Source organism: Scyliorhinus torazame, chromosome 27, assembly GCF_047496885.1.
Source record: "Scyliorhinus torazame isolate Kashiwa2021f chromosome 27, sScyTor2.1, whole genome shotgun sequence".
Classification (NCBI taxonomy): Eukaryota; Metazoa; Chordata; class Chondrichthyes; order Carcharhiniformes; family Scyliorhinidae; genus Scyliorhinus; species Scyliorhinus torazame.
In genome coordinates, this window is record NC_092733.1 from 32,424,240 (window position 1) to 32,568,418 (window position 144,179).

Here is a 144,179-nt window from a genome sequence, read left to right on the forward strand (position 1 = left end):
ACACCATCTTTGTCTAGGCCCAGCTCGGCAAACATTGCCAAAACCACGGCAAAAGAAACGGATGCCGTTCGCTGATTTGTGGAGGGCGGGGGCTGGGTTATCCAGCAATGGTCGCTTACTTGTAAGTCGTTCACTAGGGTTCAGCCCCCTCAAGAGTGATGTCCTGTTTCCTGGATAGCACCGTCACAATATGCCCGTTAAGTGGCATTACTGTAGGTCTTCCAGTTTTCTTAATGGGAATATTCACTGGGTACTTAGCATTGGTGAGAAACCTCCGCTCTCGCCCAGTAACCATGCATCAAAATAAACAAGCTTCGTTTGGCCTTCTGAAGGGGACTGTCTCGGTGGTTGTACCTGTTGCCACACATACCAACAGCTTTCTACACATTTCCTTCACTTCATATTAACAGAAAGTGCGTGTGTGTTCTGTGTTGAATCGTTTTCCATTCCTTCATAAATTCTGGCGCGTTTTTGTGTTTTCAGACTACTTCCAGTTTATTTCTGTGGTGGGCGATGATTCAAAAAGTCTTAAAGTGACAGAATGTGCTCCTATCGATTGCACCTTTGGCACGGATTAAAATTTACAACAATAATAATAATCTTTAGTGTCACAAATAGGCTCACATTAACACTGCAATGAGGTTACTGTGAAATTCCGCGAGTCGCCACACTCCGGCGCCTGTTCGGGTACACTGAGGGAGAATTCAGAATGCCCAATTCACCTAACAGCACGTCTTTCGGGACTTGGGGGAGAAAACCAGTGCACCCGGAGGAAACCCACGCAGACACGTGGGGGAACGTGCAGACTCCGCACAGACAGTGACCCAAGCCTGGAATCGAACCTGGGACCCTGGAGCTGTGAAACAACAGTGCTAACCACTGTCCTACCCCATGCCACCCACACAGAAATAGGCCCTACACAAGCCCCAGCCTGCCCTATTACTATACCCTGTTTCTTCCTCTTGTAATTATCTAGATGCCTCTTAAATCTTTGCTATTTGCCTCCACTACTTGCAGCTCTAGTTTAGTATTATTTCCAGGATTATTTAACGCGGCAGTCATTGTTGCAGATTAGAGGGCACTAGTTCAATGATCCCAAACAAACTATAAGGGTGGGTGGTGAGGGAGGGGAAGAGAGGAGTATCAGTTGGGAATTCTTTGCCAAGTTACTCTTATTTTTAGATCATAGAATTTACAGTGCAGAAGGAGGCCTTTCGGCCCATCGAGTCTGCACCGGCTCTTGGAAAGAGCACCCTACCCAAGGTCAACACCTCCACCCTATCCCCACCCAACACTAAGGGCAATTTGGGACACGAAAGGCAATTTATCATGGCCAATCCACCTAACCTAGACATCTTTGGACTGTGGGAGGAAACCGGAGCACCCGGAGGAAACCCACGCACACACGGGGAGGATGTGCAGACTCCGCACAGACAGTGACCCAAGCCGGAATCGAACCGGGGACCCTGGAGCTGTGAAGCAATCGTGCTATCCACAAGGCTACCGTGCTGCCGTGCTTTAGTTGTGATTTAGGAGCTGGGTATCTTGTCCATTTGTTAAATGGGAGAGAACTGTTCCGTGGCATTGGAAGGCAAGATTTGGAAAAACACTCTTCCGTCTATATTCTGAGCCGAGCAAAGGCCAGCAAGCCCAACATCTTGCAAATACCAGCTACCGAGAGATGGCTTGGAGTTGTCGTAATTTGTCTGAATCTGATTCCTGACCGCAAGGGTATTGTTACATGAGGCTCAGGTGGGGCACTAACACCAGCATGGATCTTTTGGGCGGGATGACCTATTGCTGTGCTGTAAAAGCTTTGCGATCTCCTTTTGCCCTCACTGCCTCTACCTCCACCCATCTCACCTAGGCTTTGAATCTCAGTCTGCGGCAACTGCAAGCAAGACCCTCGGCCGCCCCCAGTACCTCGCAATGTTAGACCTGGGGATGGGTTGCTCATTGTCCGTTTGGTAAGGACCGAGGAAAAGGGTGGATTGAAATAGTCTTAGTGGCTAGAGGTGGAGTCAATTAACATCATTTTGAGTGATCTCCAACTGCACCTTAAGTTTCTGATGGGTTCTTATCCCAGTTCTCCAAAAATAACATTACCTCCGGTTCTTAGCCTTCCATCTGGGTGGAGTGAACAATCCACTGTTGGTTCCTCAGATTGGGGAGAATCCATGAGTGTCACTTATTCAAGAACCACTTTGCAGGTATCGCTCGGTCTTAGTGAGGTTTAGCTAGTATGAGAGGACAGACGAGGGACTTGCTTCCAATCTCAGCTTTCCATATTCCACAGTTGATCAGTTGGCAAAGGTGAGGGCGCCGCAAGGACTGGCCCCATCAATTGTTCCCAGTTTCCCTTGAAGGAAGGACCTGGCCTACAAAGCACCTCCCTTGAAGCATGGCCGAAACAGACACACCTTGCGATGCTAGAAGTCTATTTCATGCTTGATCATTCCAATCCTCCAAATAAATGGTCAAGGCTCTGGCAAAGAATACATGGCCACGTTGGCATAACTCTCCATTTTCTCTTTGCAAATGCAGACTGCCCTCAATCCAAGAGGATGGTGTGGGAAATGGAAGAGTTCCAAACTAGTGCCCTAAAGGGGAATTCTTCTGCAGTTGAGGATTGGGGGGGGGACGGTGGGGAAATCAGGACTTGAAACTTTGTGGGGACATCCTCGGGGAAACTTCCCTCCATATCTGACCCAGACGTGCTTGATGCTTGGATGCCAATTGGTAAGGCCGCCAACGATTTTGATGGAAGCCAAATAAACTAAATTATGTAAACTGAGGGGCAAATTAAAAGGGGCAGACCCTGAAAGGGATCCAGCCTTGAACAAAATACGTTAATCACAAAATGTGATTATGAGTCCCCGCGGTGCCCAATGGTGCCAGTGGACACCACGTGCTCCCTCTCCAGGGAAACCCAGCCGCGGTAGAGGGGCAGTAAGTCGGACCGGATGACCCCCCCCCCCCCCCACAATTCGGTCGCCTGCTGCCTGGACAAGCTTATTGCAGGTTTGGCCGGAGCAGGCTCACCAGGAAAGGCCAGAGTGCAAGATGTACGGTGGTTTCAAAACTGTCCTTTCTCGGGCAGTTTTCGAAGCCTGTACATTGTCGCCGCTTATTGAAGTTAGTTAAAACGAGATTTTTTTTTGTTTAAATAAAGAATTTGTATTTATTTAAGCTTTGAACCTTTTCCACGCGGGGCGGCATCAAAAAGGAAGGGTACGCCTGTTCCCGGGGAAGAAAGGTCAAGCGATTTTGCTGCCTTCAATTCCCAAGGCTGACTCCAGTGGCCTGAGACAGAGTGTCCGCAGATCGCTGTTCGTGAGTCAAGCGACAGAAGATCACTGCAAGGCTTTCAAGAATAATATAACATGACACAAACAAGAACACAGCCGTGGATAACTGAAGAGGTAAGGGACCAGATAAAATGAAGAGAAAACCTAGGTGACCGGGAGAGAATCCATGAGTGTCACTTATTCAAGAACCACTTTGCAGGCAGCACGGTAGCATTGTGGATAGCACAATTGCTTCACAGCTCCAGGGTCCCAAGTTCGATTCCGGCTTGGGTCACTGGGCGGAGTCTGCACATCCTCCCCGTGTGTGCGTGGGTTTCCTCCCACAGTCCAAAGATGTGCAGGTTAGGTGGATTGGCCATGCTAAATTGCCCTTCGTGTCCAAAATTGCCCTTAGTGTTGGGTGGGGTTATGGGGATGGGGTGGAGATGTTGACCTTGGGTAAGGTGCTCTTTCCAAGAGCCGGTGCAGACTCGATGGGCCGAATGGCCTCCTGCACTGTAAATTCTATGATCTATGTATAGAGCAGCAATGGCTGACAAGACTGAGAGCTACAAAAATGGACCATGAGAGGAAACGCGAGGCTTATAAAAATTGACAAAAGATCTTAGTTATTAGGAAAGAGGGTGGTCTGTGACAATAAGGGAATTGCGGATGCGTTCAGTGATTACTTTCCGTCAGTATTTGCATCCCAACGAAACTAACATTGAAGCAGGGCTTCACCAATACCAGTCATGAACCAAAAATAGTAATCACAGAAATACAGCACCGAAGAGGCCCATCGACTCTGCACTGACGCGTGAAAAATACCTGACCTGTCCACTTAATTCCATTTGCCAGCACCTGGCCCATAGCCTTGAATGTTATGACGTGGCAAGTGCCCATCCAGGTACTTTATAAAGGGTGTAAGGCAACTCGCCTCGACGGCCCTCCCAGACAGTGCATTCGAGACCGTCACCAACCCCTGGGTAAAAACGTTTTTCCTCACTAACCTTGAACTTGCGTCCCATCGTAACTGACCCTTCAACTAAGGGGAACAGCTGCTCCCTCTCCACCCTGCCCATGCCCCTCATAATCTTGTCCACCTCGATCAGGCCACCCTCTGCTCCAGCGAAAACAGCCCAAGCCTATCCAACCTCTCTTCATAGCTCAAATGTTCCATCCCAGGCAACATTCCGAATTGCCTCTCCACATCCTTCCTACAAGTGGCGAATGAAGAAAATAATGGCATGAAAGAATGTCAAGTACCCAGGGCCAGATGGTTTCCAGAATTTTAAAGGAGGTCATAATAATAATCTTTATTGTTGTCACAAGTAGGCTTACATTAACACTGCAACGAAGTTACTGTGAAAAGCCCCTAGTCACCACACTCCGGCACCTGTTCGGGTACACCGAGGGAGAATTCAGAATGTCCAATTCACCTAACAGGCACGTCTTTCGGGACTTGTAGGAGGAAACCAGAGCACCCGGAGGTAACCCACGCAGACATGGGGAGAACAAACCTATAATTAAGAATGGAGTGGCTGAACACCGACAGAATTTCCAGCCAAGTCAGGGAGGGCCGGCATGGATTTGTAAAGAAGGTCTTGTGGCACACTGGGTAGCGTCCCTATCTCTAGGCCGGATTTCTGGGTTTAGGTCCTGCTCCAGCTTCAAGTCCCACCCCAGGACTTGATGGCCAGGGTACGTGTGTTCATAATGTGGCCAAATAGGTTTATTATCAGCCTTGTTACGACACCCTGGGCTTATTTGTGGTCAATTCCAGCCACAGTTGACCCGGAGTTGCAACACAATTGCAGTAACCAATAACTCTTCGAAAAATACCCAAAGTCTTTGGCCCTTGGCTGCCCAATAATTACAGTCACCAGGTTTGTAAATGTAAACATTTTTTTATTTATAACAAGAAATATACAGCAAATACAACTGTTTGGCTATTATCTAATTCTTAATCCCCCACTTTAACTTGCCTCACTCCTCCGCACACACACACAAGACAGACAAACAGGGGGGTGTAAAAAAAAAGATCGAATGTCCTTTCCCCAGAATGTCCAGGATTCACACTGAGCTCCTTGAGTCTCTGAAAATCATTCCACTCGAGTAGGACCTAACCACCATCTGTTACCGGGCAGAGTACGGCCTTTGGGGCCAATTCATTGACTACCATCCGATCATTCGAACCGAGTCCCACCCCATGTCTTGGGTGATGAGTTCTCCTGTTCGAACACCCACATACTATGTTGCAAGTTCTTGAATTCCTCATTCCCACTGCTGCTTGACCTAAGACACATGTCCATTAAGCATCAAGAATAATAATGGCAAAAATAAAGGAGAAATAAGGGAATCATCAGGGAGGACCCATACATACCTCGCTCCCTAAAAGGAATGAAATATTAGTGCAAGGACATTTCATTATGAGGTATGCAAGACATAAAACACGTATCTATCTCCATCTCCGTTATACAAGTTCCCTTCCCAGTCTACATTGGTAACTCGTCAGCCCTTATATGCAGGACAAAGAATCTGCCAACACAGTATCCTTTCCGGGAATATGTATAATTTTAATATTGAACTGTTGTAATGATATTCGTCAATGGAATAATCTTGCATTTCGGATTTTAAACTTTTCCAGAAACGCAAACGGATTATGGTCCGTATAATCTAAGCTTTGTTTACTGTCATGTCGGTCATTATACTTCAAAATACTGAAGGGCTACTGTCATGTGAGTGTCCCTTTAAGAAATGTTTTTGTCTTATCACATGGCTTCAGCGATGTCATTGTGTGGGTGGAGCTGGGCTGTGGCTCTGTGCAATCAAATGTTACTTAAAGAGCAATGATGCTTAGTTTTGGTTTCTGTGAGGGCCACTCAGCTCCTGACCACATAACAGCTTTGGTCTAAACATGGACAAAAGAGCTGAACTCAAGAGATGAGAGTAACCGCCCTTGACATCAAGGCAGCATTCGGCCAAATGTGGCATCATGGACCTCTGGCAAAACTAAAGTCAATGGGAATTCCACTGGTTGGAGTCATACCTGCCACAAAGGAAGATGGTTGTGGTGACTGGAGGTCAATCATCTCAGCACCAGGACATCACTGCAGGAGTTCCTCAGGGTAGCATCTAGGCCCAAACTTCTTCAGCTGCTTCATTAATGACCTCCCTTCCACATAAGGTCAGAAGTAGGGATGTTTGTGGATGACTGCACAATGTTGAGCACCATTCGCGACTCCTCAGATAATGAATTAGTCCATGCCCAAATGCAGCAAGACCTGGACAATATCTAGGCTTGGGCTGACAAGTGGTAAGCTACATTTGCACCACACAACTGCCAGGCAATGACCATCTGCAAAGAGACGTCCAATCATCTTCCCTTGACATTCAATGGCATCGCTGAATCTCCACCATCAACATCTTGGGCATTACCATTGATCCTGCTATTTGAGTGGAGGCCCGATTGCGAAGTCCCGCAGCCGGCCAACACTCCACACCCCCAGCACTGCAAAGCAGCTCCCCACCCCGGATTGCCTGGGTGCTCCACCTTCCCCCAAATACGGGGTGACCCGACCCCCCTCTCAGGGACTCCCTAACTAGGAAGACCCCTCCAGGGACCCCATGAATAGGGAGACCCCCCACATGGGCTGCCCTAACTGAAGAAACTCCGCCACAGGAACCCTCTAACTAAAGGAATCCCCACAGAGAGCCCCTAACTAAAGAGACCCCCCACAGGGACCCCCTGACTAAAGTAACCCCACCACAGACCCCCTCCCCCCAACAGACCACCCCACCCAAAAAGAAACCCCTATCTGTACACTGGAGATCAGTCCAGACAGTAAAAACAATTACAATTGCCACACTTACCTGTCCATTCCTGGAAGGAGAACAGCTGTGAATTGTGTTTTAACCCCTCATCCATCCATTATCTGCAAGCCATTCATTCATTTCCATTAGTGGGCTGTGATTGACAGCTTACAAAAAACAGCTGCAGCCTTTATTCATTCATCTCCCTTCATGGATGAGTGACTCTAAATGCTGAGACCCTAAACATCAACCACATCAAAGAGTGGTAAGTGCATTGCAATCCGACACTTGAGTGACTGGAATACACTTACATGTGGAGCCTCCAGGTAAGTGTTACAGCTATAATGTTTTTCATTTACCCTGTCTGGACTGGCCCTCTAACTTCCACACAGGGGTCTCTTTTCTGGGGGAGGGGGTCCAATCAGGGAACCCTTGTGGGAGGGGCCCTTTAGTCATGGGATTGCTTTAGTCATGGGATCCCTGTGAGGGGGGGGCCTTTAATCAGAGGGTCCCTGTGGGGGGTTCCTTTAGTTTTAGGGTCCGTGTGGGGGCTTCCTTCAGTTAGAGGGTCCCTTTGGGGAGGGTCCTTTAGTTAGGGGGTCTCTATGGGGGTTCCTTTAGTTAGAGGGTCCCTGTGGGGGGCTTCCTTCAGTTAGAGGGTATATGGGGTGTGTCCCCTATCCCTAGGGAGGGTCTCCCTATTCAGGGGGTCCCTGGGGAAATCTCTTAATAGGGAGGTCCCATGGGGGGTTTCCTTATTCAGCGGGTCCCTGGAAGGTCTCCTTATTAAGGGGGGTCTGTTGGGGGGTTCTCCTGCTTTGGGAGTCTCGGGGGGGTGGGGGGGGGGTGTTGGAATGGGGTGTCTGGTAGAGGAGGGGTGGGTGGGTAGTGCATTGTATGTGGGGGGGGGTGGAGGAGGGTGGCCCCCAAATGGTTTTTCAGGCCAACCATGTTCGGTGAGACCTGTGGTAATCTCTGCCTGCGTGACTCCCAGCCCTGGAGACCAGAGATTCACAAAGGGCCGGAGATTAGGGTGCCGGGAGCTAAATGGATACAAATGGGGCATTAAGAGCCTCGATCCTGCCACCAGCAGGGGGCGTGGGGGTCGGAGCATTGCAATCGGACAGGCATCTGCCAACTTCAGGTGCTGATCGCAATTTTATGATTCTCGGTCCCATCGGAAAACATGTTTCGGGCATTCGGATTTGGAGAATCCTCCCCCCCATGTCACCATTAATAAAAGTTTGCTATTAATTAGTTCTCAATAATTAATTAATTCTCCCAATATCCAGGACAACATTCACCTGTCAACCAGCAATGTTATAATTGATCAGCAATTTGTTTGCTGTGTTTCCTACATTATACAGTAGAGGGCAGAGTTTTCTCATTTTTAGGCAGAGTGAAGCAGCGGGCGGAAACAATGTCGGTGGTTTGGGGCTGGTAGCCTCCGCCATGTTTTTAGGGGCTTAGTAAAAAAAAGACATGAATAGAAGTCATCGCGCTCACAGGACGAGCTCTGATTGAGACTTCCACATCAGCAACTTAGTTTGTAAAAGATTGGGGTGCTAGGGGATGATGTCAAGGGGGCAGTACCCGGGTACTGCCTTGGTGATATGCATCACTGTAAATACACAAGGGGTTAATGTAGATACACTAGAGGGAGCACCAGAGACATCATGACACACAGACATTGAACCAGTAGGTCAGTAAGATAGGACACGACCAATGGGCAGTCAGGACACACCCAGAGGTGACACTACCACTTGGGGCTACCCATATAAATGGACAGGGCACACATGCTCTTTCTCTTTTCCATAGGCGACACTCCGAGAGACAGGGGCAGATCAGGAAGCATCACACCCACCGCATGGATTAGAGCAGACTGGTTAGTTAGACTGAGTTACTATAGCATGATCAACAGGAGAGTCGAACTCAAGTAGGAGAATTGTTAACTGTTCAATAAATGTGTTAAACCTATCTCCAAGTCTGAACCTTCCTTTGTCGGAGCAGACATCAAGGAAGCAGCTTATGCTACATGAAGAAGCAGAACACAACATGGTTCCAGGAGTGCCCTGTTGAATCCATATAGTTCAACTCAACAGTCAAGGGGGCAGTGCCCGGGTACTGCCCACGCACAACCCTCTCCCACCCCCCTCCCCCGGGGGATATACCCATTGCCTGCGTCCGGCACGTTCTGCTTGCCACGTGCACGTCATGCCAACGTGAATGGACATATTAACAGGGGGGGGGAGGTGTAGAGACCTGGGGCGGGATTCTCTGTCCCGCTGCGCCCATTTTCGGGTGCGGCGCGCCTCCGCCGGCAGCGGGACTCTCCGCCCCGGCAGCCGGCCAGTGGGGTTTCCTATTGTGGGCAGCCCCACGCCGTCGGGAAAACCGCGGGCGTGTGTGCGCTGCCGGCATAATAAGTACACGGGGAGTGCTTCTTCCACTCTCCCCTAAGTCAGTGTGACAACAGTGGGGACTGAGGGTACAGCTACCTCACACCGACGATCCAGGGAGCCTACAGATCTTGTCATGTGAGAGTACCTTTAAGAAATGGGTCTTTAAGAAATGGGTGTTTATCAGTGATGTCAGAGTGTGGGTGGAGCTGGGCTGTCTGTCTGCTTTTACTTTCGTTTTTGAGCAGCCTGCTGCAGAGTGAGTTTTTCGTTTCGTTTTCAGAGAGAAGAGCTGCAGTGAAAGCCAGCAGATGTGCATGGATCTCTCGACAAGCTAAAGAGTGTTCATTTGGGTGATTTCAAAGGGATGACTGCTCTCATTAGAGAATTTAAACCTGATCTCTGCGTTAAAAAGGGTCTTTTGTCTTCTGGATGTTGTTTGGGAATTTATTAAGGGTTATCTGTAGAGTACTGTATTCTTTGGGTGATTTATTGGTGTTGATAGTTGTAAAGATGTTTACCGTGGGTCTATAAAGTGTTAACTGGTTTCATAAATAAACATTGTTTTAATTTAAACGTACTGTAACTCTCTGTTGAAGAACACCTGAAAGCCAGGCCCGTGTGCTCCCCATAACCACAATAAATTCAACGTCAAGGGTCAGGTGAACTCCATGAGACACTTTGGGGTTCTCTAAACCCTGGACCTTAACAATCTGTCAATTAGTGCGCATCCTGCCCCGGAGGGGGATAGCAAGACGGGGGAGAAGAGAAGGGCAATTGAAGGCAATAAACCCTCCCCTCCCATGCATCGGCAGCTTAACACAGCTGGCTACACTCCGGTCGAGCACCGTGGGAGGTTTTACTATTTTGAAAGGCGCTATGTAAATGCAAACCGCTGATTACCGCTGAGTGTGGCAGGAAATTGGCCTTATGGGAGGTGGAGATGCTGCTATGGAACCCAAAAAAGAGACCCCAATAATAATAAGTAATATAGATTTGGACTCTCTGTGCTGAAATCTATCATGAATCCACGTGTTCCCTGAGTGGGTGGTAACTGCACCATTTCGTGTGTTACCAAGTTAGCCAATCTCAGGCTCAGCATCCTTTTAGGGTCTTTTTCCTTCATTCTTTCAGGTGACGTGGGCACCCCTGGCTGGGCCAGTATTTGCCCTTGGACTCAGAGGTTTGCTCAGCCGTTTCAGCTGCCATGGTGGGGTTTGGACCCACGCGTGCCCTCCAAGTATTAGCCCCGGGTCGCGGGATTTCTAGCCCAGTCTCATTACCACTGCGCCAACCTCACCCCTGAAAAGGGAGCAGTTGTTGGAAGTTAAGGCGAGTTGTTGAGGCGGAGTATTTTGGCGCTGTGATGAGGCGAAGGGTGGAATAAATGAAGGAATCTTGCCTGCAGTCAAGGTGGACAGGACTGATTTGGGTTCGGGAGTTGAGCAGTTCTGACTACATTCACTTGTCTCATAGAATTTACAGCGCAGAAGGAGGCCATTCGGCCCATCGAGTCTGCACTGGCTCTTGAAAAGAGCACACTACCCAAGGTTAACACCTCCACCCTATCCCCATAACCCGGTAACCCCAGCCAACACCAAGGGCAATTTTGGACAATAAGGGCAATTTATCATGGCCAATCCACCTAACCTGCACATCTTTGGACTGTGGGAGGAAACCGGAGCACCCGGAGGAAACCCACGCACACACGGGGAGGATGTGCAGACTCCGCACAGACAGTGACCCAAGCCGGAATCGAACCTGGGACCCTGGAGCTGTGAAGTAATTGTGCCAGCCACCGTGCTACCGTGCTTTAGTCTTAACCATACTCTCAATGTGACTGCATTTTATCTTGCTCAGGTAAACCTGTCAAGTTCCCATAGTGATCGGTCTCTTCGCAAAGCGTTTGGCAGTGCGTCAGATAAGAATGAGAGAGAGAGACAAATAACAAGATTTTTGAAAGAAAGACTTGCACTTATAAAACATCGTACACACGTGCGATTGTCACAATTGAAGGTTTAGATTAATTGAGATGCTCCATAGGCGTCCCAGAAACATACAAACCATCAACGGGGAAGGTCAGAGTTAGTTATAAGACTGGGTTAATAAATATCCTTCTACTTCTACTTCACACGTCAGGGTGAGAATTCATAGAATCATAGAATCCCAAGAAGGAGGCTATTTGGCCCATCAAGTCTGCACCGACCCGCTGAAGGAGCACCCTACCCAGGCACCCACTCTATCCCTGTAACTCCCACCCAACCTTTTGGACATTAAGGGCAATTTATCACGGCCAATCCACCTAACCTGCACATCTTTGGACTGTGGGAGGAAACCGGAGCACCCGGAGGAAACCCACGCACACACGGGGAGAACGTGCAGACTCCGCACGGACAGTCACCCGAGGTCGGAATCGAACCCGGTTCCCTGGCGCTGTGAGGCAACAGTGCTAACCAATGTGAATTCAGAGGCTTTACCTGTGTAATATCCCATGCACAACCTACGGGGTGGGAATTCTTGTCTTCCCTGTTCTCCTTGCGGAGTATCTCAATTACCCACTGTATCTAAGGGCGGCTAGTAAGGCACTGACTGTGATGATATGCACAAGCTACAATGTATATAATGATATACACGACCTCCGACCAGCAGCTGGCAGTGTAAATCTACCATGTGTTCCTCAGGGAGTTGGGAGTTAGTCGTGTTGGTGGATAGTCATACTTGCAGTAGCTCCAGGATAATTTATTAGTATTCGTAGTATGTAATATATTTAATATAGTTATCTTTAGCACGTATTTGTTTTATAATAAATTACTTTAACTAGTCAAGAACTAGATGTTCTATTGGCCATAGATCAAGAACATGACACCGACCAGAGAGGAACCCAGTAGGGATCTACCGGGTAGTGTATATATCTTTGTTCTTACTTTACTCGGTGTGAACTGTGTCCTTATAAAAACCTGTTTGCTAGTTTAAACTGTAATGAGTCACCTCTCTTGGATTAAGTTGAAGAAAACTGCACCCGTTCTGTGGAGGGCACTGACTGTGGATTGAAGGAAGGGGAAGAAGATTCAATCGTAACTTGAAATGGGAGATTTTGCAGGGCTGTGGGAGAAGAGCAGTAGGGAACCCCGCGTGTCGGCTGCGGACAATGCCCAGCGCCGCCACACTCATCCGGGATCCGTGCCGCTGGCCTGGGGGGCTATGGGCTGGGGGGAGTGGTGGGGGGTGGCCAGGGGCTGGGCTGTGGGGTCGAAGTGAGCGGGTTAGGGTTCCACCACGGCTGGCACCATGTTTTCCGGTGCGGCTGGGGCTTTCAATGGGCTGAACCCTTCTTTGTGTTATTGTTTGTTATTGTTTGTTTGTTTGTTATTTACAGCACAGAAGAAGGCGCCAATGGAGAATCCACGGGTGATGCACGATGGGAAAATCTAGCACCGGCGTCACGTGGAATACCCGCAGATCGCATGGAAAACTGCCGAAGAATGGCCGGGTCCCAGGCTGCGCATGCACAGGGCTGACAAGCTGCACCGGTCGCAGCTTCTCTGCTCCAAGGAGAGAATTTCCCCAATCTCTCCGTGCCGGCTAATTGCGATTCTAATTCAGTCAACTGCGTGCTTTTGACATCCAACTCCGATTGTGCTCCACCACGTAGCAACCAATGGCTGCACAGCCGCATTTCACAGACGCAGTGACACAATGGCCAGATAATCTGGTTGTAGTGATTTTGGGCAGAGGGATAAAGATTGCCCAGGGCGCCGGGGACAATGCCCCTGCTGTACTTTGAAATGATGCCTCGGTGTCTTATCAGTGGGACCTGGGAGGGCCTGGGCTTAACATCACCATCAGGAGGTGCTGTCGGGGCAGCACGCCCTCAGTACGGCACCAGGAGTGTCAGCCTCGATTGTGAAAGAGAAAAAAAAAAAGCATTGAACTGTCTAAAACATCAGAAGCTCACCGAGACTCAGGATATTTATAGAAGGTCATTTTCATATTAGATTGCTGCAGAAAGAAAACGATCGCAATAAAAACTCAAAAGCTGGTAGATTTGTGTCCCTGGGGGTTGTGTAGTTTCTCAATATCCATACAGCCCTGTCTGGGGACCCTGCGTTATTAAGGCACAATAATTCCACATGAATGAAGTTTACACATGTACAGCTTCGAGTAAAATGTCAGGCAGCCACTAAAAAACCAATGTTTATTACCTGTGTTCGGAGCTGTGCCCCCAGAGCGCCCACACCAAGCCCCTCTCACAGCTGGAATGATCCCGCCCGCAAAACAACACAAGGACAGGATTTGATTAAAATCATTGTAGATTCAGGAAAGTAAGCCCCAGGGGAATGCTGCAAATGTTGCTCCAGGCACCGAGGGACCGCTGACTATGAAAATGTTTGTACGGGCAGTGCGTAACCTGTCTGTATGAAAGACAGAGGGCTCGACTCTCCGTTTCTGAGACTAAGTGCTGATGCTGGCGTGGACGCAGGGGCGTTTTACGACAGGAAAAATGGCGGAACAGCCGCTACTTTTAAGTGGGCTCGCACCCTCGCCACGCGGAACACAATCAATTCCATGGAGACCGTTGCCGGATTCGACCGTGTCCGTGATCGGCGCGCATGAGGCTCACACGCCGCAGCCGCACTTAACCGACCCCCCCCCCCCCCCCCCCCCTACACACACACCGTCCCAGCCGACAAGGTGGCTGAAGGAGAGCAACGTCACGGTTCAGGGACGCTGAGCTGGGCACCCTCCCGGACGCCGTGGAGGAGAGGCGGGTGACCCTGTACCCTGGGCCGGGAGGAAGGCCGCCAAGAGTGGGAAAGGACCGGAGGGGGACCACCAGATCTCCTTACTGCGCCCGAGCAGAGGGCACTGGACGGCGGACCGAAGGAAAGGGAGGTTGCTGAGGCGGGGTTTGGCGGCGGGCGAGCAAGTGATACCCCCCTGCTTAGTTGCGGATCTCTATGACTACATGTGCGGGCCCCCCCACAACAACCCCCACCCCAGATCACCCCCCTCACTCCACACACCCCACCCTCCTCAATACACCCCCCACCCTCTTCACCACCTCCACCGCCCTCACCCCCTTACCCCACACACCTCTATCCCCCTCACCCTCCCATCCCCCTCACCCCACCCCCGATCACCCCCCTCACTCCACACACCCCACCCTCCTCAATACACGCCCTCCCACCCCCTTCACCACCTCCACCGCCCTCACCCCCTTACCCCACACACCTCTATCCCCCTCACCCTCCCATCCCCCTCAACCCGCACCCCGCTATCACTTCCCCCCCGGCCCGCTGTCTAACCATACAGGTCGTCTTGTGTCTTACAGTACCTGCCGGAGGCAGGGCCGGTCCATCCGGAGCCCCCCGCCCCCAGCCAGTGCTAGAGCCGGTGCCCCCCCCAGACGGCCGAGCACCGGCGGGGAGAGCAGCCTGAACGCCAGCCCTCCGCCCGAGACTCGGGACACCCCGGAGCTCGGGTCGGAGGAGGACACGGCCTTTCCGCCACAGCTGTCTCCTCCATCCTCCAACATCCCAGAGACCACCACCTCGGTTGGGCACATTAGTGAAGAGGCTCCTGGGACACTATCTGGCGCGCACCACACATCACATCCAGCACAGCAGGCGGAGGTAGGAGCAGCCGAGGGGCCGGGCGGTCTGAGGGCCGGCCGGCCCCAGGAACCAGCTGCCGCCCAGACGGGTCCCGGGCCTCTGGAACATCCAGTCCCAGCCACAGTGCAGGTGCTGTCAGAGACCCAGTGACTACCGGAGGGGATGACGGCGGGCATCCAGCAGCTGTGGGCGCAGGCGGAGGATTCCATCCGCGTGCCGGAGCAGGGGGTGGTGTCGGTCAGCATGTCGAGTGCCCGGGGCGTTCTGTGCAGGCGGGGACCGAGGCTCGGGTCAGGGCTGCCCTCTCCCAGGCAACCATGTGCCAGAGCCACCTGGACATTACAGCGGCGTTCCTCAGCCTGGCACAGTCATGCACATGTATCGGGCACAGGCGTGTACGATGCGCAGCTGATGGTCACAGACCAGCTGAACGTGCATCGAGTGGAACCACTTTTGCATCCCGTCTATCACCCACCGGACCCCAGCGACGGCACTGCTGCCTCCGCCTCCTCATGTTCTTCCCTCCCATTCCTTCACCCCTGCCGGCAGGGATGGCTGGCACTATGGGGCTCACCGGCCCTGCTACCCATCCCTGATGCCATGGCTACCGTTGGCTGGCACTGCCCTTGATGGGGGCTGCCATGGGTGTTGCCCTGGGTTGTCCGCCGGTGGGTGGCGGCTGTTTGGGCGGGGAGTTTGTGTGGGCTGGGGGGGAGTTTGTGTGGGCTGGGGGGGGGGGGGGGGTTGCGGTGGGGTGGGGTCCCAGTCCCGTGGGGGGGGCGGGGGGTCAGCCTAGCAGCTCGGCCTGTTCCCGGGGAGAACGTGCAGACTCCACACAGGCAGTGACCCAAGCTGGGAATCGAACCTGGGACACTGGCGCTGTGAAGCAACTGTGCTAACCCCTGTGCCACTCACTGTATGACAATCAGCTTTACGCAGGTCAATAGTTCCTGGTAAGGACATGGGTCTCCTTGTAATTACTCCAAATGGACTCAGGCCTGTGGTGCTGTTTGGTGTTCTGACGTTACACAGGACCAGTGGCAACACCTGGGACCATGTCCTCCCCTCCTGATCCCCCTCCCCTGCACACCTTTGGGTTGTGGGGGCAAAACCCACGCAGACACGGGGGAGAATGTGCAAACTCCACACGGACAGTGACCCGGGGCCGGGATCGAACCGGGGACCTCAGCGCCGTGAGGCAGTAGTGCTAACAGCTGCGCCGCCGTGCCGTGCTGACATTTCGGTAGTATAAAGGTGTCTGGTGTAGCAAGGGTTAATGTGGGACTGGGAAACAGGACTGTCCACAATGTGATGTGAAGGGACACTTGACCTGAGACAGTTGTGAACGGGACAGAGACCTGTGTTGAAGTAAGCATGGAGTTAGCTCATCGTTTGGTCTCTACCCTGTATATATGGACATCATTACGTGTTATAACCAAATAGTTAATGTTCACCCATACAAGACTCAGAACCTCTTTGTGAGACCGGCTGATCATACAACAATCCGCTGTCCGCTACTCCAGCCACCTCTTCAAAAGATTCAATCAAGTTCACTGGACATGACCTATAGGGGCTGGTATAGCACAGGGCTAAATCGCTGGCTTTGAAAGCAGACCAAGGCAGGCCAGCAGCACGGTTCAATTCCCGTACCAGCCTCCCCGAACAGGCGGTGGCGGACTGTGGCGACTAGCGGCTTTTCACAGTAACTTAATTTGAAGCCTATTTGTGACAATCAGCCATTTTCACTTTCATTTCTTTTATAAACCCACACTGGTTCTCTCTGATCAGCTGAAATATTTCAACGTGTTCAGTGACCTTATTTTTTAAATTCATTCACGGGATGTGGGTGTCTCTAGCTCTGCCAGCATGTATTGCCCATCCCTAATTGCCCCCTGAGAAGGTGGTGGTGAGCTGCTTCTTGAATGGCTGTAGTCCCTGTGGTGTAGGTACACCCACAGTGCTGTTAGGGAGGGAGCTCCAGGATTTTGACCCGGCGACAGCGAAGGAACGGCCGATACATTTCCAAGTCAGGGTGGTGAGTGACTTGGAGGGGACTCTCCAGGCGGTGGGGTTCCCAGGTCTCTGTTGCTCTTGTCCTTCTAGATGGTAGAGGTCGTGGGTTTGGAGGGTGCTGCCTCAGGAACCTTGGTGCGTTCCTGCGGCTAATCTTGTAGATGGTGCACACGGCTGCCCCTCAGTGGTGGAGGAAGCGAATTATAGATTCTGATGATGCTGAGAAAGGGGAAGGTGATTGCACAAGCCCAGTATTTGAAAATTGCAGATCTCTGTGCGCGAGTTGGGCGGTTGGAAGGCTGGAGGGGTTTACAGGGATTAGGGTTGCCAACCCTCCAGGACTGGCCTGGAATCTCCATCGACTGAAGCGCAATCTCCAGGACCATAAACATATTTTTTTTTTTGTCATTTTCTTTGGCCATTTCTCTTCACCGGAAATAAAAAAATATTCAAAATGGGAAGACAAAGACTGGCTGGCAGTCAAACATCATCCAATTGGGCAGTGAGTCTGGAATCAGTCACCACGGGCGATGATTGTCTGCTTTCAGAGGGAGGAGCGGGTCCTGGAGTGGGCCAAGAGGAATCGGCGCACATTGATTGGACGGACACACAATGCGCATCTATCAGGATGTTGGTATCGAACTGGCGAAGCAGCGGGTGGCTTCAATAAGGCGAGGGTGGTGCTGTACAGTAAGGGTGTGCAGTTCGGGGTGGTGTATCCAGCAAGGCTGAGAGTCACGATGGACTCGAAGGATCTCTACTTTGACACGCTCCGCGGAGCAGGCTGTGGCCTTCATCAAGGACAAAGGACCGGGACTGGCTTGAGGAGGGCTGGTGGGATTTTGTGTGTGAAATCAGGGTCGGGCTGGTTGTAAATATTGCAATTTTGCCTTTGTTCTCCTTTTTCATGGAGGTCGATGGGGGGGGATTTGTCTTGAGGCCAGGGTCATGGGGGGCAGTAATGGGGCCATACGGGACTAGGTGGAGCACAGTGATAACTGGATGGTTGCACCCTCGACTTTGTGGGAGGCACTGAAGGCGGTGATCAGAGGAGAGATCGTAGGGTATAAGGCACATGTGGACGGGGAAGCGAGGGAGGAGCGACAGAAACTGGAGGATTAAATCCTGGAGGTGGGTCGTAGATAAGCGAGGGACCCGACCCTAAAGCTTTTGGCGTGCAGGGAAAGACTGCAAATGCAGTTTGGCCTGCTGTCCACCATCAGTGCACTGCGGCAATTGAGGCGGGCGAAAGGGGCAGTGCACGAGTAGGGGGAGAAGGCCCAGGAGAAGGCCAACCAACTCTTGCTTCACCAGCTGCTGCGGCAGGAGATTGTGCAGGTTAGGGATTCTAGGAGATTATGGATGATCTAGAAATTCTACAGTGCAGGTGGAGGCCATTCAGCCCATCGGGTCTGCACGGACCCTCTGAAAGAGCCCCCCACCTAGGCCCACACCTCCACCCCATCCCCGTAACCCAACAACCCCACCTAACCCTTTGGACACTAGGGGGCAATTCGCATGGCTAATCTACCTAACCTGCATATCTTTGGAGTGTGGGGGGGAAAACTGGAGCATCCGGAGGAAACCCACGCAGACACGGGGAGAAAGAAAACTCCACGCAGACAGCCACCCGAGGTCGGAATTGAACCCGGATCCCTGGAGCTGTGAGGCAGCAGTGCTAACCACTGTGCCAACGTGCCGCCCCGGATTTAGAGGATAGATTGGTCTCCGCGCCAGATAAGGTGAAGGGAGTGTTTAGGGCCTTTTACGAGAGGCTGTATCGGTCGGAGCTGGCAGAGGACAGAAGGGGAATGGCGGAGGTCTTGGGGGGGGGGGTTTGGAGTTCCCAAAGTGGGGGAAGAATTATGGGAGATCCTGATGGCACCGCTGGGCCTGGAGGAGATTCAGGCAGCATTGAGGCATATGCTGGCAGGGAAGGCAGTGGGGCCAGATGGGCTCCCGATGGAATTTTATAAGACGTTTCTGGACCAGTTGGGTATGTTTAGGGACTATTTGGTGCAGGTTTCCCTGCCGGAGACGCTGGGTCAGGCATCCATCACTCTGCTCCTGAGAAAGGACAAGGACCCCACAGAGTGCGGGTCGAATCGTTGGATCTCACTGCTGAATGTGGATGCCAAGTTATTGGCCAAGGTGTTAGCGTTAAGGCTGGAGTCTTGCCTCCCGGAGATAATGGGGGAAGACCAGATGGGGTTTGTATAGGGACGGAAACAGTCGTCCAATGTAAGGCGGTTGTTGAATGAGGCGTTTACCCCGATGGCCATGCTGGAAACTGAGATAATTGTGTCATTGAAAGGGGAGAAGGCATTTGTCCGAGTCGAGTGGGGGTACCTCTTGGTGGTATTGGAGAAGATTGGGCTTGGTCCTGGGTTTGTGTCATGGGTACGGCTGCTGTATGCGACCCTGTTCGCTATCGTTTGTATGAACACCGTGAGCTCGGGGTCTTTCCAACTGCATTGGGGGTGCTCCGTGTCTCCTCTGTTCTTTGCGCTGGTGATTGAGCCGTTGGCCATTGCTTTGAGGGCCTCGAATGCAGAGAGCGGGATTGTTGAGTGGTGTGGGCAGGGGAAGCATAGGGTATCGTTATATGCAGATGAGTTGCTGCTGTACGGGAGGACCTGGGGTCGTCTATGGGGAACATGGGTATTTTGCAGACCTTTGGGTCCTTTATAAGTTGAACATAGGGACGAGCGAATATTTTGTGGTTGGCGGGTTGGGGAGGGGAACCAGACTGGGGAGGTTCCAGGTTCGGTTGGCGGGGACCAGCTTTCTATACTCAGGGGTCCAGGTTTCTGGCTCCGGAGGCTGAGCTATACGAGTTTAGTGAGTAGAGTTAAGTCGGACCTGCAGAGGTGGGATAATCTCCCACGATCTTTGGTGGGCCGTGTCCAATTGGTTAAGATGAGAATCTTGCCGAGATTTCTGTTTTTATTTCAGCGTCTCCCGGTGTTCCTGCCTAAGTCTTCTTTCCGAAGGGTCGAGCAGTTTATCTCTGGCTTTATTTGGGCAGGTAAGATCCTGAGAACTCGGAGGGGAATTCTTCAGAGGGACAGATAGTTAGGGGGTTTGGCACTGCCAAACTTGTTATATAATAATAATCTTTATTACTTGATAATAATCTTTATTAGTGTCACAAGTAGGCTTACATTAACACTGCAATGAAGTTACTGTGAAAAGCCCCTAGTCGCCACATTCCGGCGCCTGTTCGGGTACACAGAGGGAGAATTCAGAATGTCCAATTCACCTAACAAGCACGCCTTTGGGGACTTGTGGGAGGAAACCGGAGCACCCGGAGGAAACCCATGTTGACACATGGAGAACGTCCACACAGATAGTGACCCAAGCCGGGAATTGGATCCGGGCGCTGTGAAGCAGTGGTGCTAACCACTGAGCTGCGATGCCGCCCAATGCAGCCAATGCCGGGACGGTGCTGGGGTGTCACGGGGACCCAGGAGCTCTGTGGGTTCAGATGGAGTCTGGGTCATGCAGAGGGACAGGTTTGGGAGCATTGGTAACACTGGCAAGGTACTCGGCGAACCCAGAGGTGGTGTCTACGTTACAGATATGGAGGCAATTTCACCAGCATTTTAAATTGGGGGCGCCCTCAAAGCTGGCTCCCATTTGAACCGGCAAGGCTGGACGCCGCATTTGGAACATGGAAAGGGCAGGAGAGAGCGAGTGATTTATTCCTGGAAGGGCTGTTTGCCAGCCTGGAGGAATTGAAGGAGAAATTTGGGCTGGCAGGCGCAGACGTGTAGAAGTATCTCCAGGTACGGAGCTTGGTGAAAAGGATGTTCTCAGATTTTCTGGTGGTGTTGCCATCTTCCTTATTGGAGAGGATCCTCTCCTTTTCTGGATCGGAACATATGAGCGGATCGAAGGGGAAGATTTGGGTTCGGTGGAAGGGGTAAATGGGTGGAGGGATTGTGACCCATACTGGAGGAGGAGGTGTGGAGTGAGATGCTGCGGAGGGCGAACGGCATGTCGCGGTGTGCGAGACTGAGCCTGATACAACTCAAGGTAGTGCTTCGAGTGCACCTCACTAAGGCGAGGATGAGCCGGTTTCTTGAGGGGGTGGAGGATAGGCGTGAGTGCTGCTCGAGAGGGCCCGCACACCACACACACGTTCTGCTCCTGTTCCAAATTGGGGTTTTTTTTGGGGGGGGGTCGTTTTTTTAACAAAATGCCAGCAGTCTTACATAAGGAACCCTGTCCTTTGGTGGCTATGTTTGGGGTTTCGGAGGTGCCGGAGGTTTGGACGGGTGTGTGGGCGGATGTCCTGGCCTTCACCTCGTTGATGGCGTGGAGGCGGATCCTGCTGGGTTGGAGGCTGGTGACGCCTCCGAGTGCTTTGGCGTGGTTAGAGGATTTGATGGAATTTCCGCACCTCACGAAGGTCAAATATACCGTGGACGGGTCGAGCGAGGGATTCTGTCGGAGATGGCAGTTGTTTATATTGTATTTCAGAGGGTTGGTCACTGGTAGCTGTTAAAGGGTGGGTGGGATGACAGGGAGGGTATAAGAAGGGGAGGGGTGAATACACTGGGCGGGGGGGGGGGGTGTCTTGTTCCTTCGTTTGAAGGGTTTTTCTGGATTTTGGTTGTTAAGGGTTGTTGTTTGTATTTTTTAATGTAATTTTGTATGAAATGTTCAAATTTTAATAAAACATTTTCAAAAAAAGAGTGGTGTTGAGTGCGTAGCGATAAATGGGTCTTTTTCAGGATGGCAGCCGGTGTACCTCACCATCGGTGTTGGGACCACAACTTTTCACAACATGCATTAATGATCTGGAAGAAGCCACTGTTGCTAAGTTTGCAGATGATACACAGATCTGTAGAGGGGCAGGTAGTATTGAGGAAGCAGAGGGGCTACAGAAGGTCTTGGACAGGCTAGGAGAGTGGGCAAAGAAGTGGCAGATGAAATACAATGTGGAAAAGTGTGAATTTATACACTCTGGTAGGAAGAATGGAGGCATAGACTTTTCTAAATGGGAAAAGGCTTTGTTCTCCCCGTGTCTGCGTGGGTTTCCTCCGGGTGCTCCGGATTCCTCCCACAGTCCAATGATCTGCAGGTTAGGAGGATTGGCCATGCTAAATTGCCCTTAGTGTCCAAAAAGGTTGGACTGGGGTTAGTGGGTTATGGGAGATGTGGGCTTAAGTAGGGTGCTTTTTTCAAGAGCTGGTGCAGACTCGATGGGCCAAATGGCCTCCTTCTGCACTGTAAATTCTATGATTCAATGAAATCAGAAACACAAAGGGACTTGGGAGTCCTAGTTCAAGATTCTCTTAAGGCTAACATGTAGGTTCAGTCAGCAGTTAGGAAGGCAAATGCAATGCTAGCATTCATGTTGAGAGGGCTAGAATACAAGAGCAGGGATGTATTTCTGAGGCTCTATAAGGCTCTGGTCCGACCCCATTTGGAGTATTGTGAGTAGTTTTGGGCCCCGTATCTAAGGAAGGATGTGCTGGACTTGGAAAGGGTTCAGAGGAGGTTCACAAGAATGATCCCCGGAATGAAGAACCTGTCATATGAGGAACGGTTGAGGACTCTGGGTCTGTAGTCATTGGAGTTTAGAAGGATGAGGGAGGGTCTTATTGAAACTTACAGGATACTGTGAGGCCTGGATAGAGTGGACGTGGAGAGGATGTTTCCACTTGTAGGAAAAACCAGAACCCGAGGGCTCAGCCTCAGACTGAAGGGACGATCCTTTAAAACTGAGATGAGGAGGAATTTCTTCAGCCAGAGGGTGGTGAAACTGTGGAACTCTTTGCCGCAGAAGGCTGTGGAGGCCAAATCACTGAGTGTCTTTAAGACAGAGAGGGATAGGTCCTTGATTAATAAGGGGATCAGGGGTTATGGGGAGAAGGCAGGAGGATGGGGTGAGAAAATATCAGCCATGATTGAATGGCGGAGCAGACCTGATGGGCTGAATGGCCTAATTCTGCTCCTATGTCTTATGTTGTTGTGTGATGTATTAAAGAATGATTTTGGGTGTGAAAGGATTGTTGTGTGAGGTATTTCAGGTTTTTAGAATGGTGTTCTGTGAGGGATTTAAGTGTGATTTTGAGTGTGTAAGGATGGTGTTGTACGAGATATTTGACAGTGTCTGTGTTGTGTGTAAGAATGCTGTTTTGTGAGATATTTAAGAGTGGTGTTAAGTGTGTAAGAATGCTGTTGTGCGATGTATTAATGAGCGGTGTTTCGGACGGAGGAGGTGTAAGGAAAGCATTGGCTGAAGTAGGCGAGAGTGAATTGAGTGTGTAAAGATGAGTTTGGGAAGAGTTTGTGTCTTTTTCAGATTTGTGTGAGTTGAGCAAAATGTGAATGAAATTGTCTCATATCAGATGCCTGCCTACCCATGGAAGCCAGAAAGTGCAACAACTACTGCCATTCGGAGTAAGTCACTGGGTACCCAGCCCTCTCAACCCTCCGCCCCATAAACTCCACCACTAGCAGAAGGAACATTGTCCTCAGTCCCTCTCATTAGGTTAATCAACTTTAGATTTTGAGCTTTCCTCTCCATAACCCCCCCTCCCCCCGCCTTTTATCCCATACACGTAATGCCTCAATACAACCGCCCCTCACACCAGGCCATCTATCTGTCTTAAATTTGCTACTCCTTGTTGCAGTTTCCACAGCTCTAACACATCCTGCCTCCCTCCAGTTCTGAAGAAGAGTCAAAGGACTCCAAACATTAACTCTGATTCTCTCTTAACAGATGCTGGAAGACCCGCCGAGTTTCACCGGCGTCCTCTGTTCTTGCTTTTAGGAAAGCTAATGGAATGTTAGCCTTGATTGCAAGGCGATTTGAGTACAGGTGCAGTGAGGCCTTGCTTCAATTGTACAGAAGCTTGGTTAGGCCGCTCCTGGAGTGCTGTGTGCAGTTTTAGTCCCCTTATCTCAGAGGGAGTGCGACGAAGATTCACCAGACTTGTTCCGGCGATGACGACACTGTCTTATGAAGAGAGATTGGGCAAATTGAGCCTGTATTCCCTAGAGTTTCGAAGAATAAGAGGTGATCTCATTGAAACCTACAAAATACAGGAAGCATAGTGGAGAACATGCCCCTGTCTACACCAATGGGAACGAAGTAGAAAGGGTCGAGAGCTTCAAGTTTTTAGGTGTACAGATCACCAACAGCCTGTCCTGGTCCCCCCATGCCGACACTATAGTTAAGAAAGCCCACCAACGACTCTACTTTCTCAGAAGACTAAAGAAATTTGTCATGTCAGCTACGACCCTCACCAACTTCTACAGATGCACCACAGAAAGCATTCTTTCTGGTTGTATCACAGCTTGGTATGGGATCCTGCTCTGCCCAAGACCACAGGAAACTACAAAAGGTCGTGAATGTAGCCCAGTCCATCACGCAAACCAGCCTCCCATCCATTGACTCGGTCTACAATTCCCGCTGCCTCGGAAAGGCAGCCAGCATAATTAAGGACCCCACGCACCCCGGACATACTCTCTTCCACCTTCTTCCGTTAGGAAAAAGATACTAAAGTTTGAGGTCACATACCAACCGACTCAAGAACAGCTTCTTCCCGACTGCCATCAGACTTTTGAATGGACCGACCTCGTATTAAGTTGATCTTTTCTCTACACCTTGCTATAACTGTAACATTATATTCTGCATTCTCTCCTTCCTTCCCTATGTACGGTATGCATTGTCTGTACAGCATGCAAGAAACAATACTCTCCACTGTATACTAATACATGTGACAATAATAAATCAAATCAAATCAAAACTTAAAGGAATACACAGGGTGAATGTAGGTAAGATGTTTCCCTTGGTTGGGGAGTCTAGAACCAGGGGGCACAATTTCAAAATAAGGGGCTTGCCACTCAGGGGTGATTTCTTTACACAGAGGTTTGTGAATCTTTGGAATTCTCTATCGTGGTGGGGGGGGGGAGGGAGCTCAATCATTGAGTATGCTCTTTTTTATTCGATCATGGGACGTGGGTGTCACAGGCTATGCCAGCATTTATTGCCCATCCCCAATTGCCCTTTGAAGGGGCAGTTAAGAGTCACCCACACTGCTGTAGATCTGGAGTGACACGTAGGCCAGACCGGGTCAGGATGGCAGATTTCCTCCCCTAAAGGACATCGGTGAAGCAGAAATCGAAAGCGTGGGCGGCAGGGTGGCGCAGTGGTTAGCACTGCTGCCTCGCGCCGCTGTGGACCCGGGTTCGATCCCGGCCCCGGGTCACTGTCCGTGTGGAGTTTGCACATTCTCTCTGTGCCTGCGTGGGTTTCGCCCCCACAACCCAAACATGTGCAGGATAGGTGAATTGGCCACGCTAAATTTAGCCCCTTAATTGCAGTAAAAAAAAATCGGAGACTCTAAACTTATTTTAAAAATCAATAACGCGAAGGGTTATGGGGATAGTGGGTGTAAAAGTGTCTGATCATCCACGATCATATTGATTGGTGGAGTAACTCGACGGGCTGAATGGCCTAGTCCTGTTCCTACGTTCAGCTTTTCTTTGAACACTTTTATCAAGGTAAAGGGGATGGATAAAGAAAATGGTGATTGATTGACAGCCACAATTCAGCCGATCAGGCAACGGAACCTGCGTTCCAATTACTCCTGGGGAGGTGAGGAACCGTGAGGAGGGACATGTCAGGATTTGTGTGGGGTATCATGTGACAAAGCCTCCAGGAACACCTCTGCCTGGAGTTGGTAACCTGGTGTGTGTCCCAAGGGCGCCCGCTTGGTCTGTCCCAAGTTTAGCTGATCCTTTGCCCTCCAACATGTATCTGGCACGATTCACCTGTTCCTCACAGGTGCACTATCTTCACAGGGTATTTCCTTGGCTGTTGTCGGGCAGGTGTAGGCACCTCGAACTTCTGCTGATTGCTGAAAGGCACAAGATTCAGCAGTGGAGCCATTGTCTTATTTTCGAATAAATATTGAGAACATGTGAGAAAATGAGGTCAGCCTCAAGTGATATGGAAAGTTCTCTCACGACACTGCATCATAAATAGACAATAACACTGTAATATTCAATAACTGCAATATTCAATGTGGTGGAGCAGTAACGTTTGTAATGAAATGGCGTTGGAAAGATCAGCTCAGGGAATATTTAAAAATTATTTCCCCGAGTGCGGGTGTCACCGGCTAGGCCAGTATTTATTGCCCATCCCTAATTGTCCCCCGAGAAAGTGTTGAGCCGCTGTAGTCCGTGTGGTGTAGGTACACCCGCAGTGCTGTTAGGGAGGGAGCTCCAGGATTTCGACCCAGCGACAGTGAAGGAACGGGCGATATATTTCCAAGTCCAGGTGGTGAGTGACTTGGAGGGGAACCTCCAGGTGGTGGGGTTCCCAGGTATCTGCTGCTCTTGTCCTTCTAGATGGTAGCGGTCGTGGGTTTGGAAGGTGCTGCCTGAGGAGCCTTGGCGAGTTCCTGCAGTGCATCTTGTAGATGGTACACACGGCTGCTACTGTGCACTGGCGGTGGTGGGAATGATTGTTTGTGGAAGGGCTGCTTTGTCCTGGATGGCGTTGGGCTTCTTGAGTGTTGTTGGAGCCGCGCTCATCCAGGCAAGTGGAGAGTATTCCATCACACTCCTGACTTGTGCCTTGTAGATGGTGGACAGGCTTTGGGGAGTCAGGAGGGGAGTTACTCACCGTGAGATTCCCAGCCTCTGACCTGCTCTTGTAGCCACAATATTTATATAACTAGTCAAGTTTCGTTTCTGGTTAATATTAATGTGGCATTGATTTCAGACACTGTGTCACATACAGAAGTGAGCTTCAAATCATTTTTGAAAAGCTGTCGCACCAGTCACCACAATCACACTGACATCTATTGACATTGAAAACCTTGAAACATTGGAGAAACAGAAAACAACCTGGAGATCGCTTCTCCTCAGTTAATACTGAAGGCCATCTAACTCTATAATCTCCAGACCATACATAAGACCATCTAACTCATATTTAGGACCATCCAGCTCTGACTGAAGACTTTCTGGGCTTGCACAGAGAGCACCTTGGTTTATTTGAAGTCCAATTACTTGATGCTGAAGCTCTTGGTTCTCAGTGATTGTCACCGTATAAAAATGACCACTTCGATGAAGATCATGATTGGCAGTCTATCTTTCTTATCCTTTAAGCCAGATGTTAGAACTGGTGTTAAATTAGGGTTGCGTTTGCTGTCAATGTCGTTCATGAATGCTGACGACAGGCCCAGGTACATCACAGTTATTGTAAATAAACAAAGTTTCTTTAAACTACTCAATGTGGACTCCTTTGTGACCTTACAAAAAGTTTAAACTCGATTAATAAGAATACGGAATTGAAAACTAATTAGTCTCAGTAACATTGAGCAGGAAACTATCATCGGTTGTTGTAAAAACCCATCTGGTTCACTAATGTCCTTCAGGGAAGGAAATCTGCCGTCCTTACCTGGTCTGGCCTACACATGACTCCAGACCCACAGCAATGTGGTTGAAGGAATAAAGGAACCCATTGCAGAGGCTCAATTCCAAATTTTGCACATGATATGTTGTAGGAGGAAGTTAGTGAAGAATCAACCGCATTGCCATGGATTTTTAGTCACATGTTGGCCAGACAGGGTCAGGGAGGCAGATTCCCTTCCCTAAAGGGACATTAGTGAACCAAATTGTAATGTTCTTGTCGGATGGCCTGATTTATATAACAAGAACACTTGCAGCTAAAGCTGTAAACGATTTATTAACAATAACTCTGGGTAAACTATATACAAAACAGATGAATAACAGTATGACCATGCACAAGTAACCTCTCTCTTCCAGCTCTCCAGTTCGTCTGAGGTCACCTGATTCTAACGTTCACTTATACTAATGAGACTCTTAGTGGTCAGTTGGTGAATTACAACATGATATCTCCACACAGATGGCTTTTTACGACAATCCACAATGGTTTCCTGGCCATTGTTACTGAGGCATTTTAATCACTGAATTTGAATTTTGTGACAACAATAAAAGCAAAACCATGCAGATGCCGGAGTTCTGAAATAAAAAGAGACGGGTCTGCCTAATCTCAGCAAGTCTGGCAGCATCTGTGGAGAAAGAAACAGAGGTAACGTTTCGAGTACAAAGAAGCCTCGTATGGACTCTGTTTTCCTGTCTGTAGATGCTGACAGACCTGCTGCATTTTTCCGGCACCTTCTTTCTTTATTTCTCGTCTGCAAATATTTGGGAACTGCAACCGGCAGAAGGTCCTGTTTGGGGTTTTGAAAGGTAACCAGTCCGATTGACTCTTCGGGCTTCCTGTAGTCATGTGACCAGGCCATGCTGCGGCAGACATCTTGAGATCCGTTCAGTTGAAGCCTCCCACAGAAACACATGAATGAAGACTCCTGTCCTTACACTGGCAACAGGTCCAGCCACTGATCGAAGGGACGTCAAAAAGCCAACCTCGCTCGGTTGCCGTTCTGTTCTTTGGTCTTACCGACGGCCCAACCCACATTGGATACAAACTTGGGGGTCAGGTGATCAGAAGGAAGAGCAAATGGGTTTGGGGGATGAGGGTGTGAGGGGGGGGGGGGGGGGGGGGTGGTGGTGGGGGGTGGGTATGGGTGCTTACGGGGTTCGGAACAGCCGGCTTCAGTAATCTTCGATCTGGGCCCTCCTCAGCGAGACAGGACTTAAACTCCACCCCTGAGCCCCCAACACATCAACACCACATGCCACATTGGAGCAGTTCAGAACCCTCCTTAAAATGTCTTCCCACCGGCGACGATCGGCGTCCAGTTCGGGTCTTTGAACGGTAATCAGTAAAACATTTCAGAGCTGGCCCTCCTACTGGCACCCCACAGCCGATCCTGGTCGTCATGCCCTGGATGATAAGATGGTTAAAACAGGCGCGGCTGTGTAATGGGCAGATGTGGAGCCTCCAGTTGACGCCCAGATGTTAGAAAGTTTCATGGCGGTGATTGGAGCAAATTGCTCCCAATTCACGACGTCTTAGGCAAGATGGAGTCCAAACCAGAAGGATCACTCCTGAACTACCTCTAATTAGGTACATCAAAATAAGACACGGGGTGATGATTAAGTGTACGAACACCACGATTGGGAACATTTACCCTTGTGAGACAACTCAGCAAGTACCTACTCCTCCTTTAATAGTTCCACCCCGAAGGTTCTCCTCCAAGTTGGCTGTGAGCGGTGGTGATGCAAAGGTTTTCAGGGTTTTCTTTGTATGTTTTCTGCCGTATTCCTCACTGTACGCGTGGAGGAACTTAACTGTGTGCAAAGAGGGCGGGATGGGGGGTGGGGGGTGGGGGGTGGTGATCTGTTCACGTGCGACTGCATTCCTAATGGCCCCAACGACAAAAACCTAAAGGCTGCAGGAGAGCGACAGCAAGCACAACAAAGCGACAGCAAAAATAGGACGGGGAGAGAAGCCAACGTTTCCGCCATGGATCGCTGCAGATCAGGAGGTGAAGTAGGAATCCTGCATGGAGTAGAGCCGGTCGATGGGGTTTCCCACTCTGGCTGGGAGGAGGTTGGATTCGGGAGGAACTGGGAGGCAGTCTCCCAGGTGGCCCAGGGGTCCCTCGTGATCCAGGTCGTGGAAGACGGCGTCGGAATCTAAGTGGCAACAAAGAGAAAGGGATGTTTTCAGGATTTGGTTCGATTGTTGTCATTCGCCGTTGATTCAGACCGTGACATCTTAGAGAACACAATTAACCCAGCCCTCTCCAGGAGACGACAATTCACACTTAGAATGACAAAGTATTACAATCATAAAGCTAGGTCGGCCTGCCCGATAGGTCAATACCAGCCTTTATTCTCCACCCGAACCTCCTTCATCTGACGCCATCCAACTCTGCCTCTCTCACCCCCTCCCAAATGCATCCACTCTATTTGCCCCAACGGAATCCCACATTCCCGTCGCCGCTGGGCTGGAACGCCCATTTTCAACAATTGAATCCGGAGTGGGTGGCAGCTGGCTATTGGACTAGTACAAAGAACAAAGAACAAAGAAATGTACAGCACAGGAACAGGCCCTTCGGCCCTCCAAGCCCGTGCCGACCATGCTGCCCGACTAAACTCCAATCTTCTGCAGTTCCTGGGTCCGTATCCCTCTATTCCCATCCTATTCATGCATTTGTCAAGATGCCCCTTAAATGTCCCTATTGTCCCTGCTTCCACCACCTCCTCCGGTAGCGAGTTCCAGGCACCCACTACCCTCTGTGTAAAAAACTTGCCTCGTACATCTACTCTAAACCTTGCCCCTCTCACCTTAAACCTATGCCCCCTAGTAATTGACCCCTCTACCCCGGGGAAAAGCCTCTGACTATCCACTCTGTCTATGCCCCTCATAATTTTGTAGACCTCTATCAGGTCACCCCTCAACCTCTGTCGTTCCAGTGAGAACAAACCGAGTTTATTCAACCGCTCCTCATATCTAATTCCCTCCATACCAGGCAACATCCTGGTAAATCTCTTCTGCACCCTCTCTAAAGCCTCCACATCCTTCTGGTAGTGTGGCGACTTGCCAGTTCTTATACTCAATGCCCCGGCCAATGAAGGCAAGCATGCCGTATGCCTTCTTGACTACCTTCTCCACCTGTGCTGCCCCTTTCAGTGACCTGTGGACCTGTACTCCTAGATCTCTCTGACTTTCAATACTCTTGAGGATTCTACCATTCACTGTATATTCCCTACCTGCATTAGACCTTCCAAAATGCATTACCTCACATTTGTCCGGATTAAACTCCATCTGCCATCTCTCCGCCCAAGTCACCAAACAATCTAAATCCTGCTGTATCCTCTGACAGTCCTCATAGCTATCCGCAATTCCACTAACCTTTGTGTCGTCTGCAAACTTACTAATCAGACCAGTTACATTTTCCTCCAAATCATTTATATATACTACAAACAGCAAAGGTCCCAGCACTGATCCCTGTGGAACACCACTGGTCACAGTCCTCCAATTAGAAAAGCATCCTTCCATTGCTACTCTCTGCCTTCTATGACCTAGCCAATTCTGTATCCACCTTGCCAGCTCACCCTTGATCCCGTGTGATTTCACCTTTTGTACTAGTCTACCATGAGGGACCTTGTCAAAGGCCTTACTGAAGTCCATATAGACAACATCCACTGCCCTACCTGCATCAATCATCTTTGTGACCTCCTCAAAAAACTCTATCAAGTTAGTGAGACATGACCTCCCCTTCACAAAACCATGCTGCCTCTCACTAATATGTCCATTTGCTTCCAAATGGGAGTAGATCCTGTCTCGAAGAATTCTCTCCAGTAATTTCCCTACCACTGAAGTAAGGCTCACCGGCCTGTAGTTCCCTGGATTATCCTTGCTACCCTTCTTAAACAGAGGAACAACATTGGCTATTCTCCAGTCCCCTGGGACATCACCTGAAGACAGTGAGGATCCAAAGATTTCTGTCAAGGCCTCAGCAATTTCCTCTCCAGCCTCCTTCAGTGTTCTGGGATAGATCCCATCAGGCCCTGGGGACTTATCTACCTTAATATTTTTTAAGACGCCCAACACCTCGTCTTTTTGGATCTCAATGTGACCCAGGCTATCTACACCCCCTTCTCCAGACTCAACATCTACCAATTCCTTCTCTTTGGTGAATACTGATGCAAAGTATTCATTTAGTACCTCGCCCATTTCCTCTGGCTCCACACATAGATTCCCTTGCCTATCCTTCAGTGGGTCAAACCTTTCCCTGGCTACCCGCTTGCTTTTTATGTACGTGTAAAAAGCCTTGGGATTTTCCTTAACCCTATTTGCCAATGACTTTTCATGACCCCTTCTAGCCCTCCTGACGCCTTGCTTACGTTCCTTCCTACTTTCCTTATATTCCACACAGGCTTCGTCTGTTCCCAGCCTTTTAGCCCTGACAAATGCCTCCTTTTCCTTTTTGACGAGGCCTACAATATCTCTCATTATCCAAGGTTCCCGAAAATTGCCGTATTTATCCTTCTTCCTCACAGGAACATGCCGGTCCTGAATTCCTTTCAACTGACACTTGAAAACCTCCCACATATCAGATGTTGATTTACCCTCAAATATCCACCCCCAATCTATGTTCTTCAGTTCCCGCCTAATATTGTTATAATTAGCCTTCCCCCAATTTAGCACATTGACCCTAGGACCACTCTTATCCTTGTCCACCAGCACTTTAAAACTGACTGAATTGTGGTCACTGTTCCCGAAATGCTCCCCTATTGAAACTTCTACCACCTGGCCGGGCTCATTCCCCAATATCAGGTCCAGTACAGCCCCTTCCCTAGTTGGACTGTCTACATATTGTTTTAAGAAGCCCTCCTGGATGCTCCTTTCAAACTCTGCCCCGTCTAAGTCCCTGGCACTAAGTGAGTCCCAGTCAATATTGGGGAAGTTGAAGTCTCCCATCACAACAAACCTGTTGTTTTTACTCTTTTCCAAAATCTGTCTACCTATCTGCTCCTCTATCTCCCGCTGGCTGTTGGATGGCCTGTAGTAAACCCCCAACATTGTGACTGCACTCTTCTTATTCCTGATCTCTACCCATATAGCCTCACTGCCCTCTGAGGTGTCCTCCCGCAGTACAGCTGTGATATTCTCCCTAACTAGTAGCGCACCTCCGCCACCCCTTTTACATCCTCCTCTATCCCGCCTGAAACATCTAAATCCTGGAACGTTTAGCTGCCAATCCTGCCCTTCCCTCAACCAGGTCTCTGTAATGGCAACAACATCATAGTTCCAAATACTAATCCAAGCTCTAAGTTCATCTGCCTTAACCTTAATACTTCTTGCATTAAAACATTTGCACTTCAGGCCACCAGATCTGCTGTGTGCAGCAACTTCTCCCTGTCTGCTCTGCATCAGAGCCATACTGGCCCTATTCCCTAGTTCTCCCTCAATGCTCTCACCTTCTGACCTATTGCTCCCGTGCCCACCCCCCTGCCATACTAGTTTAAACCCTCCCGTGTGACACTAGCAAACCTCGCGTCCAGGATATTTATGTCTCTCCAGTTTAGATGCAACCCGTCCTTTTTATATATGTCACACCTGTCCCGGAAGAGCTCCCAGTGGTCCAGATAGCGGAAACCCTCCCTCCTACACCAGCTGTATAGCCACGTGTTTAGCTGCTCTATCTTCCTATTTCTAGCCTCACTGGCACGAGGCACAGGGAGTAATCCCGAGATTACAACCCTCGAGGTCCTGTCTTTTAACTTTCTGCCTAGCTCCCTGAACTCCTGCTGCAGGACCTCATGCCCCTTCCTGCCTATGTCGTTAGTACCAATATGTACCACGACCTCTGACTGTTTGCTCTCCCCCTTCAGGATACCTTCTACCCGTTCGGAGACATCATGGACCCTGGCACCAGGGAGGCAACATACCATCCTGGAGTCTCTTTCACATCCACAGAAGCGCCTATCTGTGCCCCTGACTATAGAGTCCCCTATGACTATTGCTCTTCTGCATTTTGACCCTCCCTCCTGAACATCAGAGCCAGCCGTGGTGCCACTGCTCTGGCTGCTGCTGTTTTCCCCTGATAGGCTATCTCCCCCGACAGTATCCAAAGCTGTATACCTGTTCGAGAGGGGGACAACCACAGAGGATTCCTGCACTCACTGCATGCCCTTTCTGGTGGTCACCCATTTCTCTGCCTTTGGGTGTGACCACATTTATATAACTGCGATCTATGACACTTCCCGCCACCTGCATGCTCCTAAGTGCACCCAACCGCTGCTCCAACCGAACCATGCGGTCTGTGAGGAGCTCCAGTTGGGTGCACTTTCTGCAGATGAAGCCACCCGGGACGCTGGAAGCCTCCCGGACCTGCCACATCTCACAGTCAGAGCACTGCACCCCTCTAATTAACATTGCATCAATTAATTAGTAAATTAAATTTAAAAGTTAAAAAAAAAACTGTTAACTATATGTTTCCTAGCACTAGATTTCTACTACAAATGTGGGAAAGCCTGTGGAAACCATCGCAAGTGAGGAGAGCGCCACTTTCTTCTGACGGTAGGTCTGCACATTTTCATTTACTAATAATAATCACTTATTGTCACAAGTAGGCTTCAATGAAGTTACTGTGAAAAGCCCCTAGTCGCCACATTCCGGCACCTGTTCGGGGAGGCCGTTACGGGAATTGAACCCGCGCTGCTGGTCTTGTTCTGCATTACAAGCCAGCTGTTTAGCCCACTGTGCTAAACCAGCCCCCTTTGGATGCCGCCGAGGAGGGGAGGGGGAATCTTGTGTCATTTTCAGCCCTCGTCTCCCCTCAACACGCCCCCCCCCCCCCCCCCCCCCGCCAGCCCGCTCCACCCCCATCCCTCACCCGCTTCTCTCACCACCCCTCCAACGTCGAATCCAAGGCCAAGATGTTACAGGACGCAGTTACCCCAGAGGACGAGAAGCTACCGCTTTGGATACAGGACCTTTCTGCTTTCTGAATGACCCTGAGCTCACCGAATAAAACGGTTAGAATTTCGCCTTGCTCAAGAGGGGTTGGGAGAGGTAGGAGCAGCTCAGAGAAGGGTCAAGTGACAGATTCCTGGGATGAAGGAGGTTTGCCTTAGAAGGAACAATTGAATAGGTTAAGCTGGTAGCCATTGGATTTTAGACTGGGAGATGATTTTATTGAAATCTATAAGATTCTGAGGGGGCTCGACCTACGGATTTGCTGTTTCCATTCGTGGGAAAGATCAGAACGAGGCGAACCAGTTGAAAAACGAAGAGTCTCCCATTTAAGAGATAAGGAGAGGTTCTTCTCTCAGAGGGTCATTCCTCTGGGAACACATTCAAGGCCGTTGAATATATTCAAGGCTGAGTTAGACTGATTTTTGAAGGTTAAGGCTGTCAAAGCTTGTGGGGGGTCAGACAGGAAAATGGGGTTGACACCACAATCAGATCAGCCACGGACCTATCAAATGGGGGGGGCCATTCGAGGGGCTGAATGGCCTGCTCCTGCTCCTAATTCTTTGCTTTCTTGTCGATTATTTGTTTTAATAGTCCCACCACATCAGGAGTGAGGGGAGGCGGTGACGCAGTGGAATTGTTACTGGGCTAGCAATCCAGAGGCCCAGGTTATGGTCTGGCGTCGCAGGTGCGAATCCCGCCACGGCAGATAGTACCGTTTGAATTCAATGAAAAAAATATGGAATTAAAAGTCTAATGATGACCTGTGTCGGAAAAACCCACCTGGTTCACTCATGCGCCTTTGTGAAAGGAAATCTGCCGTCCTGACCCGGTCTGGCCTACATGTGACTCCGGACTCCCACAGCAATCTGGTTGACTCTTAACTGCCCCCTCAGAGAAATGGCCGAGCGAGACCCATTTGAGAGGTGGTCAGATGCCATTGAATCGCTCTCACTGTCCAATAACACCGTGTAAAACCAGTTGCCCCTTTATGCTCCTGACCCAGTGAAGGCTGAGCTTTGATAGAGACACTCGGGATGGGTAACGAATGCTGGAGCAGCCAGCCACGCCCACATCCCGTGAATGAATAGAAAGTGGACAAGAGGTGAGCAGAGGGAAGATGTAGTCGCGAGATGGAGATTGGGCAAGAAGAGACAAGGGATGGACAGGACCCACCTGACACATAAATATATATAAATCCATTTTGTAAGTCAGCCCAACTCCCCTGACGGGGATAGAGAGAGTAACTAATCTTTTACAGTGCCCCTGCTACAAGGCTCTGGTCACATTGGCACTGTAACAGGGTGCTCCTCCTGATTGGTATCCCCACAGTGCAGAAGGAGGCCATTTGGCCCATCGAGTTGACCCTTCGAATGAGCACTCTATTCATGCCCATTCCCCCTATCCCAGTAACCTCAATAATAATAATCGCTTATTGTCACAAGCGGGCTTCAAATGAAGTTACTGTGAAAAGCCCCTAGTCGCCACATTCCGGCGCCTGTTCGGGGAGGCCGTTACGGGAATTGAGCCCGCGCTGCTGCCTTGTTCCGCATTACAAGCCAGCTGTTTAGCCCATTGTGCTAAACCAGCTCCTAATAGTCATAGACTAACCTGAACATCCCTGGACACTGAGGGGCAATTTAGCATGGCCAATCCACCAAACCTGCGCATCTTTGGACTGTGGGAGGAAACCGGAGCACCCGGAGGAAACCCATGCAGACACGGGAAGAAAGTGAAAACTCCACACAGGTGGTGACCCAAGGCCGGAATTGAACCCGGGTCCCTGGCGCTGTCAGGCAGCAGTGCTAACCATTGTGCCACCGTGCCACCCCAGCAATCGTTGAATAAACCCAAGGGAACAGGACAGAATTGGGCTGGAGTGCCATGAACCCCCCCCCGGTCGAATAGCTTTTCAAGATAGGGCAGCATGGTGGCATAGTGGTCAGCACAATTGCTTCACAGCTCCAGGGTCCCAGGTTCGATTCCCGGCTTGGGTCACTGTCTGTGTGGAGTCTGCACGTTCTCCCCGTGTCTGCGTGGGTTTCCCCCGGGTGCTCCGGTCTCCAACCCACAGTCCAAAGATGTGCGGGTTAGGTGCATTGGCCATGATAAATTGCCCTTAGTGTCCAAAATTGCCCTTAGTGTTGGGTGGGATTACTGGGTTATGGGGATGGGGTGGGAGTGTGGGCTTGGGTAGGGTGCTCTTTCCAAGGGCCGGTGCAGACTCGATGGGCCAAATGGCCTCCTTCTGCACTGTGAAATCTTTGAAGATGAAGAGCTGTCTACTGAGCTGAAGGGTGGAAGCTGAGTAATGCCTGCTGACCCTTCTCCGCTGGTCACACTCTTCCCGATGGAGCTGCTACTGTCGTTTCCTGGCATTCTGTCCTCTCTCAGTGCCTCTGGCACCCCAAAGACCCATTTGAGAGGTGGTCTGATGCCATCCACAGCCCCGCCATTGAATCGCTCTCACTGTCCAATAACACCGTGTAAGATCAGTTGCCCCTCTATGCTCCTGACCCAGTGAAGGCTGAGCCTTGATAGGAAAGCCAATCCAGGCCAATCATACTGATCTCCATTCTCAAATCGAAACCCGTCATTCTAATATTATTATTGTGTTATTATATCCTGCCAGCGTCTTTTCACTTTCTGTTTTCATGCGACCTGGATCTCGTTAATTCCAATAATTGTAAGTTGAGGGAACTTGTACCCGAAAACAGGTTTATTTGCAAGACAGCAAAACAAAGTCACAGACTCACCCAGTTCCTCCCCGGCTCCCAGAGTGAACTGGTTTATATAACCTTGCAATGATTTCCCTCACCCTTCCCCAATTGGGGACTGCTGTGATTAATTATCACCACGTTCCGACATCCTGGGCTACTACGCAGTCAATTCCAGCCCCACTCGCCCCGGAGTCACAACACAAGTTAATTAACCCATAATTCTTAGAAAGATACCCGCTGTCTTTGGCTCTTGGCTGCCCAATAATTACAGTCACCAGGTTTGTAAATGTAGACATAATTACTTTTTATTAATAACAAAAGCTATAATGAAATATGCAGCAAATACAACTGGCTAACTATTATCTAATTCCTCATTTCCCATTTAAAAAAAAATATATATATATTTCTTAAAGTTTTTTAACACAATTTTTCTCCCTTACAAACAATACCCCCCCCCCCCCCCGTAACAAAAAAACGAGAAATCGCGCAGAGCAAGATATATACATGGCAAAATCATATATTTACACAGCTTTGTACACTGGCCCTCACCCGTACGTGCCAACGTGCCAGTTTCCCCAACCCTTCATGTTATCTCTTGCTCATCCACCCTCCCAAGCAGTCCCCCTCTACCCCCCCCTCCTTCCCAGGACGTCCCCCCCCCAAAGGTTGCTGCTGCTGCTGACCGACCTTCCTCTAACGCTCCGCGAGATAGTCTAGGAACGGATGCCACCGCCTGTAGAACCCCTGCGCAGACCCTCTCAAGGCGAACTTAATCCTCTCCAACTTTATGAACCCAGCCATATCATTTATCCAGGCCTCCAGGCTGGGGGGCTTCGCCTCCTTCCACATTAGCAAGATCCTTCGCCGGGCTACTAGGGACGCAAAGGCCAGAATGCCGGCCTCTTTCGCCTCCTGCACTCCCGGCTCGTCCACTACTCCAAATATTGCTAGCCCCCAGCTTGGCTTGACCCGGACTTTCACCACTTGAGATATTGCTCCCGCCACTCCTCTCCAGAACCCCTCCAGTGCCGGGCATGATCAAAACATATGGACATGGTTCGCCGGGCTCCCTGAGCACCTTCCACAACTGTCCTCTACCCCAAAGAACCTACTCAACCTCGCCCCCGTCAAGTGCGCTCTGTGGACCACCTTAAATTGTATCAGGCTGAGCCTGGCACACGAGGAGAAGGAGGAATTAACCCTACCTCGGGCATCAGCCCACAGACCTTCCTCGATCTCCTTCCCCAGCTCCTCCTCCCATTTACCCTTCAACTCTTCTACCAGCGCTTCCCCCTCTTCTTTCAAGTCCTGGTGTATTTCCGACACCTTGCCCTCCCCGACCCATACACCCGAGATCACCCTATCTTGAACTTCTTGTGCCGGGAGCAACGGGAATTCCCTGACCTGTCGCCTTACAAAAGCCCTCACCTGCATATATCTAAAGGCATTTCCCGGGGGTAACTCGAACTTCTCCTCCAGTGCCCCTAGGCTCGCAAACGTCCCGTCGATGAACAGGTCCCCCATTCTTCCAATCCCCGCCCGATGCCAGCTCTGGAACCCCCCGTCCATCTTCCCCGGGACAAACCGGTGGTTACCCCTGATCGGGGACCACACCGATGCTCCCATTGCACCCCTGTGCCGTCTCCACTGGCCCCAGATCCTTAGTGTTGCAGCCACCACCGGGCTTGTTATATACTTTGTCGGTGAGAGCGGCAGCGGTGCCGTCACCAACGCCCCCAGGCTCGTTCCTTTACAGGACGCCATCTCCATCCTCTTCCATGCCGCCCCCTCTCCCTCCATAACCCACTTGCGGATCATCGCCACATTTGCTGCCCAGTAGTAGCTCCCCAGGTTTGGCAGCGCCAACCCTCCTCGGTCCCTACTGCGTTCCAGGAACCCTCTCCTTACTCTCGGGGTCTTATTCGCCCACACAAACCCCATAATACTCCTGCCCACTCTCTTAAAAAAGGCCTTAGTGATCACGATGGGAAGGCACTGAAACACAAACAGAAACCTCGGAAGGACCACCATTTTGACCGACTGCACTCTACCCACCAGCGAGAGCGGTAACATGTCCCATCTTTTGAAATCCTCCTTCATTTGCTCCACCAACCTCGTCAGATTCAGTTTATGTAGGGTCCCCCAACTCCTGGCTATCTGGATCCCCAGATACCGAAAGCTCCCCTCCGCCCTCTTCAGCGGTAGGTCCCCTATCCCTCTTTCTTGGTCTCCCGCCTGTAATACAAAGAGCTCACTCTTCCCTACATTGAGCTTATAGCCCGAAAAAACCCCAAACTCCCTTAGAGTCTGCATGACCTCCACCATCCCCTCCATTGGATCCGCCACATACAGCAACAGGTCATCCGCATATAGCGACACCCGATGCTCTTCTCCCCCTCGGACCACCCCCTTCCATTTATTAGACTCCCTCAATGACATGGCCAATGGTTCGATCGCCAATGCGAACAACAGGGGGGACAGGGGGCACCCCTGCCTCGTCCCTTGGTACAGTTGAAAGTGCTCCGACCTCCGCCAGTTCGTCACTACACTTGCCATCGGGGCTCTGTAAAGGAGCTTAACCCAATTGATAAACCCTACCCCAAACCCAAACCTACGCAGCACCTCCCAGAGGTACTCCCACTCTACTCGGTCAAAGGCCTTCTCCGCGTCCATAGCTGCCACTATCTCCGCCTCTCCCTCCTCCGATGGCATCATTATCACGTTTAAGAGCCGCCGTACATTGGTGTTTTGTTGCCTGCCCTTTACAAATCCCGTCTGGTCCTCGTGGATCACCCCCGGGACACAGTCCTCGATCCTCGTGGCCAGCACTTTTGCCAGCAACTTTGCATCCACATTGAGGAGCGAGATCGGCCTGTACAATCCACATTGCAGTGGGTCCTTGTCCCGCTTTAGGATCAAAGAAATTGTCGCTTCCGACATTGTCGGGGGCAGGGTCCCTTCCTCTCTTGCCTCATTAAAGGTCCTCACCAGTAGCGGGGCCAACAGGTCTGCGTATTTCCTGTAGAACTCCACCGGGAATCCATCCGGTCCCGGGGCCTTCCCCGCCTGCATGCTCCCCAAACCCTTGCTCAGCTCCTCCAACCCAATTGGTGCCCCCAAACCAGCCACCTCTTGCTCCTCCACCCCCGGGAATCTCAGCTGATCTAGGAATCGTCTCATCCCCTCTTCCCCCGCTGGGGGCTGGGATCTGTACAGCTCTTCATAAAAGCCCTTGAATACCTTGTTTATTTTCGTTGCACTCTGAACCGTGGCTCCCCTTCCATCTTTGACTCCCCCTATTTCCCTCGCTGCCGTCCTCTTACGGTCTTACGGATCTGGTGTGCCAGCATCCGACTAGCCTTTTCCCCATACTCGTAGGTCCCCCCCCCCCCCCCCCCCCCCCCCCCCCGGCGCTTTCCTCCACTGTGCCTCCGCCTTCCCTGTGGTCAACAGGTCAAACTCCGTCTGGAGCCGTCGTCTTTCCCCAAGTAATCTTTCCTCCGGGGCCTCTGTGTATCTCCTGTCCACTCTCAAAATCTCCCCCACTAACCTCTCCCTTTCCATACCCTCTGTCTTCTCCCTATGAGCCCTAATGGAAATGAGCTCTCCCCTGATCACCGCCTTCAACGCCTCCCATACCACCCCCACCCGCACCTCCCCGTTGTCATTGGCCTCCCCTCGTTTCCAATTTTAACTTGCCCCCCCACGCTCACACCCGCACACAAGACAAACAAACACAGAGGGGAGGAAAGGGGTACAAAAAAATCTTAAGTAAAAGAAAAAGCATCTTTGTTTCAGATAATAATAATCTTTATTGTTGCAAGTAGGCTTACATTAACACTGCAATGAAGCTATTGTGAAAATCCCCTAGTCGCCACACTCCGGCACCTGGTCGGGTACACAGAGGGAGAATTCAGAATGTCCAATTCACCTAACAAGCCAGTCTTTCGGGACTTGTGGGAGGAAACCAGAGCATCCGGAGGAAACCCACGCAGACACGGGGAGGAAGTGCAGACTCCGCACAGACAGTGACCCAAGCCGGGAATCAAACCTGGGACCCTGGAGACCACTGTGCTACCGTGCCGCCTATAATGGTGGGTTATAGCACCTTACTCCTCTTTAAACCTTGCTTTCAGTTCAAAGTCTTTGTTGTGGATTTTTTCAGGTCCTCTGCAGTTTCAGGTGTACAGTCTGTTGGAGAAAACACATGGGAGAGAGACCTTCCCCCTGTGCATTCAGGAGACAAACTGAAACAGCTTGGGACTCAAAGGCATTCCACTGAGATAGGATCCAATCACCACCCATTATCGGGCAGAGCATAGCCTTTTGGGCCAATTCACTGACCACCCGCAATCAATCAAACCGAGTCCCACCCCATCCCTCTCTCTGCTGCCGACAAGTCTCCTGTTCAAGCCAGCAGAGACGAGCAGAGCGATCTCTCCTGTAACCTCTGAATTCTGCTGCTTGACTTAAAAACACATGTCCATTAATCATCCGTGGATCCAAAATAATAACGGCAAAATAAAAGAATGGGAAAATAAGGGAATAAGCAGGAAGGACCCTCACAAATGTAACATGGATATTCTATTGCAGCCCACTTTCAACATGAACAACACACACCTTATTGAGTTCCTTGAGAAGGTGACCAAACAGGTGGATGAGGGTAAAGCAGTTGATGTGCTGTATATGGATTTCAGTAAAGCATTTGATAAGGTCCCCCACGGTAGGCTATTGCAGAAAATACGGAGGCTGGGGATTGAGGGTGATTTAGAGATGTGGATCAGAAATTGGCTAGCTGAAAGAAGACAAAGGGTGGTGGTTGATGGGAAATGTTCAGACTGGAGTCCAGTTACTAGTGGTGTACCACAAGGATCTGTTTTGGGGCCACTGCTGTTTGTCATTTTTATAAATGACCTGGAGGAGGGCGTAGAAGGATGGGTGAGTAAATTTGCAGATGACACTAAAGGCGGTGGAGTTGTGGACAGTGCGGAAGGATGTTACAAGTTACAGAGGGACATAGATAAGCTGCAGCGCTGGGCTGAGAGGTGGCAAATGGAGTTTAATGCAGAAAAGTGTGAGGTGATTCATTTTGGAAGGAATAACAGGAAGACAGAGTAATGGGCTAATGGTAAGATTCTTGGCAGTGTGGATGAGCAGAGAGATCTCGGTGTCCATGTACATAGATCCCTGAAAGTTGCCACCCAGGTTGAGAGCGTTGTTAAGAAGGCATATGGTGTGTTAGCTTTTATTGGTAGAGGGATTGAGTTTCAGAGCCATGAGGTCATGTTGCAGCTGTACAAAACTCTGGTGCGGCCGCATTTGGAGTATTGCGTGCAGTTCTGGTCGCCGCATTATAGGAAGGATGTGGAAGCATTGGAAAGGGTGCAGAGGAGATTTACCAGGATGTTGCCTGGTCTGGAGGGAAGATCTTATGAGGAAAGGCTGAGGGACTTGAGGTTATTTTCTTTAGAAAGAAGAAGGTTAAGAGGTGACTTAATTGAGGCATACAAGATGATCAGAGGATTGGATAGGGTGGACAGTGAGAGCCTTTTTCCTCGGATGGTGATGTCTAGCACGAGGGGACATAGCTTTAAATTGAGGGGAGATAGATATAAGACAGATGTCAGAGGTAGGTTCTTTACTCAGACAGTAGTAAGGGCGTGGAATGCCCTGCCTGCAACAAAAGAACAAAGAACAAAGAAATGTACAGCACAGGAACAGGCCCTTCGGCCCTCCAAGCCCGTGCCGACCATGCTGCCCGACTAAACTACAATCTTCTACACTTCCTGGGACCGTATCCCTCTATTCCCATCCTATTCATGTATTTGTCAAGATGCCCCTTAAATGTCACTATCGTCCCTGCTTCCACCACCTCCTCCGGTAGCGAGTTCCAGGCACCCACTACCCTCTGCGTAAAAAACTTGCCTCGTACATCTACTCTAAACCTTGCCCCTCTCACCTTAAACCTATGCCCCCTAGCAATTGACCCCTCTACCCTGGGGAAAAGCCTCTGACTATCCACTCTGTCTATGCCCCTCATAATTTTGTATACCTCTATCAGGTCTCCCCTCAACCTCCTTCGTTCCAGTGAGAATAAACCGAGTTTATTCAACCGCTCCTCATAGCTAATGCCCTCCATACCAGGCAACATTCTGGTAAATCTCTTCTGCACCCTCTCTAAAGCCTCCACATCCTTCTGGTAGTGTGGCGACCAGAATTGAACACTATACTCCAAGTGTGGCCTAACTAAGGTTCTATACAGCTGCAACATGACTTGCCAATTCTTATACTCAATGCCCTGGCCAACAGTAGTGGACTCGCCAACACTAAGGGCATTCAAATGGTCATTGGATAAACATTTGGACGATAAGGGAATAGTGTCGATGGGCTTTCGAGTGGTTTCACAGGTCGGCGCAACATCGAGGGCCGAAGGGCCTGTACTGCACTGTAATGTTCAATGTTCTAAGCCTGAGCTCATTGGTCCCTCACCCAATCCTATCACCACCTTGTTTCCCCCAATTCTCTGCCCCTGACCTCCTGTTCAACGTCGTCCCACTGCCACCCCCATCAATGACTCCACACCATCCAACCTCTTTATAATTCTCTTCCTAAATCTTTCCTTCCCCGTACTCGCCCCCCCCCCCCGCCCCCCCTCCCACCCAGCCCATCCCCCCTCTCTACCCTTGCCCCTTTAAGGCCCTCCTTGGAATCCCAAGACCGGAGACCAAAGTTCTCTGGTCACCCTCCCACCCCTCCGTTGGACATTCTCCATGCTTTCCACCTCTTCGAAGGACTGCGAGCCATTGATTTGGAGCGGTGCCCACATTTCGCCCTGCCCTGTCCGTTTCCGAGCACTCACCGTAAGGATGCATGTGGTCACCTGGCATCTGCGGCGGGGTGAGCCCCTGTCGAAAGTGGTCCGTGCTGTAGCTGCTTTGGTGCATTGGCGTCAGCTGCTGATGGGGCAGAGAAGTATAGGAAACCATCATCCTCTCCAATCCAGGCCCAGCCGCTAGATCTGCACAAACAGGGGGTGGGAGAGCGGTTTAGACATTCGATCGGTCAGCAACCGACGTCGCCAACACTTGTCACGCGAGAGTGATCCAATGTTGATCACCCTCGCGGGGTCAGCAGTGAGAGCTGAGGCCTTCAGCCAGCTAGGCCCGAGGCTCTGGAGTTTCCATTCAGCCCGTCGTGTCTGCGTGGCCCCAAAAAAATAGAAAAAAGAAACTAACCGCTTATTTTCATCCCGTTTTGTCAGCACCCGATCCACAGCCAGGCACATTGCAGCCCCTTCAGACGCAGGTCCCCGTACCTTTTAATTGGGTTGAGCCCCTTCCTGCATCAAACACCAACTCAGGCAGCGAATTCCAGACGCCCACCACCCTCTGGGTGAATATGTTTTTCCTCATGTCCCCTCCAGCTCAGTGGGCCCGACAGCTGGCTTGTGATGCAGAACAAGGCCAGCAGCGCGGGTTCAATTCCTGTACCGGCCTCCCTGAACAGGCGCCGAAATCTGGCGACGAGGGGCTTTTCACAGTAACTTCATACTTGTGACAATAAAAACGCTCATAATCCGGCGTTTTTCAAACTTTTCGTTTCCCGGGACCCACTTCTGCCAACTGCCCGACCTTCGGGACCCACCTGAGGACCGGGGCAGATGCGATGGGCCGTGGGGCCTCTTTCTATGCTGTAAAACTCTATGGTTCTATGAAAGTAGAGAGATACTCAAAGTTCGGAGGGGAGCCACGAGGGCCGATGTCTGAAGGACAAGGAAAAAAAAACAAGATTTGCGTTTTGCTAGCACCATGACAACTACGCGAGCACAAAGTAGTTTGCAGCCAATGAAATACACTCACTGCTGTAATGCCAATTTCTGCAGAGCAAGATCCCAGAAACAGCAAAGTGATAAAGACCAGGGACGGGATTCTCCGCAATTGGCGCGATGTCTGCTGACCGGCGCCAAAAACGGCGCAAATCAGTCCGGCATCGCGCCGCCCCAAAGGTGCGGAATTCTCCGCATTTTGGGGGGCCGAGCCCTCACCTTGAGGGGCTAGGCCCGCGCCGGACTGATTTCCGCCCCGCCAGCTGGCGGGAAAGGCCTTTGGTGCCCCGACAGCTGGCGCGGAAATGACTTTGCCGTGCGGCGCATGCGCAGGAGCGTCAGCGGCCGCTCACGGCATCCCCGCGCATGCGCAGTGGAGGGGGTCTCTTCCGCCTCCGCCATAGTGGAGATCATGGCGAAGTGGGAAAGGAAAAGAGTGCCCCCACGGCACAGGCCCGCCCGCGGATCAGTGGGCCCTGATCGCGGGCCAGGCCACCGTGGGGGCACCCCCCGGGGCCAGATCGCCCCGCGTGCCCCCCCCCCCAGGACCCCGGAGCCCGCCCGCGCCGCCTTGTCCCGCCGTTCGAAAGGTGGTTCAATCCACGCCGGCTGGCGAGGGTTGACAGCGGCAGGGCTTCGGCCCATCGCGGACCAGAGAATCGCCGGGGGATTTCCGCCGACCGGCGCGGCGCAATTCTCGCCCCCGCCGAATCTCCGGTGGCGGAGAATTCGGGACACGGCGGGGGCGGGATTCCCACCGGCCCCCGGCGATTCTCCGACCCGGTGGGGGGGGGTCGGAGAACCGCGCCCCAGATAATGTTGTTTTTTGTGATTTCGATTGAGGGATAAATTTGGTTAGGACACCAGGGATAACTCCCAGCTCTTATTTAATGTAGACTTATGGATTATTTCACATTGCCGTGAGAGGCTGAACCTCCATTTAACATGGCACCTGGAGAACAGCATTCGTAACAAGGTAGCACCCACCCCTGCAGGGCTCCACTGGTTTTTCCTCTCTATCCTGTCTAGGCCCCTCATAATTTTTAAATCAAATGACTGCGGATGCTGGAATCTGAAAGAAAAACAGAAAATACTGGATAATCTCGGCAGGTCTGACAGCCTCTGTGGAGAGAGAAGGGCGCCAACGTTTCGAGTCTGGGTGACCCTTTGTCAAAGCTCCTCATAATTTTGTGCACCTCAATTAGGTCACCCCTCAGCCTCCTCTGTTCTAAGGAAAACAAGCCGGGCCTATCCAATCTCCCCTCGATTTCCAAGCCCTGGCATCATCCTTGTAAATCTTAATTCTATCCAGAGCAAATACGTCCTTCCTGCAATGTGGTGACCAGACCTGTGCACAAAACCCCAGCTCTGGCCGGAGGAGCCAGGTAATGATGCCTTTTCTGCTTTCCAATTGGTGCAGGAAGTCAGTGTGTCATAAGGATGGACGTGTTGGCTGACTAATGGCTGGAGCGTGGTGGGGGAATTGGGGGGGGGGTGGTAGTCACATGAAACAACCTCCGGAAATACATTTAATCACAGTTGGCAACCCGGGCCGGGGGGGGGGGGGGGGGGCAGGGAGGGGGAGGGGGAGGGGGGTGAGGGGGGGGGTGTATAATGAGTTGCGGCTTTGGGGGGGTTCGGGGTCGCGTTCCCCGCTGAGGCCCGGCATCTAACTGGCTGGGCGTTGGTTGGCGGAGCATTTCTTGGCGTGCGAGCGATGGGAAACACGTGACTAAACGCACTCGCTATGGGACTTTGTTCCCATTTGGTTAGATTGGGCCCCGAAATCTTATTGAAAGGGGCATAGAGTATAAAAGTAGAGAGGTCTTGCCAGATCCATATCGGGTACAGGTTGCATACATCACTGAGATTTCACCTGGGGCACAGTGTACAATTTTGGTCGCCTTATTTCAGGAGGTATAGATGAAATGAAAATCGCTTATTGTCACAAGTAGGCTTCAATGAAGTTACTGTGAAAAGCCCCTAGTCGCCACATTCCGGCACCTGTTCGGGGAGGCTGGTACGGGAATTGAACCGTGCTGCTGGCCTGCCTTGGTCTGCTTTCAAAGCCAGCGATTTAGCCCAGTGTGCTAAACCAGATTAGCACTGTATTCAGATCAGAGAAGGTTACTGTGGTATTATTAGAACTGTAAGAACTGCAAGGGTTAATGAAGTGTCTCGAGTAGCCACTAGAGAGAGCTACTGTTACAAGTATACAAGATGTGGAGATGCCGGCGTTGGACTGGGGTGAGCGCAGTAAGAAGTCTTACAGCACAGGTTAAAGTCCAACAGGTTTGTTTCGAATCACTAGCTTTCGGAGCGCTGCTCCTTCCTCAGGTGAATGAAGAGCTATCATTCACCTGAGGCAGGAGCAGCGCTCCGAAAGCTAGTGACATCGAAACAAACCTATTGGACTTTAACCTGGTGTTGTAAGACTTCTTACAAGTATACAAGGGAGTGATGCTAAGTCTTGGGGTAGAGTGTGTGCAGGTTAGCTGGTAAGAGGGCAGCACGGTAGCATTGTGGATAGCACAATTGCTTCACAGATCCAGGGTCCCAGGTTCGATTCCGGCTTGGGTCACTGTCTGTGCGGAGTCTGCACATCCTCCCCATGTGTGAGTGGGTTTCCTCCGGGTGCTCCGGTTTTCTCCCACAGTCCAAAGATGTGCAGGTTAGGTGGATTGGCCATGATAAATTGCCCTTAGTGTCCAAAATTGCCCTTAATGTTGGGTGGGGTTACTGGGTTATGGGGATAGGGTGGAGGTGTTGACCTTGGGTAGGGTGCTCTTTCCAAGAGCCGGTGCAGACTCGATGGGCCGAATGGCCTCCTTCTGCACTGTAAATTCTATGATAAAGTCAGAAGTACAGATAGTGTGAGTAGAGCAGATCATAGTTTATATCAGTATAAAAATTAGTTGTAGATGAGTGTAGTTTATATGTTAATAATCAACTGTGTATTCTTTAGGAGTACGTGTCGAAAGCAAATTAGTAGTGTTAATAAATTAATAAATAGCTTTGTTCAAGTTCAAGCTATTTTGTGGCCTTTGTGAACACTACGCCAACCATCCTGAATTTAGCAACACAAAGAACATGTGTGGCCCTTGCCCTTTTGAATACACACTCCCTTTGCTTGCATGTGCTACTATCACAACTCGAGCAGGGCCTGCATGGGAGCTTGTGAGGTGCAATGCAGCCCCTGCACCCGGGTTGCTGAGCAGGAGCATTGCTGAGTAAATCAGTGAGGTCGGGCTGATTTTGGAGTGGGATGTCCCAGCTTTCAGCAGGCTTGACTGAGCTAGCTGTGGTGCTATTAAACCACGCACGGCCCACAAAAGGTCCCTCGTCTACTTTGCGTTACTTTGGCGGCTGGCGCAGAGGCAACGGGCCGAAGGACCTCTTTCGATACTGTCAAACTCTACGATTCTATGGCTAACCTAAGGTGGCATCGCCTTGTATTGCCTCACTAGCCTCCATCTGTTGAAGGGCAATCTGCACCCTCTCCAAAGCTTCCACATCTTTCTGGTAGTGTGGCGACCAGAATTGAACACCATACTCCAAGTGTGGCATAACTAAGGTTCTATACAGCTGCAACATGACTCGCCAATTGTTATACTCAGTGCCCCTGCCAATGAAGGCAAGCAAGCCGTATGCCTTCTTGACTACCTTCTCCACCTGTGTTGCCCCTTTCAGTGACCTGTGGACCTGTACGCCCAGATCCCTTTGCCAGTCAATACTCCTAAGGGTTCTACCATTCACTGTATATTCCCTATCTGTATTAGACCTTCCAAAATGCATTACCTCACATTTGTCCGGATTAAACTCCATCTGCTATCTCTCCGCCCAAACCTCCAAACTATCTAAATCCTGCTGTATCCTCTGATCGTCCTCGTCGCTAGCCGCAATTCCACCAAGGTTTATGCTGTTTGCAAATTTACTAATCAGACCAGTTACATTTTCCTCCACATCATTTACATATACTACGAACAGCAAAGGTCCCAGCACTGATCCCTGCGGAACACCACTGGTCACAGCCCTCCAATTGTAAAAGCACTCTTGCACTGCTACCCGCTGTCAGATGATTGTATTTTCTGAAGATGTCTCGGTGAATCTGAGCTGGTTTCACATGGCAGGCCTGGATTGATTTCGGCCTGGCAAGCTCCTGCGACAAATGGAGGATTTTACGAACATCGGCTTCGAAATATTGGGACAATTTAAGGGTTAATTGCCTGGGGGTTAGAGTGTGCTCGACTTCAGTGGTCATGTTTTTAAAAAGGATTTTGTTTTGCTTCTCGGAAACAGCAGGTGAAATTAAAGTTAAAAAGTTGAATATGGAATCATAATAAAGTTTTGTTATGAAAATACCCAATCCCTCTTCCTTCGTGCAAACACACACAGCAATCACCTTCCGCACAGTCTTACAAAATAAACTAAAATATTGGGGTTTTAGTCCAGTATCCTAGTACTATTGAGGTCTGGTCTGGGATCGGAATAGTCCAAATTGACTTGTAATGACCGGAAGAGACTATGGTGTGGATCCGCTGTCCCACTCCAGCAGTGAGATTTGAGATCACGCGGAGAATCGAGTGTCAAGCTCCAGTCCCCCGCTATGTGGCGGCAGCCCTATGCAAAACCGTAATTTGCATGGATTTAACTATGATTAATGAGTTGGAGCCCCCATGCATCACCCCTCCGCCACGCTCCGCGAATTTCCTGCGAATCAAATCAGGCGGAAGAACTAAGGGCGGGATTCTCCGGTTGGCCGGAGAATTTGTTTTTACGGCGAAATTGGGGGCGGTGACGTTTTTCGGAGGCTCCGTCCCCTCAAAAATGGCGTAATCGGTGCACGCCGTTGGGACGGCCTCAGGACGTCACCTGAGGCCCTCCCCCGATGCTCCGCCCCGATGGCCCGACTTCCCGCCGGCGCCGGCCGCGTGTCCTCTCAGTTTTCGGGGGCCTCGCGTGGCGGCTGCGGACTGTGTCCAGTGGCGCCACAGTCGGAGGTGGGGGTGCCGAGGGGGGTTACAGGAGGGGGGCACTATCTGGCAGACTGATTGCGCAGACGGCTGGCGCCATGTTGTACGGCGTGGCTGCAGCAGGTCTTCGCCGTGCGCATACGCGGCCAAGGACCCGGCAATTCTCCATCCGTATCTGCAGGTAACGCCGGTGGCTTTCCGTGGTGTGGCTGATAGCCCCTCCCACCTAGCGAAGCATCGGTGCGACTTTTTCATTATAAAATAGACAATATAGAGAATAGAACATTACAGCGCAGTACAGGCCCTTCGGCCCTCGATGTTGCCCCGACCTGTGAAGCCACTCTAAAGCCCATCTACACTATTCCCTTATCGTCCATATGTCTATCCAATGACCATTTGAATGTCCTTAGTGTTGGCGAGTCCACTACTGTTGCAGGCAGGGCATTCCACGCCCTTACTACTCTCTGAGTAAAGAACCTACCTCTGACATCTGTCCTATATCTATCTCCCCTCAATTTAAAGCTATGTCCCCTCGTGCTAGACATCACCATCCGAGGAAAAAGGCTCTCACTGTCCACCCTATCTAACCCTCTGATCATCTTGCATGCCTCTATTAAGTCACCTCTTAACCTTCTTCTCTCTAACGAAAACAGCCTCAAGTCCCTCAGCCTTTCCTCATAAGATCTTCCCTCCAGACCAGGCAACATCCTGGTAAATCTCCTCTGCACCCTTTCCAATGCTTCCACATCCTTCCTATAATGCGGCGAACAGAATTGCACGCAATGCTCCAAATGCGGCCGCACCAGAGTTTTGTACAGCTGCAACATGACCTCTTGGCTCCGAAACTCAATCCCTCTACCAATAAAAGCTAACACACCGTACGCCTTCTTAACAACCCTCTCAGCCTGGGTGGCAACTTTCAGGGATGTATGTACATGGACACCGAGATCTCTCTGCTCATCCACACTACCAAGAATCTTACCATTAGCCCAGTACTCTGTATTCCTGTTACTCCTTCCAAAATGAATCACCTCACACTTTTCTGCATTAAACTCCAATTGCCACTTCTCAGCCTATGCATCTATGTCCCTCTGTAACTTGTAACATCCTTCCGCACTGTCCACAACTCCACCGACTTTCGTGTCGTCCACAAATTTACTCACCCACCCTTCTACGCCCTCCTCCAGGTCATTTATAAAAATGACAAACAGCAGTGGCCCCAAAACAGATCCTTGTGGTACACCACTAGTTACCGGACTCCAGGCTGAACACTTCCCATCAACCACCTAGGGTGTAGGCGCTTCCTCCGGACATAGCCTCAGAATTGGAAAATCCAGCCTCTAATCTCCCAAACGGAGAACCCAGCCCATTTCTTTCAACCTAACGTTACTTAGGATGGCTTAATTATTCCGCCTGACTGTGCCTGGACGAAGGTGCCTGGACGAAGGTGCCTGGACGAAGGTGCCTGGACGAAGGTGTGACGCTGTGATAAGTAGCAGCTGTATTGAGGTTCCCCATTGATGGTATTCCTGTACATGGAACCGGGGTTCTGATAGAAGCCCTGCAGGAGGCCATTCATTGCATTGTGCCTGGGTGCTATCCACTTAGCCCCATCCCCCATAACACTTTCAGGTATTTATCAAATTCCCTTTTGGAAATTACTATTGAATCTGCTGAGGCGTCCGGTGGCGCGATGCGAGGGGAAGATGGGCATGTGGTGGCTCCCGCTGGAAACCTGACCTTTTTATACCCTTTTTCCCCGTCACACGGGCCTTTAATTTCTCGGAGAAATCCCAGAAATTGGCTGGGTAAAGCCAGAAAAGAGTGGGCCCGAATCACGACGACAACTGGGGGCAAGATGGTCGAGGCAGCTTCGTCGTCCAACGCTCCACTAACGGCCGAGGCACTCACAGAGATTTTGGCTGGAGAGGTATCGACAAAGCCCGTCTGCGGATCGCAAATGATCAATTGAGGAGGCTTCGGCCCCCGTTCGTTTCGTTCTCGGGACCACCAGCAAGACCGTCGAAGCTCATGGAACCACAATCAAGGGCATGGGTGCTGCCTTGTCTGGTCAGAGTGATAGGATCACCCCCGTGGAGACACGCCCTGGCTTCTCTGATCGAAGATAACAGAACATTAACAGCTAACCTGAACAACCTGGGGAACAGATCCGGAAGACACAACATTCGTATCGTGGGGTTAATAACAATAATATATTATTGTCACATTTAGGCTTCAATTAAGTTACTGTGAAAAGCCCCTAGTTGCCACGTTCCGACGCCTGTTCGGGGAGGCTGGTACGGGAATTGAACCCGCGCTGCTGGCATTGTTCTACATTGCAAGCCAGTAATTTAGCCCACTGTGCTAAACCAGTCCCTGGGTTACCAGAGGGAATGGAAGACCGCACCCCTACTCAGTATTTCCCGGACCTGTTCCACAGCGAGGGTGTACTTCCACCCCCCCTCCCCAAAATTAGACCATCGAGAAATCCTCGGGAGTGGGCGCGACCGGCAAACCAGAGGGTCCCGCTGACAGAGAATTACGCTGTACTTGACTCGTGGGGAGATGCCCAGAAGCACAATTATTGCGCTGTTTAATTCGATCTATGGCTCGTTGTACAAGCACTTTACGTTTTGTTTCTTTTCATGCCTGTTGTTTGGGCGTACTCTTGATGTCCTTAATTATATCGGAGGGATTTCGGCTTACATTAACCTATTTTTTCCTTTTTCTTTTTGTTATTAGAATTTGGCATGACCGTCAGTCACCAGAGCGGCGCATTAAGTTAAGTAAATTTTTACTCTCCAGTTGGGAGTCTCCCTGCTAACAAGGCGTGTTAGTTAACGGGAGTGGTCTTCTGTTAAAGGGTTTTCTGTAGCTCATGACAAGAGTTTATAAAGTGAGCTGAGAGTTTGTATTTAGTTGGGTTTTGTAATTTGTAGGTTTTAGTTTGAGTTATTGTTTGCCATTTGCTTTTGGGCGTGGCTCTGCTCGACTGCGATGGAGTCTTTGGGTTGGGGAGGGGGGCTGGGTTAGTTTGAGTTTGCTGACGGTGTCTGCTGGTCTCTCTTTGTCGGGTCGTGGTTCGGTGGCCATCTTGGGTGGGTCATCGCGCTTTGTCTTACCTGCGACCCTTGTTTAACATCCCTCCTTGGGAATGGCTGACTCCGGTTTGAGGGGTAATGGGACACTGTCTACCCGGAACTTTGTGGTTTTGAATGACTTTTAAAACAGTCAAGAGCTTGCGCGCATCACAAAAGCCGAAACTCTGATTTTTTTTTTGTTGTTGTTGCAGGAAACCCGTTTACCTATTAAGGATCAGACCAGGCGATGCGAAGGACCGGTTGGGCACGTTTATCATTCTAGTTTCGATAGCAGGGCCTGGGGCACGGCGATTCTCACTAATAAAATAGTCCAAATTCTCCCCATCCCAGATCGTGGCTGGCCCCAATGCCCGATATTATAATCGTTCGCGGCTCCTTGTTGAACACCACAGTGGTTCTGGTCAACGTCTAGGCCCCTAACTGGGATGATAGGAATTTCGTCAAGTCTTTGTTAGCTTCCCTCCCCAATCTCGACTCACACCATCTTATTTTAGGAGGCGGTCTGAACTGTGTTCTGGGGCGAAATTCTCCAGAAACGGCGCGATGTCCGCCGACTGGCGCCCAAAACGGCGCAAATCAGATGGGCATCGCGCCGCCCCAAAGGTGCGGAATGCTCCTCATCTTTGGGGGCCGAGCCCCAACCTTAAGGGGCTAGGTCAGCGCCGGACGAATTTCCGCCCCGCCAGCTGGCAGAAAGGGCCTTTGGTGCCCCGCCAGCTGGCGCGGAAATGACATCTCCGGGCGGCGCATGCGCGGGAGCGTTAGCGGCCGCTGACGGCATTCCTGCGCATGCGCTGTGGAGGGAGTCTCTTCCGCCTCCGCCATGGTGGAGACCGTGGCGACGGCGGAAGGAAAAGAGTGCCCCCACGGCACAGGCCCGCCCGCGGATCGGTGGGCCCCGGCATACACGCCAGCCCCCGGCGATTCTCCGACCCGGCGGGGGGTCGGAGAATCTCGGCCCTGGTCCCTGAATTGGATCGGTCTGAACCCCAATCTTTTGTCGCACCCGGGGTGGCGAGAGCTTTGTCTTCTTCCATGGCTCAGATGGGGGTGGGGTGGGGGATGGGGGTGGGGGATGGGGGTGGGGGATGGAGGGGGGGGGGGGTTACACCCCTGATGGTTTTTGCACCCAAATGACAGGGATGTCTCCTTCTGTTCTCATGTTCACCATGTGTACTCCCCCATTGAAATTTTCATTCTGCATTGGGCTCACCTCCCATTGGTAGTGGCAGCTGAGTACTCAGCAATTGTGATCTCTGACCACGCCCCGCACTTTGTTGATCTGTTGCTGGAGTCCCATTCCATCGAGAGGGGGTGGAACATCGGGTATCTCTTCATGCAGATGACCTACTTTTATACATTACAGACCCAACTCCCTCCATCGCCGGCATAGCGGAGACACTTTAAACCTTTAGCTCCTTCTCTGGTTGGGGGGGCGAGCCCATTTGGGCACGTTACCCTTCCTCCACTCCAGTACAAGTTTTCGTTATTTGGGGTCAGGGTGGCCTACAATGGGACCTCACTTCACAAATTGATTTAGTCCAGCCTGATCAGCAATGTCAGATTGGGCCTACAGAGGTGGATTAACCTTCCTCTATCTTTGGCTGTCAGAATCTGAACAATAAAAACCAAGACACTCTCGAGAATTTTCTTTTTCTTTCAAAGCCTCCCCATTTTCCTGCCCAAATCCTTTTTTTATTAAGATTAATAAATTGATTTCTGTCTTTATCTGACCGGGTAAGAATCCCAGATTCCGCAGACTTTTATTCCCGAGGGATAGACAGACAAGAGGGCCTGGCCCTCCCAAACCTATTGTCCCATTACTGGGCCGCTAATATCTAAAACATCTTCATAGAATCATATAATTTACAGTGCAGAAGGAGGCCATTCGGCCCATCGAGTCTGCACCGGCCCTTGGAAAGAACACCCTATTTAGGCCCACACCTCCACCCTATCCCTGTAACCCAATAACCCCACTGTTATAACCTGCCTGCTTACCATTGGCTGGGGACTGATGACAATCCCACAATCCTGTGGGAGTATGAGCTTCCCCAATGAGGGGGGGCGGAGAAATCATTAGCAGACTCCCTGTATAAATAAAGCTGGCCAGTTTGGAACCAGCAGGAAGGTCGTGCTGGATTCTTCGTGGCTCTCACAAAACCCACCTAACCTTTCTTGGACACTAAGAGCAATTTAGCATGGTCAATCCACCTAACCTGCACATCTTTGGACTGTGGGAGGAAACTGGAGCACCCGGAGGAAACCCACGCAGACACAGGGAGAACGTGCAAACTCCGCACAGACAGTGACCCAAGCCGGGAATCAAACCTGGAGCTGTGAAGCAACAGTGCTAACCACTGTGCTACCGTGCACAGTCTTATTGTGGATCAGTGATCCCAGTTAAATGTGGAGTCAAATGAAGGCCTGCTCCCCTCGCCATAGTTACTGTCCCATTGCCCTGTTCTCCTGCTAGACTCTCCTCCAACTCGGTGCTGGTCGCCTCTCTTAGAACCTGGAAACAATTCCGACAACATTTTAAACCCCTGCCCTTGTCTTCCCTGGCCCCTATCTGTAACAACCACCTCTTCTTGCCTTCTGGGCTGGACTCAATCTTTAAGTTGTGGAAATTGAAGGGCCTCGAGCACTTTGGTGACCTGTTCATGGAGGGGAGGTTTGCCAGCTTCAGAGAGTCAGTGGACAACTTTCAGCTATCCAACTCGAGTCTTTTTCGCTACTTTCAAGTTGTCGACTTTTCCCGTTCGGCTTTCCCTTCCTTTCCTCTGGTTCCAGCTTACCGGAGAGGATTCTATCCTCGATGCAGCCTGGCAAGGGGTCTATCTCAGACCTATATGGCCATAGTCTCTCGTCTGACCCCTCCCCACTAAATGGGGTGAGGGCGAAACACGAGGGTGAATTGGACCCCATACTGTAGAACCAGGCTCGGAGAGAGGCCCTTTACAGAGTCAACTCCATGTCCTCATGTGCCCCGTTGAGCTTAATTCAGTTCAAGGTGCTACATAGGGACACACTTGACCAAGGCAAGAATGAGTGGCGTTTTCCCCCCCGAATGTTGAGAACTGATGTGAGCACTGCTCGCTAGAATTAAGAGAAAATTAAATCCAGCATCTGGGGTCCAGTGGAGAGAGTCTCTCTGAGGTGGCAATCGTTTATTTCCTTTTCAAAGATCTAGATATCATCAGCTGTTAGGCACTTTCAGCCCCACGGTAGCACAAGTGGCTAGCACTGTGGCTTCACAGCGCCAGGGTCCCAGGTTCGATTCCCCACTGGGTGACTGTCCGCAAACCCTCCCCGTGTGTGCGTGGGCTTCCTCCGGGTGCTCCGGTTTCCTCCCAAAGACGTGCGGGTGAGGTGGATTGGCCGTGATAAATTGCCCTTAGTGTCCAAAAAAGGCTAGGCGGCGTTATTGGGTTACGGGGATAGTGTGGAAGTGGGGGCTTAAGTGGGTCGGTGCAGGCTTGATGGGCCGAATGGCCTCCTTCTGCACTAGATGTTCTATGTATGGAGTTTAAGTTAGTTACTTTTTCTTTGTTTTGTTTGTACTATTTGCATTTTTGTTGGTTGTTTGCTAGGTAGGGGTTTCCTCCGGGTGCTCCGGTTTCCTCCCACAAGTCCCGAAAGACGAGCTGTTGGGTGAATTGGACATTCCGAATTCTCCCTCTGTGTACCCGAACAGGCGCCGGAGTGTGGCGACTAGGGGCTTTTCACAGTAACTTCATCGCAGTGTTAATGTAAGCCTACTTGTGACCATAATACACATTATTATATGTAAAACTTTAACAAACATGCTCTTTAAAAAAAACGATTGAATCTGCTTCCAGCACCCTGTCAGACAGCACGTTCCAGATCGCTATGACCCGCTGTGTAAAAAAAACCCTCAGTACCCCACTCATTCTACACCCAACTATCTTCAATCTGTGTCTGTGGGAATCTGTGTCCTAAACTCTGCCATTGGAAGCATCAACTCTATCAAAAGATAGAGTTGTTTTTAAGATAAAGAGAGATGTTTTTAAGATAAAGATAGATAGTTTTTTGAAGAATAAAGGGATTAAGGGTTATGGTGTTCGGGCCGGAAAGTGGAGCTGAGTCCACAGAAGATCAGCCACGATCTCATTGAATGGTGGAGCAGGCTCGAGGGGCCAGATGACCTACTCCTGCTCCTAGTCCTTATGTTCTTAAAACCCCTAAGAATTCTGAATACCTCTGACAAATTTCATCTTAATCGTCTGATGACTAAGAATGTAAGAAATAGGTCATTCAGCCCCCTCCGCCATTCAATGAGATCTTCGTTGCTGATCACTCCTCCATTCACCTCCTCGTTCACTCCTCCGCACCCTCCCCATTCACCGCCTCTCCCCTCGCTCCCTCGCTTGTTTGCTGACCATCCCATCTCTCACCTTCACTGCCTTCGTTGTGCTGCCTTGCTCTTCGATTCGAGTTGCGTCGGGAGCCCATGCTCTGACAGTTCAGCTGCTCCTGTTCCTGCTGATGCTGCTGTTGCTGCCTTCGAGCCAGTTTCTTCATCTGGAAGTTACAAAGTAAAGCAACAGGAACTGACAGCTTCCTCAGTTACAACCGGAGGACATGCAGCTAGCCACCCTTTAGGGGTTCAAACGCAATCTGACAACATGTGACCTACGGACTTTCATCCAAAATGCAGAGTGCATTGGGCCATTCAATTGTATTCTGTATATTAGAGAATGTCATATTAATGCTAATGTTAAATTAGTGAATATACACCGTCCACAAGATCAGTGACATTAGAGAACAAAATCTGGAGAGAGATAGAGTTGAGGAGGGTTCAGCCACGCATGGCACACGTGCTAAAGGTTGCACGCAAGATATCCGTCCAGTTTGAGCAGACAGAGCTCTGCACCTGGTTTAAAAACAATTAGAACTCCTATCTTTTCCAAAGATGGTCTGTCAGTGTCAGTGTCAATTCCACGGCTCCCACTTCCGACCTTTGGGCAGCTATGTGACTCTGTTTTTTTATTGGAAAGTCTGCCAGAAAACCACGAAGGTCAGCATCAGAGAGGCAACTGTCAGGAGAGAGCTCTCGGTTGAAAACTGGTCGGTGAAATTCCTGCAAGTTTAGAACCAATTGGAGTTTATTCTTTCAGGGGACGCTGGCATAAGGCCAGCATTTATTGCCCTTCCCTAATTGCCCTCGAACTGAGAGTCAACCACATATGGCTGTGGGTCTGGAGTCACATGTAGGCCAGACCGGGTAAGGACGGCAGATTTCCTTCCCTGAAGGACATTAGTGAACCTGATGGGTTTTTGCAACAACCGACAATGGTTTCATGGCCATCATGTAGACTTTTAATTCCAGATTTTTCCTTGAATTCAAATTTGACCATCTGCCCTGGTGGGATTCGAACCCAGGTCCCCAAGGCATTAGCCTGGGTGGATTACTAGTCCAGTGACAATAGCACTATGCGGGTGCGGGGAATGGTGGGGGAGGTTGGATGGGGGGCAGGGGGGTGTTGGTGAGTGAGGTTGAGTGGTAGGTAGTTGGGGGGGGGGGGGGAGGGAGTTGAGGAAGGCGTGGGGAGGGGGTGCGACAGGACGTTGATGAGGGTGTGGGGTGTGAAACGAGTCAGGGGGTTGGGAAGTGGGGAGAGGATATTCAAATAGGGACTGTGCATTGGAAAGCCCAAAAAGGACAGGGACCGCAATACACTGGTAACATAATGGTAATTATTCATAGAAAAGTTATAAAGATTATTATAGAATTTACAGTGCAGAAGGAGGCCATTCAGCCCATTGAGTCTGCACCGGCTCTTGGAAAGAGCACCCTACCCAAGCCCACACCTCCACCCTATCCCCATAACCCAGTTACCCCACCCAACACTAAGGGCAATTTTGGACACTAAGGACAATTTATCACGGCCAATCCACCTAACCTGCACATCTTTGGACTGTGGGAGGAAACCAGAGCACCCGGAGGAAACCCACGCAGACACGGGGAGAACATGCAGACGCCGCACAGACAGCGACCCAAGCCGGGAATCGAACCTGGGACCCTGGAGCTGTGAAGCAATTGTGCTAACCACTATGCTACCTGCTGCAGCACACAAAACCTGAATTAAGACTTGGCATGTTAGCTCTGAAAGGTTACTGGCCCTGGAGTCGAGCTAGGTTAGTGTTATACATAGCTAGTATCCTGTTCAATGAGATATCAAGTTTGCAACCAGACTAGCCTCCGGCAGTGTCTTTAAATGCAGATCATGAACAACACGATCTTGGACTCCAGAATGATGATAACAGAGAGACCTGAAATGTTCATAGCTGTGCAATCTTCTGCATTCTTATTTAATGATTGTCCATTAACTATGACATGAATTCTGATTGGATGTTTTATTTTTAATCGCCATGGCAATTCAGCGCCATGCCGATTTGTCAATAAACCAATTAACTATCTCTCGGAAATTAGGATTTCTGATCAATTTTGAGCTCAGGATTGCTTTGAGTTGAAGAAAAAGGTATTTATTTTGACTTTTGGGTCACGGTTATTTCTGGTAGGCGGAGCCATGTCAAAGGTTCTGGGGTGATATGAGGCCTCCAGCTAAGGCCTGGACAGACGTCAACATTGTTAGTTACGTGGGCTACGACTATAGAGAATTGGGATGTGCCCGGGGCCCATAGGTATAATTTGACACCTGCCTCAGATGGGCCTCTTTGGTTCTATTGCCTGAGGAGCAGTAAAAGCAACACAGGCTCCGGCCTAAACTGGTAATTGGGGGTTCCATTCATGTCTCAGGTCTCCGATTTCCACATTAAAAGAGGTCACATTTGCCCGAAACATGCTCTGGATATCTGGTGGCTAGCCCCTTTCAAAATGGCTGACACCGACCCCATTTTTGAAATGGCTAACTGCCTCATTAATGCCAGGCTTGCTTTTAAGCAGCACATATCAGGGCGTCCGAAAGGGGTTACAACCCCATACCTTTTACAGCACATCCTGTTACATGTGGGAAACACTACTGCCCGTTTGCATACCTGAAGCTCAAACAGCAATGAGGTAAATGAACCCGATTGTTTTTAGTTCTCTTGACTGAGAGTTCAGCACTTCGCTTTTCAAAGTGGCTTCATGGGAATTCTTTACAAGTCTACCTGGGAGCAGACAGGATCTTGCGTAACACCGCAACTTGGATGGTCACGTGCCCTCTCAGTGCTAACGTGGGTCTCAAACCCAGAAGCTCCTGATTGAGGCAAGATCGCTCCCCATTGAACCACAGGGCATTAAGCCTCCATTTTGGTTCCCTGTGCTGGAGAAGGGTAGAGAGTGGGGGATGCGCAACGTAAATGAAACAAATAGCGGGGGTAGGGGGTTGGGTGAAAGGAAATGGAGGAAAAAAGGCCCCTCACCTTGGCTCTTTGGTTTTGAAACCAAACTTGGACCACGCGGACGGTGAGGCCCGTCTCTGCAGCAAGCGTCTCCCTCACCTGGAACACAAACAAATCAGCAAAAGCTCATCATCCTCCTCCCACCTTCTCCGACTCCCTTTCTGATTGGCTGTTTTCTGGGCTCAGGCACCATGCGGCCGGGAAGCTGGCCAGAGCCTCACGCGGTGGTTGTTCTTGACTCCTCATATTCATCACCTCTTGCTCTTTTGCCCCTGAGCCACCTTTCTGCCTTTAAACAGGTTCTCCTCATCTTTTATCCCATCAAAACCACTCAAGATTTTGAACACTTCTGCTGAGACTGGCAAAGGTTGAGAGATTTGATAGAAGTCCCAACTTCATCATTCTCCCCATGAAACCGACGCCCCGATAATCCCTCAAACCATTTACGTGAATCTTCTCTGCCCTGTCGCCAAAGCCTTCACATCCCGCCAAAAGAGTAGTGCTCGCAATCGAAGAACAAACAATAAAGAAAAGTACAGCACAGGAACAGGCCCTTCGGCCCTCCAAGCCCGTGCCGACCATGCTGCCCGTCTAATCTAAAATCTTCTACATTTCCGGGGTCCGTATCCCTCTATTCCCATCCTACTCATGTATTTGTCAAGATGCCCTTAAATGTCACTATCGTCCCTGCTTCCACCACCTCCTCCGGCAGCGAGTTCCAGGCTCCCACAACCCTCCGTGTAAAAAACTTCCCCCGCACATCTCCTCTAAACCTTGCCCCTCGCACATTAAACCTATGCCCCCTAGTAATTGACTCTTCCACCCTGGGAAAAGGCTTCTGACTATCCACTCTGTCCATGCCCCTCATAATTTTGTGGACTTCTATCAGGTCGACCCACAACCAATAATCGTACACAATACTCCTGCTGGGGCCGAACGAATAGTTTAGCACAACTTATCCCTCTACGAATAAAACCCCCGATCCCGTATGCTTTTAAAAAAGCCTTCAAAACATGACCTATCCCCTTTAAAGATTTATGTATGTACGATGCCCGTGCCTCTCTCTGTCCCACCTTTAAAGTTGTTCAGATGGCCTCTCTTCATTCTTTAAAAAAAATATATTTTCAAGAGAAGTTTTTCAATAGAACAAAACAACACAATGATACAGAATACAATCAACAATGAACACATCTAATCCCCCTGCCCGCTAGAAACTAAAACAAAAACAATTAACGGTGACTAACTCCTTGGAAAAGGAAAAGAATGGCCGCCATCACAGGTAAATCGTCTTTACCGACCCCCTAATGGTGGAGTCGGCAGGTCATGTTACAGTTGTACAGGACTTTGTTTAGGCCGCATTTGGAATACTGCGTACAGTTCTGGTCGCCACATTACCAGAAGGATGTGGATGCTTTAGAGAGGGTGCAGAGGAGCTTCACCAGGATGTTGCCTGGTATGGAGGGTGCTAGCTATGAAGAAAGGCTGAGTAGATTAGGATTGTTTTCATTGGAAAGACGGAGGTTGAGACCTGATTGAGGTCTACAAAATTATGAGAGGTATGAACAGGGTGGATAGCAACAGGCTTTTTCCAAGAATGGGGGTGTCAGTTACAAGGGGTCACGATTTCAAGGTGAGAGGGGGAAAGTTTAAGGGAGATGTGCGTGGAGAGTTTTTTACGCAGAGGGTGGTGGGTGCCTGGAACGCTTTGCCAGCGGAGGTGGTAGAGGCGGGCACAATAGCATCATTTAAGATGCATCTAGACAGATATATGAACGGGCGGGGAACAGAGGGAAGTAGATCCTTGGAAAATAGGCGACAGGTTTAGATAAAGGATCTGGATCGGCGCAGGCTGGGAGGGCCGAAGGGCCTGTTCCTGTGCTGTAAGTTTCTTTGTTCTTTGTTGACTTGACTTTATCCAAATTTAAAATTCCATGAGGTCGCTGAACCAACTTGCCTCTCCTCATTCTCACTACCAGAACTTCCCACATCTCTGAATTAACGTTAATCGGCCGTGCATCTTCCCGCCTCACTGCGTCTGCCTGAGTTTGATCACTAAACTCTTGAATACCTTTGCCCGACTTTGGTACCATCGCCTTTCGTAGAATGACCTGCCCTGTGCCCCCAGGTCCTGGCCATTAATATCGATCAAAACAGCGGCACCGATGGCGGGAATTCCCCCTCCTGTTCATGTCGGGTGGGTTGGGTGACGGCAGTGGATATACGGCACGAACTGCAAAGTTGTGTTTTACATTGGTGTAAACATGTTGGCGCAATCCCCCGCCCCCGTCACGGCCTGATGGCAGAACAGTGCGAATCATGCCTGGTCTCCAAACGAGCTCCCAGAGGAGCTCAGGTGAGTGCAGCGCTCAGGGCAGAGAGGATCATGCCCAAGCACTGCCTACTCATCCCCCTGGCATTACCTGGGCACCCCCGACACTGCCTGCTGCCATTGCCCAGGTACTGCCTCCTACCACTTCCTGGGTAGTGCCTGGTTAGTGCCCTAGCAGTGCCGGGGGGTGCCCGCATCATGCCAGGGGGCAGTACCCAGGCAATGTCAGGTGAGGTGCCCACATTATGCCAGGGGGCAGTGCCAGGAGGTGGCACCCAGGCAGTGCCAAGGGAGGTGCCTGCTTTGTGCCAGGGAGTTTCTATGGTGAACTGGTTTGCTCGCTCTGTGCTGGGATGGGTTTACAAAATGGCCTCGCACCTCCAAGTTGCTGGTGGGCCGGCGAATCAGCGGCCGTCCTGTCATTGAAACATCGCGGAAACTGCGGCTTTGAATATTTTTTTCTGAGCGCTTTTTCATATGGTGAAGCTGGCATTGCCAGCGATGGTTTCATTGGCGCTTTTCCTGCCCAGAATTGGGATTTGCCGATATTGGGAAAAATCCCAGCCCTGGGGAACACCACTGAATACTCCAGCCTGAAGAACAATTGTTCCCCACTCTGCTCTATGCTTTCGCCCATTTTGCATTCACTGCTGCCCCAGTTCCTTTAGTCATTGGGGTTTCAATTTTCCTAACGCGATATCACCCCTGAACAGCCCTGGGCACAGCTCCATGCCAGCGAGAAGTGGTATCCATCAGTGAAGTGGACTTTAGGCTGATTCAAAATCTTTATAAGACCACATGAGGAGCAGAATTAGGTCACTCGGCCCATCGAGTCTGCTCCGCCATTCAATCATGGCTGATATGTTTCTCATCCGCATTCTCCTGCCTTCTCCCCATAACCCCTGATCCCCTTATTAATCAAGAACCTATCTGTCTCTGTCTTAAAGACACTCAGTGATTTGGCCTCCACAGCCTTCTGCGGCAAAGAGTTCCACAGATTCACCACCCTCTGGCTGAAGAAATTCCTCCTCATCTCGGTTTTAAAGGATCGTCCCTTCAATCTGAGATTGTGTTCTCGGTTCTAGTTTTTCCGACAAGTGGAAACATCCTCTCCACGTCCACTCTATCCAGGCCTCGCAGTATCCTGTAAGTTTCAATAAGATTCCCCCTCATCCTTCTAAACTCCAACAACTACAGACCCAGATACAAAAGTCTGAGAACACGTACTAACAGATTCAAAAACAGATTCTTCCCCGCTGTTACCAGACTCCTAAATGACCCTCTTATGGACTGATCTGATCTCTTCACACATCTTCTCTACTGAGTAGTACCACACTCCGTATGCTTCACCCGATGCCTGTGTCCCGATGCCTGTGTCTATGTATTTACATTGTGTATTTTATGTTTGCCCAATGTATTTTCTTTTCATGTACGGAATGATCTGTCTGAACTGTACAGTACATTACTTTACACTGTACCTCGGTACACGTGACAATAAACAAATCCAATCCAGAGTCCTCAAGCGCTCCTCATATGACAAGCTCTTCATTCCAGGGATCATTCCTGTGAACCTCCTGTGGACCCTTTCCAAGGCCAGCACATCCTTCCTTAGATACGGGGCCCAAAACTGCTCAATATACTTCATATGGGGCCTTATAGAGCCTCAGAAATACATCCCAGCTCTTGTATTCCAGCCCTCTCGACATGAATGCTAACATTGCATTTGCCTTCCTAACTGCCGACTGAACCTGCACGTTAACCTTAAGAGAATCGTGAACAAAGTCCCTTTGTGCTTCTGATTTCCTCAGCATTTCCCCATTTAGAAAATAGTCTATGCCTCCATTCCTCCTTCCAAAGTGCATAACCTCACACATTTCCACATTGTATTCAATCTGCCACTTCTTTGCCCACTCTCCTCGCCTGTCCAAGTCCTTCAGCAGCCCCGCCATGCTTCCTCAATACTACCTGCCCCTCTACAGATCTTTGTCTCATCTGCAAACTTAGCAACAGTGCCTTCAGTACCTTCTTCCAAATCATCAATGTATATTGTGAAAAGTTGTGGTCCCAGCACCGACCCCTGAGGCACACCACTAGTCACCAGCTGCCATCCTGAAAAACACCCCTTTATCCCCACTCTCTGCCTTCTGCCAGTCAGCCAATCCTCTATCCATGCCAGTACCTTGCCCCTAATACCAGCTGTTCATTGTCCAAAGAAAACCTTAGATAAATCTCCTCTGTCTGTTGGACACAGGGGGCCTTCCATGAAAGGGGACAGTCTGAACCTCAATTCTAATAGCTGTGGGCTCACAACACAAATCTACCCCCAATCTCAGTCGCAAAGGGTCCGCTCCGTGAAAGGAGGGTTCACTGAGGGTTGGTCCAGAGGCATATTGGTTAGCGCGGGAGAGGAGAGCTTTAGTCTGACTCTGTAAGGGCCTGGATAATTGACCCAGAGATTCCTGGCACTGGAAAACTAGGACGCTTGTTGCCAGCGTGACCCAGAGCCCTGCTGATGACTTGTTAACCAGCCCAGCTTATTAGCCGGAACCATAGAAACCTTACAATGCTAAAGGAGGCCATTTGGCCCATCCAGTCTGCATCCCTGGCACTAAGGGGCAATTTCATTGCAGCCCATCCACCTATCTTGCACATCTTTGGAGGAAACAAGAGGAGCAGATATCTAAGAACCCCACCACCTGGAGGTTCCCCTCCAAGTCACTCACCAGCCTGACTTGGAAATGTATCGGCCGTTCCTTCACTGTCACTGGGGCAACATCCTGGAACTCCCTCCCTAACAGCACTGTGGGTGTACGTACACCACAGGCAAGTTCACCACCACCTTCTGAAGGGCAATAAACGCTGGCCTAACCAGTGGCGCCCACATCCCGTAAATTAATGAAACAAAACCCTGGAGGAAACCCACGCAGACACAGGGAGAACGTGCAAACTCAGCACAGACAATCACCCGAGGCTGGAATCAAACCCGGGTCCCTAACGCTGTGACGTATCAGTGCTAACCACTGTGCCACCCAAGACATGCTACTGGGGAGAAGGACAGAAGGACTCCTGTCATCTCCAGTAAGCCTTTCCGAATGTGGTCTGTTGGGTAGCATAATCCTGGCTGGACAAAGGTTGGACATCGCTATTTAATTCAATTAAACTCCAGCAGTAGTCTTGAGAAGACAATTGGGGGAATCCCGCAACGTTCTATGCTACAGTGCACCTAACCCTGTTTAGGAGGGTGGGGGGGGGGGGGTCTTTTATTGGGAGAGAGTGTGTCTCCTTATCTACAAACCATAGAGGTATAATTTTTTCAGAATCCTGGCTCAGTGACTACGGGAGGGTGGGGACATAAAGACTGGGCCAAAACAGGAAATAGTCCCCTCAATGAGCGCAAAGACCACCTCACGGAAAGTCAGTGCCTTGGTATCTCTCCCGCACACCACCCGGGCAGAACTGTTCCCACTGAAAACTTGGCTTCAATCCGATCGGGAAATAAATTAGGAAAAATATTTTTTAAAAAATGTACGACAACAGGAAAGATAAAGGAGAAATTAATTTGGCCAATGCGTTTTGTTATGCTCTTGTTGTAGCATAAGCTGCTTCCTTGATGTGCACTCTGACAAAGGAAGGTTCAGACTTGGAGATAGCTTTAACACATTTATTACTGTTAACAATTCTCCTACTTGAATTCGACGCTAGTGTTAATCCTTCTATAGCCACTCAAACTGACTAACCAGTCTGCTACAATCCACGTGGTGGGAGTGATGTTCAATCAACCCTGTGTCTGTACTCACTGAGCATCTCCACTGGAAAGAGACTGAGCATGTCCTTTTATATGGGTTGGTGTAATGCCCTCCTGTGGTAGTGTACCTCTATTAAGTAATGGGTTAAGAGACATTGCAATTAGTTGTCTCATTTATGTTAAGTATCCATTAATTGACACTGATACGTAAAGGGGCTTCAGGTGGCCTCTGTCAGGTGATGTGTAGTTAGAGTTTTGTGCAAAGGCTGTTGGAATGAAATAAATGTGTGTTGGTGAAAAAGGAACAGAACTTCAGACTCTTCATATCACAGCAACTAAAATGTCTAACAATTGGTAGCAGAGGGTGGTTGCTGTGTAAATGTGAAGGGTTGAAAGATACAACTTTTCCTGATCAAACCAAGGAGTGAGTGAGAAAAGAAAAAAAGGGATATATGGCTGAACCGAGGATAAAGATGGCTGGATATGACTATCCTCCCTTATTTTCTGAAAGGGAATCGTACGACCAATGGAGAAGTGCGGTAGTTATGTGGACTAAAGTTACTGCTTTGGGAAAGAGAAAACAAGGTATGACATTGGCTCTTTCTCTACCATATGGCAGTAAAATCCGAAACAAAGTGCTTTCTGAGCTGGAATTGGAAGAGTTAGACTCAGAAGAAGGTCTGGAGACTTTATTACATTATATGGATAAGATTTATAAGAAAGATGACTTGTTACGTGCGTATGAAGCATGGTCGGATTTTGATAAGTTCCGGAAAATGGAGGATATCTCCATGGAAGACTATATAATGGAATTTGGCAGACTATATAAAAGGCTGCAGAAACACAACCTGGAATTTCCACAGTCTGTGTTGGCCTTTAAATTACTTGACTGTACTAGAGTGAGCAACATGGATAGGCTCCTGGTTTTGACAGGAGTTCAGTTTACTGATAAGGATACCTTATTCGAACAGATGACAAAAGCTTTACAAAAGTTTCTGGGGAACATTCGATTCCAATGGCTCTGATGACCCAAATAGGTCAGCCTGCAATAAGGCAGAATATGGAAGATACGCTACTAACAGGATGGCGAAATTGTACGGCTACGAACAGGGATCAAGACTATAGAAGGAGACCGAGACAAAGAAATTATGAAGACAGAAACCCAGTTAGAACCTACAATAGGAAGATGAACCCCAGGAATGCACGGGGCATGATAAATCAATGTTTTCGATGTGACTCTCAATACCATTATGCTTTCAACTGTCCAACTCGTTATGATAGAGTGTTTGAAGTGACACATGACACGGAACAATCAGAAGAGGAAAAAGATAGTGACCAAAAAGACGGCATTGTCCTATTGACAAGCAGTTTTATGCCGATAATGAGGGTGTTGGTTGCAGAATCCTTCAACTGTGCTGTATTGGACAGTGGCTGCACATCTACTGTGTGTGGAATTGACTGGTTAAAATGTTACCTGGACTCTTTGAATGTTGAAAATTGTAACAAGGTTAAGGAATTTGAAAGTTCCACAAGTTTCAGGTTTGGGGATGATAATACTCTGAAGTCGCTGAAAAGAGAGGTGATCCCTTGCAATATTGCCGGAGTGAATCATTTCATTAGCACGGATGTTGTATCAAGTGAGATACCTTTGCTTCTGAGCAGACCGTCGATGAAGAAAGCACACATGAAACTGGATATGGAATAGGATAAGGCAACAGTTTATGGAAAGACGGAGGAGTTACAATTTACACAGTTGGGACACTATCGTATTCCATTACTGACAAATAATATTTCCAGTAGAGTGGTTAAGAATGTGTTAATGGCAGTTGAAAATGGGACTTTAGCTGATAAAAAGCTTATGGTATTAAAATTGCATAGGCAATTTGCACATCCGTCTCCTCGGAGGCTGAAAAATTGATTAAAGGATGCAGGGGTCAGGGATGATGACTATACTAAACTGATAGAACAGGTTAATGACCGCTGTGAAGTTTGTGAAGTACAGAAGGACACCAGCACAACCGATAGTAACCCTACCTTTGGCCAGGGATTTTAACAACATTGTGGCCATGGACCTTAAGATCTGGGATAAATTTCATTTCATAGAATTTACAGTGCAGAAGGAAGCCATTCGGCCCATTGAGTCTGCACCGGCTCTTGGAAAGAGCAACCTACCCAAGGTCCACACCTCCACCCTATCCCCATAACCCAGCAACCCCACCCAACACTATGGGCAATTTTGGACACTAAGGGCAATTTAGCATGGCCAATCCACCTAACCTGCACATCTTTGGACTGTGGGAGGAAACCGGAGCACCCGGAGGAAACCCCAGCACACACGGGGAGGATGTGCAGACTCCACACAGACAGTGACCCAAGCCGGAATCGAACCTGGGACCCTGGAGCTGTGAAGCAATTGTGCTATCCACAATGCTACCGTGCAAATTATATATTTATTTTGTAGATTTAGCAACCAGATTTAGTCAATCAATGATTGTACGAAGTAAAGAAAGGAGAGTAATTCTGGATCAAATCGAGGAAAAATGGATAGGGATAGGAATGGGTCCACCGGCAAAATCCCTTACGGACAATGGGGGAGAATTTGCTAATGATGAGTTTAGGGATATGTGTGAAAACGTGAATATCAGAGTTATGAATACGGCTGCAGAAAGCCCATTTAGTAATGGTGTCTGTGAAAGAAATCATGCTGTCATCGATGACATGTTACGGAAAATGTTGGCAGATGGACCAAATTGCAGGTGTAGTGTTTGGTAGAAATCCAAAATTCCGTCCATTTTGGATGATCAGCCTCCAGCTTGGGAGGGGACTACAATTAGCTCTGGTTTTGCTGAACATTTAAATGCATTACATAGCAGTAGAAAAGCTTTTTTGGAAGCAGAAGTCTCTGAAAGAATTCACAGAGCTTTAAGACATCGGATGCCGTTTTTCAGGTGGCCTCTGTCAGGTGATGTGTCGTTAGAGTTTTGTGCAAAGGCTGTTGGAATTAAATAAATGTGTGTTGGTGAAAAAGGAACAGAACTGTGGACTCTTCATATCACAGCAACTAAAAAATCTCACAACCTCTGTGTGTATCGTAACTGCCCATTGGTCGTGTCCTATCTTACTGACCTATTGGTTGACTGCCTGTGTGTCATGTCTCTGGTGTTCCCTCTAGTGAAGAGCTAGGTGTAGTGTATGTACATTAACCCTTTGTGTACTAACAGTGATGTATATCACCACAGCAATCAGGGCATGGGTTCAGGTCCAATGGGGACCATCCGCGCAGTTCCAAAATCTGCCAAGTCTATCCCCCACAAAACCCCCTGGGTCAAACCCTCCACTTTTCCATGGAGCTTGCTGACATTCTGCTTATTCCGTGTCCATCATACAGTTTTGAAAGTTCTTGGTGGTCTTTCCAGTGCAGATACCACCTGGGTCCACCCCCCAGGCAGTGTAGATATTTGAAAATTGGCCCGCCTGACTCACTCCAACCAATGCTTGGTGGCTCCTGGGCAAAGACCCAGGAAACGTGTCCCTCCTGTGAGGGTGGGGGCCGTAGCGTACCCCTTCCCTCCTCTCTCATACCTTCCCTCCTCTCTCATACCTTCCGGCAGGGTTTGGATGACACCTCAAAGGAAGCCTTGAAGGCCCGTCTCTGCTGGGTGGTGAGTATCGTCCGTGGGCGTTTGGACCTCTTGTGGTCCTTGCCCTCCTCGCTGCCCTTGCTCTGCAACTGCCCAAGTTGTTCAGCTTCCTCATCTTCACTTTTCACTGCAAGGAGACACAGAGGAACAATGAGACAGCGAAATGTCCTTTATATAAACTCCAAGTATATTTAAATAGTTTTTTATCATCTTTACAGAAGGTCCCAGAGTCCTTTAAGCAGCAACTTGCATCTTTAATGCGGGAAAACAATGAGGATGCGTCCCTGGGGTTTGACAGACAAAAGTGGAGTCAGTTACTGTTACAGCTGGCAGCCACTTGGGAACCCACCACCTGGAGGTTCCCCTCCAAGTCACTCACCACCCTGACTTGGAAATATATTGGCCGTCCCTCACTGTTGCTCGGTCAACATCCTGGAATTCCCTCCCTAATAGCACTGTGGGTGTACCTACACCATATGGACTGCAGCGGCTCAAAAAGGCAGCCCACCACCACCTGGTGGTTCATTCTTGGCTGTCACTGGCTCTGCCAGCATTTATTGCCCATTCCTAATTGCCCCTTGAGAAGGTGGGTGGTGAGTTGCCTTGTGAGCCGCTGCAGTCCCTGTGGTGCAGGTACACCCACTGTGCTGTTAGGGAGGGAGCTCCAGGATTTTGACCCAGCGACAGTGAAGGAATGGCCGATGTATTGACATAGTGAGTGACTTGGAGGGGAGCTTCCAGGCGGTAAGGTTCCCATGCGTCTGTTGCCCTTGTCTATGGAGCTGGTTGTGTGGGTTTGGAAGGTGCTGTCGATGGAATCTTGGTGAGTTACTGCAGTGCATCTGTAGACACGGCTGTAGACACTGTGCGTTGGTGATGGAGGAGTGAATGTTTGTGGATGGGGTGCTGATCAATCGAGCTGGATGGTGTCGAGTTTCTTGAGTGTTGTTGGAGCTGCACTCATCCAGGCAAGTGGAGAGTATTCCATCACACTCCTGACTTGTACCTTGTAGATGGTGGACAGGCTTTGGAGAGTCAGGAGATATGAGTTACTCGCTGCAGATTCCTACCCTCTGACCTGCTCCTGTAGCCACAGCATTTATATGACTAGTCCAGCTCAATTTCTGGTCAATGGCGACCCCCAGGATGTTGACAGTAACCCATAAAGCCTTCAATTGCTCTACACTCAGCAACATTTCATTTCTTTGACAACCTCCGAATCTTCTCCCACAAACAGCAGGTGATAATGACTCAGGTCATCTCTTTTAAATGAGGGATAAATAATGGCCAGGCCGTCAGAAAGGATACTCCTGTTTTTCCAATTGTCCCACAGGATCCTTTGCAGCCACCCTAGAGGCCAGACAGGACCTGGGTTTAACGTCATGTCCGAGTAACGGCACCTCTTAAAAAAAAATTTTTTTTTAGAGTACCCAATTCATTTTCTCCAATTAAGGGGCAATTTAGCCCGGCCAATCTACCTACCCTGCTCATCTTTGGGTTGTGGGGGCGAAACCCACGCGGACAGGGGGAGAATGTGCAAACTCCACACGGACAGTGACTCAGAGCCGGGATCAAACCTGGGACCTCGCTGCCGTGAGGCAGGAGTGCTAACCACTGTGCCACCCTGCTGCCCTAGTAACGGCACCTCTGACAGCGCAGCGCTCCCTCAGTACGGCAGCAGAGTGTCCCATTGCTTCGCGTCAGTGTAGCTGTCAGCAACCGTGAGAGGTATCACCACTAAATTTAACCAGCCCTTAGCCAATACACATTCACGCCCCAGCATAATACAGCAGCAAAGTAGAGGACTTGTGTCAATTGCCCACTCTATATCGGGGGCTGTCAACAAGAATCAGCTTCCCCTGGCCTTTCCCCCACATGTCCTTTAATATTTGATCAGATCCTTTCTTGAATTCTGCGACCCAATTGCCTTCAATGGCCACTAGAAGGTGGTATTGTGCGATGGACCCAATAACAGTCCATGTGTTCAGACACTTTTAATCTGATGAATCTGTGCGCTAGATAATAACGGGGAAAGGTTTGGTTGGGCGGATAGGCTGAGGTACCTGGAATTATTGGTGGGGGGGGGGGGGGGAGTTTACAGGTTAGCTTGTTGGACCAGAGTGCAGCACTCCTGCTCCCCTTGGCCCACAAGCCGCGCTGCAAAAGCATTTACCTGATTGCCTCACATCTCCTTTCAGCTTGCCAGGTTTCCCAAGGTGTTAATAATTAAAATGATATTGAAATGGAAGCACGCAGCCTCCTTAAAGAGCGATCTGCCAAAGGAGAGGGAATTGGCTGCCCACTTCACCCCCCCCCCCCCCCCCAATCTGATCTGCCTCCGTTATAACGGCAACGGTTGGCATCCAGGTGAGTTTATTTATTTTCAACCTCTCTATTTCCCACGATACTGTGAGTTTTCTCATTTGTATATAAATGTAGCGACATTCACCAGAGACTCTTGTGTGTCACTTTATCCACTGTCTTTTGCAAAGCCCAGCTCTGAAACATTTACTCTGTACTATTTCCCTGCAGGAGTGGTAATTTGCTTGGCGAATTCAGGCTACTGGTTGGCGATTGGGAATGGACCCCCTGTCTGACATTTGCCATTCAGTTCAGACTTGATGGCAATCTCTAGGTTGACATTCTAGTGCAGTACTGAGGGAGTGCTGAACTGTGTTCCAAATGAAATGATAAACATTCTTACATAGGTGTAAAAGATCCCTTGGCATTATTCCAGAGAAGAATAGGGTGAGTTCTCCCTGGTTCCTGGCTGGGTGTTGCTGAAAAAAATACATTTTGCCAAAGTTTTTTGCCTTGCACGCATCAGGTCAAGAATACCCTGATTACCAAGGTTGCCCCGGTGAGTGCGAGATGAAGGGTTTTGACAACACCTTCAGCAGGCCTCAGGTTCCGTAAAATCTGACACCAAGTCACATGAGGGAATATGAGATCACATGGCCAAAAGCTTGGTCAATGAGTCAGGCCAAAGGTTAGAGGGAGAGGCAAAGGGTATGAGAGGGAATTCCAGAACTTAGGGCCCAGCCAGCTGAAGGCATGGTCGCCCAATGATGGAGTAATCCAAATTGAGGATGCTCAAGAGGCTGGAAAAAAGAACAAAGAACAAAGAAATGTACAGCACAGGAACAGGCCCTTCGGCCCTCCAAGCCCCTGCCGACCATGCTGCCGACTAAACTACAATCTTCTACACTTCCTGGGTCCGTATCCTTCTATTCCCATCTTATTCATGTATTTGTCAAGATGCCCCTTAAATGTCACTATCGTCCCTGCTTCCACCACCTCCTCCGGTAGCGAGTTCCAGGCACCCACTACCCCTCTGTGTAAAAAGCCTGCCTCGTACATCTCCTCTAAACCTTGCCCCTCGCACCTTAAACCTATGCCCCCTAGTAATTGACCCCTCTACCCTGAGGAAAAGCCTCTGACTATCCACTCTGTCTGTGCTCCTCATAATTTTGTAGACCTCTATCAGGTCGCCCCTCAACCTCCTTCGTTCCAGTGAGAACAAACCGAGTTTATTCAACCGCTCCTCATAGCTAATGCCCTCCATACCAGGCAACATTCTGGTAAATCTCTTCTGCACCCTCTCTAAAGCCTCCACATCCTTCTGGTAGTGTGGCGACCAGAATTGAACACTATACTCCAAGTGTGGCCTAACTAAGGTTCTGTACAGCTGCAACATGACTTGCCAATTTTTATACTCAATGCCCCGGCCAATGAAGGCAAGCATGCCGTATGCCTTCTTGACTACCTTCTCCACCTGTGTTGCCCCTTTCAGTGACCTGTGGACCTGTACACCCAGATCTCTCTGACTGTCAATACTCTTGAGGGTTCTGCCCACTTGAGGAGTTGGAGGAGCATAGATATCTCAGAGGGTTGTGGGGCTGGAGGAGATTACAGAGATTAGGGAGGGGTGAGGCATTAGAGGGATTTGAAAACAAGGATCGGGAAATTTTAGGAACAGGATGTTGCTTGACTGGGAGCCAGTGTAGGTCAGAGGGCGGGGTGGGGGTGGGGGGAGATGAGGGGGGGGGGGGGGGGGTCCGGGGTGCTGTTGCGAGTTCGGTCACAGTCAAGTGATTTTGGAGGACCTCAGGTTCACGGTGGGCAGAAGGTTTCTCTGTTTGAAGATTTTAATTGTGTTCAATCAAAGATAAACAACCATAGAAGGTCTCGCAGACTTCCAATTCTCATGATCATTGTGTGTGTCGCAGAGGTCACTGTGTTTCAGAGGAGTAAACCCTTGCGTGTTTCTGAATCACTCGGCAGTGACACGTAACTTAAACGCCTTCCTTCCCCCAGGGCATTGGGAATGTTTCACCCCCTCTGCTTGGGTGGGTGCCCCAGTTGCCCCTGAATATCTGTCAGCTATTCATCACCTCCCCTGGGAACTGGTCAAATGTCTTTTGAAACCTTGCTCCTTATCCTGGCTCATCACTATGCCCTGACAGACCGTCAGCTGTCCACGACTTGAATATAACTCCAACGTTCAGAGATGTGCCCCAGGACCTCGCTCACAATCCGAGGCAGGTACAGGAAAACTGCCTCACTCGCCAATGGCATCGCTCCAACTAAACATTACTTCAATCTCTGTCTGTCTGCTTTAGCAAACACTACGGTCACCACTCTCGGTTTTTCTTGTTAATTTTAAGCTTTAACGCTCCTAGTTGTGGCCCCAGCGGGAAGCACTCTCGCCTCGCCGTCCGCACGTCGAGGGTTCATGCCCCACGCCAGAATCTTCAGCACATCTGGGGCTGGGTTCTCAGGTCCTCCAGCCGCCCGCCAAGGCAAATCGCCTCTGCCGCTGGAAAACGCGGTGGGGGAGGGGTGGCGGGGGGGGCTGTGTGGAAAATCCTACCGTCAGAGTATCTGCACAGGGACCTCAGACACTATGGTTAATGTGGGAAACGCAGCAGCCAATTTCCACAAACTGATAATGGCCACATCATTAATTTTGGTGACGTAGGTTAGAACATAGAACATAGAAAAAGCACAGAACAGGCCCTTCGGCCCACGATGTTGTGCCGAACCTTTGTCCGAGATTAATCATAGATTATCATAGAATTTACAGTGCAGAAGGAGGCCATTCGGCCCGTCAAATCTGCACCGGCTCTTGGAAAGAGCACCCTACCCAAGGTCAACACCTCCACCCTATCCCCATAACCCAGTAACTCCACCCAACACTAAGGGCAATTTATCATGGCCAATCCACCTAACCTGCACATCTTTGGACTGTGGGTTGAAGGGGTGAATGTTGGCCAGGACCCTGTGGATAACGGCCAACATTCCAGGTGGGAGGGAACTGTTATATGTTTATTGTCATTCACCAGGTGCTGAATAAGAGTGACCTGTGCATCGACCTTGCTCCGGATACCTGAGTCTGTCGGGGTGGGACTGATCCCACTCAACATCTCCCTCTCCTTCTCGTAGTCACTGCGGCAGAGGAGCTGGCCCTCCTTCAGCACAAACTCGTCGCCCTGCCGCAGGTGACGCTCACACTCGCAGCAGTTGAAGCATTCAACATGGTACACGCTGCCCAGCACACGCATGATGAACTGGGAGGGGCCGATCGCTTTGGTGCAGCCATTGCACTTTGTGACAAACAGCCTGGAAAACAAAGGCAGGGAACGTGGGTCAGAGACAGCAGCCCCGGGAGGGAGGGAGAGAGGGAGAGGGAGAGGCAGAGAGAGATGGAAAGAGAGAGATGGAGATGGGAAAATGGAGGGAGAGAGAGAGAGAGAGATTGAAAAAAGAGAAAGATAGAGGGAGAGTGATGTAGAGAGAATGCGTGATGGAGAGGCAGTGAGTTGGAGAGAGAGAAAGAGAAATGGAGGGAGAGAGAGCAATGGAGAGAGCGAGATTGAGAAAAGAGAGAGATAGAGAGCATGATGGAGAGAGCACGTGATGGAGAGAGAGCATGATAGAGAGATACAAAGAGATGGATAGAGCAAGAGATGGAGAGAGAAAGATGCAGAGTGATGGTAGAGAAATTGAGAGGGAGATGGAGAGAGAGAGAGAGATGGAGAGGAGAGCTGGAGAGAGAGATGAGAAGAGAGAGCTGGAAAGAGAGAGAAAGATGGAACAAAAATGAGGTGGAAAGAGATAGAGAATTGGAGACGGAGAGAGATGGAGGGAGAGGGAGATGGAGAGAGAGAGAGATAGAGATGAAGAGAGAGAGATAGAGATGAAGAGAGAGAGAGATAGAGAGAGGGAGACAGAGAGGGAGAGAGAAAGGGAGAGAGTGTAATGGAGAGATAGAGAGAGAGCGTGATGGAGAGATAGAAAGAGATGGAGAGATAGAAAGAGATGGATAGAGAGTGAGATGGAGAGAGAGATGGAGAGAGAGAGAGAGAGAGAGAGAGTGGTGGAGAGAAATGTGAGCTGGAGAGAGAGATGGGAGAGAGAGATGGAAATAGAGAGAGCCTGATGGAGAGATAGAAAGAGATGGAGAGAGAGAGATGAAGGGAGAGAGATGGAGAGAAATGGAGAGCTGGAGAGAGAGATGGGGAGAGAGATGGAGAGAGAGAAAGAGATGGTGAAAGAGTGATGGAGAGAGAGAGGTAGAGAGAGATGGAAAGAGGAGAGTTGGAAAGAGAGATGGAGTGAGAGCAAGGGAGAGAATAATGATGAGAGAGATAAAGAGAGATGGAGAGAGAGAGAGATAGAGATGGAGAGAGAGAGAGATAGAGGTGGAGAGAGAGAGATAGAGATGGAGAGATGAAGAGAGAAAGAAAGAGATGGAGGGAGAGAGAAATGGGGAGATAGAGAGATGGAGGCAGAGGTAGGAACCGTCGCTGGAAGGATCACATAAGCTATTAGACATCAGAGGGGAGCAATAGTTAACCATTAACATTGTGTTTTTACAATGGAAATACAGCTCAGACATATTAAACATCGTCATTCACTTTAACAACAGGCAATTTTACTTTGGTTCATTAAAGGTGCACGCTCCTGTGTTATTTACAATATCATGCTGTAACAGGCCATTCTGCATCAGTATTTACATTCCACACCAGCTTCTTCACACCTTGCTTTATCGAACCATATGATCATAACCGCCCAGTTCCCCAAACTGAAGCCTTAAACCTCATCGGAATGCGCTGCGGTTGAAGCAGGGTCAACACTTGATCAATCTCTGCAAACTCTGGATTTGAAATCAAGCCACTTACTCCACCTCGCCATCACCAGCAAACCCTCGCGGCTCCTCTCATCCCCAGTCGCTTCCCCTCCTCCTGTGGCTGGGGAGGTTTCTCAATTCCGAGGGAGGACGGTTAAGACGTGAAAGTGGCCTGAATCCAAACTTGGCTCGAAACATCGACCCCGCCCTACGTCGTCGCTGAAACCAAGACAAATGACTCTGTCCTCTACTCAAACTCATTCTTTCCCACCTCAGTTTCTTTCACTCTATCGCCGCGGCTTTTAGAATTCGAGATTCTTGTCAACCAATTATTGTTTCCAGAAAAACCTACACCTCCGCTATCCTTGGTCGGCCTGGCCTAGAGGCCTTCTCGGGTCAAAGAGTCACTACAGCACCGAAGGAGGCCGTTCTGCCCATCACGTTTTATGCTTACTTGAATAGAGGGGGCGCTCAGTGGTGATTCTTTTTTGGAGAGACACTGGGCCAAACGGCCTCCTTCTGTACCCATGATTCTGAAATGTATTCTTTCGGGGGATGTGGGCGTCGCTCGCTGGGCCAGCATTTGTTCCCCATCCCTAATTGCCCTTTAACGGAGTGATTTGTCACATTTCAGAGGGCAGCGAAGAATGGACCACTTTGCTCTGGGTCTGGAGTCACGTGTAGGCCGGACTGGGTAAGGGCAGCAGATTTCCCTTCCCTCAGGTTGGCTCACCATTACTGAGGCTAGTTTTCAATTGAAAATGAAATGAAATGAAATGCTTATTGTCACAAGTAGGCTTCAAATGAAGTTACTGTGAAAAGCCCCTAGTCGCCACATTCGGGGAGGCAGATACGGGAATTGAACCGTGCTGCTGGCCTGCCTGGGTCTGCTTTCAAAGCCAGCGATTTAGCCCTGTGCTAAACCAGCCCCTATATGATTGCAGATCATTCACTGAATTTAAATTCCACCAAGTGCCTTAAGAACATAAGAACTAGGAGCAGGAGTAGGCCATCTGTCCCCTCGAGCCTGCTCCACCATTCAATGAGATCATGGCTGATCTTTTGTGGACTCAGCTCCACGTTCCGGCCCCAACACGATAACCCTTAATCCCTTTACTCTTCAAAAAACTATCTATCTTTATCTTAAAAACATTTAATGAAGGAGCCTCAACTGCTTCACTGGGCAAGGAATTCCATAGATTCACAACCCTTTGGGTGAAGAAGTTCCTCCTAAACTCAGTCCTAAATCTACTTCCCCTTATTTTGAGGCTATGCCCCCTAATTCTGCTTTCACCCACCAGTGGAAACAACCTGCCCGCATCTATCCTATCTATTCCCTTCATAATCTTATATGTTTCTATAAGATTCCCCCCTCATCCTTGTAAATTCCAACGAGTGCAGTCCCAGTCTACTCAACCTCTCCTCGTAATCCAACCCCTTCAGCTCTGGGATTAACCTAGTGAATCTCCTCTGCACACCCTCCAGTGCCAGTACGTCCTTTCTCAAGTAAGGAGACCAAAACTGAACACAATGCTCCAGGTGTGGCCTCACTAACACCTTATACAATTGCAGCAGAACTTCCCTAGTCTTAAACTTGTTACCCTGGGACATGAATTACTAACCCAGTGTCAGTTCCATACCATCGTCTGTCCCCTCTGTCCATGCCAGCTCTCTGCAGAACAATCCAAACAGTCTTATTGCATTGATCTATCCCCTGTAGCCCTAACCTTCGGTTTATATTCACGCGTGCCCGTCTTTGAACCAGGCACACTCCTGCGTCCCATTTACGGGTACTTGACATCCCAGAAACTACAGGCAAGATCCCATCTTCCCAAATGGGACCAGCACAAACCCCAGGCAATGAGACAACGCTGATGTGCAGGAAAGTTGTGGCTGTGACAGGGCGTCTCCCGGTTTACCCAGGAGGCTCTTTCCGTGTCCGCCCATGGCTGCAGCATTGCCAGCTGATGGCGTGATTGACCAATGGAAAGCTTCCTCCATCACCCGATCGCACATCTTTCCTGTGAACTCCGGCAACACTTTAAGTTCAGATCGCAACCGCGCGGGGGAGCCGGCAAAATAAGCGAGAACGTGGACATGGCCATCGGGAAGGGGGCACCACGGGTAACGTTTGTGTAGAAGGGTCAGCTCCTCCTCGGAGTGCAATTGGCTCAGCTCGCTGCATTGAAGGCTCTCGATCGCCCAAGTTTGCCTTCCCTCAATATGTGACTGAGTTGAGTTTACGCTCCAGAACCTCCGCTGGGGGCAGGAATGTTTGCCCGATCACTGCTAGCTTGCCCAGGCTGCAGTTTACCACCTCGAAAACATTTCAACAACACAGCTGGCGCAAAGTAAAATGGTTGTGGAGGTCAATCATCTCACTCCAGGAGTTCCTCAGGGTAGTGTCCTGGGCCCAACCACCTTCAGCTCCTTCATCAATGACCTTCCTTCCATCATAAGGTCAGAAGTGGGGATGTTTGTCGATGACAGCACAATGTTCAGCACCATTCGCGACTCCTCAGATAATGAAGCAGCCCACATCCAAATGCAGCAAGACCTGGACAATATCCAGGCTTGGGCAGACAAGTGGCAAGTTACATTTGTGCCACACAAGTGCCAGGCAGTGACCATCTACAAGAGACAAAATGATCAGAGGGTTAGATAGGGTGGACAGTGAGAGCCTTCTCCCGCGGATGGAAATGGCTAGCACGAGGGGACATAGCCTTAAACTGAGGGGTAATAGATATAGGACAGAGGTCAGGGGTAGGTTCTTTACGCAAAGAGTAGTGAGGCCGTGGAATGCCCTACCTGCTACAGTAGTGAACTCGCCAACATTAAGGGCATTTAAAAGTTTATTGGATAAACATATGGATGATAATGGTATAGTGTAGGTTAGATGGCTTTTGTTTCGGTGCAACATCGTGGGCCGAAGGGCCTGTACTGCGCTGTATTGTTCTATGTTCTATGTTCTATGTTCTAGAGGATCTAACCATCGCCCCTTGACATTCAATGGCATTACCATCGCTGAATCCCCCACTATCAACATCCTGGGGGTTACCATTGATCAGAAACTGAACTAAACCCAGCCACATTAATACTGTGGCTACCAGGGCAGGTCAAAGGCTGGGAATCCTGCGGTGAGTAACTCACCTCCTGACTCCCCAAAGCCTGTCCACCATCTACAAGGCACAAGTCAGGCGTGTGATGGAATACTCTCCGCTTGCCTGGATGAGTCCAGCTCCAACAACACTCAAGAAGCTCGACACCATCCAGGACAAAGCAGCCCCACTTGATTGCTCCTCCTTCCACAAACATTCAAACCCTCCACCAGCAATGAACAGTAGCAGCCATGTGTACCACCTACAAGATGCACTGCGGTAACTCACCAAAGTTCCTTTGACAGCGCCTTCCAAACCCACGACCACTACCATCTAGAAGGACAAGAGCAGCAGATACCTGGGAACCCCACCACCTGGACATTCCCCTCCAAGTCACCCACCATCCTAATTTGGAAATATATTGGCCGTTCTTTCACTGTCGCTGGGTCAAAATCCTGGAATTCCCTCCCTAACAGCACTGTGGATGTACCTACACCTCAGGGACTGCAGCGGTTCAAGAAGGCTGCTCACCACCATCTTCTTAAGGGCAACCAGGAATGGGCAATAAATGCTGGGCCTAACCAGTGAAACCTCCATCCCGTAAATCAATTTGAAAAGAAGCTATGAAGGACAGGTGGGTGGACCTGTTGACTTTGGTGGGTTTGGAGTGGGAGGTGAGGGGATCGAGGGGGGAGTGATGACCCTGCCCTCTGGGGGTTGAGTGAGGAGTCAGGGAAATGACTTTCATCCTGGCCGTGTCGTTACCACCAGAGGGAATTCTGGGAAAATTTGCAGTGTGGTAGAACCATTATAATTAACTGGAAAAGATTCCCGAGCAGGGGTGCCAAGGGGTGAACACAATTACAGGATTTACTGTCAGTTACAGTTCAACACTTGTAAAAATCTAAAGTTGCCATAGTCCCCGATGACCATAGGTTGCTTTCCCCTTTTGAGGGAGAGAGCTGCCCGGTGGTGATTTTCCCTGAGGGTCACCGCACCTCAGGCGAGGGGCAAGGTTGAGGTCATGAAGAACCCCAGCCGGTGCGGGAATTGAACCCGCAATGCTGGCCTCATTCCTCATCAGAAACCCACTCAGCTAAACTGGGTCCCTTCAGGAAATAAGAAGAGAAATGCGGGAACATCTGAGCAGGTCTGACAGCGTCTGTGGGGCGAGGTATGACTCTGTATTTGACTCGAAAAGTTAACTCTGTTTCTCCCTGCACAGGTGCTGCCCGACCTGCTGAGTGTTTCCGGAACTTTCCCTTTTAATTTCAGATCCGCAGTGTTTTGTTTTCATTCTTGTCGACAAGAATCATAAAGGTTAAATTCAATGAATAAAGAACTGGAATTGGAAGCTAGTCTCACTAATGATGACCATGAACCATTGTCGATTGTCGTAAAAACCCATCTGGCTCACTAACGTCCTTTAGGGAAGGAAATCTGCCGTCCTTACCCGGCCTGGCCTACACGTGACTCCAGACCCACAGCAATGTGGCTGCCTCTTAACTGCCACTCTGACAGGGCCGAGCGAGCCCCTAAGTTCAAGGGCAATTAGGGACGGGCAACAGATTCCGGCCTTGTCAGGGTTACCCACATCCATGGAAAAAGTACATAACAGATTTTCACCTTCCTTTCGTCAATAATTTAGCTGGGCATTTGCTTCACGCCCGGGTTGTGTGCGTCTGGGGCGGTGGGGGGGGGGGGGGAAGCATGGCACAGGAAATCCCTCACCCAACACTAACCATTCGATCTCTTGGGGCTCTTTCCCCGACCTCTCTCCCTTATGCCCCAAACCATTCCCCAAAATCTGTACATCCCACTGCGTCCTGAGGGGAGAATTGTGGCGAGGAAGAGGAGTTTAGGGCGGGAACTCCAGCGCCCACAAAGATGATGGCATGGTGCCAATGGCAGAAGTGTTGGATGTACAATAGGCTGGACTCTTGAGGCACGCAACATTCTTGGAGGATTGCAGAGCTGCAGAGGATTACAGAGATTGGTGAGGGATGGGGTTTGGGGTGGAGGGGTTTGGGACGTTGCAGACCACAGGGATGATAGGATAGGAGGAGGTGACTGAAATAGGGAGGAGTGTAGTACTAGAGTTTCTGATACAGATAGCGAGGGTTCCGAGGGCTGGAGGAGGTTACAGAGACAGGGAGGATTGTAGGGGCTGGAGGAGGTCACAGGGATAGGGAGGGTTGCACTGGCTGGAGAAGATTCCAGGAATAGAGAGGGTTGGAGAGACTGGAGGTTACAGAGATAGGGAGGGTCGTAGGAATTGGACGAGGTTAGAGAGAGAGGGAGGGTCATAGGGGGATGGAGGAGGTTACAGAGATAGGGAGGGTATTAGGGGGATGGAGGAGGTTACAGAGATAGGGAGGGTATTAGGGGGATGGAGGAGGTTACAGAGATAGGGAGGGTCATAGGGAGATAGAGGCGGTTACTCCCCAGCATTGAATGGGACTCGTAGTGTTGGAGGCGTAGATGGAGCAGAATTTGTAAGGAGCATCCAGGAGAGTTTTTTAGAGCAGTATGTAAATAGTCCAACTCAGGAAGGGGCCATACTGGACCTGGTATTGGGGAATGATCCCGGCCAGGTGGTTGAAGTTTCAGTTGGTGATTACTTTGGGAATAGCGATCACAATTCCGTAAGTTTTAGAATACTCATGGACAAAGACGAGAGTGGTCCTAAAGAAAGAGTGCTAAATTGGGGAAAGTCCAGGTATAACAAAATTTGGCAGGAGCTAGGGAATGTGGATTGGGAGCAGCTCTTCAAGGGTAAATCCACATTTGAAATGTGGGAGTCTTTTAAGGAAAGGTTGATTAGAGTGCAGGACAGACATGTCCCTGTGAAAATGAGGGATAGAAATGGCAAGATTAGGGAACCATGGATGACGGGTGGAATTGTGAGACTAGCTGAGATGAAAAAGGAAGCATACATAAGATCTAGGCGACTTAAAACTGATGAAGCTTTGGAGGAATATCGGGGAAGTAGGACAAATCTCAAACGCGCAATAAAGAGGGCTAAAAGGGGTCATGAAATATCTTTGGCTAACAGGGTTAAGGAAAATTCCAAAGCCTTTTATTCGTGTATAAGGAGCAAGAGGGTAACTAGAGAAAGGATTGGCCCACTCAAAGACAAAAGAGGGAATTTATGCGTGAAGTCAGAGGAAATGGGTGAGATTCTTAATGAGTACTTTGCATCGGTATTCACCAAGGAATTGAAATTGAAAATCGCTTATTGTCACAAGTAGTCTTCAATGAAGTTACTGTGAAAAACCCCTAGTTGCCACATTCCAGCACCTGTTCAGGGAGGCTGGTACAGGAATTGAACCGTGCTGCTGGCCTGCCTTGGTCTACTTTAAAAGCCAGCGATTTAGCCCAGTGTGCTAAACCAGCCCCTGCTGAGGGACATGACGGATGTTGAGGCTAGGGATGGATGTTTAAATACTCTAGGTCAAGTCGACATAAGGAAGGGGGAAGTTTTGGGTATTCTAAAAGGCATTAAGGTCGACAAGTCCCCAGGTCTGGATGGGATCTATCCCAGGTTACTGAGGGAAGCGAGGGACGAAATAGCTGGGACCTCAACAGATATCTTTGCAGCATCCTTGAGCACGGGTGAGGTCCCGAGGACTGGAGAATTGCTAATGTTGTCCCTTTGTTTAAGAAAGATAGCAGGGATAATCCAGGGAATTATAGACCTGTGAGCTTGACGTCAGTGGTAGGCAAACTGTTGGAGAAGATACTGAAGGGTAGGATCTATTCACATTTGGAAGAAAATAGACTTATCAGTGATAGGCAGCATGGTTTTGTGCAGGGAAGGTCATGTCTTACAAACCTAATAGAATTCTTTGAGGAAGTGACAACGTTAATTGATGAGGGAAGGGCTGTAGATGTCATATACATGGACTTCAGTAAGGCGTTTGATAAAGTTTCCCATGGCAGGTTGATGGAAAAAGTAAAGTCGTATGGGGTTCAGGGTGTACTAGCTAGATGGATAAAGAACTGGCTGGGCAACAGGAGACAGAGAGTAGTGGTGGAAGGGAGTGTCTCAAAATGGAGAAAGGTAACTAGTGGTGTTCCACAGGAATCCGTGCTCGGACCACTGTTTTTTGTGATATACATAAATGATCTGGACGAAGGTATAGGTCGTCTGATTAGCAAGTTTGCAGATGATACTAAGATTGGTGGAGTTGCAGATAGCGAGGAGGACTGTCAGAGAATACAGCAAAATATAGATAGATTGGAGAGTTGGGCAGAGAAATGGCAGATGGAGTTCAATCCAGGCAAATGCGAGGTGATGCATTTTGGAAGATCTAATTCAAGAGCGGACTATACGGTCAATGGAAGAGTCCTGGGGAAAATTGATGCATAGAGAGATCTGGACGTTCAGGCCCATTGTACCCTGAAGGTGGCAACGCAGGTCGATAGAGTGGTAAAGAAGGCATACATCATGCTTGCCTTCATCGGATGGGGTATTGAATACAAGAGTCGGCAGGTCATGTTACAGTTGTATAGGACTTTGGTTCGGCCACATTTGGAATACTGCGTGTAGTTCTGGTCGCCACATTACCAGAAGGATGTGGATGCTTTAGAGAAGGTGCAGAGGAGGTTCACCAGGATGTTGCCTGGTATGGAGGGAAGATCTTATGAGGGAAGGTTGAGTGACTTGAGGCTGTTTTCGTTAGAGAGAAGAAGGTTAAAAGGTGACTTAATTGAGGCATACAAGATGATCAGAGGATTGGATAGGGTGGACAGTGAGAGCCTTTTTCCTCGGATGGCGATGTCTAGCATGAGGGGACATAGCTTTAAATTGAGGGGAGATAGATATAGGACAGATGTCAGAGGTAGGTTCTTTACTCAGAGAGTAGTAAGGGCGTGGAATGCCCTGCCTGCAACAGTAGTGGACTCGCCAACACTAAGAACATTCAAATGGTCATTGACATATGGATGATAAGGGAATAGTGTAGATGGGCTTTAGAGTGGTTTCACAGGTCGGCGCAACATCGAGGGCCGAAGGGCCTGTACTGCGCTGTAATGTTCTATGTTCTATGTTCTACGCAGAGGCCATGGCGCTGCTGAAGGAAAACTACGCTCAGCGGACTAACACACTCTACGCCAGGCACCCCCTCTCCACGCGGCGTCAACTTCCCGGTGAGTCGGTGGAAGATTTCTGGTGTGCCCTGCTCCCCCTAGTCAGAGGCTGTGACCGTCAGGCCATTTCGGCCTCGGAACACTCGAATTTGCTAATGAGAGACGCATTTGTTACGGGCATAGGGTCTGACTACATCCGCCAGCGCCTCTTAGAGGGGGCCACGCTCGACCTAGCGGCGACCAATAAACTAGCGCTTTCACTTACGGTCGCATCACGCAACATTCAGGCCTATGCCCCCGACCGCGCAGCCCACCCCCCCTGTGCGTCGTGGACTCCGCAGACGGACGCCCCATGGTGGATCCCATCAGCGACCGCCCTCAGCCAATCCCTCGCCTCTGCCGCGCGGCAGCCAACCAATCCCGGGGGGCCCAAATGCTACTTCTGTGGGCAGTCAAAACACCCCCGACAGCGCTGCCCAGCACGAGGCGCCCTCTGCAAGGCCTGTGGCAAGCAGGGACATTTCGCTGCAGTGTGCCAGGCCCGCTCAATCGCCGCTAGTGTCCCGGCACCCCCCACATGCAGCCAGTGGGCGCTGCCATCTTCCCCTCCTAAGACCACATGCGGCCAATGGACGCCGCCATCTTGCTCGACTCGCAACACGTGCGGCCCGTGGGCGCCGCCATCTTGTTCCTCCCAGGACCAATGGGCGCCGCCATCTTGCTTTCCCCACGACACGTGCGGCCCGTGGGCGCCGCCATCTTACCCGACTCAGGACCCATGCCCGTCGGGCACCTCATCCGGCCGCTCATCGCCTGCAACCGCCAACGACCAGCCGCGTCTCGCCTTGGTCACGATTGACCAGTCTCGACCACACAACCTCGCGACTGCTTCAACTAAAGTGATGGTCAACGGGCACGAAATCTCCTGCCTGCTGGACTCCGGGAGCACTGAGAGCTTCATTCGCCCCGATACGGTAAGGTGCTGCTCCCTCGCGGTACACCCCGCTAACCAGAGAATCTCCCTGGTCTCCAGGTCCCACTCCGTGGCGATGCGGGGTTACTGCATCGCCACTCTCACTGTCCAGGGCATGGAGTTCAGCAGCTTCCACCTCTACGTCCTCCCCAAACTCTGCACTGTCTTGCTACTCAGCCTGGACTTCCAGTGCAACCTCCAGAGCCTAACCCTGAAATTCAGCGGGCCCCTACCACCCCTTACTGTGTGCGGCCCCGCGACCCTTAAGGTCGACCCACTTTCCCTTTTTGCAAACCTAACCCCGGATTGCAAACCCGTCGCCACCAGGAGCAGACGGTACAGCGCCCAGGACAGGACCTTCATTAGGTCTGAAGTCCAGCGGCTGCTTCGGGAAGGCATCATCGAGGCCAGCAACAGCCCCTGGAGAGCCCAAGTGGTAGTGGTCAAAACTGGGGAGAAAAACAGTATGGTCGTTGACTACAGTCAGACCATCAATCGGTACAGGCAGCGCGACGCGTACCCCCACCCACGCATATCCGATATGGTCAATCAGATTGCACAGTACCGGGTCTTCCCAACAGTAGACCTGAAATCCGCCTACCACCAGCTCTCCATCCGCAATGCGGACCGCCCATACACTGCGTTCGAGGCAGACGGCCACCTTTACCACTTTCTTAGGGTTCCCTTCGGCGTCACCAACGGGGTCTCGGTCTTCCAACGGGAGATGGACCAAATGGTTGACCGGCACTGGCTGCGGGCCACTTTCCTGTACCTGGACAATGTCACCATCTGCGGCCACGATCAACAGGACCACGACGCCAACCTTGCCAAATTTCTCCACACCGCCACTCTCCTCAACCTCACGTATAACAAGGAGAAGTGCGTGTTCAGCACGAGCCGCTTAGCCATTCTCGGCTATGTGGTCCAGAACGGAGTTCTGGGGCCCGACCCCGACCGCATGCGCCCTCATGGAACTCCCCCTCCCCCACTGCCCCAAGGCCCTCAAACGTTGCCTGGGGTTCTTTTCGTATTACGCCCAGTGGGTCCCAAACTATGCGGACAAGGCCCGCCCACTCATTCAATCCACTGTTTTTCCTCTGACGGCCGAGGCTCACCAGGCCTTTAACCGTATCAAGGCCGACATCGCCAAGGCCGCAATGCACGCAGTCGACGAGGCGCTCCCCTTCCAAGTCGAGAGCGACGCATCAGACGTCGCTCTGGCTGCCACCCTCAACCAGGCAGGCAGGCCTGTGGCATTCTTTTCCCGCACCCTCCATGCCTCCGAAATTCGGCACTCCTCCGTCGAAAAAGAGGCCCAAGTCATCGTTGAAGCTGTGCGGCATTGGAGGCATTATCTGGCCGGCAGGAGATTCACTCTCCTCACTGACCAATGGTCGGTTGCCTCCATGTTTAATAACACACAGCGGGGCAAGATCAAAAATGATAAAATCTTGAGGAGGAGGATCGAGCTCTCCACCTACAATTAAGAGATTTTGTATTGCCCCGGTAATCTCAACGAGCCCCCCGATGCCCTATCCCGAGGTACATGTGCCAGCGCACAAGTGGACCGGCTCCGGACCCTGTACGACAACTTCTGTCACCCAGGGGTCCCACGTTTTTACCATTTCATCAAGGCCCGCAATCTGCCCTACTCCATCGAGGAGGTCAGGGCGGTCACCAGAGACTGCCAGGTCTGCGCGGAGTGTAAACCGAACTTCTACCGGTCAGACCATGCGCGCCTGGTGAAGGCCTCCTGCCCCTTTGAACGCCTCAGCGTGGACTTCAAAGGGCCCCTCCCCTCCCCCGACCGTAACACGTATTTCCTCAGTGTGGTCGATGAATACTCCAGATTCCCCTTCACCCGACATGACGTCTGCCACCGTCATCAAAGCCCTCAACACAATCTTCGCTCTGTTCGGCTTCCCCGCCTGCATCCACAGCGACCGGGGATCCTCATTAATAAGTGATGAGCTGCGCCAGTACCTGCTCAACAGGGGCATCGCCTCGAGCAGGACGACCAGCTACAACCCCCGGGGAAACGGGCAGGTGGAGCAGGAGAATGGGACGGTCTGGAGGGCCATCCAGCTGGCCCTACAGTCCAGAAATCTCCCGGCCTCCCGCTGGCAGGAGGTCCTGCCCGACGCACTTCACTCCATTTGGTCGCTCCTGTGCACCGCAATTAATGAAACCCCCCATGAACGTCTCTTTGCCTTCCCGAGGAAGTCCACCTCCGGGGTCTCGTTCCCGACAAGGCTGGCAGCTCGAGGACCCGTTCTCCGTAGACACGTTCGACTCCACAAGGTGGACCCATTGGTTGAGAGGGTACAGCTCCTTCATGCTAACCCGGAGTACACCCACGTAGCTTTCCCCGACGGCCGCCAAGACACAGTCTCCCTCAGGGACCTGGCACCAGCTGGTTCCACCCCCCCCCCCCCGACCCGGCGCCACGCCCCCCCCCCCCCGGCGCACCCACTGCAGCCCCCGCTCCGGGACAATCCATCCTCCCCTTGCTCACACCCGGGGATGAGGAGGATTTCAACACGCTCCCAGAGTCACCGAAGACCAAGCCGCCAGAGTCGCCAGCAGCACTGCGGCGCTCGCAACGCCAGATCAAGGCACCGGGCCGCCAGAATTTGTAATGCTATCTGTACTTTTAAAACACAACTTTCTGTATATAGTTCTCCACCACCCCTGCCGGACTCATTTTTCTAACAGGGGGTGAATGTGGTAGTCACCACTGATGTATATATTGTATATATAGGACGTTGATATAGGCGCTTTACGGTACTACAGGTACGGGGGTAGATTCCTGCCTGCTGGCTCCGCCCAGTATGCGGAGTATAAATATGTGTGCTCCCAGTACAGCAGCCATTTCGCCACACATCTCAGTGTAATAAAGCCTCGATTACATCCTACTCTCGTCTTTATGTAATTGATCGTGCATCAGGGAGGAAACCGGAGCACCCGGAGGAAACCCACGCAGACACGGGGAGAACGTGCAGACTCCGCACAGACAGTGACCCAGCGAGGAATCGAACCTGGGACCCTGGAGCTGCAAAGCAACTGTGCTAACCACTGTGCTACCGTGATGACCGGTTGGAAGGTCTGGAAGAGGTTACAGAGATATGGAGGTTTGTAGAAACTGGAGGAGGTTACAGAGACAGGGAGGGTTGTAGGGGGCTGGAGGAGGTTATAGAGATAGGGATGGTTGTAGGGACTGGAGGAGGTTACAGAGATAGGGATGGTTGTAGGGACTGGAGGAGGTTACAGAGATAGGATGGTTGTAGGGACTGGAGGAGGTTATAGAGATAGGGATGGTTGTAGGGACTGGAGGAGGTTACAGAGATAGGGAGGGGTGTCGGGGCTGAAGGAGGTTACAGAGATAGGGAGGGTTGTCGGGGCTGGAGGAGGTTACAGAGACAGGGATGGTTGTAGGGACTGGAGGAGGTTACAGAGATAGGGATGGTTGTAGGGACTGGAGGAGGTTACAGAGATAGGGATGGTTGTAGGGACTGGAGGAGGTTATAGAGATAGGGATGGTTGTAGGGACTGGAGGAGGTTACAGAGATAGGGATGGTTGTAGGGACTGGAGGAGGTTACAGAGATAGGGAGGGGTGTCGGGGCTGGAGGAGGTTACAGAGATAGGGAGGGGTGTCGGGGCTGGAGGAGGTTACAGAGATAGGGAGGGGTGTCGGGGCTGGAGGAGGTTACAGAGATAGGGAGGGGTGTCGGGGCTGGAGGAGGTTACAGAGATAGGGATGGTTGTAGGGACTGGAGGAGGTTACAGAGAGAGGAGGGTTGTAGGGATTGGAGGAGGTGACAGGGATAGGAAGGGCTGTAGAGACTGGAGGAGGTTGCAAACATAGGGAGGGTTGTAGGGACTGCAGGAGGTTACAGAGATAGGGAGGGTCGTAGGAATTGGAGGAGGTTACAGAGCGAGGGAGGGTCATAGGGGTTTGGAGGAGGTTACAGACATAGGGAGGGTCATAGGGGATGGAGGATGTTACAGAGATAGAGATGGCTGCAGGGGGGATGGAGCAGGTTAGAGATAGGGAGGCTCGTAGGGGGATGGAGAGGGTTAGAGAGATAGGGAGGGTGTAAAGACTGGACGAGGTTACAGATAGGGACGGTTGTATGGACTGGAGGAGGTTACAGAGATAGGGAAGGTTTTAGAGACTGGAGGAGGATACAGGGATGGGGCGGGTTCATAGAATCTACAGTGCAGAAGGAGGCCATTTTGCCCATTGAGTCTGCACCGGCCCTTGGAAAGAGCACCCCACTTAAGCCCAAACCTCCACCCTATCCCCATCACCCAACTCAACCTTTTTGGACACTAAGGGCAATTTATCATGGCCAATCCATCTAACCTGCACATCTTTGGACTGTGGGAGGAAACCGGAGCACCCGGAGGAAACCCACGCACACACGGGGAGAACGTGCAAACTCCACACAGACAGTGACCCAGCAGGGAATCGAACTTGGGACCCTGGAGCTGCGAAGCAACAGTGCTACCTTGATGACTGGTTGGAAGGTCTGCAGAAGGTTACAGAGATAGGGAGGGTTGGAGGGGGCTGGAGGAGGTTACAGAGATAGGGAGGGTCGTAGAGGGCTGGAGGAGGTTACAGAGATAGGGAGGGTCATAGGGAGATGGAGGAGGTTACAAAGATAGGGAGGGTTGTAGGGGGATAAACAAAGAACAAAGAAAAGTACAGCACAGGAACAAGCCCGTGCCGACCATGCTGCCCGACTAAACTACATGGAGGAGGTTACAGAGATAGGGAGGATCGTAAGGGGATGGAGGAGGTTACAGAGATAGGGAGGGTTGTAGGGACTGGAGGAGATTACATAGTCAGGGAGGGTTGCAGGGACTGGAGGAGGTTGCAGGGACTGGGAGGGTTGTAGGGCCTGGAGGAGGTTGCAGGGACTGGGAGGGTTGTAGGGACTGGAGGAGGTTACATAGACAGGGAGGGTTGTAGGGACTGATGGAGTTTCAGGGACTGGGAAAGTTGTAGGGACTGAAGGAGGTTACTTAGACAGGGAGGGTTGTAGGGACGGGAGGAGTTTCAGGGACAGGGAGGGTTGTAGGGACTGGAGGAGTTTTCAGGGACAGGGAGGGTTGTAGGGACTGGAGGAAGTTACGTAGACAGGAAGGGTTACAGGGACTGGGAGGGTTGTAGGGACTGAAGGAGGTTGCAGGGACTGGGAGGGTTGTAGGGACTGGAGGAGTTTCAGGGACTGGGAAGGTTGTAGGGACTGAAGGAGGTTACATAGACAGGGAGGGTTGTAGGGACTGGAGGAGTTTTCAGGGACAGGGAGGGTTGTAGGGACTGGAGGAGTTTTCAGGGACAGGGAGGGTTGTAGGGACTGGAGGAAGTTACGTAGACAGGAAGGGTTACAGGGACTGGGAGGGTTGTAGGGACTGAAGGAGGTTGCAGGGACTGGGAGGGTTGTAGGGACTGGAGGAGTTTCAGGGACTGGGAAGGTTGTAGGGACTGAAGGAGGTTACATAGACAGGGAGGGTTGTAGGGACTGGAGGAGTTTCAGGGACTGGGAGGGTTGTAGGGACTGGAGGAGTTTCAGGGACTGGGAAGGTTGGAGGGACTGAAGGAGGTTACATAGACAGGGAGGGTTACAGGGACTGGGAGGGTTGTAGGGACTGGAGGACTTTCAGGGACTGGGAGGGTTGTAGGGACTGGAGGAGGTTACATAGACAGGGAGGGTTGTAGGGACTGGAGGAGTTTTCAGGGACAGGGAGGGTTGTAGGGACTGGAGGAAGTTACGTAGACAGGAAGGGTTACAGGGACTGGGAGGGTTGTAGGGACTGAAGGAGGTTGCAGGGACTGGGAGGGTTGTAGGGACTGGAGGAGTTTCAGGGACTGGGAAGGTTGTAGGGACTGAAGGAGGTTACATAGACAGGGAGGGTTGTAGGGACTGGAGGAGTTTCAGGGACTGGGAGGGTTGTAGGGACTGGAGGAGTTTCAGGGACTGGGAAGGTTGGAGGGACTGAAGGAGGTGACATAGACAGGGAGGGTTACAGGGACTGGGAGGGTTGTAGGGACTGGAGGACTTTCAGGGACTGGGAGGGTTGTAGGGACTGGAGGAGGTTACATAGACAGGGAGGGTTGTAGGGACTGGAGGAGGTTTCATAGACAGGGAGGGTTGTAGGGACTGGAGGAGTCTCAGGGACTGGGAGGGTTGTAGGGACTGAAGGAGGTTACATAGACAGGGAGGGTTGTAGGAACTGGAGGAGGTTGCAGGGACTGGGAGGGTTGTAGGGACTGGAGGAGGTTGCAGGGACTGGGAGGGTTGTAGGGACTGGAGGAGTTTCAGGGACTGGGAAGGTTGGAGGGACTGAAGGAGGTGACATAGACAGGGAGGGTTGTAGGGACTGGAGGAGGTTGCAGGGACAGGGAGGGTTGTAGGGACTGGAGGAGATTTCAGGGACAGGGAGGGTTGTAGGGACTGGAGGAGTTTTCAGGGACAGGGAGGGTTGTAGGGACTGGAGGAGGTTACATAGACAGGAAGGGTTACAGGGACTGGTAGGGTTGTAGGGACTGGAGGAGTTTCAGGGACAGGGAGGGTTGTAGGGACTGAAGGAGGTTACAGGGACTGGGAGGGTTGTAGGGACTGGAGGAGGTTACATAGACAGGGAGGGTTGTAGGGACCGGAGGAGTTTCAGGGACTGGGAGGGTTGTAGGGACTGAAGGAGGTTACATAGACAGGGAGGGTTGTAGGGACTGGAGGAGTTTCAGGGACTGGGAGGGTTGTAGGGACTGGAGGAGTTTCAGGGACTGGGAGGGTTGTAGGGACTGGAGGAGGTTACATAGACAGGGAGGGTTGTAGGGACCGGAGGAGTTTCAGGGACTGGGAGGGTTGTAGGGACTGAAGGAGGTTACATAGACAGGGAGGGTTGTAGGGACTGGCGGAGTTTCAGGGACTGGGAGGGTTGTAGGGACTGGAGGAGGTTACAGGGACTGGGAGGGTTGTAGGGACTGGAGGAGTTTCAGGGACTGGGAGGGTTGTAGGGACTGAAGGAGGTTACATAGACAGGGAGGGTTGTAGGGACTGGAGGAAGTTACATAGACAGGGAGGGTTGTAGGGGCATCATTAACTCTGAGTTTTTTCTGCCTTCACCTGGACTCCTGACCCCAGAACGTGCAAAAACATGGCACTGCAGAGTGGGGTGGCGGGGAATGACTGCAGATTGGAGGAGTGGCAGGAAGGAGGGGGCTCTACACCTGGGCAGAGGGCAGTTTGGAGTTGGGGTAGAAAGGTCAATTCCACAGATAGGCACCAGGTCAGCTTAACAATGAATCAACGTAAAGGGAGTGAGCGGGAGCAGTCAAGGAGAGATGGACAGATGGGGGGGTCGGAGGTCGACCGGCGAATAAACGCTCATTATCATTTCAGCCAGCTCCATAAAGACTGTAACCAAGGCGGGATTAATCTGAGCCGTGTTTAAACATCGAACTGGCCACTCAGTCAAACGAAAACTCATAAATCAGCATTAGAACCATTACATCCGCCTCAAGCTATCCCCTGTGGATTTTTAGCTTGTCCCACCTGACCCCTTCCTGTCTGATTTACAACAATAAGTTGCATTTAGATAGCGTCTCTAACACAATAAAACATCCCCAGGCCCCTCACTAAGGCCACTCTCAACTTAGATTTGACACTGAGCCACTTAAGGGCAGATGCCCAAAGCGATGGTCAAAAAAGTAGGTTATAAAAGCAAGGAAAGAAGTGGCGAGGTTCAGGGAGGGGATTCCAGAGGTTTATGTTCTGGGAGGGGATTCCAGAGGTTTATGTTCTGGGAGGGGATTCCAGAGGTTTACATTCAGGGAGGGAATTCCAGAGGTTTATGTTCAGGGAGGGAATTCCAGAGGTTTATGTTCTGGGAGGGGATTCCAGAGGTTTATGTTCAGGGAGGGGATTCCAGAGGTTTATGTTCTGGGAGGGGATTCCAGAGGTTTATGTTCAGGGAGGGGATTCCAGAGGTTTAGGTTCAGGGAGGGGATTCCAGAGGTTTAGGTTCAGGGAGGGGATTCCAGAGGTTTATGTTCAGGGAGGGGATTCCAGAGGTTTACATTCAGGGAGGGGATTCCAGAGGTTTATGTTCAGGGAGGGAATTCCAGAGGTTTATGTTCAGGGAGGGGATTCCAGAGGTTTATGTTCAGGGAGGGGATTCCAGAGGTTTACATTCAGGGAGGGAATGCCAGAGGTTTATGTTCAGGGAGGGGATTCCAGAGGTTTATGTTCAGGGAGGGGATTCCAGAGGTTTATGTTCAGGGAGGGGATTCCAGAGGTTTACATTCAGGGAGGGAATTCCAGAGGTTTATGTTCAGGGAGGGGATTCCAGAGGTTATGTTCTGGGAGGGGATTCCAGAGGTTTACATTCAGGGAGGGAATTCCAGAGGTTTATGTTCAGGGAGGGGATTCCAGAGGTTATGTTCTGGGAGGGGATTCCAGAGGTTTACATTCAGGGAGGGAATTCCAGAGGTTTATGTTCAGGGGGGGATTCCAGAGGTTTATGTTCAGGGAGGGAATTCCAGAGGTTTATGTTCTGGGAGGGGATTCCAGAGGTTTATGTTCTGGGAGGGGATTCCAGAGGTTTATGTTCTGGGAGGGGATTCCAGAGGTTTATGTTCAGGGAGGGGATTCCAGAGGTTTAGGTTCAGGGAGGGGATTCCGGAGTTTGCGACCCAGGCAGCACCACCAATGGCGAACTGATTGAAATCGGGAGACCAGAATTGGAGGAGCAGAGATGCCTCGGAGGGTTGTGGGGCTGGAGGGGATTGCAGAGGTTGGGAGAGGAGAGGCCGTGTGGGGAGTTTTGGACAGAAGGGTGAGGTGCTGCCTGCCCTGGAGTCAGTCGCAGTCAGTGAGCATTTGTGACGAACTGGAAGTTGACCCATCAGCCTGTGCCACGCCGTCCCCTCTATAAGGCCAGTATCGAAAAGAAATAAAGACTCCAGGCCAACGCCAGATCACGATCCCCGTAAAGGCAGTTTGGAGCTCTTTAAAGAGCCTGGGAAAGGGCCTGGCCCACAGCCATAGTTGGGGCCTCAGGCAGATTTGGACAGAACACTGAAGTGGTGGCAATAACAGGTCACACACACACCAAACTGCCCGTCACACACACACCCACCACAAACTACCCCATCTCACGCACACACACCAAACTACCCCATTACACACATACAAACTACCCCCGCCACACACACACCAAACTACCCGTCACAGACAAATACACACAAAACTACCCCGTCACACACATACACACCAAACTACCCCTGTCACACACACATACACACCAATCTACCGCTGTCACACACACACACACCAAACTGCCCCTGTCACTCACACACACCAAACTGCCCCTGTCACACACACACACCAAACTACCCCATCACACACACAAACACACACACACCAAACTACCCCGTCACACACACATACACACACACATCAAACTACCCCGTCACACACACACATACACACACCAAACTTCCCCCGTCACACACACACCAAACTACCCCCATCACACACGCAGGCACCAAACTACCCCATCACACACACACACCAAACAGCCCCTGTCACACACACACACACCAAACTACCCCGTCACACACACACGCCAAACTACACCCGTCACACACAGACACGCGCCAAACTACACCCGTCACAGACACAAACACACCAAACTACCCCGTCACACACATACACACCAAACTACCACTGTCACACACATACACACCAACCTACCCCTGTCACACACACACACCAAGCTGCCCCTGTCACTCACACACACCAAACTTCCCGTCACACACACAATCACCAAACTACCCCCGTCACACACATACACACATACACACACACACAAAGGTACCCTGTCACACACACACACCAAACTACCCCCGTCACACACACACACACCAAACTACCCCGTCACACACACACACACACCAAATTACCCCTGTCACACACACACACACCAAACTACCCCCATCACACACACACACCAAACTACCCCATCTCACACACACACACACACACCAAACTACCCCCGTCACACATACACACCAAACAACCCGTGTCACACACACAAACAAAACAACCCCATCACACACACTCAACAAATTACCCCCGTCACACACAGACACGCACCAAACTACCCAGTCACACATACACACACCAAACTACCCCATCACACACACACACACACCAAACTACCCCGTCACACACACACATACACACACCAAACTTCCCCCGTCACACACACACCAAACTACCCCCATCACACACGCAGGCACCAAACTACCCCATCACACACACACACCAAACAGCCCCTGTCACACACACACACCAAACTACCCCGTCACACACACACGCCAAACTACACCCGTCACACACAGACACGCGCCAAACTACACCCGTCACAGACACAAACACACCAAACTACCCCGTCACACACATACACACCAAACTACCACTGTCACACACATACACACCAACCTACCCCTGTCACACACACACACCAAGCTGCCCCTGTCACTCACACACACCAAACTTCCCGTCACACACACAATCACCAAACTACCCCCGTCACACACATACACACATACACACACACACAAAGGTACCCTGTCACACACACACACCAAACTACCCCCGTCACACACACACACACCAAACTACCCCGTCACACACACACACACACCAAATTACCCCTGTCACACACACACACACCAAACTACCCCCATCACACACACACACCAAACTACCCCATCTCACACACACACACACCAAACTACCCCCGTCACACATACACACCAAACAACCCGTGTCACACACACAAACAAAACAACCCCATCACACACACTCAACAAATTACCCCCGTCACACACAGACACGCACCAAACTACCCAGTCACACATACACACACCAAACTACCCCATCACACACACCAAACTACCCCTGTCACACACACACACACACCAAACTACCCCCGTCTCTCACACACACACCAAACTACCCATCACACACACACACCAAATTGCCCCGTCACACACACATACACACACACACACCAAACTACTCCCATCACACACACACACCACAAACTACCCCGTCACACACACACCAATCTACCCCATTACACACACACGCACACCAAACTACCGTGCCACACACACAAACTACCCCGCCACACACACTTAACTACCCCATCACACACACACTCAGACACACACACGTACACACCAATCTATCCCTGTCACTCACACACACACACCAAACTGCCCCTGTCACTCACACACACACACACACACCAAACTACCCCCGTTACACACAGAAACACACACACACCAAACTGCCCTGTCACACACACATACACCAAACTACCCCATCACACACACACACACCACACTACCCTGTCACACACACATACACACACACCAAACTACCTCCCATCACACACAAACGCACACACACACCAAACTACCCCGCCACACACACACATCAAACTACGCCCGTCACACACTCACAAAACTACCCCCACCACACACACACCCACACACACCAACCTACCCCCTCACACACACACACCAAAGAACCCCTATGTCACACACACACACACCAAACTACCCCGTCCCATACACACACACACAAAACTATCCCATCACACACACCCACACCAAACTACCCCTGCCACACACACACAGACACCAAACAACCCCTGTCACACACACACACACACACCAAACTACCCCGTCACACACACACACACCAAACTACCCCGTCACACACACACACACACCAAACTACCCCCGTCTCACACACACACACAACTACCACTGTCACATACACACGCCAAACTACACCCGTCACACACAGACACACGCCAAATTACACCTGTCACAAACACACACACACCACAAACTACCCCCGCCACACACACATACACAGCAATCTACCCCTGTCACACACACACACCAAGCTGCCCCTGTCACTCACACAAACACAAAACTATCCCGTCACACATACACACACACACACACCAAACTACCCCCGTCACACACACACACATACACACACACACGAAAGTACCCTGTCACACACACACACATACACACACACACGAAAGTACCCTGTCACACACACCAAACTACCCCCGTCACACACACACCAAATTACCCCTGTCACACACACACACACCAAACTACACCATTACAAAGAACAAAGAACAAAGAAATGTACAGCACAGGAACAGGCCCTTCAGCCCTCCAAGCCCGTGCCGACCATGCTGCCCGACTAAACTACAATCTTCTACACTTCCTGGGTCCGTATCCCTCTATTCCCATCCTATTCATGTATTTGTCAAGATGCCCCTTAAATGTCACTATCGTCCCTGCTTCCACCACCCCCTCCGGTAGCGAGTTCCAGGCACCCACTACCCTCTGTGTAAAAAACTTGCCTCGTACATCTCCTCTAAACCTTGCCCCTCGCACCTTAAACCTATGCCCCCTAGTAATTGACCCCTCTACCCCGGGGAAAAGCCTCTGACTATCCATTCTGTCTATGCCCCTCATAATTTTGTAGACCTCTATCAGGTCGCCCCTCAACCTCCTTCGTTCCAGTGAGAACAAACCGAGTTTATTCAACCGCTCCTCACAGTTAATGCCCTCCATACCAGGCAACATTCTGGTAAATCTCTTCTGCACCCTCTCTAAAGCCTCCACATCCTTCTGGTAGTGTGGTGACCAGAATTGAACACTATACTCCAAGTGTGGCCTAACTAAGGTTCTATACAGCTGCAACATGACTTGCCAATTCTTATACTCAATGCCTCGGCCAATGAAGGCAAGCATGCCGTATGCCTTCTTGACTACCTTCTCCACCTGTGTTGCCCCTTTCAGTGACCTGTGGACCTGTACTCCTAGATCTCTCTGACTTTCAATACTCTTGAGGGTTCTGCCATTCACTGTATATTCCCTACCTGCATTAGACCTTCCAAAATGCATTACCTCACATTTGTCCGGATTAAACTCCATCTGCCATCTCTCCGCCCAAGTCTCCAGACAATCTAAATCCTGCTGTATCCTCTGACAGTCCTCATCGCTATCCGCAATTCCACCAACCTTTGTGTCGTCTGCAAACTTACTAATCAGACCAGTTACATTTTCCTCCAAATCATTTATATAAAACTACCCTGTCACACACACGCACACACACCAAACTACCCATCACACACACACCAAACTACCCCTTTCACACACACACACCAAACTACCCCGTCACACACACACACACCAAACTACCCGTCACATACACACACACCAAACTACCCCTGTCACACACACATAGACCAAACTACCACTGCCCCACACACACACACCAAACTACCCGTGTCACACACACACACACACACACACACACACACCAAACTACCCCTGTCACACACACACCAAACTACCCGTCACACACACACACACACACCAAACTACCCCATCACACACACACACACACACACATCAAACTACCCCTGTCACACACACACACACACACACCAAACTACCCCCGTCTCACACACACACACACCAAACTACCCGTCACACACACACACACCAAACTACCCCGTCACACACACACACACACACAGGCACACCAAACTACCCCTGTCACACACACACACACACACACCAAACTACCCGTCACACACACACACACCAAACTACCCCGTCACACACACACACACACACAGGCACACCAGACTACCCTTGTCACACACACACACACACCAAACTACCCGTCACACACACACACACCAAACTACCCCGTCACACACACACACACACCAAACTACCCCGTCACACACACACACACACACAGGCACACCAGACTACCCTTGTCACACACACACACACACCAAACTACCCCGTCACACACACACACACACCAAACTACCCCGTCACACACACACACACACACAGGCACACCAAACTACCCCGTCACACACACACACACACACACACCAAACTACCCCGTCACACACACACACACCAAACTACCCCGTCACACACACACAAACACACACAGAGACGCACACACATAGACACAGCCACACAGCCACAGGCACTCGTCATTTTAAGTGTGGTGTTGTTTATAAAGGAAGGCCCTGCTGACTGGAGTCTCCAGGAGGAACAGGATGATCTTGGGCCTAGCAGAGATACAGGGCTGGATTCTCCATTGGCTGACGCCAAAAGCGTGGTGGACGCCGATTTTGACGCTAAATTGCAATTCTCCGTCACCTCAACACTAGCGTCAATGCGCTCCGGAGCGCACATACAGTAAACACCATGCCTGACCCGGAATTCTCCGGGGCCTCCGCGGTTCTCCGCCTCCGATGGGCCGAGTTGCCGGTGGCGAGGTTCACTTGTGCTTTTAAAAATTGTGAAACAGTCGCCGTGGCGGCTGAGGGAGAGAGAGGGGGGTTCGGAGTGTGTCCAACATCGCCATGGCTCGCTCACAGTTATCCGCTGGCCGGGGGTTGCTTCTGCCAGGGCTGGGGGGTGTAGCGGGGGTTGGCCAGGAGGAGGGCGATGGGCTCGGGGTGGACGGGCACGGAACACCCTTGCCGCACTCTGCCAGGCAGCCATGTAGCTGAGCACACCTGTGACAGCCCACTGTGAACATAGAGCTTTGGGTCGTAAAGGTGTCCCGCGCAAGGCACCCCTCTGGGCGCCTTCTGATCCCAGCTGACCCATCAGCTGTGTGGGCGCGCTCCAGCACAACCAGTGCCATCTTGTTGGCTGGGAGGGTGTGTGTGGGGAGTGTAATGTGTGTGTGCGGCTGGGATGAGTGTGTGTGGGGAGTGTAATGTGTGTGTGCGGCTGGGATGAGTGTGTGTGGGGAGTGTAATGTGTGTGTGTGGCTGGGATGAGTGTGTGTGGGGAGTGTAATGTTTGTGTGCGGCTGGGATGAGTGTGTGTGGGGAGTGTAATGTGTGTGTGCGGCTGGGATGAATGTGTGTGGGGAGTGTAATGTGTGTGTGCGGCTGGGATGAGTGTGTGTGGGGAGTGTAATGTGTCTCTGCGGCTGGGATGAGTGTGTGTGGGGAGTGTAATGTGTGTGTGAGGCTGGGATGAGTGTGTGTGGGGAGTATAATGTGTGTGTGTGGCTGGGATGAGTGTGTGCGGGGAGTGTAATGTGTGTGTGTGGCTGGGATGAGTGTGTGTGGGGAGTGTAATGTGTGTGTGCGGCTGGGATGAGTGTGTGTGGGGAGTGTAATGTGTGTGTGCGGCTGGGATGAGTGTGTGTGGGGAGTGTAATGTGTGTGTGCGGCTGGGAGAGTGTGTGTGGGGAGTGTAATGTGTGTGTGCGGCTGGGATGAGTGTGTGTGGGGAGTGTAATGTGTGTGTGCGGCTGGGATGAGTGTGTGTGGGGAGTGTAATGTGTGTGCGGCTCGGATGAGTGTGTGTGGGGAGTGTAATGTGTGTGTGAGGCTGGGATGAGTGTGTGTGGGGAGTGTAATGTGTGTGTGCGGCTGGGATGAGTGTGTGTGGGGAGTGTAATGTGTGTGCGGCGCGGATGAGTGTGTGTGGGGAGTGTAATGTGTGTGTGAGGCTGGGATGAGTGTGTGTGGGGAGTGTAATGTGTGTGCGGCTCGGATGAGTGTGTGTGGGGAGTGTAATGTGTGTGTGCGGCTGGGATGAGTGTGTGCGGGGAGTGTAATGTGTGTGCGGCTCGGATGAGTGTGTGCGGGGAGTGTAATGTGTGTGTGTGGCTGGGATGAGTGTGTGTGGGGAGTGTAATGTGTGTGCGGCTCGGATGAGTGTGTGCGGGAAATGTAATGTGTGTGTGCGGCTCGGATGAGTGTGTGCGGGGAGTGTAATGTGTGTGTGCGGCTCGGATGAGTGTGTGCGGGGAGTGTAATGTGTGCGCGCGGCTCGGATGAGTGTGTGCGGGGAGTGTAATGTGTGTGTGCGGCTCGGATGAGTGTGTGCGGGGAGTGTAATGTGAGTGTGCGGCTGGGATGAGTGTGTGTGGGGAGTGTAATGTGTGTGTGCGGCTCGGATGAGTGTGTGCGGGGAGTGTAATGTGTGTGTGCGGCTCGGATGAGTGTGTGCGGGGAGTGTAATGTGTGTGTGCGGCTCGGATGAGTGTGTGCGGGGAGTGTAATGTGTGTGTGCGGCTCGGATGAGTGTGTGCGGGGAGTGTAATGTGTGTGCGCGGCTCGGATGAGTGTGTGCGGGGAGTGTAATGTGTGTGTGCGGCTCGGATGAGTGTGTGCGGGGAGTGTAATGTGTGTGTGCGGCTCGGATGAGTGTGTGCGGGGAGTGTAATGTGTGTGTGCGGCTCGGATGAGTGTGTGTGGGGAGTGTAATGTGTGTGTGAGGCTGGGATGAGTGTGTGCGGGGAGTGTAATGTGTGTGTGCGGCTGGGATGAGTGTGTGTGGGGAGTGTAATGTGTGTGTGCGGCTCGGATGAGTGTGTGTGGGGAGTGTAATGTGTGTGTGAGGCTGGGGTGAGTGTGTGTGGGGAGTGTAATGTGTGTGTGCGGCTGGGATGAGTGTGTGTGGGGAGTGTAATGTGTGTGCGGCTCGGATGAGTGTGTGTGGGGAGTGTAATGTGTGTGTGAGGCTGGGATGAGTGTGTGTGGGGAGTGTAATGTGTGTGCGGCTCGGATGAGTGTGTGCGGGGAGTGTAATGTGTGTGTGCGGCTGGGATGAGTGTGTGCGGGGAGTGTAATGTGTGTGCGGCTCGGATGAGTGTGTGCGGGGAGTGTAATGTGTGTGTGCGGCTGGGATGAGTGTGTGTGGGGAGTGTAATGTGTGTGCGGCTCGGATGAGTGTGTGCGGGGAATGTAATGTGTGTGTGCGGCTCGGATGAGTGTGTGCGGGGAGTGTAATGTGTGTGTGCGGCTCGGATGAGTGTGTGCGGGGAGTGTAATGTGTGTGTGCGGCTGGGATGAGTGTGTGTGGGGAGTGTAATGTGTGTGCGGCTCGGATGAGTGTGTGCGGGGAGTGTAATGTGTGTGTGCGGCTGGGATGAGTGTGTGTGGGGAGTGTAATGTGTGTGCAGCTCGGATGAGTGTGTGTGGGGAGTGTAATGTGTGTGTGTGGCTGGGATGAGTGTGTGTGGGTAGTGTAATGTGTGTGCGGCTCGGATGAGTGTGTGCGGGAAATGTAATGTGTGTGTGCGGCTCGGATGAGTGTGTGCGGGGAGTGTAATGTGTGTGTGCAGCTCGGATGAGTGTGTGCGGGGAGTGTAATGTGTGCGCGCGGCTCGGATGAGTGTGTGCGGGGAGTGTAATGTGTGTGTGCGGCTCGGATGAGTGTGTGCGGGGAGTGTAATGTGTGTGTGCGGCTGGGATGAGTGTGTGTGGGGAGTGTAATGTGTGTGTGCGGCTCGGATGAGTGTGTGCGGGGAGTGTAATGTGTGTGTGCGGCTCGGATGAGTGTGTGCGGGGAGTGTAATGTGTGTGTGCGGCTCGGATGAGTGTGTGCGGGGAGTGTAATGTGTGTGTGCGGCTCGGATGAGTGTGTGCGAGGAGTGTAATGTGTGTGCGCGGCTCGGATGAGTGTGTGCGGGGAGTGTAATGTGTGTGTGCGGCTCGGATGAGTGTGTGCGGGGAGTGTAATGTGTGTGTGCGGCTCGGATGAGTGTGTGCGGGGAGTGTAATGTGTGTGTGCGGCTCGGATGAGTGTGTGTGGGGAGTGTAATGTGTGTGTGCGGCTGGGATGAGTGTGTGTGGGGAGTGTAATGTGTGTGTGCGGCTCGGATGAGTGTGTGCGGGGAGTGTAATGTGTGTGCGCGGCTCGATGAGTGTGTGCGGGGAGTGTAATGTGTGTGTGCGGCTCGGATGAGTGTGTGCGGGGAGTGTAATGTGTGTGTGCGGCTCGGATGAGTGTGTGCGGGGAGTGTAATGTGTGTGTGCGGCTCGGATGAGTGTGTGTGGGGAGTGTAATGTGTGTGTGAGGCTGGGATGAGTGTGTGCGGGGAGTGTAATGTGTGTGTGCGGCTGGGATGAGTGTGTGTGGGGAGTGTAATGTGTGTGTGCGGCTCGGATGAGTGTGTGTGGGGAGTGTAATGTGTGTGTGAGGCTGGGATGAGTGTGTGTGGGGAGTGTAATGTGTGTGTGCGGCTGGGATGAGTGTGTGTGGGGAGTGTAATGTGTGTGCGGCTCGGATGAGTGTGTGTGGGGAGTGTAATGTGTGTGTGAGGCTGGGATGAGTGTGTGTGGGGAGTGTAATGTGTGTGCGGCTCGGATGAGTGTGTGTGGGGAGTGTAATGTGTGTGTGCGGCTGGGATGAGTGTGTGCGGGGAGTGTAATGTGTGTGCGGCTCGGATGAGTGTGTGCGGGGAGTGTAATGTGTGTGTGCGGCTGGGATGAGTGTGTGTGGGGAGTGTAATGTGTGTGCGGCTCGGATGAGTGTGTGCGGGGAATGTAATGTGTGTGTGCGGCTGGGATGAGTGTGTGCGGGGAGTGTAATGTGTGTGTGCGGCTGGGATGAGTGTGTGCGGGGAGTGTAATGTGTGTGTGCGGCTGGGATGAGTGTGTGTGGGGAGTGTAATGTGTGTGCGGCTCGGATGAGTGTGTGCGGGGAGTGTAATGTGTGTGTGCGGCTGAGATGAGTGTGTGTGGGGAGTGTAATGTGTGTGCGTCTCGGATGAGTGTGTGTGGGGAGTGTAATGTGTGTGTGTGGCTGGGATGAGTGTGTGTGGGGAGTGTAATGTGTGTGCGGCTCGGATGAGTGTGTGCGGGAAATGTAATGTGTGTGTGCGGCTCGGATGAGTGTGTGCGGGGAGTGTAATGTGTGTGTGCGGCTCGGATGAGTGTGTGCGGGGAGTGTAATGTGTGCGCGCGGCTCGGATGAGTCTGTGCGGGGAGTGTAATGTGTGTGTGCGGCTCGGATGAGTGTGTGCGGGGAGTGTAATGTGTGTGTGCGGCTGGGATGAGTGTGTGTGGGGAGTGTAATGTGTGTGTGCGGCTCGGATGAGTGTGTGCGGGGAGTGTAATGTGTGTGTGCGGCCTGGATGAGTGTGTGCGGGGAGTGTAATGTGTGTGTGCGGCTCGGATGAGTGTGTGCGGGGAGTGTAATGTGTGTGTGCGGCTCGGATGAGTGTGTGCGGGGAGTGTAATGTGTGTGCGCGGCTCGGATGAGTGTGTGCGGGGAGTGTAATGTGTGTGTGCGGCTCGGATGAGTGTGTGCGGGGAGTGTAATGTGTGTGTGCGGCTCGGATGAGTGTGTGCGGGGAGTGTAATGTGTGTGTGCGGCTCGGATGAGTGTGTGTGGGGAGTGTAATGTGTGTGTGAGGCTGGGATGAGTGTGTGCGGGGAGTGTAATGTGTGTGCGCGGCTGGGATGAGTGTGTGTGGGGAGTGTAATGTGTGTGTGCGGCTCGGATGAGTGTGTGTGGGGAGTGTAATGTGTGTGTGAGGCTGGGATGAGTGTGTGTGGGGAGTGTAATGTGTGTGTGCGGCTGGGATGAGTGTGTGTGGGGAGTGTAATGTGTGTGCGGCTCGGATGAGTGTGTGTGGGGAGTGTAATGTGTGTGTGAGGCTGGGATGAGTGTGTGTGGGGAGTGTAATGTGTGTGCGGCTCGGATGAGTGTGTGCGGGGAGTGTAATGTGTGTGTGCGGCCTGGATGAGTGTGTGCGGGGAGTGTAATGTGTGTGTGCGGCTCGGATGAGTGTGTGCGGGGAGTGTAATGTGTGTGTGCGGCTCGGATGAGTGTGTGCGGGGAGTGTAATGTGTGTGCGCGGCTCGGATGAGTGTGTGCGGGGAGTGTAATGTGTGTGTGCGGCTCGGATGAGTGTGTGCGGGGAGTGTAATGTGTGTGTGCGGCTCGGATGAGTGTGTGCGGGGAGTGTAATGTGTGTGTGCGGCTCGGATGAGTGTGTGTGGGGAGTGTAATGTGTGTGTGAGGCTGGGATGAGTGTGTGCGGGGAGTGTAATGTGTGTGCGCGGCTGGGATGAGTGTGTGTGGGGAGTGTAATGTGTGTGTGCGGCTCGGATGAGTGTGTGTGGGGAGTGTAATGTGTGTGTGAGGCTGGGATGAGTGTGTGTGGGGAGTGTAATGTGTGTGTGCGGCTGGGATGAGTGTGTGTGGGGAGTGTAATGTGTGTGCGGCTCGGATGAGTGTGTGTGGGGAGTGTAATGTGTGTGTGAGGCTGGGATGAGTGTGTGTGGGGAGTGTAATGTGTGTGCGGCTCGGATGAGTGTGTGTGGGGAGTGTAATGTGTGTGTGCGGCTGGGATGAGTGTGTGCGGGGAGTGTAATGTGTGTGCGGCTCGGATGAGTGTGTGCGGGGAGTGTAATGTGTGTGTGCGGCTGGGATGAGTGTGTGTGGGGAGTGTAATGTGTGTGCGGCTCGGATGAGTGTGTGCGGGGAATGTAATGTGTGTGTGCGGCTCGGATGAGTGTGTGCGGGGAGTGTAATGTGTGTGTGCGGCTCGGATGAGTGTGTGCGGGGAGTGTAATGTGTGTGTGCGGCTGGGATGAGTGTGTGTGGGGAGTGTAATGTGTGTGCGGCTCGGATGAGTGTGTGCGGGGAGTGTAATGTGTGTGTGCGGCTGGGATGAGTGTGTGTGGGGAGTGTAATGTGTGTGCGGCTCGGATGAGTGTGTGCGGGGAGTGTAATGTGTGTGTGCGGCTCGGATGAGTGTGTGCGGGGAGTGTAATGTGTGTGTGCGGCTCGGATGAGTGTGTGTGGGGAGTGTAATGTGTGTGTGAGGCTGGGATGAGTGTGTGCGGGGAGTGTAATGTGTGTGTGCGGCTGGGATGAGTGTGTGTGGGGAGTGTAATGTGTGTGCGGCTCGGATGAGTGTGTGCGGGGAATGTAATGTGTGTGTGCGGCTCGGATGAGTGTGTGCGGGGAGTGTAATGTGTGTGTGCGGCTCGGATGAGTGTGTGCGGGGAGTGTAATGTTTGTGCGCGGCTCGGATGAGTGTGTGCGGGGAGTGTAATGTGTGTGTGCGGCTCGGATGAGTGTGTGCGGTGAGTGTAATGTGTGTGTGCGGCTGGGATGAGTGTGTGTGGGGAGTGTAATGTGTGTGTGCGGCTCGGATGAGTGTGTGCGGGGAGTGTAATGTGTGTGTGCGGCTCGGATGAGTGTGTGCGGGGTGTGTAATGTGTGTGTGCGGCTCGGATGAGTGTGTGCGGGGAGTGTAATGTGTGTGTGCGGCTCGGATGAGTGTGTGCGGGGAGTGTAATGTGTGTGCGCGGCTCGGATGAGTGTGTGCGGGGAATGTAATGTGTGTGTGCGGCTCGGATGAGTGTGTGCGGGGAGTGTAATATGTGTGTGCGGCTCGGATGAGTGTGTGCGGGGAGTGTAATGTGTGTGTGCGGCTCGGATGAGTGTGTGTGGGGACTGTAATGTGTGTGTGAGGCTGGGATGAGTGTGTGCGGGGAGTGTAATGTGTGTGTGCGGCTGGGATGAGTGTGTGTGGGGAGTGTAATGTGTGTGTGCGGCTGGGATGAGTGTGTGTGGGGAGTGTAATGTGTGTGTGCGGCTGGGATGAGTGTGTGTGGGGAGTGTAATGTGTGTGTGCGGCTGGGATGAGTGTGTGTGGGGAGTGTAATGTGTGTGTGCGGCTGGGATGAGTGTGTGTGGGGAGTGTAATGTGTGTGTGCGGCTGGGACGAGTGTGTGTGGGGCGTGTAATGTGTGTGTGCGGCTCGGATGAGTGTGTGTGGGGAGTGTAATGTGTGTGTGCGGCTGGGATGAGTGTGTGGGGAGTGTAATGTGTGTGTGCGGCTGGGGTGAGTGTGTGTGGGGACTGTAATGTGTGTGTGAGGCTGGGATGAGTGTGTGCGGGGAGTGTAATGTGTGTGTGCGGCTGGGATGAGTGTGTGTGGGGAGTGTAATGTGTGTGTGCGGCTGGGATGAGTGTGTGTGGGGAGTGTAATGTGTGTGTGCGGCTGGGATGAGTGTGTGTGGGGAGTGTAATGTGTGTGTGCGGCTGGGATGAGTGTGTGTGGGGAGTGTAATGTGTGTGTGCGGCTGGGATGAGTGTGTGTGGGGAGTGTAATGTGTGTGTGCGGCTGGGACGAGTGTGTGTGGGGAGTGTAATGTGTGTGTGCGGCTGGGATGAGTGTGTGTGGGGAGTGTAATGTGTGTGTGCGGCTGGGATGAGTGTGTGTGGGGAGTGTAATGTGTGTGTGCGGCTGGGATGAGTGTGTGTGGGGAGTGTAATGTGTGTGTGCGGCTGGGATGAGTGTGTGTGGGGAGTGTAATGTGTGTGTGCGGCTGGGATGAGTGTGTGTGGGGAGTGTAATGTGTGTGTGCGGCTGGGACGAGTGTGTGTGGGGAGTGTAATGTGTGTGTGCGGCTGGGATGAGTGTGTGTGGGGAGTGTAATTTGTGTGTGCGGCTGGGATGAGTGTGTGTGGGGAGTGTAATGTGTGTGTGCGGCTGGGAGGGTGTGTGTGGGGAGTGTAATGTGTGTGTGCGCCTCGGATGAGTGTGTGTGGGGAGTGTAATGTGTGTGTGCGGCTGGGATGAGTGTATGTGGGGAGTGTAATGTGTGTGTGCGGCTCGGATGAGTGTGTGTGGGGAGTGTAATGTGTGTGTGCGGCTGTGCTGAGTGTGTGTGGGGAGTTTAATGTGTGTGTGCGGCTGGGATGAGTGTGTGTGGGGAGTGTAATGTGTGTGTGCGGCTGGGATGAGTGTGTGTGGGGAGTGTAATGTGTGTGTGCGGCTGGGATGAGTGTGTGTGGGGAGTGTAATGTGTGTGTGCGGCTGGGATGAGTGTGTGTGGGGAGTGTAATGTGTGTGTGCGGCTGGGATGAGTGTGTGTGGGGAGTGTAATGTGTGTGTGCGGCTGGGACGAGTGTGTGTGGGGCGTGTAATGTGTGTGTGCGGCTCGGATGAGTGTGTGTGGGGAGTGTAATGTGTGTGTGCGGCTGGGATGAGTGTGTGGGGAGTGTAATGTGTGTGTGCGGCTGGGGTGAGTGTGTGTGGGGACTGTAATGTGTGTGTGAGGCTGGGATGAGTGTGTGCGGGGAGTGTAATGTGTGTGTGCGGCTGGGATGAGTGTGTGTGGGGAGTGTAATGTGTGTGTGCGGCTGGGATGAGTGTGTGTGGGGAGTGTAATGTGTGTGTGCGGCTGGGATGAGTGTGTGTGGGGAGTGTAATGTGTGTGTGCGGCTGGGATGAGTGTGTGTGGGGAGTGTAATGTGTGTGTGCGGCTGGGATGAGTGTGTGTGGGGAGTGTAATGTGTGTGTGCGGCTGGGACGAGTGTGTGTGGGGAGTGTAATGTGTGTGTGCGGCTGGGATGAGTGTGTGTGGGGAGTGTAATGTGTGTGTGCGGCTGGGATGAGTGTGTGTGGGGAGTGTAATGTGTGTGTGCGGCTGGGATGAGTGTGTGTGGGGAGTGTAATGTGTGTGTGCGGCTGGGATGAGTGTGTGTGGGGAGTGTAATGTGTGTGTGCGGCTGGGATGAGTGTGTGTGGGGAGTGTAATGTGTGTGTGCGGCTGGGACGAGTGTGTGTGGGGAGTGTAATGTGTGTGTGCGGCTGGGATGAGTGTGTGTGGGGAGTGTAATTTGTGTGTGCGGCTGGGATGAGTGTGTGTGGGGAGTGTAATGTGTGTGTGCGGCTGGGAGGGTGTGTGTGGGGAGTGTAATGTGTGTGTGCGCCTCGGATGAGTGTGTGTGGGGAGTGTAATGTGTGTGTGCGGCTGGGATGAGTGTATGTGGGGAGTGTAATGTGTGTGTGCGGCTCGGATGAGTGTGTGTGGGGAGTGTAATGTGTGTGTGCGGCTGTGCTGAGTGTGTGTGGGGAGTTTAATGTGTGTGTGCGGCTGGGATGAGTGTGTGTGGGGAGTGTAATGTGTGTGCGCGGCTGCAGCTTGTCAGCCTCCCGAGTGTGAATCACGGACCCGGCGAATCCCGCCCCATTTTTCATTGGAATCGATTGTGTTCCACGTGACGCCGGTGGTATCCCCTTCACAGTCGCTGAATAAATCCAGGTTCGGCGCCAGGTTTGCTGTCGTGAAAGTCCACGAATTCTGCCCCGGCATCAACACTTAGTCTCCGAAACGGCGAATCGCGCCCACAATCTATGTTACACAGTCTGGCAGCAATAAATTGCTCCTTGAGCTGCGTAGAAAACACCAGTGATCAGATTAAATCAAATCATCCAAGGAGTTGGCGTGATACGGGAGAGAGGGTGGGTATTCGATCCTGTCACTTCAGTGTGAACATTCGTCCCGCGCCACTCAGGTAGAGAGAGGCGTCTCCGAGCTGTGCAGGAGGCGACTGAGTTCACTGGCCCCAAATTGGGGAGCATTTGGTGGGGGGCGGGGGGCGGAGGGCAAAGGGCACAGAATGGTTTCACTCCGCTGAATCTGTAAGAGAGAAAGGCTTTGTAGAGGCGAGACAAGTGACAATGATGCGTGAGGAAATCCCCTCAGATTACATCCAGCACTGAAACAGTCCATTCTGCCCGTCCTTGCTGTAACTTACGCCCCCCCCACACAGGCTTTCCCCTTCCCCCCACCGCCTCATCCTATCACCTATTCCTTCCTCCCTCATGAACCTTGGGCCTCTCTCGGTTCTTTGAAGGAGTAACATGTGCTGTGGATAAAGGGGAACCGGTAGACGTACTGTACTTAGATTTCCAGAAGGCATTTGATAAGGTGCCACGTCAAAGATTATTGCAGGAAAATAAGAGGTCGTGGTGGAGGGATAACATATTGGCACAGATAGAACATTGGCTGGCTAACAGGAAACAGCGAGTTGACATAAATGGCTCTTTTTCTGGTTGGCAGGATATGCCAACTTGCTGATTCCTGTTAGCCAGCCAATGTTCTATCTGTGCCAATATGTTATCCGTGCACCATGTGCCACAGGGATCAGTGCTGGGACCTCAACATTATATACTTTATATAAATGGGACCTATATATCAAGGGGATGAAGGGACTTAAGGAAGGTATGGTGGCTAAATTCGCTGCCGACACAAAGATAGGTCGGAAAGTAAATTGTGAAGAAGACATGAGGAGGCTACAAAGGGATAAGAGAGGTTAAGTGAGTGGGCAAAGATGTGGGAAATGGAGCATAATGTGGGGAAATGAGAAATTGTCCATTTTGGCAAGAAGAGTAAAGAAGTTTGTTATTTAAATGGTGAGAGATTGCAGAGCTCTGAGGTACAGAGGGATCTGGGGGTCCGAGGGCAACAGTTGCAAAGGATAGTATAGAGTTACAGCAAGTAATTAGGACAGATAATGGAGTGGTATTGTTCATTGTGACGGGGATTGATTGCAAAAGTAGGGAGGTTATGCTTCAGGTGTACAGGATGTGGAGATGCCGGCGTTGGACTGGGGTGAGCACAGTAAGAAGTCTTACAACAGGTTAAAGTCCAACAGGTTTGTTTCGAATCACTAGCTTTCGGAGCGTAGCTCCTTCCTCAGGTGAATGAAGAGGTAGGTTCCAGAAACATATATATAGACAAAGTCAAAGATGCAAGATGATGCTTTGAATGCAAGTCTTTGCAGGTGATTAAATCTTTACAGATCCAGAGATGGGGTAACCCCAGGTTAAAGAGGTGTGAATTGTATCAAGCCACACCAGTTGGTAGGATTTCGCAGGCCAGGTGTTGGGGGATGAATGTAATGTGACATGAATCCCAGGTCCCGGTTGAGGCCGCACTCATGTGTGCGGAACTTGGCTATAAGTTTCTGCTCGGCGATTCTGCGTTGTCGCGCGTCCTGAAGGCCGCCTTGGAGAACGCTTACCCGGAGATCAGAGGCTGAATGCCCTTGACTGCTGAAGTGTTCCCCGACTGGAAGGGAACATTCCTGCCTGGCGATTGTCGCGCGATGTCCGTTCATCAGGTGTCCAGGGACCACATCTAGAGTATTGCTGACAGTGTCGGTCTCCTTATCTAAGGAAAGGTGTAACTGTGTTAGAAACAGTTCCAGAGAAGCTTTACCAGACTAAGACCAGGAATGGGCGGCTTGTCTGATGAGGAAAGGTTGGAGAGGTTGGGTTTGTATCCACTGGAGTTTAGAAGAGTAAGAGGCAACTTGATCGAAACCTTTAAGATGCTGAGGGGTGGATGTGGAGAGGATGTTCCCTTGAGAACTAGAGGTCACTGTTCAAAAATACGGGGTTGCCCATATAAGACGGAGATGAGGAGAAATATCTTCTCTCAGAGGATCATGAAAGGGCAGTGGAAGCAGAGTCTTTGAATATTTTTAAGGCAAAGCGAGAGAGATTCTTGACGAACAAGGGGGTGAAAGGTTATTGGGGGGGGGGAGGTTAGGCGGAAATGTGGTTTGAGGTTGCAATCAGATCAGTCATGATCATTTGAATGGCAGAGCAGTCTCGAGGGGCCGAGTGGCCTCCTGCTGTTTCTAATTCATATGTGCGAATGTAGGTGAGGGTGTAGTTACTGATGGTAAGTGAAGGGGGAGGGAACCGTTTGCAGTTGGAAGGATACAGTTCGAGCACAGAACCATCAGTCCCGAGGCCACGGTAATGTTCATGTCAACTGAGACCAGCAACTCACCGCTGGTGCAGCCTATAGTTAATCTCCTCAAAGTTAACTCAATGGCTTCAATGGGGCGACACGGTGGCACAGTGGTTAGCACTGCTGCCTCACAGCTCCAGGGTCCCAGGTTCGATTCTGGCCTCGGGTGACTGTGTGGAGTCTGCACTTTCTCCCCCGTGTGTGCGTGGGTTTCCTCCGGGTGCTCCGGTTTCCTCCCACAGTCCAAAGATGTGCAGGTTAGGTGGATTGGCCATGATAAATTGCCCTTAGGCCCTTAGTGTCCAAAAAGGTTAGGTGGGGTTGCTGGGTTACGGGGATAGGGTGGGGGTGTGGGCCTGGGTAGGGTGCTCTTTCCGGGGGCCGGTGCAGACTCGATGGGCTGAATGGCCTCCTTCTGCACTGTGAATTCTATGATTCTATGAGACGTAGATCGATGGACAGATGGGAGATAGAGAGGTAGACAGATGGAGAAATAAACGGACTGAGGGAGAGATGGAGAGATAAATGGACTGATGGAGAGGTAGAGCGATGGAGAGAAATGGCTGAGAGATGGAGCGACAGATGGAGTGATAGAGAGATGGATGGACAGACGGGTGGGGGGTGGAGGTAGAGAGATAGATGGATAAAGGATAGATAAATAGTGTAATATGTATTCATACTGAGCCACCAGCTCAATGTTCACATTTGCAGAATGGTGTTCCTCAGAGGACAGAATGGATCCTGTCGATGCTGTCCTCATACTGACCCTAAGCTCCCACTGTTCCTGGAAAGGCCATACATATCCAGCACAGTCGTCATCCCTCTCTCTCCTTGTTAAGCCACACTTCCCGATATTTCTTTTGGTTGGGAATGCAAGCCGCTTTGGACAGATCCAGTGAGAGTTTCAACCTAGCTGAGGTGAGGCAGGAGTGCAGGCTAATTTTAAAGTTGGTGTTCTCCGTTTGGCCAGCAGATGGAGATCATTCCCAAAGTTCCCAGATCAAATTGGGCTTTCCCATTTCTCACCTTCTTGTGGCCTCGATAAATTGGTTCATTATTCCCACGTTTCATTAAATTCTAAGATAAATTCTGAAGTTTCATCAACTCTCCTACACACTCCGTCACCTCACACACGCAATCATTCCTCCCGACACACTCCCTCACCTCAGACATCAAATCATTTTGCACTACACACTGGATCACCTCTCCACACACACACTGGATCACCTCTCCACACACAAACTGGATCACCTCTCCACACACACACTGGATCACCTCTCCACACACACTGGATCACCTCTTCACGCACACACTGGATCACCTCTCCACACACTGGATCACCTCTCCACGCACACACTGGATCACCTCTGCACAAACACACTGGATCACCTCGACACAAACACACTGGATCATCTCTTCACATACACTGGATCACCTCTCCACACACACACGCATGATCACCTCTTCACACACGCTGGATCACCTCTCCACACACACGTGCGATCACCTCTCCACACACACTGGATCACCTCTCCATGCACACACCGGATCACCTCGGCACAAACACACTGGATCACCTCTCCACACACACACTGGATCACCTTGCCACAAACACGCTGGATCATCTCTCCACAAACACACTGGATCACCTCAACACAGACACACTGGATCACCTCTCCACACACACACTGGATCACCTCTTCACACACACGTGCGATCACCTCTTCACACACACTTGATCACCTCTCCACACACACTGGATCGCCTATTCACATACACACTGGATCACCTCGGCACAAACACACTGGATCACCTCTCCGCATACCCACTGGATCACCTTGCCACAAACACGCTGGATCACCTCTCCACACACACTGGATCACCTCTCCGCACACAGGATCACCTCTCCACACACTGGATCACCTCTCCACGCACACACTGGATCACCTCTCCACACACTGGATTACCTCTCCACACACCTACTGGATCACCTCTCCACACACACACTGGATCACCTCTCCATACACACACTGGATCACCTCTCCACACACTGGATCACCTCTCCACACACTGGATCACCTCTCCATGCACACACTGGATCACCTCTCCACACACTGGATCACCTCTCCACACACACACTGGATCACCTCTCCATGCACACACTGGATCACCTCTCAACACACTGGATCACCTCTCCGCACACATACTGGATCACCTCTCCACACACACACGGGATCACCTCTCCACAAACACACTGGATCACCTATCCACACACACACTGGATCACCTATCCACACACACACTGGATCACCACGACACAAACACACTGGATCACCTCTCCACATACACACTGGATCACATCGACACAAGCACACTGGGTCACCTCTCCACATACATACTGGATCACCTCTCCATGCACCCACTGGATCACCTCTTCACATACTCACTGGATCACCTCTCCACACACACACTGGATCACATATCCACAGGCACACTGGATCGCCTCTCCATGCACACACTGGATCACCTCTCCGCAGATACACTGGATCACCTCTCCACACACACTGGATCACCTCTCCACACACACTGGATCACCTATCCACAAACACACTGGATCACCTCTGCACATACACACTGGATCACCTCTCCACGCACACTGGATCACCTCTTCACACACACACGAGATCACCTATCCATGTACACACTGGATCACCTCTCCACACACACTGGATCACCTATCCACAAACACACTGGATCACCTCTTCACATACACACTGGATCACTTTGCCACAAACACCCTGGATCACCTCTTCACATACTTACTGGATCACCTCTCCACACACACACTGGATCACCTCTCCACAAACACACTGGATCACCTCTCCACAGACACACTGGATCACCTCACCAATGCACACTGGATAACCTCTCCACAAACACACTGGATCATCTCACCAATGCACACTGGATCACCTCTGCACAGGCCCACTGGTTCACCTCTGCACATACACACTGGATCACCTCTCCACGCACACACTGGATCACCTATCCACGCACACACTGGATCACCTCTCCACAAACACACTGGATCACCTCTCCACACACACTGGATCACCTCTCCACACACACACTAGATCACCTCTCCACACACACTGGATCACCTCTCCACAAACACACTGGATCACCTCTCCACACACACTGGATCACCTCTCCACACACACACTGGATCACCTCTTGACGCACACACTGGATCACCTCTCCACGCACACACTGGATCACCTCTCCGCGCACACACTGGGTCACCTCTCCACACACACACTGGATCACATCTCCACACACACTGGATCACCTCTCCACACACACACTTGATCACCTCTTCAGACACACACTGGATCACCTCTCCACGCACACACTGGATCACCTCTCCACACACACACTGGATCACCTCTTCACACACACTGGATCACCTCTCCACGCGCACACTGGATCACCTCTCCACACACACACACTGGGTCACCTCTCCATGCACACACTGGATCACCTCTCCACACACACTGGATCACCTCTCCACACACACTGGATCACCTCTTCACGCACACACTGGATCGCCTCTCCACGCACACACTGGATCACCTCTGCACAAACACACTGGATCACCTCGACACAAACACACTGGATCATCTCTTCACATACACTGGATCACCTCTCCACACACACACGCGTGATCACCTCTTCACACACGCTGGATCACCTCTCCACACACACGTGCGATCACCTCTCCACACACACTGGATCACCTCTCCATGCACACACCGGATCACCTCGGCACAAACACACTGGATCACCTCTCCACACACACACTGGATCACCTTGCCACAAACACGCTGGATCATCTCTCCACAAACACACTGGATCACCTCAACACAGGCACACTGGATCACCTCTCCACACACACACTGGATCACCTCTTCACACACACGTGCGATCACCTCTTCACACACACTTGATCACCTCTCCACACACACTGGATCGCCTATTCACATACACACTGGATCACCTCGGCACAAACACACTGGATCACCTCTCCGCATACCCACTGGATCACCTTGCCACAAACACGCTGGATCACCTCTCCACACACACTTGATCACCTCTCCGCACACAGGATCACCTCTCCACACACTGGATCACCTCTCCACGCACACACTGGATCACCTCTCCACACACTGGATCACCTCTCCACACACCTACTGGATCACCTCTCCACACACACACATGGGATCACCTCTCCATACACACACTGGATCACCTCTCCACACACTGGATCACCTCTCCACACACTGGATCACCTCTCCATGCACACACTGGATCACCTCTCCACACACTGGATCACCTCTCCACACACACACTGGATCACCTCTCCATGCACACACTGGATCACCCCTCAACACACTGGATCACCTCTCCACACACATACTGGATCACCTCTCCACACACACACGGGATCACCTCTCCACAAACACACTGGATCACCTCTCCACACACACACTGGATCACCACGACACAAACACACTGGATCACCTCTCCACATACACACTGGATCACATCGACACAAACACACTGGATCACCTCTCCACATACATACTGGATCACATCGACACAAACACACTGGATCACCTCTCCACATACATACTGGATCACCTCTCCATGCACCCACTGGATCACCTCTTCACATACTCACTGGATCACCTCTCCACACACACACTGGATCACCTATCCACAGGCACACTGGATCGCCTCTCCATGCACACACTGGATCACCTCTCCGCAGACACACTGGATCACCTCTCCACACACACTGGATCACCTCTCCACACACACACTGGATCACCTATCCACAAACACGCTGGATCACCTCTGCACATACACACTGGATCACCTCTCCACGCACACTGGATCACCTCTTCACACACACACGAGATCACCTCTCCATGTACACACTGGATCACCTCTCCACACACACTGGATCACCTATCCACAAACACACTGGATCACCTCTTCACATACACACTGGATCACCTCTCCACACATACACTGGATCACCTCTCCACAAACACGCTGGATCATCTATGCACGTACACACTGGATCACCTATCCACGCATACACTGGATCACCTCTCCACGCACACACTGGATCACCTATCCACGTACACACTGGATCACCTCTTCACAAACACACTGGATCACCTCTTCACATGCACACTGGATCACCTCTCCACAAACGCGCTGGATCACCTCTTCACACACACACTGGATCACCTCTCCACACACACACTGGATCACTTTGCCACAAACACCCTGGATCACCTCTTCACATGCTTACTGGATCACCTCTCCACACACAAACTGGATCACCTCTCCTCAAACACACTGGACCACCTCTCCACAGACACACTGGATCATCTCACCAATGCACACTGGACCACCTCTCCACAGACACACTGGATCATCTCACCAATGCACACTGGTTCACCTCTGCACATACACACTGGATCACCTCTGCACATGCACACTTGATCATCTCTCCGCAGACACACTGGATCACCTCTGCACAAACACACTGGATCGCCTCTCCACACCCACACAGGATCACCACCCCACAAACACGCTGGATCACCTCGCCACATACACAGGATCACCACCCCACAAACACACTGGAGCACCTCTCAACAAACACACTGGATCATATCTCCAGAAACACACTGGATCACCTCTCCACACACACACTGGATCACCTCTCCACAGACACACTGGATCACCTCTCCACAGACACACTGGATCACCTCTCCACAGACACACTGGATCACCTCTTCACACACACACTGGATCACCTCTCCACAGACACACTGGATAACCTCTTCACACACACACTGGATCACCTCTCCACAGACACACTGGATCACCTCTCCACAGACACACTGGATCACCTCTCCACAGACACACTGGATCACCTCTCCACATACACACTGGATCACCTCTCCACACACACACTGGATCACCTCTCCACACACACACTGGATCACCTCTCCACAGACACACTGGATCACCTCTCCACAGACACACTGGATCACCCCTCCACAGACACACTGGATCACCTCTTCACACACACACTGGATCACCTATCCACACACACACTGGATCACCTCTCCACACACACACTGGATCACCTCTCCACACACACTGGATCACCTCTCCACACACACACTGGATCACCTCTCCACACACACACTGGATCACCTCTCCACAGACACACTGGATAACCTCTTCACACACACACTGGATCACCTCTCCACACACACACTGGATCACCTCTCCACACACACACTGGATCACCTCTTCACACACACACTGGATCACCTCTCACAGACACACTGGATAACCTCTCCGCAAATGCACTGGAACATCACTCCCTAGACACTCAAATCACTTTGCTTCCCCTACAGATTGACCTTTTCACAAGATGATGATTGTGGTAGTCTGTGTAGAGGTATTACGGTCCCTGGTAATGCTGAAACACCAGTGGTAGATATTGTATGTTTCCTATTGGTCAAGCTGTTTGGTAGCTCCGCCCTGCAAGGCGGGGTATAAGAGCCCGTTCCGTCCCAGCAGCCTTCTTTCTGTACCTGAGCTGCTGGGGAAACATCTAGCTTATTAAAGCCTTCAGTTGGACTGCAACCTCGCTTTAGTGGTCTTGATCACGCATCAATGAGAGTATGAGAAACAGGAGCAGGAGGAGTCCATTCGGCCCATCAAGCTTGCTCCACCATTCAATAACATCATCGCTAATCTGATTGTGGCCTTAGCTTCATGTCTCTGCCTGACCCCACTCCCTCCATCATAACCCTGACTCCCCTTATTCATCAAAACTTCAATGACCCAGTCTCTGAGAAATCCAAAAATAACCCACACTCCAAGGGAAGACATTTCTCCCTTGTGAATGGAAGAACCTTTACTTTTTACGCTGTGTTCGCTAGTTCTAGATTCCCTGATGGGGGAACCACACTCTCAGCCTCTATCCTGTGGAGTCCCCTCCGAATCTTATACATTTGAATAAGATCATCTCTCATTCGTTTAAACGCCAATGAATTGGGGTGTCACTGTGTCACAGCGGTCAGCGCTGCGGCCTCACAGCGCCAGGGTCCCAGGATCGATTCCCGGCTGGGTCACTGTCTGTGCGGAGTCCGCACGTTCTCCCCGTGACTGCGTGGGTTTCCTCCGGGTGCTCCGGTTTCCTCCCACAGTCCGAAGATTGCTTCCCCGTGTCCTGGGAAGTGTCGCTTAGGCCACGGGGTCATTGGGATAAGGCGGGGGAGTGGGCTTGGGTGGAGTGCCCTTTCAGAGGGCCGTTGCAGACTGGATGGGCCGAATGGCCTCCTTCTGCACTGTAGGGATTCTATGATTTTAGGTCAATATTTCATCATCAGGAACCCTGTCATCCCAGGAATGGACTGGAACAACTTTCCACACACATTCGATAGTGATGTCAAACAGGCCAAATGTTCCCCTCTTGCACACTGAGTGGTTTGAGTTTCTCACACTTGTTCACTCCTGTTATAACCTGCCTGCTTACCATTGGCTGGGGACTAATGACTATCCCACAATCCTGTGGGAGTATGAGCTTCCCCAATGAGGGGGGCGGAGAAACCACTAGTAAACTCCTAGTATAAATAAAGCTGGCCAGTTCGGAACCAGCAGGAAGGAGTATGTAGCAAGGGAAGTTACTGCTACTGTTATGTTTATATGTTATAGTAAATAAATGTTATTACTTTGTATCCTTAAAACTCGTGCTGGATTCTTCGTAGCCCTCACAAAAACTCCCTTATACACTGTCCGGTTAGCTTCACTCACACTGCGAGCTGTTGAATTCTCTCGCACTCACTGGTGCAGTACAATAAAGTGTACACTCTTCATTTCTATCATCCACTGCACCAGTCCATTGACTGTTTGAGTTCTCTGACACAATCACCAGCTGCGGACACTCATTCGAGCACGGTAGATCAGACAGCACGGTAGCACAGTGGCTAGCACTGTGGCTTCACAGCTCCAGGGTCCCAGGTTCGATTCCCGGCTTGGGTCACTGTCTGTGCGGAGTCTGCACGTTCTCCCTCTGTCTGCGTGGGTTTCCCCCGGGTGCTCCGGTTTCCTCCCACAGTCCAAAGATGTGCAGGTGGATTGATGGGAAATAGTTCAGGAATCATTGCTGGAAAAAGGGATTTTGTCAAAGTTTTTCATTAAGGAGTGTGGAGGCAGTGGTTAGGTCCAGCATTTATTGCCCATCCCTAGTTGCCCTTCAGAAGGTGGGTGGTGAGCTGCCTTCTTGAGCCGCTGCGGTCCTTCAGGTGTAGGTACACCTACTGTGCTGTTAGGGAGGGCGTTCCAGGATTTTGTCCCAGCGACAGTGAAGGAACGGCCGATATATTTCCCAGTCGGGGTGGTGAGGGACTTGGAGGGGAACCTCCAGGTGGTGGGTTCCCAGGTATCTGCTGCTCTTGTCCCTCTAGATGGCAGTGGTGGGTTTGAAGGTGTTGTCTAAGGAACTTTGGTGAGTTCCTGCAGTGCATCTTGTAGATGGTGCACACGGCTGCCACTGTGCGTCGGTGGGGGGGGGGGGGGGAACAATGGAAGGAGGAGCAATCAAGCGGGGCTGCTTTGTCCTGGATGGTGTCGAACCTCTGGAGCGCTGTTGGAGCTGCGCTCATCCAGCCAAGTGGAGAATATTCCATCACACTCCCGACTTGTGCCTTGTAGATGGTGGACAGGCTTTGAGGGGTCAGGAGGTGAGTTACTCGCTGTAGGATTCCCAGCCTTTGACCTGCCCTGGTAGCCACAGTGTTAATGTGGTTAGTGCAGTTCAGTTTCTGATCAATGGTAACCCCCAGGATGTTGATTGGTCGGGCCTACATGTGACTCCTGACGCACCGCAATGTGGTTAACTCTTCGCTGCCCTCTGAAATGGCCGAGCGAGCCTTTCGGTTCAAGGGCCATTAGGAATGGGCAACACATGGTGGGCCCAGCTGTCGCCGGACAATTTACAAGAATACCAATGTCAGGAGGAAACAACTTGGCATTGTGGGATTGGTCGGCAAGTTGACTTTGATTGGTGGAGACCCTGGTGAGTGCGAGACAAAAGGCTTTGACAAAAATGTCTCTTTTGAGCAATACCCAAGCTCAGGATAACTAATCATTGTGTCGTTAATACATTGATGAGGAAAATAGGGAATTATATGCCGGATTTTGCGTTCACAAGTGTTTGGTAGTCAATGGGGCACTTTCAAATTGTCGTAATGTAGGAAACGGGGCAGCCAGCTTGTGCACAGCAAGATCCCACAAACGTGCCAATGACCAGCTTATTCCGTTGTTAGCGACGCTGGTTGATAAACTAAATCTTGGTCAGGACTCCCCTCGTTTCCTCTCCAAAAATGGCGGAGGGTGTCTCACATCGGCCTGAGAGAGAGAGAGCCGACGTGATTGGGTGCCTCAGTTGGGAAACCGTGCTTCCTCCCCCCACCCCCCCCCCCCAACCTCCACTCCCCGCCCCACCCCCTCCCCCAACCCCAGCCCGCCGCGCTCCAACACTGCGGCCCTCCCTCAGTACTGCGACATCAAGTGCCAGCCGGGTGAGATCTCCGGAGTGGAAACTGGAACCCAGGAGCGTCCTGAGGCGGGAGTGTCTTGAGACTTCCTTCTGGAGGGCCCCGTTCCTCCTGGGGTTTGGCGGATTGGCTAAGCGGCCAGGGGTGCCCGCACGGGCGGCGGGGGGGGGCGCCCTGACCTGTTGCGATACAGCCCTCCTTTCCCCGAGACATGCCTTCAGCTGCGCGACCGCAGGAGCTGGGTGTTCACAGTGTTGAGAACTGCCTTCAATTAGTGTGGCAGCAGCTGCTCATCCCCCCCCCCCCCCCGCCCCCCAGAGCAGGGCCCGGAGGGTTAAACCGGCCCTGCTGTGAAGATATTGTGCTGAGGCGCCATGGCAACAAGCCTCGCAGCTTAATCTGATGATCTTATCTTTTATTAAATTCCCAGCAATGTACCTTTATTAAAATTTCCCAGGGTCCTCGGCGCTCCTGCCTAATGTGGCCCGGGATCGAAGAGACTCAATCCCAACAGCAAATAATGCGATAACCATCCCACCATGGAAGAGTGCTTCTGACTGACACAGAAAACAGTGCGTGAGGGCCTCTGCGCATGTACTGTGTGGAAAGGAGACACAACCACAGAGAGCAGAATATCCGAGAATCCCTCCAGGGCGCAAGGAGGCCGTTCAGCCCGTCGGGTCTGCAGCAGAACCCAATTGCCCACACAGGCCAAAGGGCTCACTGCAATAACATTGAGTTCGCAACACGACCCGCTCCCCCAAAACGGCTCCCTCACGCGAATCATGGGAAACCTACGCAATGGACCCTCAGATTGCAATAGCAGAGAATGACGCGGGCATTAACGCGTGAACGATTGTGGGCAGCACGGTAGCATAGTGGTTAGAACAATTGCTTCACAGCGCCAGGGTCCCAGGTTCGATTCCCGGCTGGGGTCACTATCTGTGCGGAGTCTGCACGTCCTCCCCGCGTGTGCGTGGGTTTCCTCCGGGTGCTCCGGTTTCCTCCCACAGTCCAAAGATGTGCAGGTTAGGTGGATTGGCCATGATAAATTGCCCTTAGTGTCCAAAATTGCCCTTCGTGTTGGGTGGGGTTACTGGGTTACGGGGATGGGGTAGGGGTGTGGGCTTGGGTAGGGTGCTCTTTCCAAGGGCCAGTGCAGACTCGATGGGCCGAATGGCCTCCTTCTTCACTGTAGATTCTATCTATGAAAGCTGACCAATGCCGTCGTACGAAGACTGCCAACGAATAATTTCCGAAGAAGGTCAGTGGGACCCGAATATCATGGGCGGGATTCCCTGCCGCGCCGCGCCAATTTTCAGCCCCGACCCGCCGGCGGGATTCTCCGTTACGCCGGGCAGTCAACGGGGTTTCCCATTGTGGGGCAGCCCCGCGCCGTGGGGAAACCCCCGGGCGGTCGGCATATCGGAGAATCACTCCAGCCCCAGGTTTCTGTTGGCCATCCTGCCTTCAGCAGCTTGGATCCTGAACTCTGGAATTCCTTCCCCAAAACTCTTCCTCTCTCTCTCTCCTTTAAGTCGCTCCTTAAAACCTCCCTCCTTGACTGTGCTCGTGCCCCACTGTCCGAGCATCGTCTTAGCGACAAACTGTGCCTGCTAGTGATCTCGGGATGCCCGTTAACAGCTGCTAACTGATGGATGGATGTGTCCGTCTGCACCATTCAGACCCTGTGGCCGCCCAGAGTCACACACCTTTCGCAAAGGAAAACCTTCGGAAAATATATTTTTGAAAATAAATTTAGAGCACCCAATTCTTTTTTTTCCAAATCCACCTACCCCGCACATCCTTTTGGGCTGAGACCCACAGATATGGGGACAATGTGCAAACTCCACACGGACAGTGACCCAGGGCCGGGATTGAACCCAAGTCCTCAGCGCCGTGAGGCAGCAGTGCTAACCACTGCGCCGCCGTGCCGCCTTCCTTCAGAAAATATATCGAGAATTAAAACGCCCGAGCTCGCGCAATGTTGGACCGCGTGGTCTGGCCGTCTGACGGTGATGATACTGGGCTGGTAAAAAGATTTTTCACATTGCTGTTTGATTGGTATCTCCTGGAACTGTGTGTCATTTAGAGCGTCAGCTGTATTACACAAGAAATAGTAGACCATTCGGCCCATTGAGTCTGCACTGATCCTTTGAAATAGCACCCGACAGAGGACAACTCCCCCGCCCTAACCCCGTAACCCCACCTAACCTGCACATCTTTGGACTGTGGGAGGAAACCGGAGCACCCGGAGGAAACCCACGGGGAGAACGTGCAGACTCCGCACAGTCACCCGAGGCCGGAGTCGAACCCAGATCCCTGGCGCTGTGAGGCAGCAGTGCTAAGCACTGTGCCGCCATCCCTTCAACTCCATCTTCCCGCCTTCTCCCCGTATCACTTGATTCCCCGAGCTCAAAGAAATCGGCCTATCCCAAGTCCACATTCAACAATGGACATCCAGAACCTTAGGGGGCAGAGAATTTAAGATCCACAGTTCTTTTGAGTCCGCCCACTGTGAAAGAGTTAAAAAAAAAAGTTAATGTGCTAATTTTAACCCAACGTAGCCAACACAACAGTGGCACGTTTGATTGGGTGCGATATAGAATATGCAACCAACCCCATCCCATGAATATTCTGCTGGGTGGATTATTACTCCCTCTTAGTCCTTGGCCAGATTTCCCATCATCCCTCTGAATCCCAGGGTCACCAATCTGAAGACAGGTCCTTGCAAAGAGCATTATTGTTAAAACATTCATTCCTGGGATACTTCAATTCCGTCATTCTCTGCCATCCCTAATTGCCCCTTGAGAAGGTGGGGGTGAGCTGCCTTCTTGAGCCGTTGCAGTCCATGTGGTGCAGGTAAACCCACTGTGCCTTTCGGGAGGGAGTTCCAGGATTTTGACCCAGCGACAGTGAAGGAACGGCCGATATATTTCCAAGTCAGGGTGGTGAGTGACTCGGAGGGGAACCTGCAGGTGGTGGTGTTGCCATTCACCTTGTCCCTGTAGGTGGTAGAGGCCGCGGGTTCCGAAGGCGCTGACGAGGAGTTGGAAGTGACTCCACTGCAGTCATACCGGACCGGGTAGTGCGGAACCGCCTTTTGGGGGTCAGTCTCAACCTCTTACTTGAAGCGTTCCAGAGTTGGATAGACGAACTGGCCAAGAGGGTCATATTGCTGTTTTGCTTTGCATTGTGTGGGCACCGCAATCCTTTTATGCCATGGCCTCCGCAAAGAATGTTTGCCGAGGTAGACTCCAGGCCCGCAGGACAGGCCCCGGCAACAATCGCCACGTGTCCCCCCCCCCCCCCCCCACTCTCTGAAGGGGATGCGCCTGAAAAGTTTGAACCAACAGTGGAACCCTGACAGGCCGGCCTTGGCAACGCACCCCCAGCCTCGCTTACTCCCAGTCAGCCAGCCACCAGGCCCCAGGCTCGGTCTGAACGCAATTTCCTGTCGCCCTGCTTCTCATTTCCTGTGGCTGCAGTTGTCACCGTGGCGACGGGAGAGGCAGCCCGAGCTTGGCTTAATGCAGCAGCTGAGGCAACGAGATTAGCAGCGAAACTCGACATTCCAAAAGTTATTAGATGCTCTAATTGAATTGGGCGAAGGGGGGGAAAAAAAAATGGAAAGATTATAGGATATTATTATGCAAATCAGCAATATGGTTTTGCGGGTTTAATAACATCTTTGGACGAGGAGAGGCAGAGATGGGAATGGGGGTGGGGGAAGGGCGTTGGATTGTGCAGCGTGGCCGAGTGTAAATTGTTCAAAGTTATTAACCCTTTAGGCTGTGGATGTACTGACAGAGAAATATCACCGTGGTTCACTCCTCTCCGTTGTCCAGCTCCTGGGGCCCATCCGAGACCTGCTCCTAGCCCGTGGTGGCGTGGGAGACGTTTTGGATCCGGTTTTCCCGGATTCATGCTGCTCCCACTTCCCAATGGGCTGGGATAATGGGCTAGGATTTTGCTTTGGGTGATTGGCCTTTGTTCCTGAGTCAGTCCTGGGGCACCTGTCATCTGGTTTCTCCCGGACTTACCCCGTTTGTCTCCATCTTTCCCATTCGCTCCTCTCTTCTCTCTCTCTCTCTGTTCGCCTCCCTCCGCCTCTCCTTTTTCAGTTTTGCAGGAGAGGATCAAAGGGCAGTTGGGGGTCTCTTAACAATGTATAAAGCATTGACCCGTCAGGACGACTTTGAATACTGTGGCTACCAGAGCAGGTCAGAGGCTAGGGATCCTCTCTCGAGTAACTCACCTCCTGACTCCCCAAAGCCCGTCCACCATCTACAAGGCACAAGTCAGGGGTGTGATGGAACACTCTCTACTTGCCTGGATGAGCTCCAACAACACTGAAGAAGCTCGACACCATCCAGGACAAAGCAGCCCCGCTCGGTTGGCACCCCATCCACCATCTTGATCATTGACTCCCCTCCATGTGGTGTATCTACAAGATGCAGCACAGTAACTCAACAAGATTCATTCAACAGCACCTTCCAAACCTGTTACTCCTACCATCCAGAAGGACAAGAGCAGCAGATACCTGGAAACGCCAACACCTGGAGGTCCCCCTCCAAGCCACCCACCACCCTGACTCTACAAGCAAGTCCCCACAACCAGCAAGTGATAATGAGCAAATGATTTATTTGTTCTTTGGGTCTGGATTGAGAGGTGAATATTGGCCAGGCCATGCAGGAAGAATTCCCTGTATTTCTTCAAAGTAGTTCCAACGGGGTCCTTTATTTCCAGCTTAGCCAGCAGGCAGGACCTTGGTTAACGTCCTATTGGGAAGATAGCACCCCCAACACTGCAGCACCCCCTCAGTCCTGCACTGGCGAATTTGGGTGAGAGGATATACCCAACTGCCACAACCTTCTGAGTGAGAGAGTGGGTGCTCACTAAACCATGGCCTAAACTGTTATAACCTGCCTGCTTACCATTGGCTGGGGACTAATGCCAATCCCACAATCCTGTGGGAGTATGAGCTTCCCCAATGAGGGGGGGGCGGAGAAATCATTAGCAAACTCCTAGTATAAATAAAGCTGGCCAGTTTGGAACCAGCAGGAAGGAGTGAGCAGCAAGCGAGGTTGCTGCTGTTGTATATATTTATGTTATTGTAAATACATGTTATTTCTTTGTATCCTTGAAACTCGTGCTGGATTCTTCGTGGCCCTCACAAAATAAACCTCACTAGGCCAGTAACATGCTACCTCTCAAATTTACAATGGTGGTGGTGTCTTTGTGTTCATGGTGGCTCATGCTGTTATTTGACCACACACACACACAGACATAAAGACGCATACAAATGCACACACACAGAAATACACAGGCACAAAAATGTACACTCACACACAAATGCATACACAAAGAAATATAAAAATAATCTTAATTGTCACAAGTAGGCTTACATTCACACTGCAATGAAGTTATTGTGAAAAGCCCCTAGTCGCCACATTCCGGCGCCTGTTCGGGTACACGGAGGGAGAATTCAGAATATCCAAATTACCTAGCCGCACTTCTTTCGGGACTTGTGGGAGGAAACCGGAGCACCCGGAGGAAACCCACGCAGACACGAGGAGAACGTGCAGACTCCGCACAGACAGTGACCCAAGCTGGAATCGAACCTGGGACCCTGGAGCTGTGAAGCAAGAGTGCTAACTACTGTGCTACTGTGTCTCCCCAGTGTGAGCACAGTAAGAAAGCTGTGCCCCAGTGTGAACTTGCTGGTGTATCTGCAGACTGGATAACTGTGTGAACCCCTTCCCACACAGAGCAGGTGAATGGCCTCTCCCCAGTGTGAACTTGCTGGTGTGATTGCAGGGTTGATAACTGAGTGAATCCCTTCCCATACTGAGAGCTGGTGGATGGCCTCTCCCCAGTGTGAATCGTCAATGAATCTCCAGCTCAGATGGGACTCTGAATCCCTTCCCTCAGTCCCCACACTTCCGACTTTCTCTATGTTTTGGGTCTCCACGTGTCTCTCTAGATTGGACAATCAGTGGAAGCCTTGTCTACACACAGAACATGTGCACTGTCTCTCCTCACTTTGAATGAGGTGATGTTTTTTCAGGCTATGTATCTGGTTGAATCTTGAAAATACACAGGCACACAAATACACACACACACACAGATGTATACATACACACACAAATGCACGCACACACACAAATGTATACATACACACACAAATACACACACACACAGATGTATACATACACACACAAATGCACACACACACACAAATGCACACACACACAAAAATGCACACATGGACGCATACACACACATGTACACATACAGACACAAATGCACGCACACACACAAATGCACACATGGACGCATACACACACATGTACACATACCGACACAAATGCACACATACACACACAAATGCACACACACACAATGCACACACACATACACACACAAATGCACACATGGAAGCATACACACAAATGTACACATACACACACATGCATGCATAAAAATGCACACATGGACGCACACACAAACACACACACACAAATGCACACATGGATGCACACACACAAATGGACACCCGCACACACATACGGACACAAATGCACGCACACAAATGGACACACAAATACACACACAAATACACACACAAATGCACGCACAAATGCACACACACACATTTGCACACACACACTTTCCAAAACATGAACGCAGGTCCTGTCGAATTCAGTTTGGTGTAGAAAGCATCAGCTATGATCGGGGTAGTTTCACACCGTGCGGATCAGCCACACCGAGTGATTCTCACAGTCATTCTCTGCCCAACACTCCATCAGCAGTTAAACTGCTTCACATTTCTTATCTGAAGAAGGCATTTTTATTTGTTCAATTTTAAGAAGAGGTAAATTGAACGGGCTTCTAAGCTAGTGGTAGTTAGAACAACATTCTAACTGTAGCAGAGGTGCAGAATGTACTGAATCCATCAGTAATTTGAAAGCATGACCAACTCTAGCTGAACATGTAACCTTCCGGAACATTCTGCTGCCCGTTCAACCTGCAACTCTGTGGTCAAAATGGCCCGATTTCTAATATTTTTACCGTTGCTTTCATATTGCTCCACAGCTTCGCTGCTCCCTATTTCTATATCCTTCTCCAGTCTCACTCCCTGGTGAGATCTTGCCGCTCCTTCAATACTGGCCTCTGGCACGCACAAAGTGTTCCAAAACTGACATAGGAACAGACGCATTAGGATCAGGAGGAGGCCACTCGGCCCCTCGAGCCTGCCCCGCCATTCAACGAGATCACTGGTTGATCTGATTGTAACCTCAACCCCACATTCCCGCTGACCCCCCCCCCTCCCCCCCCCCGTTAACCTTTCACCCCGCGTTCATCAAGAATCTCTCTCGCTCGGCCTTAGAAATATTCATAGATTCTGCTTCCATTGCCCTTTGAGGGAGAGTTCCTGAGACTCACCCGCCCTCCCCCCCCGAGAGAAAACATTCTCCTCATCTCCGTCTTAAACAGACAACCCCTTATTGTTAAACACTGACCCGAGTTCTAGATTCTCCCACAAGAGGAAACATCCTCTCCACATCCACCCTGTCGATACCCCTCAGCATCTTAAAGGTTTCAATCAAGTTGCCTCTTACTCTTCTCAACTCCAGTGGATACAAACCCAACCTCTCCAACCTTTCCCCATCAGACAAGCCGCCCATTCCTGATATTAGTCCGTCGGTAGCACAGTGATTAGCACTGCTGCCTCACAGCGCCAGGGTCCCGGGTTCGATTCTGGCCTCGGGTGACTGTGTGGAGTTTGTACTTTCTCTTCGTGTCTGCGTGGGTTTCCTCCGGATGCTCCGGTTTCCTCCCACAGTCCAGGGATGTGCAGGTTAGGTTTGGTTCTGGGGATAAGGAGGGGGAGTGGGCCTAGGTAGTGTGCTCTTTCAGAGAGTCAGTGCAGACCCAAAGGGCCTCTTCTGCACTGTATAAATTCTATGATTCTAAACTTTCTCTGAACGACTTAAATCCATCCTTAAATAAGGAGATAATACAGCGAGGTAGCATAGTGGTTAGCACAGTTGCTTCACAGCTCCAGGGTCCCAGGTTCGATTCCGGCTTGGATCACTGTCTGTGCGGAGTCTGCACGTTCTCCCCGTGTCTGCGTGGGTTTCCCCCGGGTGCTCCGGTTTCCTCCCACAGTCCAAAGATGTGCAGGTTAGGTGGATTGGCCGTGATAAATTGTCTTTCGTGTCCAAAAAGATTGGGTTACGTGGGGTTACGTGAATAGGGTGGAGGTGTGGGTTTCGGTAGGGTGCTCTTTCTGAGGACCGGTGCAGACTCGATGGGCTGAATGGCCTCCTTCTGCACTGTAAATTCTATGATTCTTCAGTTTTCCAAATGTGGTATGACTGAATTATAACCTCCCTACATATGTAATCAATTCCTGTCACAATGAACAAAACGTTCACTTTCCGAATTACTTTCTCCTTTCTCGTCACCTTTTGTGATTCATGCACTCGGACACCCAGATCCCTCTGCATCTGAGAGCTCTGCAATCTCTCGCCATTTAGATATTAAGCTTCTCATAACATTATAGAATCCCCACAGTGCAGCATGAGACCATTCGGCCCATTGGGTCTGCACCAACCCTTCGCTAGAACACCTTCAGGGATTTGTGGGCAAGCATCCCAAGATGCCTCTGTGCCTCCGAGCGCCGTTCACTGAGCAGCTCAGTCCCGACACAAAATGTTATGAGTGCCCCACAAAATTCCGATGACAGGAATCCGAGGCATTAAGAACACGCAGGCTAAAATAGTGAAACATTCCGATTGCCCAAGGTTGCACAAAGACTTAGCTAAATGATGTCAGGTCTGTCATACTTGTCAGGGGGTGGGGAATCTCTCATTCCGATACCAGATCTCAAAGACCGTTTAAAAGTGAGGTCCGTTGGACCTTATCAAATCAGAAAAAAACTCAGTGTTGTAAATTATACTCCAGACAAGAGGAAGAGCCAGCAAATTAATATGTTAAAGCAATATTATGACAGAGAAGACAGTCAGGATAGGAATGTGTTCACAGTGATGAAATAAATAGGGGGTGAAATGAAAATATCAAACACTGGGAGGATGAGTCGGAAGTCAGAAATTCTAAAGTCAACCTCCAGTTGGATAAAACAGAGGTGCTTAAGAATTTAGATGTGATGTTAAGCTATCGTCCATAAAGTTGTCCAGATGACTTATGGAAGTATAAGTGGGCGGCACCGTAGCGCACTGGTTAGCACCGCTGCTTCACAGCTCCAGGGTCCCGGGTTCGATTCCCGGCCTGAGTCACAGTCTGTGCCGAGTCTGCGCGTTCTCCCCCGTGCCTGCGTGGGTTTCCTCCGGGTGCTCCGGTTTCCTCCCACAAGTCCCGAAAGACGTGCTCGTTAGGTGAAGTGGACATTCTGAATTCTCCCTCGGTGTACCCGAACAGGTGCCGGGATGTGGCGGCTGGGGGCTTTTCGTTGCAGTGTTAATGTAAGCCTACTTATCATAGATTATCATAGAATTTACAGTGCAGAAGGAGGCCATTCGGCCCATCGAGTCTGCACCGGCTCTTGGAATGTGCACCCTACCCAAGGTCAACACCTCCACCCTATCCCCATAACCCAGTAACCCCACCCAACACTAAGGGCAATTTTGGACACTAAGGGCAATTTATCATGGCCAATCCACCTAACCTGCACATCTTTGGACTGTGACACTTGTGACACTAATAAAGATTATTATTATTAAAAACTCTGTTAGACCGTTTCTCTTGTAGCGCAGTCCAAGGTGTTCCTCCTGTGGCATTACGGCTTCTCTCACCCCCACGGGTTGTCCCAACACCCTCAGCGGGCCTGCGGCCCTGGGTTACTAGCCGAGTGACAATCCCCCTGAGTGTACGCACTCATAGCCCTGCCTGACAGCCGACTTGGTAATGCCAAGGCCCAAATATCTTTTGGCTTCGCAGCTATCTTTTCAAATGAAGTGAAATACCATGCAACTCCATCCTCTGTAAAGGTAGGCACTAAAAATCTTTGTTTAGCTAAATCAAAATCCTCATTCGATTCGGAATCATACTCGTTCCAATCTTTTCTCCGGCCATTGCAAGCTTTCTGAGTTCTTTCTCTCCTTGAAACTCAAGCTCAGGTTTTGGGGATTTCCATTTCTTTTTCTTTTTCCTTATTTTCTAACTTCTTGCCCAGTAGCTCAAGTTCAAACTTCTGCGTTTCTCTATTCTTATATCTCAAGCTGTTTCAGCGCTTCACTTGCTAGCAGATCCTAGCTAACTCTAGCTGTGATTCACTAATTTCAGGTTCCTCGCCTTTTAATGCTAAATGCCGGGTAATCATTTTAATCACGTCATCTCACAAAAATCCTGCTTTTATTTCTATCTTCATTTGATCTCCTAAGACCCTCTCAGGATTTCCAGTAATCCACTGTTGCATTTTCGACACCTTAGCAACAGTCAAAGCCATTTTTGAGTTCCAACCAGTGTAATGTAACGGGCAGCACGGTAGCATTGTGGATAGCACAATTGCTTCACAGCTCCAGGGTCCCAGGTTCGATTCCCGGCTTGGGTCATTGTCTGTGCGGAGTCTGCACATCCTCCCCGTGTCTGCGTGGGTTTCCTCCGGGTGCTCCGGTTTCCTCCCACAGTCCAAAGATGTGCAGGTTAGGTGGATTGGCCATGATAAATTGCCCTTAGTGTCCAAAATTGCCCTTAGTGTTGGGTGGGGTTTCTGGGTTATGGGGATAGGGTGGAGGTGTTGACCGTGGGTAGGGTGCTCTTTCCAAGAGCTGGTGCAGACTTGATGGGCCGAATGGCCTCCTTCTGCGCTGTAAATTCTATGATAATATACTTCACAACAAATCCTGTTCCTATTCCTACGTATCTTTCTGTCATCAGCATATTTAGATGCCACACATTGGGTCCCTTATCCATTGGGTCCCTTATCCATGCCATTGATATAGACTGTAAATAGCAGAGACCCAAGCACTGATCTCAGTGGAACTCCACTTGTCAAATCCCCCTGAAAATGACCCACTTCTACCCTCTCTCTGTTTCCTGTCAGCTAACCAATCCTCTACCCATGCTAATATCTTATATAAAATTAACATTATATATTAATCAATATATTAATATTAGATATTAATTAATGTTCGATATTAGTATGTTAATTTAATTACAATCCTATTATACACAATCCAATTATAATCCAAACTACAGTCAGGTCTGATTATATTCCAAAAAATAGTCGGAACTATTAAGCACAGTCTGATTACAATCCTAAATATGTTCGGTACTATTTTACACAATCTGATTACAACACTAAATACTCAGTGCTGTTATATACTGGTTACATTCCTAGAAACTCAGCACTATTAAGTGCTGTTTGATTATGACCCTATACATTCAATGAAACTGTACAACATCTGCTTACAATCATATGTATTACATGCTGTTACATAGAGCCTTATTATAAATTGATACGATAAGTGCTGTTATTACAGAGTCTGATTATAACCCTATACACCCATTGCTGTTATAAGCAGTTTGATTGCAATCCAATACATCCAATACTGTTATATGCAATCTAATTACAATCCTATATTCTCACAGACTGATTACTCTCTAATCTACCCAATGCTGCTTTACACAGTATGATTACCTATTTATCTAACGTTTACATAGTCTGATTGCAATTCTATTTATTCAATGCTGTTATACACAGTCTGATTACAATCCTATTTGCCCAATGCTGTTATACACAGTCTGATTACAATCCCATTTACCCAATTATGTTATACACAGTTTGATTATAAACCCATTTACGCAATGCTGTTATACACAGTGTGATTACAAACCCATTTTACCAATGCTGTTATACACAGCCTGATTACAAATCCATTTTACCAATGCTGTTATACACAGTCTGATTACAATCCCATTTACCCAATTATGTTATACACAGTCTGATTACCAACCCATTTACCCACTGCTGTTATACACAGTGTGATTACAAACCCATTTTACCAATGCTGTTATACACAGCCTGATTACAAATCCATTTTACCAATGCTGTTATACACAGCGTGATTACAACCCCATTTTACCAATGCTGTTATACACAATCTGATTACCAACCCATTTACCCAATGCTGTTATACACAATCTGATTACCAACCCATTTACCCAATGCTGTTATACACAGTCTGATTACAAACACATTTACCAATTCTGTTACACAGTCTGATGCCAATCCAATATACCTAATGCTATTCAAGTAAGATTTTCACTTCTAGAACACCTTCCATGACCAACAGGTTTCTTTGAGCGCTTCAACCAATACGGTACTTTTGAAATGTAGTGACTGTTGTAACGTAGGGAACACAAAAACTAATTTTCTCAAAGCAAGATCGGACAAATAGCAATGAATAATGAACAGACAGCCTGTTTTTGTGATGTTGATTGAGAGATGGATCTTGACCAGGACACTAGGAGTTACAATCCTATCTATCCATCTGTTTACAATCTTACATACCCAGTGCTGTAATTCAAAGGCACATTACAATCATAGATGCTCAGTGCTGCTTATTAATCTGTTTAATGTATTCAATGAGGTTGTACAATGTCTTATTACAATTATATATGCTCAGCTCAGTCTGATTACAACCCTACCTATTTTAAACTACACTAAAGAAGCTCAACACCATCCAGGACAAAGCAGCCCCGCTTGATTGCTCCCCCTTCCGCAAACATTCACTCCCTCCACCACCGACGCACAGTGACAGCACCATCTACAAGATGCACTGCAGCAACTCACCAAGGTTCCTTAGGCAGCACCTTCCAAACCCACGACCACTGCCATCTAGAAGGACAAGAGCAGCAGAGACCTGGGAACCCCACCACCTGGAGGTTCCCCTCCAAATCCCTCACCACCCCAACTGGGAAATATATTGGCCGTTCCTTCACTGTCGCTAGGTCAAAATCCTGGAACTCCCTCCCTAACAGCACTGTGGATGTACCTACACCTCAGGGACTGCAACGATTCAAGAAGGTAACTCACCACCACCTTCTAGAGGGCAACTCGGGATGGTCAATAAATGCTGGCTGAACCAACAATGGCCACATCCGTAAATGAATTTAAAAAAGCAGTTTGATTGACATCATATAACCAGGATAATGAGGGCGGCACAGTGGTCAGCACAGCTGTCTCACAGCGCTAGGGACCCGGGTTCAATTCCGACCTCGGGTGACTGTCTGTGGGGAGTTTGTACATTCTCTCTGTGTCTGCGTGGGTTTCCTCCGGGTGCTCCAGTTTCCTTCCACAGTCGAAAGATGTGCAGGTTAGGTGGATTGGATGGGCCAAATTGCCCCTTAGTGTCCAAAGGTTGCCTAAATAACCCAAAGGTTGTCATAATATACACCAGTATATCATGGTGCAGACACACACTGATGGACACACAGTGGGACCATTCAACATACACAACACCGCAGCCAATCACCAGTGAGAGCCCACGCACTATAAAGACAGGGGACATCAGAGTTCCCACTCATTCGAGTTGCAGCTAGCTAGGAGCACAGAGCTCACAGCCTGCAACACAGACATTCACCATGTGCTGGGTGCATCAACTGGTTAGGACAAGGCAAAGGTCTTTAGTTAAAGCTGGTATCGTATTTACCCACAGTTCAAGGATGTTTAAATAGTTAACCTTTTAATAAAATAGTGTTGCAGTACTTCAAGTGTTGGTGACCTGTATGTGATCCAGAACACCCAACACATCAAAGGTTAGGTGGGGTTATGGGGTTACAGGGATTAGGGCGGGTAAGTGGGCCTAGGTAGGGGTTTCTTTCAGAGGGCCGGTGTAGACTCGATGGGCCGAATGGCCTAATTCTGCACTGTAGAGATTCTATGATTCTACTGTTATACACAGTCCGATTACAATTATATACACTCAGCACTGTAAAACAGCTCAATTACAATCCTAAATCCTTAGTACTGCCAGATGGCCTGGTTACAATCGCCCCGCATGTCTGGGACTTTCAGCTGTCCCCGTGGCGAGTTCTCCCGGGAGGGCTGGTGTGACATGTTCACATGTCCATTGACTGGCAGGGTCGGGACGAGATTTCCAGGCATTGAGTGCGGTTCCACGTAATTACCTACGTCTCGTTATTTTGCATAATCTGACTATACACTCAGTATTCGTGATTAACAGTATGCTTAAAACCATTATTAATCAGTGTGGTTATAAACAATCTGATTACAATCTTCCACACCCAGTGCTGTTACATGCACAGTCTGATTACAATCCGACAGGCTTGGCGCTTTCGTGTAATTACAACCAGAGATGTTGGGGAGGGCTGCAATTAATTTATAAAAGTAAATCACTGCGGATGCTGGAATCTGAAACCAAAAGAGAAAATGCTGGAAAATCTCAGCAGGTCTGGCGGATTCTGTAAGGAGAGAAAAGAGCTAGCGTTTCGAGTCCTTTAGTCAAAGCTAAAAGGCATAGAAAGTGGGCGATATTTGTACGGTAGTAGGGCGAGGGAATGTGTCATGATAGTCAGGTAAACATCATGGTGCAAACATACATACATACTGATGGACAGATCAACGGACCAATCAATACACACACAACACCACAGCCAATCACAGGCAAGAGCATACACACTATAAAACGGGGAACACGACACTTCCCGCTCATTCCAGCAGGAGACAGCTCAGGGCACAGAGCTCACAGCAAGCCATTCAGACATCCACCATGTGCTGAGTGCCACTCCAAGATAGTGTTAGGAATAGGTCCACAGATTCAAGGGTAATGAACGAACCTCAGTAACCAGTCTACCATTGTAAATAAATGTTAGTAATAAAACTGAGTTGTACCATCCGCAAACGTGTTGGTTCGTCTGTGTAGCAGAGCACCCAACACAACATAGTACCAGGACTGGAACCCGGTAACTGTGAGGCCTAACTACGAATCCTCAGGAATCTGCCATCCTGCGCCATGGGCAACGTCAGCACGCCGCAGCCGCTACAAATCGCTGGAAACCTCGGCGTCAATTGGAAGCTGTTCAAACAGCGCGTCCAGCTCTTTCTGGAAGCCACCGAAAGGGAGAGCGCTTTGGACACCAGGAAAATCGCCCTCCTCCTCTCCACGGCAGGGCAACACGCCATCCATGTCTACAACTCCCTCGCGTTCGTGGAAGGTGAGGACAAGACCAAGTACAAGACGGTCCTTCTCAAACTCGAGCAACACTTCAGCGTCGAGGTAAATGAGAGATTCGAGAGGTATCTCTTCCAGCAGCGCCTGCAGGGTAAGGATGAGCCCTTTCAATCTTTCCTTACCCATCTCCGTATCCTCGCGCAGTCCTGCGGTTACGACACCACCTCCGATTCAATGATTCGGGACCAGATTGTTTTTGGGGTCACCTCGGGCACCCTACGCCAGCAGCTCCTCAAAATTAAAGGCCTCACCCGAGCCTCTGCAATCGAAGCCTGTGTCCTTCATGAAAACGCGGCCCGCCGCTACTCCCAATTTCAAGCGGCCGGATCGGCGAGGCAGGCGTCCTACGCGGCCGGATCGGCGAGGCAGGCGTCCTAAGCAGCCGGATCGGCGAGGCAGGCGTTCTACGCGGCCGGATCGGCGCGGCAGGGGACCTACACGGCCGGATCGGCGAGGCAGGGGACCTACGCTGCCGGATCGGCGAGGCAGGCGTCCTACGCTGCCGGATCGGCGAGGCAGGCGTCCTACGCGGCCGGATCGGCGAGGCAGGCGTCCTACGCTGCCGGATCGGCGAGGCAGGCGTCCTACGAGGTCGAAAGGGTCCAGGCGATCGAGTTCCTCCCGGCCCACGGCCCGGATGAGGGCAGCCATTTCGCGCGCTTTCCGCGGCCACCCGCGTTTGTGCGTGCCAAAAAAGACGTCGACGCAGAGGGACGTGATGCGCATGCGCGGTGGCACAACGAACGCCATGACGTCACGACATGCGGCAACTGCAGAGCCGCACATTTAAAGCGGCAATGTCCGGCAAAAAAACGACAATGCCTCCGCTGTGGCAAGGTGGGCCACTACGCTGCCTGCTGTCGAGCAGCTCAACCTGCCAATGTTCCCCAATTCCGACAACCTCGCAGGGACGTGCGGGCCATTCAGCCTCCGTACTATGAGTCGTGCCCAGACGATATCCAAACCAGTGACACAGACGACCGGGACGCCTTCCGTGTTGCGGTCATTGATGGGAACTGGATGACTCCAGCCAGGACCCACCAGCCGATGCCAGTGAACAGCGTCAATCCGGGTGATGAATGGTGTGCCACCCTAACGGTCAACCGATCACCGATAGCATTCCGTCTGGACACGCCAACCTAATAGCATGGTCAGCCTTCTACGCCATGAAGGTCAGACCACCAATTCGGCCATCCCGTCGCAAGATGGTCGACTACAATGGAAACGTTATCCCGGCCATGGGATCCTGCCAGCTCCAGGTGACACACAACACACATACGGCCACACTGTCCTTCGAAATAGCCGGATCATCAAAGGACTCCCTGCTAGGCGCACAGGCATGCAAGGTTCTCCACCTCGTGCAGCGGGTCCACGCTCTGTCTCCAGACGGCACGTCTGACTTCCCGGATACAGAATTCAGGGCACAGCTCCAATCGCTCCTCGCCCACAAGCAGGGGGCATTCGAGGGCATGGGCACACTGCCCTATACCTACAGAATACGACTCAAACCGGACGCCACCCCGGTCATTCATGCACCTCGCAGGATCCCAGCGCCACTCAAAGACCGCCTCAAGCAGCAGCTGCAGGATCTCCAGGACCAAGGGGTGCTATCCCGGGTCACGGAGCCCACGCCATGGGTCAGCTCCATGGTGTGTGTTAAGAGGCCCTCTGGCAAACTCCGGATCTGCATTGACCCAAAAGACCTGAACAACAACATCATGAGGGAACACTACCCCATACCCAAACGGGAAGAGATCACGAGCGAAATGGCCCGGGCTAAAATCTTTACAAAACTGGATGCCTCGAAGGGTTTTTGGCAGATCCAACTGGATCAGTCCAGCAGGAAAGTGTGCACCTTCAACACTCCTTTCGGCAGGTTCTGCTATAACAGAATGCCGTTTGGCATCATCTCGACATCTGAGGTCTTTCACAGGATCATGGAACAGCTGATGGAGGGCATCGAAGGGGTGCGCGTCTATGTTGACGACGTCATCATCTGGTCCACCACACCACAGGAGCACATCAGTCATCTCCAACGCGTCTTTGCGCGGATACGGGAAAACGGCCTGCGCCTCAACCGAGCCAAGTGTTCTTTCGGCCAAACCGAGATGAAGTTTCTGGGGGACCACATTTCCCGGTCAGGGGTCCATCCGGATGCAGACAAGGTGAGCGCCATCACAGCCATGCCGCAGCCGGCAGACAAGAAAGCAGTGCTACGCTTCCTAGGCATGGTCAACTTCCTGGGGAAGTTCATTCCCAACCTTGCCTCCCACACGACAGCTCTGCGCCACCTCGTCAAGAAGTCCACGGAGTTCCAGTGGCTGCACACACACCAGCAGGAATGGGAGGAGCTCAAAATTAAGCTCACCACAGCCCCGGTATTGGCGTTTTTCGACACATCTCGTGACACCAAAATTTCGACTGATGCCAGCCAGTCCGGCATTGGGGCAGTGCTCCTGCAGCGGGATGACACTGCGTCATGGGTCCCGGTCGCCTATGCCTCGCGGGCCATGACCCCCACAGAACAGCACTACGCGCAGATCGAAAGGGAGTGCCTGGGTTTGCTAACCGGAATAGACACGTTCCATGACTACGTGTATGGTCTCCCCCAGTTTACCGTTGAGACTGACCATCGCCCCCTGGTCAGCATCATACATAAGGACCTGAACGAGATGACCCCTCGCCTCCAGCGCATCCTACTCAAACTCAGGAGGTACGACTTCCAACTGGTCTACACCCCGGGAAAGGACCTTATCATTGCGGATGCCCTATCGAGAGCAGTGAGCACACCGCCCGATTCGGAGGGGTTCGTATGTCAGGTCGAAGCCCAGGTGGCCTTCACATCGGCAAATCTGCCAGCCGATGACTCCAGTCTGGCCCGTATTCGCCGGGAGACTGCGGCTGACCCCCTCCTACAGCGTGTGATGCGCCACATGACGGGAGGGTAGCTCAAAGGGCAGTGCCCGCAGTTCTACAATGTCCGGGACGACTTGGCCGTCATTGATGCTGTCCTCCTAAAGCCGGACCGGATTATGATTCCGCACAGCATGCTCAAGCTGGTCCTCGACCAACTACACGAAGGCCACCTGGGGGTCGAGAAGTGCAGATGGAGGGCCCGAGAGGCGGTATACTGGCCGGGCATCAGTGATGACATTGCCAATATGGTGCTCAACTGTCCCACCTGCCAAAGGTTTCAGCCGGCGCAACCTCCTGCGACGCTTCTGCACCATGAGCTGGTGACGCCCCCCTGGGCGAAGGTGGGTGTGGACCTCTTTCACGCGCTCGGCAGGGACTATGTAATCGTCATAGATTACTTTTCAAACTATCCAGAGGTCATACGCCTGCACGATTTGACAAAGTCCGCTGTCTTAAGGGCCTGCAAAGACACCTTCGCTCGCCACGGCATTCCGATTACTGTCATGTCGGACAATGGGCCCTGTTTTGCCAGCCAGGAATGGTCGTCCTTTGCTGCCTCGTATGGCTTCACACACGTGACGTCCAGCCCTCTGCATCCCCAGTCCAATGGAAAGGCGGAGAAGGGCGTTCACATCATCAAGCGGCTCCTCGGCAAGGCTGCTGTTGCCGGATCGGATTTCTGCCTCGCCCTGTTGGCCTATCGCTCGGCCCCACTAGCCACTGGTCTCTCACCAGCCCAGCTGTTGATGGGTCGCGCCCTCAGGACCACTGTGCCTTCCATGCTGGCACCCACAATAGACCATGCTCCGGTACTGCACAGGATGCAACTGCAGCAAGGTCGCCAGAAGAGATCATATGACACACGGGCAACTGATCTCCCCGCCCTGGCCCCTGGAGACGACGTCCGCATCCACCTACCAGAAGGTGGCTGGTCAGCACCTGCCGAAGTTCTCCGACGCGTGACTCCCCGCTCGTACCTGGTTCGCATGCCTGATGGATCCGTTCGTAGGCGCAATCGCCGGGCTCTTCGCCTGCTTCCACGCTCGCTACGAGACCTTACACCGACACCGTGTCCTCCTGTTGTTCCTGATATCGACTTTGTGGAGCTGCCTGCTGCCATGCCACTTCCGACGTCGCCCGTGGCCAGGCCTGTTCCTCAGCCGGTGGTTCCAGACCCACCCTTGAGGCGGTCAACCCGAATTCGTCGCCCACCTACTAGACTGGACTTATGAGACTGTTTATACATTGAACTCATGCAACCACTGTGTTAATATGTTTATATTCTTATCGTTACAGGAATTTGTTTTATCGTTCAACATTTCCCCGTTCTTTGTTTATGGTACAACCTCGTTGTTATGTCACACCCGACATCGCCCCTTGTCTATAGTTAAGCCCCATGTACATGCTGTAGATATTACACACACACACATTTAGCTGCACTCAGTACACATCTCTATTTATAACCACGTAGGCACATAATCCTGTAAAAAAGGGGGGATGTCATGATATTCAGGTGAACATCACAGCACATACACACATACATAATGATGGACAGATCAGCGGACCAATCAACACACACAACACGACAGCCAATCACAGACAAGAGCGTACACAGTACAAAACAGGGAACACGACACTTCCTGGGCACTCGAGCAGGAGAGGGCTCAGGGCACAGACCTCATTGCCAGCCACTCAGACAGTCACCATGTGCTGAGTACCAGAGTTTAATATGTTAATAGTTGATTGAAATAAAACTGCGTTGTACCAATCGCAACCGTGTTGGTCCGTCTGTGTATCAGAGAACCCAACACTTCATTGCCCAGTCCTAATTGCCCCTTGAGAAGGTGGTGGTGAGCTGCCCTCTTGAACCGCTGCAGCCCACGTGGTGTAGGTACACCCACTGTGCTGTGAGGGAGGTTCAGGATGTTGACCCAGCGACAATGAAGGAACGGCCGATATATTTCCAAGTCAGGATGGTGAGTGGCTTGGAGGGGGTCTTGCAGGTGGTGGTGTTCCCCATGTGCCCGCTGCCCTTGTATTAGTGGGGTTCTCCAGTGGGGAGAGTTGGGACCCCTGGATGGGTTGATTACCTGGTTGGTAGGGGATAATGGTGGCAATTACATAGTCTGGGGCCTGCTGGGATAGGCAACTCATTTTGTGGATCAGTCACAGAGCTAACCAGGCATCGCACAGCCCGAACTCTGTCAAACCATCCGCACCTCCAATGGAGAATGGCTGATGGTGGCTGGGCTAACCCCAGCGATAAGTATAAGTTCTGCTGATTGAAACAGGATACGGGGGATAAAACAGGTCCCTCAGTGGTAATGAGGCCAGATTTCTGACAATAGAAATGGGAGGTGCTGATTATGTATTGCGAGCGTGAAGATGCTCTCAGACGATGTGGAAAGTTACTGATTGGCATGACAAATGTGATGGTCCAAACCAAGGCCGGCGGTTTCTGGTAGCCTTTTTTTCATCTCGTTCAGGTCCTTGTTTATGATGCTGACCAGGGGGCGGTGGTCAGTTTCAACAGTGAACCGGGGAAGACCATACACATAATCATGGAACTTGTCTAAACCGGTTAGCAAGCCCAGGCACTCCTTTTCGATCTGCGCGTAGCGCTGCTCTGTGGGGGTCATGGCCCGCAAGGCATAGGCGACCGGGGCCCATGACGCAGTGTCATCCCGCTGCAGGAGCACTGCCCAAATGCCGGACTGGCTGGCATCAGTTGAGAATTTAGTGGCACGAGACGTGTTGAAAAAGGCCAGTACCGGGGTTGTGGTGAGCTTGAGTTTGAGCTCCTCCCATTCCTGCTGGTGTGCGGGCAGCCACTGGAACTCCGTGGACTTCTTGACGAGGTGGCGCAGAGCCGTCGTGTGGGAGGCAAGGTTGCGAATGAACTTCCCCAGGAAGTTGACCATGCCTAGGAAGCGTAGCACTGCTTTCTTGTCTGCCGGCTGCGGCATGGCTGTAATGGCGCTCACCTTGTCTGCATCCGGACGGACCCCTGACCGGGATATGTGGTCCCCCAGGAACTTCAGCTCGGTTTGGTCGAAAGAACACTTGGCTCGGTTGAGGCGCAGGCCGTTTTCACGTATCCGCGCAAAGACGCGTTGGAGACGATAGATGTGCTCCTGTGGTGTGGTGGACCAGGTGATGACGTTGTCCACGTAGACGCGCACCCCTTCGATGCCTTCCATCATCTGCTCCATGATCCTATGAAAGACCTCGGATGGCATTTGGTTGTAGCAGAACCTGCCGAAAGGGGTGTTGAAAGTGCACAGCTTTCGGCTGGACGGATCGAGTTGGATCTGCCAAAAACCCTTAGAGGCATCCAGTTTTGTAAATATTTTCGCCTGGGCCATTTCGCTCGTGATCTCTTCCCGTTTGGGTATGGGGTA

General features: G+C 51.0%; 2 protein-coding genes across 2 annotated transcripts in view; one reads left to right on the top strand and one right to left on the bottom strand.

The window, feature by feature from the left end:
• The window catches only part of LOC140403341 (coiled-coil-helix-coiled-coil-helix domain-containing protein 5), a 25,451-nt gene extending 24,974 nt beyond the window's left edge, over window positions 1–477 (top strand). Inside the window, exon 4 of the mRNA XM_072491232.1 lies at window positions 1–477. This exon is cut by the window's left edge and continues 1,083 nt beyond it. The gene's annotated coding sequence lies outside the window, so the exon portion shown is untranslated.
• A 26,460-nt stretch (window positions 478–26,937) lies between these two features.
• On the bottom strand, window positions 26,938–75,831 carry lmx1al (LIM homeobox transcription factor 1, alpha-like). Its single transcript, XM_072491233.1, has 6 exons — window positions 75,605–75,831; window positions 70,176–70,342; window positions 60,522–60,599; window positions 57,548–57,674; window positions 44,093–44,251; window positions 26,938–29,721 (listed from the first exon to the last, which is right to left on the bottom strand). The coding sequence occupies exons 1-6, from the start codon at window positions 75,777–75,779 to the stop codon at window positions 29,564–29,566; spliced, it is 864 nt and encodes a 287-aa protein (XP_072347334.1). The 5' UTR covers window positions 75,780–75,831; the 3' UTR covers window positions 26,938–29,563.
• Window positions 75,832–144,179: the final 68,348 nt, after the last annotated feature.

Excerpts from the sequence above, each read along its gene's own strand:
- lmx1al (XM_072491233.1), bottom strand. The coding sequence starts at position 75,779 with ATGCGTGTGCTGGGCAGCGTGTACCATGTTGAATGCTTCAACTGCTGC. Across the intron at positions 70,343-75,604 it reads TCCCACCCCGACAGACTCAG|TGAAAAGTGAAGATGAGGAA; the intron begins GTATCCGGAGCA and ends GTCTCCTTGCAG. Across the intron at positions 29,722-44,092 it reads TGACCACATGCATCCTTACG|ATTCCGACGCCGTCTTCCAC; the intron begins GTGAGTGCTCGG and ends GTTGCCACTTAG.